Source organism: Delphinus delphis, chromosome 2, assembly GCF_949987515.2.
Source record: "Delphinus delphis chromosome 2, mDelDel1.2, whole genome shotgun sequence".
Classification (NCBI taxonomy): domain Eukaryota; kingdom Metazoa; phylum Chordata; class Mammalia; order Artiodactyla; family Delphinidae; genus Delphinus; species Delphinus delphis.
The window spans coordinates 49,813,385-49,921,479 of record NC_082684.1 but is presented as its reverse complement, the minus strand read 5'-3'; the positions used below and the strand labels follow the sequence as shown (position 1 = coordinate 49,921,479).

Here is a 108,095-nt window from a genome sequence, read left to right as displayed (position 1 = left end):
CCCGGGGCTCAGGCGCCTGGCGCTGCCGCGGGGGCCATGGCCGCGGGCGCACTCGGGGCTCGGAGGCGGCGGCGGCAGTTGCAGCGGGACGGCCGCGCCCAGCGCGCTCGGCTCCCGGCTCGGCCGCGGCCACCCGAAGCTTTGGACGCAGGGGAGGAAGGGCCAGGCCCGCGCGGGGAGGAGGAGCCAGGGCGACGCCGGCCCGGGCGCGGCTCCTCCTCCGCGGCCCGCGCAGCTGGGGCCGCTGAGGGAGGAGCGCTGGGCGCCGCCCGGGCCCTCGCGGGGTCCGTTCCCCCCCACTCCACCCCTTCTACGGGGACTGCGCCTCTGGTGGCCGGAGCACGGAGGAGTCCGGTCCCGGCTTGGCTGTGACCCTGGGGCGCTCGCCTCGGAGATTTGAACTTGGAAGCTCCGGTGCTTGCCGGGGCGCATATGGAGGAGGTCAGCAGAGGTCGACCCCCTTCCGGATAGCTTCTCCTTCCTTCCAAAGGCACCTGCACAAACCCCTCTGTGCCTAGGACACCCGGCCTGCAACGTCTCCGGGTCGGGGAAGAGTCCCCGCCTCCAGCCCGTGGGACTGAAGGTGGGGATCCAGGTGCCTCTTTTTCCCCCAGGCGACCTTGGATTTCTCAGCCCTCGAGCGCCCATTGGCGGTCATTAGAAGAGGGGTCCAGGAGGCTGAAGAGCTCCAGACTTGACTCTGAACCCTATGGAGCGAGTGCGTCCCTCCTACCAGGTCTAGACTGACTTCCGCACCTGCCCACCATGTCTTCTTAGGCTCCCACCCCCATCCAGGCTTCTGTGGGTGCATCCAACCCTCCGTCACTAGCCACGCGGGACAGATACTCCTTGGACTCGGTACCGCTCAGGCCAATGATTGCTCGGTGTTTACCGCCTCTTCCCCCCCACCCCTACTCCATGGACTCCCCCAGAGTCTCCGCTTCTCACTCCCCCATCTCTACATTTCTACACAAGTCTGGTTATTTCAGCAGGAAACTGGAGAACGCTCCCTTGCTACTGAAAGAACAAGGGATAGACGGGAAGGAAACTAGCATTTATTGAGAATCCAGTGTACTGGAAACTTGACAGGAATAATCTTACCTAATCCTCACACCACGTTTGGGAGGCAGACTTTATTATATCCATTTTGCAAATTAGGGCCTTAGAGAAGTTAAGGAGCTTCCTCAGGACCACACAGCTAGTTGGCAGAGCTGGGATTCAAAACCAGATGACATATGTAACAAAACTGCATAGAACAAAACATACAAAAATGAGTGAGCATAAAACTGGTGTCATTTGAATAAAGCCCTAGGATTGTATTGACATCAATTTCCTGGTTGTGATAGTGTACTACAATTATGCAAAATGTTATCGTCGGGAAAAATTGGGTAAAAGGTCTATAAGGGATCTCTCTGTATTATTTCTTGTAACAGTGAATCTACAGTTAACTCAAAGTTTGGGGGGGTTGTTTGCTATTTTTTTAAGCAAATCAGTCTTATTTTATTTATTTTTTAAATAAATGTATTTATTTTTGGCTGTGTCGGGTCTTGATTGTTGCTGCGCACGGGCTTTCTCTAATTGTGGCAAGCGGGGGCTGCTCTTCTTTGTGATGCGCAGGCTTCTCATTGTGGTGGCTTCTCGTTGTGGAGCACGGGCTCTAGGCATGCGGGCTTCAGTAGTTGCAGCACGCAGGCTCAGTAGTTGTGGCTCACGGGCTCTAGAGCACAGGCTCAGTAGTTGTGGCGCACAGGCTTAGTTGCTCCGCGGCATGTGGGATCTTCCCAGACCAGGCCTGGAACCCGTGTCCCCTGCATTAGCAGGTGGATTCTCAACCACTGCACCACCAGGGAAGCCCCAAGAAGGTCAGTCTTCTTTTAGAACCCAAATTCTATTCCTTCAACACAATGCACCTGGAGAATAAGAAAAAGGAGAGATTCATGCTCCTCTCTCCCGCTTTTTAACAATCTCGTGCAAGCATGCACACACACACACTCATGTACTTTATGCGTGGTTGTTCAGTCTAGTAATAATTACACAACACACATACACACTCTTTGTTATGGGAATAGCTAACCTGTTACCAGAATCCTTACATAGGTGTCATCTTATAAATAAGAGAATATGTTCATTGGGGACTAAAACAGCCAACAGTCTTAGAAGGTAAGAATGAAGAGTTTGTTTTTTTTTTTTTCAGAATGAAATAATGCCATTTGCAGCAGCATGGATGGACCTAGAGATTATCATACTAAGTGAAGTAAGTCAGAAAGAGAAAGACAAATACCATATGGTATCACTTATATGTAGAATCTAAAATACAACACAAACGAACATATATGTGAAACGGAAACAGGCTCACAGACATAGAGAACAGACGTGTGGTTGCCAAGGGGGAGGGGGGTAGGGAAGGGAAGGATTGGGAGTTTGGGATTAGCGGATGCAAACTAGTGTATATAGGATGGATAAATAACAAGATCCTACTGTATAGCACAGGGAACTATATTCAATATCCTGCAATAAACCATAATGGAAAAGAATATGAAAAAGAATATATATATTTAGATTTATATATGTTATAGATTTTTTTCTTGTTTCAGCTAGTCTCTGCCATGGGAACCTCATCCTACAAGTTCTCTCTCCAAGCATCCCTTTTTAACCTGCAAGAATCCTTAAGGATGAGACTGTCATTAGTTTCAAGCAGTGATTCTTGGGGGCCAGGAGATGTTCCCTATAGAGAAAGATCAGAATTGGTGGGGATTGTGTAATTTCAAAAACACAAGATACTCTTTCATGAGGGGAGTTAATGGGGTGGAGTTAATGCTGGAAATTACATATAACTTCCAGCTTCCCTACAAAGGAGGGGAAAGTGTGCAGCATGGCTACTTCACAGTGTAGCTTTGCACGAACAATCCTGCTAGCTCAGATAATTTGACACAATGTGCCTGCAATTTAGGTTACACAGGGTGAAAGGTTTGTCTTAGTCCAGACTGAGCTACTGGAAGAAAGCAGGAATTTACCTTAGAAGCTATCAATTGAGCTTTTCTCTGTTAAACAAAAAATAAAGATAACAGCAGAAATAGTAGCCAAGCTCCAATACTACATTATATGCAATATAAGAAAAAAATGAAAAGAAATGTAAATACCCAGAGTTCATACCCTTTACAAGCCACATTTCTTATCTGTTGCAGTTTATCTGCCTCTGATATCAGCTCTCACCTAAAAAAAAGCCTTGTTCAGGGACGCGGTATCATTAAGGTGTTTATAGCCGAAATTTTTAAATGGATTTTCTGCTACATTTTCCAGTACTGGACTGGCTTTCTTCCATTGGTAAAAAGCTGTAAAAAGTTAACAAATAATCATCATCCAGGGAAAAGAAAGTTATTCTTTGTTTCCCTGGTAGCACAGTGGTTAAGAATCCTCCTGCCAATGCAGGGGACACGGGTTCGATCCCTGGTCCGGGAAGATCCCACATGCTGCAGAGCAACTAAGCCTGGGTTCCACAACTACTGAGCCCGCGAACCACGACTACTGAAGCCCGTGCGCCTAGAGCCCGTGCTCCCCAACAAGAGAAGCCACCACAATGAGATGCCCGCACACCACAATGAAGAGTAGCCCCTGCTCACCACACCTAGAGAAAGTCCATGCACAGCAACGAAGACTCAACGCAGCCAAAAATAAATAAATAAACATACTTTTTTAAGGGTTGGGGGTGAGGAGAGAGAGGGAAATTCAGGCTTCGTGAATTTCCTGGGATCTGCAGAGTTATCTTTTTCTGGTTAAAGAAAGGCTAGACCTCTAACCAAACTCAGTGTACTCTCCCTCAAAGTCATAGTTGGGTATACATTATTTCTTAATCACAGAATAGTCAAAAAAAATTCTTCTATCACTATGTAGTAACTCCCAGCTCCTTCTACACTTCTTTAATAAGTGTCTTTCTTATTTCTCTGGTGATTTGAACTAATCAGAATGGTGTTCATGTGAGCTGTAGAGCTATATCAGGGAGGACCAAATAGATAAAGCAGATTAGCGGGAATAATCCAGCCCAGGGACTGTCTGGGTGAAAAGGACATTATACTCTCCCCAAGGCCCTAAGGAAATGGTGACAGGAGGAAGGGGGAACTCTGGGTTCCAGACATGCAAATCAAAGACTAGGAGTTTCAGTGACAAAATACTTATGGTAAGAACCCAAGAAGATGCCAGCAGGAAATGAGAAAAACACAGAAGAGGAATGGGAACGAGACAGAAAGCAAACAGGTTTACACTTTTGCCCTGAAGGACCTCTATTAGGAATTAGGATTCTCCATCTTCCCTCGTGAAATATATGAATGAAGAAGAAACAGGGATTCAGCACTTTTTTTTTTTAACATAAGCATTAAACACCTACTCTGTGCCCATTACTATCCTGGGAGTCATGAGATGTTCAAAAGAAACATCAACCTGGGTCCTTGCCCTTGAGGAATGTGTTACTCTCCTTTGGGGAAGCAAAACTATGCACACATGAGCGAGTGAGGGAACACTGTGAGGTGGCATTGGATTCCAGTCAGGTCCTCCAGTTGGGAGACACACACATATATAGCATGACAGAGAAGAGAGGTGTGATTTCCTGAAAACATGGCTTTTATCAAGTCATTCAGCCCATTGCCTTTCATATCAGGTCCTAGATCTCCTTCCTGACATTCAAGACCCTGCTTGATCCATGCAGATATATGTATTCTCACTGTTTGCAGACAACCTACCCTCCTTCCACTGTGCTCATAACTGCCTCTGCAGCTTCCCTCTGCTGCTCTTTCTGCCCAGATCATCAGTCTGAAGGTATATCCGATGCCCTGTCTCTGTCCACTGTTCTTTATTTGACCCAGCAGTTATTGCACAGCAGAAACATGAGCCTTTTGGAGCTCACAGATTGAGCTATGAGGTGCTTTCCAAATACTTGGCCCTTACATGGAGAAGAGATGTCACATGTGTGTGCATGGCAGCACGGGGAGGCTGCTCTTCACTTTTGGAAATACCTTTTTTCATGTGTCTGGAATCTGGAAATGTTCTACTGTCCTAAAGACTTAAGTGCCTAAAGACTGACACTTATAGCTTACTTCAAAGCAGAAGAAAATAAAATTCTAGTTTAAGAAGCATTGGTATTCCTTCACCTCGCACTTTCTTAAACATTTAGCCAACATGACATGAAATCTTTACCTTTAAAAAAAAAAAAAAGGGGGCTTCCCTGGTGGCGCAGTGGTTGAGGGTCCGCCTGCCGATGCAGGGGACACGGATTTGTGCCCCAGTCCGGGAAGATCCCACATGCCGCAGAGCGGCTGGGCCCGTGAGCCATGGCCGCTGAGCCTGCGCTCCGCAACGGGAGAGGCCACAGCGGTGAGAGGCCCGTGTACCGAAAAAAAAAAAAAAAAAGTTGAGGGTTACTAGTTTACAGCATGAGGTTTAGAATGTGAAAGAACTGGGTTAAAAAGTCTTCCTGGCAGGGCTTCCCTGGTGCACAGTGGTTGAGAGTCCGCCTGCCCATGCAAGGGACACGGGTTCGTGACCCGGTCCGGGAAGATTCCACATGCCACGGAATGGCTGGGCCCGTGAGCCATGGCCGCTGAGCCTGCGCGTCCGGAGCCTGTGCTCCGCAACGGGAGAGGCCACAACAGTGAGAGGCCCGCATACCACACACACAAAAAAGAAAGACTTTTGTGTGGAAAATGACGTAACATTTTTTCCCCAAGCAAGACTACTTTAAGTTTTCTAGAATTTGATGCACACGTAAAAGAGGAACCCAGAAACATATTTTAAAATAGTCCTATAAATAAATAAACAGTTCTGTCTGAAAGAAATATAAAGTGAGCTACATGTGCAATTCAAAAATTTCTAGTAGTCACATTTTTAAAAGTAAAAGCAAACAAGTAAAATGTTTATATTTTATTTAACTCAATATACCCCAAATATTATCATTTCAACATGTAATCAATATAAAAATTATGAATGATACGATTTACATGAGTGGTTGTACTAAGTCTGAAATCGTGTGTGTATTTTGTAGCTCATCTCCCCTCAGACTAGCTGCCTATGGCTGCTGGCTCGTGTTTCAGGGAGTGTAATGTTAGAACAAGAAGAGGGTTGTTACTTCATCCCACCCAATTCCTTGTTGTGACAACGAGCCTGGGTTCAGGAGGGTTTGGTGCTTTGTTCAAGATCACGTATCAGTCCCCTGGGCTGGGCTCATCTACACTCACACTCGCCTCCCATGCAGGTTCATGGGTGATGCAAACAGCCTTCTTGGAATGAAACACGGAGTTTTTAAGTATTCTTAAAAGCCACCACCCTCTAAAACCTTTGGACCCCCCAAAAGTATTTAAAAAAATAAAATTTCAGGAGAAAATAGCCCAGTGTACCCTATTTTAATACTTAGACATGACAACCCTGCAGGCCATTTGTTAATACCTGTCTCACAGCCTACCTGTTTTCTGCTCAGCTGTATCTGCACCTGCAGGGGACCCAGAGACAGAGGGCTGGAGGCTCAGAGGGCAGTCACTGCTGTGTGTGCCTGTCCTCTAAGGATGAGTGGGAGGGGCGTTGCTCCATCCTCTATCCTCTGTCCCGCCCACATCAGCTACTGCAGGCATCCTAAGGAGCCGTGTTGTTTTCCATGATTAATTTCAAAGACCTTGAAATAACTGGGTGACCTTTTGTCTTCCACTCTGCACATTTTGCAGTGCTTTATATTCGGAACCAAGCCAAAGGTGAATGCAGGGCAAATGACCATTTCAGAAACAGAAAATGAAACCAATAAGAAGACAGCATCATTTCCAATAATGAGGACATTTGGGGGTAAACTGAATAATGAGGGCATCTTTGCATCTGGATTGATGAGAAAGCGATTAGATCCTTCATTACCAAAAGCGACATAAATCTTTGATTTGCATTTTGTTTTCAATTTGGACAGAATGGGCATGGTTCTCTAAGGATATAATCTAGACCTCTTTGTGCCAAAATACTGAGGTCAAAGTGATGATAAATCTTATGGCAGTGAGCTCTGTGAGTCATATTTCAATCTGCCAAAAAAATAAATAAATAAATAAGCCATCTTGGAGATGAGGTTTGGGGGCTATGCTGAGATGCCCAGATGCCATGCTCAGACTTTAACAGAAAAAGCATTTTGTCTGATTTTTTATTATTGAGGTCTCTTCCCCAACATCATGCAGCCTATTTCTGGATCCCCTGGAGTACAAATAAGATAAAAGGGGAAGGAGGGAAATCAGCAGAGAGAAAAATGAGTGCCTATTTCTGTGAATCTGGTCACAAAGCAAAGTCAAGAATGTGCCAAACGTGTGTGTGTGTGTGTGTGTGTGTGTGTGAAAATAGGTAGGTGTGCTTGTTTGTCCTTCCAGATGCCCCCTCTACCCTTCTCTACTGCTCAATTCCCTAAGAGGCCATCAAAATGTATTGCGTTAAGGGACTCCTTTGCACCTGGCATCCCGTTAGGTTCGGCTGACAGGGTCACTGGCAAAAGATTGGAAGGTGGAAAGAGCATGAGGTTGGGGTATTTATTCAGCCAGCTGCCCCCTATAGGGTCTCTGTAGGCCGGCTGCTTCCCTTAAGATCACAGCTTCTGTGGCACAGCCTTTGCTACACAACTCTCAGTCATCCGTTCTGCCACTCAGGCCTGGGCTTGGTAATGGCACCCCTGTTATCAGCTCCCAGGCAGGCACTATCCTTGTTTCTTTGCACCCGACCTACCCTTTTGTAAGTAGTCCCTTTATTAACTAACCTCCAAATACCTAATTTGAGCTTATCCACTATTTCCTTCTGAGACCTTGATTGATAAAGGAGGTATGCATACATTCCTTGCTCCAGAAAAAACTGTCTTCCCTCTGTTAGCACAAAATGCCTTTAGTTTTTCTATTGTCCATAATTTTAGGTTGGTTCCCCAGAACTAGACCCTGAGATGAGGATTTGTGTGCATGAGTTTTATTAAAGAAATGCTCCAGCAGAAACCCGTAGGGGAGGGTGGTGGAGGAGGGGGAGGGGGAGGGGGAAGACACGGAGAGCAGAAAAGAAGAAGCCGGCCAAGGGCAAAATTTCAGGCAAAGTCCCAACCTCAGCCTAATCTTCAGTGGAGCTCTGGAGCATAAACTGCACCTCAGAGTTTGCCCTGACTTGAGTTAGAGGAGCTGGGCTTTCTATTTCCTGCACCAGTAAGTCAGGGACCCAAGGGCATCCAGGCAGAGCACCATCAATGTACACTTCACGTACATCCCTTGTCACATGAAAGTATTTAGAGAGGGGAGACACACTGTTTATAAATTGGCTTAATAATGGAATTGTTGGTGGAGAGGAAAGCATTGCCTCCAGATACCAAAAAAGCTCACAGCAGATGCTAAAGGGACACATACTTTGAAAAAACACTGCATAAAAAACAAATAGTATTTTATTTTCATGGATTTGGATAATATACTTTAATATTAGTAAAAATCATATCAGGGCTGAAAGTCTTCTTAAAAAGCAAAGGCATCTTTGTAGGAATCTTAGCTACCAGATGCAGGTAGTAGTTCTATGGTGTGTGTGCATGTGGTTGGGAGGGGAGTATATCAACACTTGCCATTTCCTTCTGAAGCTTCTAACACTTGGAAATTTGTCATAGAAGCTTTTCTCATCTGCAGCTCAAACACTTTTTTTCAGCAGGAATTTAGCTGAAGTTGAAATCACCATCTGGCATCTCATATTGAAACAGGTCCTTTTTGTGCCAAGAACTTCTTCTCTTGGCAGTGATGCTGACTGTGATCTTTCAAAAATGTTTCTTGAGTTGGCAGTCTTGACTGAGCAGAGCAAGCAGCCTGTCTTGGAATTTAGGAAGAGATGTGCTCAGCAAGTTGTTGCCCCAGGAAGAAAAGCGCAATGTGAAAAGTTGAACCATAGGTTTTGAAACCCCAGAAGCCATATCTTCTATTATTGAGCTAAAACCAGCTAGGGGGAAAAAACCCATCTCATCAGTATGATTAGTAGCAGCAAAATATTGCACAAGACCTAGGAAAGGAGTATTCAATTTGAACCAACAAATGTTATTTAAGCACTTTCGAGGTGCAAAGTGATACCCTCCATGCTGTGGGGACGTAAGGATGACTAAGAAGGGTTCTCTGCCCCCAAGTGGTTGGGGATCCAGGGGCTGGGGATGCTTAGACGGAAGCAGGTCAGCTTATACTAAGGAGCAGAGCCGACATTGTCTGCCTCCTCCCGGATGTTCGGGGATCCCTGTCACCATTTCTGTGCCCCTCCATCAGCTGATGTGCTTTTGCTTCCACTGGGCTGAACTAGTGTCTCTTCTTCCGTTGCTACCCCAGGGTACTATGTACAAATTTAGAGAGCAGCAAGTGCTGGGGAGCTTAATTCCTAGCAGTGACTGCTCAGTGTGGGAATAAAAAAAGCCCAGCTCCCTTTGCCTTAGAGAAGGACTTAAGTTAATGTCCAGGCTTTCCCTACCAGATCAGGCCGAGCTACTCCTAGGACTTTGCCTTGTCTTACATTCGCTCTGTCTCTTTTCCTTCCCTGTCCTACTTCCCTCATACACTTGCCAGTCTCTTCTGGGAACATCGCCTTAATAACACCTTTGCCTACAAATGCTCCTCTCAGGATCTTCTTCTGGGAACCTGACCTCAGACAAAGGGCATAATGATATAAACAAAATGCTGTGAGAGCAGGAAGGAGGGATTAATTCTGCCTGGCGATCAAGGACCTTTCCATAAAAGGAGGGGTATTTGAACTAGGCCTTGAAGGGTTATTTGGATTTTGCCAGGCAGATGGAATTGAGGAATGTCATGGTAAATCTGGGGAAAATACATACACGTGCAGGGATAAGGAAGGTGATGGTGGGGAGTGAAAGGTGATGAGGCTGACAAAGCAGTCTAGGAGTAACTGAAGAGCCTTCAGTGTCATTAAAGAGTTTGGGCTTTTTAAAAATTGGTCAGGGTGAGGCATTTTCGATTTCCAAGCAGGGGAGAAATGATACACTTCTCTTTTAGGAGAGAATTGAATGGAAATATAAAGGATGGGTTGGAGGGATAAGAGATAAACAATGGAAACCACTTTGGGGGTCAATATTCCACGTGACAATGATGAGGGACTGACTTAGGGCAGTGGGTGTGAGAATGAAAAGGAAAGGATGGATCTAGAGATTAGACGAATGGACTTGTCAACTAACTGGCTCTAGGTGGGAAAATCAGAGTGATCAAGAGTGGCCAAAGTATTGGGTTAGATCAGAGGGTGAAGGACGGTACCATCAGTCAAGAGACAGAACACAGAGGAAAAAGCCAGATGGGGAAGAAATCAATGCGCTCATTTTTGGATGTGTTGAAATTGAAGGAGACACCAGAAAAAATCCTTAATAACTCAAAGACATTTAAATGAAATCGGAAAGTAACCTGAGAATAAAGAACAAACAAATTTTGGGATATTCAGAGACCCATGAAATTCCAGTTCAAGGTTAGACCAAAGAGACACTTTTAAAAATTAGCTCTCTGGATAAGAATCAAACAAGAAAATCAACAACAGAAACTTGGACACCCTCTACGAATAAGAACACTTAAAATTCACTTGCGACAACAGTTCAATGCTTCAGTTTCAGTATGATTTTACTTTGATGATTAAAACTAGAGTGGGGAGTATATATGATTTAAAGATTAGATCTGATATGTTACATTTGTATGGTTTTTTCTATGGACTGTGAAATTCTATGGACCATGAAAACAGAGTCCTAAGACAATGGTGCTGAAAGAAGAAAAAAGTGCCTTTAGCATTCGCAGCCTATTACCTAATGTGACACATTGCTGGTGGAGGGACTGCTGGAGTACTAGTTCCATCAACGGAGAGTGGCCATTTCCTGGCCCTTAATTATTGCTGTTCATTTGCTTATGGACTTGCATTGACTTTTTACAAATAAATCAATGTGTCCACGTGGAAACTGGCATCCCTGCCTTGCATTATTTCAAGCAGCACACAATTAGAAAACAAGCACAAGTCCAAATTCTTTAAAAATGTTTCAGTTTGAGGAAAAGTCTACTCTATACAAGATACATTGTTTCAAAACCCAAATGAATTTTAGGGCAGCAGAGAGGCCTCAGTACTCTGTAACAATGTTACACTTAAACTCTTCTCTTTGAGAACACAATACTTAGAAACAATACTTCCTCCTCTCCTAGGTAGGATGTTAGGGTAACAGAAGCCAAGTTACCCATGGAAGTAAGAGGAAGAGAAGGTAGAAAATATAGAGGAAGGAGGACATTAGTTGTGTTTATTCATTTAATCTCTCTTCCTCCCTCCCTCTCTTCCTCCCTGGCTCAGTCCCTCCCTTCCTCCCTCCCCCACTTCCAGGAATACTTGAGGACCTACCGTGTGCTGGGACTACTAGAAGTCAGAGATACCATACTGAACAGGGGAAACACACATGATCTCTACCGTTAGAGAATTTAGGTCTCTCATACTTGATTTCAGATTCCACATGTCAATAAAAGATAACTTCACTTGTTCTTCACTCCTGTTCTCTCTCACCTTCACATTGCATATTCAAGTACATTAGGTTGACCCATTTGTGGAGCACATCTGTGAGGCATGACTCAGCTAGGCTGCCTCCATTTGAAATTCAACTCTCTCACTTAATAGTTGTGTACATTTGGTCAAGTGACTTAACCTTTTTAACCTTCGTCTCTTCTTCATCCATAAAATATAGATAATAACAGCACAGACCTCACAAGACAGGTGTTAACATTACAAGAATTAATTCATTTAGAACTTAGAATGGGCACTGGTACACAGGGAGCAATCCACTGATGTTACCCATTGTTATTTTTAGCACACACAGGAAAAAAATAGATGAAACAGACCATATCTTTCAAAGAGCTTACAGTCTTGCAGGTGGAGACAGACAGGTACACAGATAAAGGCAATAACGTGTGGTGAGTGGAATGATGAAGAAGGTATGTTTAGGTTATGGTGGGAGATCACAAAGCAGGGAGTGGGGAATTCTTTCGGTCAACTCTTTTGAGACAGATGTAATATCAACCCAAAGTAGTTTCTTATTTCCCTGACCCTTAGGTAAATGATCCCTCCCTATTAAATGCCTGTTTTGCTTGCTTTATTTGCCCATAGTTATTCCACTGTGGATAATTACGTTAGCACAAATGAAGGCTTTTCATGAGGGGTCATCGTGGTCCCTCTTTATTTACACTCTGAATAAAGGAGCTTATTGGTGAAACTAGGTTATGTTTTCCTGATTTCTTATGTTCGGTGGCATATTTCAGAGTTGTTTGGGCAAAGGGAAAACAGGCCTTTTCTCACACCAGGAAGTGGTCTAATTCTTTTTGCCAGTGACTGGCTAAGACACAGCCATATGATTTAATTCTGGCCAATGGGACCCAAGGAAGCTGGGGGTTCTGGGAAACATTTTCTCAATAATATGAGGCTAATGGGAGGAAACATCACTATTCTTCTCCAGACGTTGTTGGTATGCATGTGATGGCTGGTGTTGCTGCAGCCATTTTGTGACCTTGAGGGGGGATATTGCTGACACCCTAAGGATGGGAATAAAGTGGACCCCTGAAGCCCTCCTTGTATTGCTGGATATACAGACTTGGGCCTTGATCCACCTCCAGACTTCTTATTGGGTGAGAAAATACCCTCCCCCCCCCCTTTTTATTGTTCCAGCTACTTTTAGTTGGGTTTTCTGTTCACTTTCAGTTAACTCCTTGTGGAGTTAACATGAGCAGCATGATGGGGCATTTCTGGGCAGAAGCTTCAAGAGCCATGTGTGTGGCTTGCCATGCTCCCTCTCCCCTGCCCCCATGGTCAGGGAAGCATGTTGAGATGGAGCCTCTGCCAGCCTAGTTCCTCAATGACTACAATAAGTAGGCCTTCTGTGACAGACTTGTGGCAGGAACAAGAAATAAACCTTATCACTGAGCTGATGAAATGTGCTGTTATTGTTGTTCCCACAGATAAACCCAGTCTACTTAGACTGGTAAACATCCTAAACATTGTAGAGACTAAAAACAATGAAGTGGAAGCAAGAGCTTGAGATGCAGGCCCTGAACCCCAGGTAATGCAAGACTGGAGAGAACAGGCTCCCCGCTGCCCGCTCCACACACTTCCTGGTTCGTGAGATGAGCCTCAGAATAGTAAGTCATTTAATCTAAATAATGCTTTAAAAATGTCTTCACTTCAATGCATTATTCAGAGTAAATTAATCACAACGTATTAAGTGTCTCTTTAGCCTCCCTGACACTTGCCTCATCACTTTGCCCATCAAGTTTTTTTTATAATGACCTCACTCTGCACTCTCCTAACAACCCCCTTACCTAGACACCTACCTAGGAGTCTTTTGGGAATAGCTTGATAATCACGTAGCTGAAGTTTTGTGGCACAAATATGAAGTGAAGGTGACGTGTCAGTGGGGGACAGGAGAATGATGACAATGATAATTCATATTTATGTAGCACTTGTTCTAAACCAGATGTCATTCTAAGCACTTTATATATAGTAACTCACTTAATCCTCACCTTATGAGGTAGGTATTATCGTTATCGCTCCTTTACAGAGGAGGAAACAGGCACAGAGAAGTTAAGTGTCTTATCCAAGGTCATGCAACTAAAAAGTAATGACACTGGGGTTTTAGTCCAGGCAATCTGGCTCCTAACACTCCTAAAAGTGTTCTAACCATGATGCTTCACGCAGAGTGGGTGGGGAGGGGTGTTGTTTTGGGGGAAGCAGTTCTTAGAGAAGCACGAGGTAAAGAGCCTAGCTGAGCCTCACCTGACTTAAAGCCTAGCTGGGTGTTGTTTTGCAACTTGCAAAACACATCTACATCCTGGTTTCCTCAACTGTAAGAAGGCGCTACTGGTAGCTCTGTCCCCTGCAAGGTAACTGAGGCAGGCAAAGACCCTAGTATAGAGCTTGCCTGCAAAACCACCCTCTGAATGTGACTGGGGCTGCTGTAACATTCTAGGACAGATCCCCAGAGGGTGCAGAAGTCTTGTGTATGCGGAGAGTCACGTAAAAATGTGAAATGACTGTTTGAGGATTTCTCTAGGGGGTCCTTTGGAAGGTATGGATTGTAAGGTGATAGGACCTGGGAAAGGCTGTCTGGAGAGCCATTTCTGGAATGGGTGGCTGGATAAGCCATTGGGACCAACTGTGATTTAAGAGGTTTGAGGGGGCATTTTTCTGAGGTCTGAAAGGGGCGCACAGATGTGCAGAGGAGTAGGGAGGTGAGCGCAAGGGGCTGGGATCTAAAATTGTATCAGAAAAGCTTTGGAAATGTAGTTCAAGAGAGAGAACTTAGTTTGAGGAGTTGCAATTCACTACCAGAAAGTCCCTTAGGCTGTATCTCTAAAATATATTGCAAATTTGAGCACTTCTCACCTTCCCCGCTGTGGCCACTGCCAGCACCCTGCTAAGGGCCTCTAGTTGTGCCTCCCCCAGACTCCTGGCAGGTCTAACCTGGTCTCCCTGCCTCTATTCTGGTCCTTGCCCTTCCATTTGCCTCACAGGAGACAGTGATTTTTTTAAAAATGCAATCAATTACTGTGGCTTCTTTTCACTCTCAGAATAACCCCCAAATCTTGACTCCATGATCTGGCCCTGCCTAACACCTGGACCTCATCTCTCACCACCACCCCCGGCGCCCCAGTCCACCCCCACTGGCCGCATTTCTGATATACAAACACACCAAGCTCCTCCCTGCATTAGCTGTTCGCTTTGCCTGCAATGCTTTCCCCCCCTGTTCTTTGCACAGCTGGCTCCTTCGGCTGCTCTGGTCTTGATCGAAACATCGCCTTCTCTGATTTCCCAACTGACCTGTTCCCTGGCCCTCATGCTCTCTCAGCCACCCTCCATGCCACTGGCGGATTCCCTCTGCTTCACAAAACTCATCACTATCCAAAATGGTCTTGTTTGTGCCTTTGCTTGTTTATAGGGCTGTTGCCAGCCTCCCCTATTGGCCTGAATTGGCCTTGTTTGCCTCATTCATGGCTGTATCCCTAGCACCTAGATCAGTTCCCAGTGCACTGAGGCTCCATAAATTAAGAAGTAATTTACATTTAATTTCCACCAGTAATACATTTCAAACAATTTACTTATATGTCCCAGTGGAAAAAAGAAGAAAGATTAATTTTATTTACATTTAACTGAATATTGATGCATTCTTTGGACGATGGCAATGGGAGAGTAACATTTGAACACAATTTTGTGCGGATAATCTCTTGCTAGAAAATCTGAAGTTATATATGGCTCAGAATAAATTAGTTTTACATAGAAAATTAAAAATCCAGGAGTCACGATTGATAGGCTCCTATTTTTAAATATTATGAAAATATAAAATTTAAATATTACAAAAATGTAAAATATAAGCTACAATGTTTCTATAATAAAGGGCTTAGAGTTAGTAAGGGTAAGAATACAATGTCAAAATCTACCTAACCATATTTTCTTTACTGATTTCTTTGAATAATGCAATGGTGCTGAATGTTTATTTGGAGTCTGTTAAAATATGATACTGGGACTTCCCTGGTGGCTCAGTGGTTAAGAATTCGCCTGCCAACGCAGGGGACACGGGTTCGATCCCTAGTCCAGGAAGACCCCAGATCCCGCAGAGCAACTAAGCCCATGTGCCACAACTACTGAGCCTGTACTCTAGAGCCTGTGAGCCATAACTACTGAGCCCATGAGCCACAACTACTGAGCCTGCGTGCCACAACTACTAAAGCCCACATACCTAGAGCCTGTGCTCCACAACAAGAGAAGCCACTGCAATGAGAAGCCCACACACCACAACGAAGAGTAGCCCCTGCTCGCAGCAAATAGAGAAAGCCCACGCATAGCAACGAAGACCCAACACAGCCAAAAATAAATAAAGTAAAATATAATATTAACATTATCTTGTGTATTAATTGTATTTGACTATTTGTCTTATTTCTGGATTTGATTCAACATTTTTATATTTAAAGATTGTCAATGGAGAGCCCTCTGGGATATAATCATTTTCAATTCACATATGACTAAATTTGGTCATATCTGCTGATTGTGTAAAGAGCTCTTTCTGAGAAGTAAATATTAATGTTGACTGGTTTTGAAAAAAGAACCCTTTGGAGCACCTCTTCTTTTTTCCATTTTTAGACACCTCTGTTAGCTGCTTTAACACTTGGTTGGAAATGTTTTTAAAGGAGCTTGTGAAGATTTGGAAAAGATTTTATTTTTAATATCCCAGATTGCATCCTCTGCATCGGGTTGGTTTTGTTACATGTGCTCCATCTGTCTTGAAGATATGGAAAACTTGGTAGGGGAAAAATGGAAAGGGCAAAACTGTTTCCCTAGCTCTACAAAATGTCTAAAAATGACTTCACATGTAAAATCTAGAGCATGGATTCCTTCAGTTAGAACTTTCCCACACTATCCAGGTACCTGGCACTCAACCTTCCCAAGCGGGGAAAGGAGAAATTGTTTAGTTACTCCCTGGTTAGAAAGTTTGCAAGGTTGAATGCCTTTTACACAATCTCTACTTTGTACAACTTCAGTAAGATTTCTTACCATTTTAGGTGAATTCAATTAAACATGTGGATTGATTCTTTTATTATGAATATCCTTAAAAAAGAATATAATCAATTTACTTGCTGGCTACGGTTGATCTGGGATTTCTGATATCTTTCTTTAATGTTTCACGCTTAGTACTGGATAAAAAACTTCGAAAAACAAAACAAAACAGAACGTTTCTTTGCCTATCCCCAGCTGCACCTGACAGTGAAAGAAGCTGAAATCTTACTCTTCACTGGACATTACATCCAATTTCAAGCTTCTATTATCTTTTTTAAAAGCTATTAGAGAATGCTTAGTAAAGATTTTGTTTCTCTGAAGGTCAGCCTGTTATATTTGTAATTGGAGCACTTCGTGGATTGGGTGTCTGGGAGATCTAAGTGCTTTTATCCATCCTACCATTGTTTAACATGGTATTTATGTGTTTACTGAGTGTCTTGTAGCTTTAGAATGTGGATTTCTGGAGACTCAAGATCTTTTATGATGTGTGTAGCACCAAATAGAATATGGATTCTTCAGTATCATCTCAAAACGGACTTTAATCTGGAGCTATAGAGTGGCACTCCTTTGGTGTGTGTTTATCTGCAAATTATTCTTTGAACAGAATCAAACCTTCAGGGACTTCCCAGATGGCGCAGTGGTTAAGACTCCGCCCTCCCAATGCAGGGGGCCCGGGTTCCATCCCAGGTCAAGGAACTAGATCCCGCACGCTGCAGCTAAAGAGCCCTCATGCCGCAAAGGAGATTCTGCGACCGCAACTAAGACCCAGCGCAGCCAAATAAATAAATAGATAAATAAATAGACAGATAAATAAATAAATATTAAGGAAAAAAAGAATCAAACCTTCAGCAAGCAAAACTCACAGCCCCCAACATTATGAACCTGCTGAATTGAAATGATACTAAAATCCTGGTTTGTTAATTTGGGGAGGATTATTATTTTAGAGTTATTATAAGTCAAGTATTTTCAAGCAAAAGGAGACTATTGGAGAAGGTGATACTTAAACATCATGTGATATTTAAAGCTGGCTTTGCAGTTTCCAAATCATCACCCAAGATGATAAATGTATGCATCAGTGCCTAACCCACACAATATCAAATTTTCTCATGTCCTATGACTCATCTGAGAGCTCTACTCAGTTGCCATCAATATCTCCTATCTTGTTACAAGACCTTGTCATCACCTAGAACTGCTTCACCTCTGAAATCTTGAACTCTGAAATTCCACTCTGACCTCAACTCTATACGCTTCCTTCCCCTCCACCTTCATCCCACCCATCTTCAGTCTTACCAAGGCATCGGCTTTCAATCTGCCTGTATAACAGCCCCCAGCCCTCTTGGATTTAAGGACACTTTAAGGGTACTCTCCTCATCAGACACAACCCCCCCACTCCTCTGACGTGCTGGCACAGCCAATCAACAAATCCTCAGTCTTGCATCCACCCATCTGTATGTTTTCTTTGGCCCTTGAGTATTACAAGAGAAGATCACATAATGCATAAATATGCAGTCAGGTGCTAACACAAATTTTGATTTCAAACCTCAGCTGAGTGCACAAGACCATCTGGAGTTCCTTGGTCATTCCTAGGTGGTTCCCTGTATAATCTACCTGATCTGAGACATGTAGGACTGGATAACATGAATTACAGACACTTAGCACGGCGTCAACTTCTTATTCAAAATATATAAAGTTCGTTTTCTCCCCATGGATTTCATGTGAGCCAAAATTTCCCCACTTGTTTGTGTTTCCTCTTATTTTTGTTTTCTTTTGCATTTTACAAATCTCCTCTTGGAGTGATTAAAGAGTTTAGAGGAGTATTAAAGAGTTTCAGATGATCACAAAATATTTACTACAGAGCTACTGTGTGCCAAACAGTGTTTTAGGCGCTGGGGATGCAGCAGTGAACAAAATAAACAACTCTGTCCTCATAGAGTCTATATTTTAGTAGCAAGGGACAGAAAACAAGCAAATCAGTAAAATTATACTATGTCAGAAAGTGACAGGTGGGACTGCAGAGTCCTGGAGTGGTTGTGCAGGCTGGGAGGTATGCTACGGAAAGGCTGCTCTGTGCACGAGGGGCAAGCATGAGCTGGACTGCCTGGATTCAAATCCGAGGTCTGGCACTCACTACATGTGTGACCCTGGGCAAGTTACCTAACCTCTCTGTGACTCAGTTACCCAGCCCATAAAATGAAGAATTTCATAGTGCAAACATCATAGGTTTGTTATGAGGATTAAAGAACTTAATACACACATAGCATTTCCCCTGGTAAGCACTACATAATTGTCAATGATTTTATTTTATATAGTTGTCTCACCACTGCCCCTACCCTCACATTCACAGCCCATGCACTAGAGGCAGAAATAGGTTCACCATGAAGGGAAAGCCCGTCACTTCCTGAGCCCTGAGAGAGGCCCTAGCAATGTGTTCATGTGGTGCTTTTCTCAAGTTTGCAAAAGTAAGGTATTTTAATAGCAATTGGTTAAGATGCTGTCTGTTTCCATATGTTCCCCTTGTGTCAGGTAGCCTGGAAGCAGCTGTCGGCATTTGGGGATCCAGTGGAGAGGAAGTTGAAGACATTAGTTTGGATTTAGTGGGGAACATCTATGTGGTTTGGTCGCTCCCATATTGATCTCAGTTATTGCTGTTCATCCTGGTGTAGAAGGAGCTCCCAGGATTCCTACCACCCGCTGTGCCATCTGTGCAAGCAGGACATGGTGACAGGAATGTGTCCCATTAGAGGCTGGCAGCAGGGGTGTGGGGACAGAGGGGGAAACAGGGTTTGAAATGTACAAAGCCAGAAGTTAGTCTGTGGAAAGTTCTTGTAATCCCCTTATATATAAAATAAGTAGAGGATTTGGTTCTCAGGACATAGTCAAAACAGAAGTTTTTCCCTGTCAGGAACATACTAGATAATGTGGCATTAATTAATTAGTAATGCACTGTTATGAACTGAATACTTGTCCCCCCTCAATTCATATGCTGAAGCCCTAACCCACAATGTGATCGTATTTGGAGATGGGGCCTCTGGGAGGTCATTAGATCTAGATGAGGTCATGAGGATGGGGTCCTCGTGATGGAATTAGTGACCTTATAAGAAGATACCAGGGAGCTTGCTTGCTTTCTCTCAGCCATGTGAGGACACAGCAAGTAGGCAGTCATCTGCAAACCAGGGAGAGGCCTCTCACCAGAACTCAACTATGCTAGTACCTGATCTCAGAATTCCCAGCCTCCAGAACTGTGAGAAATAAACGTCTATTCTTTAAGCCACTAGGTCTATGGTATTTTGTTATAGTAGCCTGAGTCAGCTAAAACATACATTACGCAGGTGTTTTGTTTTTCTTTTTTAATGGGAATTCGGTTAGATAAAATTATAATTCCTGAATTTGCAGAGCAGAATCCTATAGCAGTACTACAAACAGCAGGTAAGTCTGTGTGTGAAGATGCAAGCTTTACGTATCCCACCAGTCAATATTAAAAAAACAAATTCAACCAACCACATTAGAAGAAATATTGAAGTATCCTTCTACTCTCTCTTTAGGAAATATTACACAAGTATTGTCATAGAGATGATCAGAGTTTATAGCCAAATATATAGGGGAAAAAAGTACTGCAGAAGTGTGCCAGTTGATAACTATAAACCATATTGTTTTCTGAATTTTATAGGGTTTGTGGTATCTGTCTGTTTTTTAAAAATGTATAATTTGTGTGATTTCGTTTCTCGTTCTAAATAAATGTTTACTTTGTCCCTACTTTTGATTTGGTGAATTTTGTGTTCTTCTTTGTAAACAGGCCCTCCCCACAAACTGCACACATTTCAGGTCCACAAGCCGTGGATCCACTTCTGTCTGGAGGAAAGAGGAATGAGGGAATGCCTTTGTTTCTTCTCATCTCATCCAGACTCAGCTGTACGTTCTGTTATAGTCAATATCGCCTCTCATGGAAGAGGAACAGATGGCCCTTCTCCTTCCATCCACCTGTGCCCTCGTGGCCCCTGGTCTCCTCCCCCCCCACCTCGGGATTCTGTCTCTCCACTGACCTCCCCACCCTTGGATGGCCAAGCTCTTCCTCTCCACTGGGTCCTCCCTGTCAGACCAGAGACATGCTCAAAAATGTCATCCCTTGATTCTGGCCACACCACTCCCTGCCTACCTCTTTCTCAGAGGCTTCCCAACTCCTCCCCCTATTCCCCCCCTCCAACTAAATGTCTTGAAAGAGAAGCCCATATATATGGCTCCTACATCCTCATTCCTCAATTCTCTGAGATCTGGCTCCTCGCAGCTTTGGGGTACTCTCCCATACAGTCACCACTGCCTAACTCTGTGGCCTCTGAATAGCCTGAGTCCGATTTGGCCTCTTGCTGCGTCTGACAATGTTGACACAACTCTCTCCTGCATCCTTTCTGCCCTGGCTCCTCAAGTCAGTCCTCCTCCCTCCATTCTGACCACTTGACCTTGCTCTCTTTCGCCACCCCCTCTCCCTCCTCAGTTCCCGTACATACCGCCTTACACATAATCTGCCTGGATATGCTTGTTTATTCTTTTTATGTTGAGTTCTTTCTCTTCTTTTGGCTATTCAATCATAGTAGTTGAGAGGGATATGCGTGCTTATTTTGTAATGAGTCTACGCCATTGATTCTGAAATGAGTCTGTTCCCATGGTTACTCCTGAACTCTGTAGCCATATTTCCCACTCTCCACCTGACAGCTCCAACTGCTTGTACTATGGGCTTCTCATACCCAGCATCTTCACAAATGAAAACTTTCGTCATCATCCTCTCCAAACGTCTCCTCCCTCCTTGTTCTTTGTGGTGGGAGGTGTCACCGTCAATCACCCAGTCACTCAGCCAGGTATTCTTTTTTTGCCGTATGCAGGCCTCTCACTGTTGTGGCCTCTCCTGTTGCAGAGCACAGTCTCCGGACGCACAGGCTCAGCGGCCATAGCTCACGGGCCCAGCTGCTCCGCGGCATGTGGGACCTTCCTGGACCGGGGCACGAACTCGTGTCCCCTGCATCGGCAGGTGGACTCTCAACCACTGCGCCACCAGGGAAGCCCAAGCCAGGTATTCTTGGAGTCTCCTTGTTTTCCTCCTTCCCCCTCACTCCTCTTTGATCATTAACAAGCATTATTTATTTTAGCTTTAAGTCAGGTGTTCTTAAAACTTTTTCATCATTAAACCTCTTGGCAATACGGTAAAGACTTTGGATTGCTCCTCAGAGTAATGCTTTTTAATGCATAACCAAAAGGCAAAGTGAGGAAGAAAACAAAGCTGGAGGCATAACCCTTCCAGACTTCAGACTATAGTAAAAAGTTACAGTAATCAAAACAGTGTGGTATTGGCACAAAAACAGACATATAGATTACTGGGACAGAATAGAGAACCCAGGGCTTCCCTGGTGGCGCAGTGGTTGAGAGTCTGCCTGCCGATGCAGGGAACACGGGTTCGTGCCCCGGTCTGGGAGTATCCCACATGCCGTGGAGCGGCTGGGCCCATGAGCCAGGGCCACTGAGCCTGCATGTCCGGAGCCTGTGCTCCACAACGGGAGAGGCCACAACAGTGAGAGGCCCATGTACCACAAAAAAAAAAAAAAAAAAGAATAGAGAACCCAGAAATAAACCCATGTACCTACCATCAATTAATCTATGGCAAAGGAGGCAAGAATATACAATGGAGAAAAGATAGTTTCTTCAGTAAGTGGTTTTGGGGAAGCGAGACAACTACATGTAACTCAATGGAATTAGAACACTCCCTCACACCACATACAAAAATAAACTCAAAATGGTTTAAAGACCTAAATATAAGACATGACATCATAAAACTCCTAGAAGAGAACATGGGCAAAACATTCCCTGACATAATCACAGCAATATTTTCTTAGATCAGTCTCTCTTACTTTTCTTTGATCAGAAGAAATAAAAGCAAAAATAGACAAATGGGACCTATTCACACTTAATTGCTTTTGCACAGCAGAGGAAACCAGAAACAAAATGAAAAGACCTATGAGAAATGCTTACAAATGATGTGACTGACAAGGGGTTAATATCCAAAATATACAAACAGCTCATACAACTCAATATTGAAAACACAAACAACCCAATCAAAAAATGGGCAGAAGACCTAAATAGACATTTTTCCAAAGAAGACATACAGATGGCTAAGAGGCACATGAAAAGATACTCAACATCACTAATTATTAGAGAAATGCAAATCAAAACTACAATGAGGCATCACTGCACACAGGTCAGAATGGCTATCATCAAAAAATCTACAAACAATAAATGCTGGAGAGGGTGTGGACAAAAGAGAACCCTCCTGCACTGTTGGTGGAATGTAAACTGGTGCAACCACTATGGAAAATAGTATGGAGAGGAGATCGTAGGGAAGATGGTGGAAGAGTAAGACGCGGAGATCACCTTCCTCCCCACAGATACACCAGAAATACATCTACACGTGGAACAACTCCTACAGAACACCTACTGAACGCTGGCAGAAGACCTCAGACCTCCCAAAAGGCAAGAAAGTCCACACATACCTGGGTAGGGCAAAAGAAAAAAGAATAAAGAGAGACAAAAGGATAGGGACGGGACCTGCACCAGTGGGAGGGAGCTGTGAAGGAGGAAAGGTTTCCACACACTAGGAAGCCCCTTCGCGGACGGAGACTGCGGGTGGCGGAGGGGGAAAGCTTCGGAGCCGCGGAGGAGAGTACAGCAACGGGGTGCGGAGGGCAAAGCGGAGAGATTCCCGCACAGAGGATCGGTGCCGACCAGCACTCACCAGCCCGAGAGGCTTGTCTGCTCACCCGCCAGGGTGGGCGGGGCTGTGAGCTGAGGCTCGGGCTTCGGTCAGAGCACAGGGAGAGAACTGGGGTTGGCAGTGTGAACACAGCCTGCAGGGGGTTAGTGCACCACGGCTAGCCGGGAGGGAGTCCGGGGAAAAGTCTGGACCTGCCAAAGAGGCAAGAGACTTTTTCTTCCCTCTTTGTTTCCTGGTGCGTGAGGAGAGGGGATTAAGAGCACTGCTTAAAGGAGCTCCAGAGACAGGCGCCACGGCTAACAGCGCGGACCCCAGAGACGGGCATGAGATGCTAAGGCTGCTGCTGCCTCCACCAAGAAGGCTGTGTGCGAGCACAGGTCACTCTCCACACCTCCCCTCCCGGGAGCCTGTGCAGCCCGCCACTGCCAGGGTCCTGGGATACAGGGACAACTTCCCCGGGAGAACGCACGGCGCACCTCAGGCTGGTGCAACGTCATGCCGGCCTCTGCCGCTGCAGGCTCGCCCCGCACTCCGTGCCCCTCCCTCCCCCTGGCCTGAGTGAGCCAGAGCCCCCGAAGGAGCTGCTCCTTTAACCCCGTCCTGTCTGAGCGAAGAACAGACACCCTCCAGCGACCTACACGCAGAGGCGGGGCCAAATCCAAAGTTGAGCCCCTGGGAGCTGTGAGAACAAAGAAGAGAAAGGGAAATCTCTCCCAGCAGCCTCAGAAGCAGCGGATTAAAGCTCCACAATCAACTTGATGTACCCTGCATCTGTGGAATACATGAATAGACAACGAATCATCCCAAATTGAGGAGGTGGACTTTGAGAGCAAGATTTATGAATTTTTCCCCTTTTCTTCTTTTTGTGAGTGTGTATGTGTATGCTTCTGTGTGAGATTTTGTCTGTATAGGTTTGCTTCCACCATTTGTCCTAGGGTTTTATCCGTCCTTTTTATTTTTTTCCTTCAAATTTTTTTTTTGGTTTTTCTTAATAATTATTTTTTATTTTAATAACTTTATTTTATCTTACTTTATTTTATTTTACTTTATCTTCTTTCTTTCTTTCCTTCCTTCCCTCCCTCCCCCCTCCCTCCCTCCTTTCTTTCTTTCTTTCTTACTTACTTACTTACTATTTTTTCTCCCTTTTATTCTGAGCCGTGTGGATGAAAGGTGCTGCAGCCAGGAGTGAGTGCTGTGCCTCTGAAGTGGGAGAGACAATTTCAGGACACTGGTCTACAAGAGACCTCCCAGCTCCACATAATATCAAACAGCGAAAATCTCCCAGAGATCTCCATCTCAACACCAGCACCCAGCTTCACTCAATGACCAGCGAGCTACAGTGCTGGACACCCTATGACAAACAACTGGCAAGACAGGAACACAACCCCACCCATTAGCAGAGAGCCTGCCTAAAATCATAAGTCGTCTACGGACACCCCAAAACACACCACTGGACATGGACCTGCCCACCAGAAAGACAAGATCCAGCCTCATCTACCAGAACACAGGCATTAGTCCCCTCCACCAGGAAGCCTACACAACCCACTGAACCAACTTTAGCCACTGGGGACAGACACCAAAAACAATGGGAACTATGAACCTGCAGCCTGCAAAAAGGAGACCCCCAAACACAGTAAGATAAGCAAAATGAGAAGACAGAAAAACACACAGCAGATGAAGGAGCAAGATAAAAACCCACCAGACCTAACAAATGAAGAGGAAATAGGCAGTCTACCTGAAAAAGAATTTAGAATAATGATAGTAAAGATGATCCAAAATCTTGGAAATACAATAGACAAAATGCAAGAAACATTTAAGAAGGACCTAGAAGAACTAAAGATGAAACAAGCAACGATGAACAACACAGTAAATGAAATTAAAAATACTCTAGATGGGATCAATAGCAGAATAATTGAGGCAGAAGAACGGATAAGTGACCTGGAAGATAAAATAGTGGAAATAACTACCACAGAGCAGAATAAAGAATGAAAAGAACTGAGGACAGTCTCAGAGACCTCTGGGACAACATTAAATGCACCAACATTCGATAGGGGTTCCAGAAGAAGAAGAGAAAAAGAAAGGGACTGAGAAAATATTTGAAGAGATTATATTTGAAAACTTCCCTAATATGGGAAAGGAAATAGTTAATCAAGTCCAGGAAGTACAGAGAGTCCCATACAGGATAAATCCAAGGAGAAATACGCCAAGACACATCTTAATCAAACTGTCAAAAATTAAATACAAAGAAAACATATTAAAAGCAGCAAGGGAAAAACAACCAATAACACACAAGGGAATCCCCATAAGGTTAACAGCTGATCTTTCAGCAGAAACTCTGCAAGCCAGAAGGGACTGGCACGACATATTTAAAGTGATGAAGGAGAAAAACCTACAACCAAGATTACTCTACCCAGCAAGGATCTCATTCAGATTTGATGGAGAAATTAAAACCTTTACAGACAAGCAAAAGCTGAGAGAGCTCAGCACCACCAAACCAGCTTTACAACAAATGCTAAAGGAACTTCTCTATGCAAGAAACAGAAGAGAAGGAGAAAACCTACAATAACAAACCCAAAACAATTAAGAAAATGGGAATAGGAACATACATATCGATAATTACCTTAAATGTAAATGGACTAAATGCTCCCACCAAAAGACACATATTGGCTGAATGGATACAAAAACAATACCCATATATATGTTGTCTACAAGAGACCCACTTCAGACCTAGAGACACATACAGACAGAAAGTAAGGGGATGGAAAAAGATATGCCATGCAAATGGAAACCAAAAGAAAGCCCGAGTAGCAATTCTCATATCAGACAAAATAGGCTTTAAAATAAAGACTATTAGAAGAAACAAAAAAAGACACTACATAATGATCAAGGGATCGATCCAAGAAGAAGATATAACAGTTGTAAATATTTATGCACCCAACATAGGAGCACCTCATACATAAGGCAAATACCAACAGCCATAAAAGGGGAAATTGACAGTAACACATTCATAGTAAGGGACTTCAACACCCCACTTTCACCAATGGACAGATCATCCAGAATGAAAATAAATAAGGAAACACAAGCTTTTTTTTTTTTTTTTTGCGGTACATGGGCCTCTCACGGCTGTGGCTTCTCCCGTTGCGGAGCACAGGCTCAGTGGCCAAAGCTCACGGGTCCAGCCGCTCCGCGGCATGTGGGATCTTCCTGGACCGGGGCACAAACCCATGTCCCCCGCATCGGCAGGCGGACTCTCAACCACTGCGCCACCAGGGAAGCCCTGAAACACAAGCTTTAAATGATACATTAAACAAGATGGACTTAATTGATATTTATAGGACATTCCATCCAAAAACAACAGAATACACATTTTTCTCAAGTGCTCATGGAACATTCTCCAGGATAGATTATATCTTGGGTCACAAATCAAGCCTTGGTAAATTTAAGAAAATTGAAATTGTATCAAGTATCTTTTCCAACCACAACACTATGAGAGTAGATATCAATTACAGGAAAAGATCTGTAAAAAATACAAACACATGGAGGATAAAAAATACACTACTTAGTAACAAAGTGATCACTGAGGAAATCAAAGAGGAAATCAAAAAATACCTAGAAACAAATGACAATGGAGACACGACGACCCAAAACCTATGGGATGCAGCAAAAGCAGTTCTAAGAGGGAAGTTTATAGCAATACAATCCTACCTTAAGAAACAGGAAACATCTCAAATAAACAACCTAACCTTGCACCTAAAGCAATTAGAGAAAGAAGAACAAAAAAAACCCAAAGTTAGCAGAAGGAAAGAAATCATAAAAATCAGATCAGAAATAAATGAAAAAGAAATGAAGGAAACGAGAGCAAAGATCAATAAAACTAAAAGCTGGTTCTTTGAAAAGATACACAAAATTGATAAACCATTAGCCAGACTCATCAAGAAAAAAAGGGAGAAGACTCAAATCAATAGAATTACAAATGAAAAAGGAGAAGTAACAACTGACACTGCAGAAATACAAAAGATCACGAGAGAGTACTACAAGCAACTGTATGCCAATAAAATGGACAACCTGGAAGAAATGGACAAATTCTTAGAAATGCACAGCCTGCCAAGACTGAATCAGGAAGAAATAGAAAATATGAACAGACCAATCACAAGCACTGAAATTGAACCTGTGATTAAAAATCTTCCAACAAACAAAAGTCCAGGACCAGATGGCTTCACAGGTGAATTCTACCAAACATTTAGAGAAGAGCTAACACCTATCCTTCTCAAAGTCTTCCAAAATATAGCAGAGGGAGGAACACTCCCAAACTCATTCTACCAGGCCACCATCACCTTGATACAAAAACCAGACAAGGATGTCACAAAGAAAGAAAACTACAGGTCAATATCACTGATGAACATAGATGCAAAAATCCTCAACAAAATACTAGCAAACAGAATCCAACAGCACATTAAAAGGATCATACACCATGATCAAGTGGGGTTTATTCCAGGAATGCAAGGATTCTTCAATATATGCAAATCAGTCAACGTGATACACCACATTAACAAATTGAAGGAGAAAAACCATATGATCATCTCAATAGATGCAGAGAAAGCTTTTGACAAAATTCAACACCCATTTATGATAAAAACCCTGCAGAAAGTAGGCATAGAGGGAACTTTCCTCAACATAATAAAGGCCATATATGACAAATCCACAGCCAACATCGTCCTCAATGGTGAAAAACTGAAAGCATTTCCACTAAGATCAGGAACAAGACAAGGTTGCCCACTCTCACCACTCTTATTCAACATAGTTTTGGAAGTTTTAGCCACAGCAATCAGAGAAGAAAAGGAAATAAAAGGAATCCAAATCAGAAAAGAAGAAGTAGAGCTGTTACTGTTTGCAGATGATATGATACTATACATAGAGAATCCTAAAGATGCTACCAGAAAACTACTAGAGCTAATCAATGAATTTGGTAAAGTAGCAGGATACAAAATTAATGCACAGAAATCTCTGGCATTCCTATACACTAATGATGAAAAATCTGAAAGTGAAATCAAGAAAACACTCCCATTTACCACTGCAACAAAAAGAATAAAATATCTAGGAATAAACCTACCTAAGGAGACAAAAGACCTGTATGCAGAAAATTATAAGACGCTGATGAAAGAAATTAAAGATGATACAAATAGATGGAGAGATATACCATGTTCTTGGATTGGAAGAATCAACATTGTGAAAATGACTCTACTACCCAAAGCAATCTACAGATTCAATGCAATCCCTGTCAAACTACCACTGGCATTTTTCACAGAACTAGAACAAAAAATTTCACAATTTGTATGGAAACACGAAAGACCCCAAATAGCCAAAACTATCTTGAGCTGGAGGAGCTATTGGAGTTGGAGGAATCAGGCTCCCTGACTTCAGACTATACTACAAAGCTACAGTAATCAAGACAGTATGGTACTGGCACAAAACCAGAAAGATAGATCAATGGAACAGGATAGAAAGCCCAGAGATAAACCCACACACATATGGTCACCTTATCTTTGATAAAGGAGGCAGGAATGTACAGTGGGGAAAGGACAGCCTCTTCAATAAGTGGTGCTGGGAAAACTGGACAGGTTTAACTGTACAAGTATGAGATTAGATCACTCCCTAACACCATACACAAAAATAAGCTCAAAATGGATTAAAGACCTAAATGTAAGGCCAGAAACTATCAAACTCTTAGAGGAAAACATAGGCAGAACACTCTATGACATAAATCACAGCAAGATCCTTTCTGACCCACCTCCTAGAGAAATGGAAATAAAAACAAAAATAAACAAATGGGACCTAATGAAACTTCAAAGCTTTTGCACAGCAAAGGAAACCATAAATAAGACCAAAAGACAACCCTCAGAATGGGAGAAAATATTTGCAAATGAAGCAACAGACAAAGGATTAATCTCCAAAATTTATAAGCAGCTCATGCAGCTCAATAACAGAAAAACAAACAACCCAATCCAGAAGAGGTAAATAGAGATTTCTCCAAAGAAGAGATACAGACTGCCAACAAACACATGAAAGAATGCTCAACATCATTAATCATTAGAGAAATGCAAATCAAAACTACAATGAGATATCATCTCACACCAGTCAGAATGGCCATCATTAAAAAATCTAGAAACAATAAATGCTGGAGAGGGTGTGGAGAAAAGGAAACACTCTTGCACTGCTGGTGGGAATGTGAATTGGTACAGCCACTATGGAGAACAGTATGGAGGTTCTTTAAAAAACTGCAAATAGAACTACCATATGACCCAGCAATCCCCCTACTGGGCATATACCCTGAGAAAACCATAATTCAAAAAGAGTCATGTACCAAAATGTTCATTGCAGCTCTATTTACAATAGCCCAGAGATGGAAACAACCTACGTGTCCATCATCGGATGAATGGATAAAGAAGATGTGGCACATATACACAATGGAATATTACTCAGCCATAAAAAGAAACGAAATTGAGCTATTTGTAATGAGGTGGATAGACCTAGAGTCTGTCATACAGAGTGAAGTAAGTCAGAAAGAGAAAGACAAATACCATATGCTAACACATATATATGGAATTTAAGGAAAAAAAATGTCATGAAGAACCTAGGGGTAAGACAGGAATAAAGACACAGACCTACTAGAGAATGGACTTGAGGATATGGGGAGGGGGAAGGGTAAGCTGTGACAAAGCGAGAGAGAGGCATGGACATATTTACACTACCTAACGTAAAATAGATAGCTAGTGGGAAGCAGCGGCATAGCACAGGGAGATCAGCTAGATGTTTTGTGACCACCTAGAGGGGTGGGATAACGAGGGTGGGAGGGAGGGAGACGCAAGAGGGAAGAGATATGGGAACATATGTATATGTATAACTGATTCACTTTGTTATAAAGCAGAAACTAACACACCATTGTAAAGTAATTATATCCCAATAAAGATGTTAAAAAAATACAAAAAATAAAACATAAAAAGGAAAAAAGAAAAGAAAAAAAAAGCGTTGGCTATGGGGGCGGGGGTGGAGTTTAGGCTGTGGTGGGGAGTTGTGGAACTTAGGCAGGGGCGGGACGTCCGCCTCACTTCTTGAGTTACCCAAGGTTACCAAGGTTTAGAGGCGAGGGCTCTGGAGCCTCAGTTCAAATCCTGGCTCCATCGCCCTTCACTGCATGGCTTTTGAAAAATCCCACCACCCTTCTGTGTCTCAGGGACCTCAGCTTTAAAATGGAGCCACAGGAGTACTTGCCCCGCAGGTTGTGAGACCTAAGTGATATACATGAGAAAGGTTCAGAGCAGGGCCACGGTGTACCTAAAAGCTCAATAGCAGAGGGACCTTGTTATTATTTCACTTTTCCTTCACGGGGAATATCCTTCCTCCTGTTCTCTGCTTCTCCATCTGGTCCTTTAACACTCAGCTTGGGCATTTCCAGGTCCTGGAAAGTTTCACTACCAGGGCTGGGCGGTGCTGGGCCCTGGGCTCTATGGCGCCCCCCCCCGCCTGCTTGTCTCACCGAAACTCACCACTTGCCTTTGTTCTGGTCGAGAATGTGTGGTCCTCCCTGCAGGGACTATGGCTCCTTCCCTTCTAACCCAGGAACTGTCTAGAGCCAGGCACAGGGCAGCTGTTCAGCAAGCGTTTGGAGGCTGAATGGATTAAAGAGCAAATACAAATCAAAGGACAAAGAGTTAAAGAAGAGCTGGCTCTCTTCCTCTCTCCTGACAATTTGCTTTTCAAAGTATTGTACAACACACAGACTTATCTTACTGTTTCTCTGAGTGATCCTGTCTGTGTTGAGACCTTTCCTGGCCAATTCTTGGGCCTGATAGCATCGAGTTTCTGAAAAAGAAAGAGAAAAAGTAGTGTATGGGTGGGAGGGGTGTGCGGAATGCTGGGTGGAGGAAGGAAGCCCTCAGCCTGCTCTCAGGAAATGGGTGTCTAGGGACACCAGAGCCGTTTAACACTCTTAACAAAGGGGACTTCAACAGGAGGAGCAAGAATTTAAGCATATTTTTAAGAACAGAAGAAAAAACCCTACTGGGTGGAGTCCTGCCTGAGGGCATGGCCAACAAGGCAACGGCCTTGACTGTAGTGAGAGCTGTCCTCATTCTTTTCTTTTTGAGCATTACAAAATAATTCACTTCTTGGGAAAAGATTAGACAATACAGAAGGGTAGAAAATAAGAACGCAAAACAGCCTCATCCCCCAGTCCTACTCCCCACAGGTAACCTCGGCTTCCGTGCAGATTTTAAAATACACACAGGGACACAGGCAGTCACACGTCTCTAGGGCTGCAACCATGCTCTAAAAAGCAGAATCGTAAAATAGGTCTAGATTTGCCCAGAGAGATACTGGATGGAAATACTGCAATAAACATGCTTTTTTCCCCCCCGCTTCTAATAGTGGAAGAAAGAAACTATTGAAAATAGAACACATACAAGGAACCCTTTTTATCTGAGAAGGCTTGTGGTGTGGGAGCAGAGGGGAAGCAGGCTTTGGAGTTTGAGTCCAGGTTCTGCTCTTCCTGTTGGCTTCTCAGCAGGTGAGAACCAGGTGAAATTCCCCATACTCAGAGTAGTGAGAAGGGCCTGGCATCTCAGGATGCTCAAGAAAATGAGGCCGCCTTGCCTGGGCCTGAGATCATTTGGTTTATTTCTTTTTAAGGTTTATTTATTATTTATTTTATTATTATTATTTTATTTATTTTTGGCTGCGTTGGGTCTTAGTTGCGGTATGTGGGAATCTTTCATTGTGGCACGGGCTTCTCTCTAGTTGTGGCTTGCGGGTTTTCTCTTCTCCAGTTGTGGTGAGCAGGCTCCAGTGCATGTGGGCTCAGTAATTGTGGCCCTCGATCTTAGTTGCCCTGCAGGCATGTGGGATCTTAGTTCCCTGACCAGGGATCGGACTGGCATCCCCTGCATTGCAAGGCGGATTCTTTACCACGGGACCACCAGGGAAGTCCCCATGGTTTGGTTTAGAAATGCCTGGATTGGAGATCCTCAGGGGAGGATGGAGGGCTGACTGCTGCAAGGCCGGGCTGGGGAGCAGGAATCTCAGCCCCCTGCAACCTCTTCCCCCCCTCCCCTTTAAAGCTACCATCACTCTTCCAACATGTGACGGCCAAAGGCAAGGGGAAGCACAACAAGGCTTGGGCTTTGGAAAGCAGAAGCAACAGCTGTGCGAGGGGGAAGCCCTGGTGCAGGAGGGCAGCCCCGGCTGAGCCTAAAAATAAAACCCGGCCTGACAGCCTGCCAAAGGCCTCCTGTCGGGCACAGCGAGAGGGGCTGTCCTGGCGGCTCCTGGCCAGGCTGTTCTGGGGCCACGTGGGGAAGAGCCCAGACTCTCCTCTCCCCTCCCTCCTCCCCCCCACCATTCCCCAACGCCGCCTTCGGGAAGACCAGCCTGCCCTCAGTAAACACTCCTGCAATCTCCGGCTTTGCTTATAGGCCTGTCTCACTGCTGCCCCGTTTTGGGGTGTGATGGTGGATTGGCTGGGGTACCTTTGTTTACAAAATCTCCTTCCAGGTGTGAAAGCGAACCCGGTACTGATCCTTGTTCTTCTGGTTTCAGATAGACGGGGATGAAATGAACCTGTCCTTGGAGAAGAAGAGGAAGTGCCGCCGCGTCCCCCTACTTTAAAAGGAGCCCTTGGGCTTCCCTGGTGGCGCAGTGGTTGAGAGTCCGCCTGCCGATGCAGGGGACACGGGTTCGTGCCTCGGTCCGGGAAGATCCCACATGCCGCAGAGCGGCTGGGCCCGTGAGCCATGGCCGCTGAGCCTGCGCGTCCGGAGCCTGTGCTCCGCAACGGGAGAGGCCACAACAATGAGAGGCCCGCGTACCAAAAAAAAAAAAAAAGCCCTTGCCACCGTCTTGCTCTGCAACGTCAGCGCCAGGCCACAGTGGGCTCTCCACGCAGACGGACGTTGTGAACTTCCGCACCACCCAGGGCTTGCCTTCTGTGCCCCCGACGTTGGGATATCTTGCTCCGCCACCCCCCCCCCCACCCGGCTTCAACTTGGACTGGTCAGGAGGAAGTTTCTCAGCTTTAAAATTATCAAACTCCCAAATGGATTGAAAAAGATCATTGTCAATTGAAAAAGCAAAAACATTTGGGAAGGAAAAATATTAAGCACTCGTGGGGAGCAGAAAACGTATGCCAGGAGGGTAAATTCTTCTAATATTTATTTTTTTTTATCTTTTCGGTACGCAGGCCTCTCACTGCTGCGGCCTCTCCCGTTGCGGAGCACAGGCTCCGGACGCGCAGGCTCAGCGGCCATGGCTCACGGGCCCAGCCGTTCCGCGGCATGTGGGATCCTCCCCGACCGGGGCACGAACCCGTGTCCCCTGAATCGGCAGGCGGACTCTCAACCACTGTGCCACCAGGGAAGCCCTTACATTTAATTTTAAGGTTAAATAAAAAGTGTTTCTGTTTGGTTTAAATGATTTTAAATAGAGCTTGGCAGCATCTCAATGTCTAGAGTCAAATTTTGTGGTTCAAAAGTGTCACCATTGCTATGTCTCCTCATCAGCTCACTGCTGCCCCCGCGTGTCTTATCTAAACATCACAACACAATTTTCTGTTCTGCAAGTAGATGGTGGAAACCCTCCACCAGTCGGTTTGATCCCATGACAATAAACGGTACAGAATTAAAGCAATGTTCTAGCTTGTTAGTGAGAGCTGTATAACCCAGGTGAGTTTCCAACAAGTCTTTCATTTTGGAAGACATCATTATATAGTCTCTCTCTCTCTCTCTGTTTTTTAATTCATTGTGCCTTTGCTGAAGGGATAAATTTAATCCTTAGAGGGAGTGGTTATGATTATATTAGCGATATAAGCCCTACTAAGGAAACCCCCTTCCAGAGAAACCAAATGATTTATTTACTGATGTGCATAGATTTATTTTATAGCGTTCAATAGAAATCCTATATTCAGGATGATGGAAAGTTTGCATAAAGAGTCTCCGATGTGAGATAATTTCTGATACAGGGCTCAAACAAACATACATCAAAGTGCAACCTCCTTGTGCTCACCTGGTACCTTTGTCTTCAGTGGAGAGATTGGATCCCCATTTTGATGTGGACTAGGCTGCCTCTGTGGGTTTGTATTAAGCACCAATTCTTCCTGCTTCTGGTTCATTTATGTAGTTTATCTTAGTTGCTTCTTGCTTCATAGAAACTAGGGCCATAAAGAATATCATGTTGCCGTGGGTGGAATTTGGAAAATGCCTTCCATCCTGAATAGATTAAGAGGCTGCTACCTTTTGCAGAAAGGTTGCAACAGTCTCCTCCTCAACCTGCATGGAGGAGATGGCCACTTGCTTCCAATACTCATCCCGGAATCTTCCTATACTGCAATGGCAGCCTTGGTGTCACTTCCCAAAGTCACCTACTAAAGCAGCCTTCTGTGGTTCCTGAGTGCATATCCATGAATCTTATTGATCGCTCACTGTTTAATCCAGCAATAGCTCTGAGGGAGTGGGCTCAGCTTTTACCTCCTTCAAAACAATCAAACAAGTCTGGTCAAATTCAGGGCCCACCTAGGACACACTGGGGCAGATTCTCTTAGACCCAAGCCCATGTCTACCCCCAAAGGAAAGTTGTGAAAGGCATGGTCTGAATGGGCAGCCAGGGTTACTGAAAAAAGAGCTGTTGGTGGAATGTTCATCGTTTCGTAATTCCTTCACTCACCGATCCTGTGAACTAAGGTCTAGATCAGCTTTAGCTCCCTGGAGGGGAAGGCAGAAACTATGGGATACAAACTGAGATACAAGTCCAATGTTTCTGGGCCATTTAAGTTGCTCTGGCCAAAATCTATCCTGTATCTCCTGTGATATCCAGTTTTGGTGCATCTGTAGACATTAAACTGTAAGAGACAAGGCGCCAGGCAATGTCTTGCAAAGGCAGCAGGGAACCCCGGCAGCAGAGGCTCCAGGATTTCTATATAGAAGGAGCTCTCGGGTAACTATCTTTGACTGAATGTGAGTGCCGGAGGGCATGTCTTGAGATCGCATTTGCCTTTAAGCACAGTTTTAATTGTGCCTTTAACAGAGGTGGCTCTGGGGGCTGTTGATGGAGCTGCCTACTGAACTGCCATTGAAGAGCAGCAGTTGGTCAGTCCTCCAAGTTTTCAAATATTAGGCTCTTTCTATATATAGAGACCTGGTGTGACGTGTCTTATCAGTCTAGGTTGAAGTCACTTCAACAGAGCAAGAGATCTGTTGACTGTTTAACAATTTTAGACGTTTCAGAGTAGGCAGGCCAATGCCACCAAGACTTGAGGCTTAGCAGCTCAGCCTGGAGGGGTCCACTTCCCTCAGTGTCCTCAGGAGGGAAGCAGCAGAGGACCTGGAGCTCAAGCTGACCTTTGGCCTTGTGCCCTTGCCTTTGCCACTGCCCTCTGCTGTGTCCACCCTCCCTGCCACCGTCCAGCTGGGACTGTGCTGCTTCGATTGCTGTATGTGTGACCGTAGAGGAGCAGGGGTGGGTCAGGGCTTAGTGGGAGTTTTTTGAAGCTACAGGATAAATGTAGTATATCTTCTTGGATTATTGATTTTACTTAAGGGTTGGGGGAAATGTACAGTTCTATAAGAGAAATAATGATAAAGAGTGTGAATTAGTTAGGATTGAGTTCAGCTGGAAGTAACAGAAAACTCCAAAAAACCAGTGGCTTAAGGAAAATGGAAGTTTCTTTCTTATATTCAGGAGTTTGACAGGTAGTCAGTTCAGGGCTGGTAAGGCCTTTTCAGGGCAGGGACATGGGCTCTCTGCTTGCTGTTTGGCCTTGGGTAGCTTCCATCCTCAAAGACATTTCATGGTCCAAGATAGCTGCTGGAGAAGTAGCCTTTAAATTTGTATCCAGAGAGCAGGAAAGAAGAAAACGTGCCCTTTAGGGACATTCCAGAAGCCACATCTATCACTCCCTTTAGGTCACATAGCCACAACTATCTGCAAGGGAGGTTTGGAGAAGTGGTCTTTATTGCAGGCAGATATATGCCATCTAAAAGTTGATAGTCCTTTGGCTATAAAAGAAAGGAAATTGAGATTGGGGGTCATTTTAAACAAACTCGCAGGTGATGCTGATGCTGCTGGTCCATGGACCACACTTTGAGTAGTAAAGGACACAGCCTCCATGTGCTGGCCCCTGCCTGCCCGACTTTGTCTCCTATTTCTTCCCACTGTCGCTGGGCTTCCGGCTGGGTCTTGAACACTCAAGCTTGTGTTCTCACCTGGGTGACTTTGAACTTACTATTTCCTCTGGTTGGAAGTCTGCTCTCAAGTCTTGTCACTAAGATCTCAGATAAAATAGTTTCTCTATGACCTGATTTCATTTTGGTAGCACTTGTCTGAATTTTCGTCATGTATTTATTTGTTTATATGATTTTTTTTGGTCTTCCCCCTCTAGAATGTCAGTATCATGGGAGCAAGGAAGATATCTGTCTTGTCAACACTGAATCCAGGCACTTAGAATGGTACTAAGCACATATGCTAAAAATGTCTGTAGAATAAATGAAGAATAATGAAGAGTCTCCCTAACCTTAATGTTAGTTCTTGAGATCAGGGGCCTGATCTTATATTTCTGCTCTCTCCCACAGTGCCTAGCAGTACCTAGCAGTACTCCCACAGTACCTAGCAGTACTCCCACAGTACCTAGCAGTACCTAGCAGTACTCCCACAGTACCTAGCGGTACCTAGCAGTACTCCCACAGTACCTAGCAGTACCTAGCAGTACTCCCACAGTACCTAGCAGTACTCCCACAGTACCTAGCAGGGTGTAATACATGCAGTTGGCATTTGATGAATGCTCGTGGAGTGGGATCGCACAAGAGAAGGAATACCTGTCGAATCCTCAGAGGGGTCAAAGGTAGTGCAGGGCATGATGGCTACACTGAGCTGGGAAGTTGGCTCCGGGTGGGGAAGGTGAGAACAAGGCAGTGGACCCTGCGACGGCTTCCACAGTAGACCTTCCAGTCCTGGATTCTTCCTTCCTATCATCATGCAGTTCAGACTTTTATAGATTTGAATCAGAGGATGCCAGGGGGCCTATCGAGAATACATGCGATGGAAAGATTGGAATTGTGTGGCACTGGACTGGCTGCTGTACAGATAGATTCAAGTTTTGCAATTATTCAATTACTCCTTCATTTACTTAGGAGCCCCTGCTTTGTGCCAGGTGTTATGCTAGGTGCTGGGGATACATGTAGCCTGCGTGCATGATATTTTGTTCCAAACTGGACAAGTAACGTCAAACGCAAGGATTCCTAATTCCTATAGTGCAAGACTATAGGGTTGCCTGTTAAACACTATAGCCTTTCTGCTTCAAAATTGTTTCTCAGGCCACCTCACAATACTACTCACAGTCACATCTGGGTTAATGAGCTGGTGTTTGCTAAGTCATTTGTGACTGCTGGGTGGGGTGGGCTCCTTTGGGAGTTCCTATCCTCTTTGAGGAGTACCCCCCACCCACAACCTCTTACATTCCTTTGTCTCACACACTATAAGGAAGGGAGGGAATCTCCTGCTGACATCAATTTTTAATTCCTTTTGGTTGGCGGTGAAGTAGAAGAGAGTGGCTGCGTGGCCTCCTCAGGGAGTACATTTGTGTATATATTAGTATTTATTAGTAATTAAATTTCTATGTTAGTCTGTAAGCCATAAGGCTGATGACTGTCTTTTTAAATGAATGCATTTGAATATGGCTAGGAACCGGACAAAGAGAGTATCAAATACATTCATTAATAAATAATATCAATACTGTGCATTTGTGGGCTGAAAATTTTTTTAACTTCAAAGAAGAGCTTTCATATCTATGATCTCATTTCACACTACATAATATGATTTTAAAACTCCTTTCTAGGGGCGGGTTGTTCCACGCATGCCCAGCTCGGTTGAGGATAATGCAGACCCGCCTCAGGCTACCCGACATGGCTTTGCAGTCCAAGGTGCCCGCAAGTCCAGGTCCCCTTGGGTCTCTCCCTGCTTGTTAAAAAACTAAAGGCAAAGATGGAAAAATATGCTAATTTCAAGCTGTGCTGAAAGCACACATACACTCAGGGCATGAACAGGGGAACTAAGGAAGTGAGGCTTTTTTGTGTCTTTGGAGATTCTACAAACTGAGGCATAGATGATGTCAAACTAATGTCTGGCATCCAGAAAGCCCAGAATTGGAAACATTTAGTCTTCTGGGACTGGAAAGTCAGTTCCTGTTTATTTCTCGACAGCTGTGACTTTTTTCCTGTCAACACTTTCTCCATGCATGTGCCTTCATTTTCAAGAAGATATTTTTACATATTCTTCCCTGAGCTTTTAGCTTTTCCTGTATGAATTCCTCTGGAGTAAAAGCCCCATGTCACTGTTTTCCCTAAGGCTGGAACGTGGACCATGAAGTGCCCTTACTCTGAATTTGTTAGAGGATCATTTAAAAAATAACGCTAGTAGAAGAAAAAAAAAATCCTTGGTGATGAGACTCTCCGCACCTCCCAGTCTGTATCGTCCTGAAATCAACCACAGTGTTTCCACTTCACAAGAACTCCGCTGTCACCTTCCCTCCAGTGGACAGAGTAAAGATTGCTTCAGAATCTCCTAGCTGGATATCTAATGAGACAGCAGGACACTGTAGGTGGTGGTAAATTCCTTCACCCTGATTGCTCACAAAGCAGAAATAACTAACCCGTGATTAACTATTTTAATTCTTTTATCTTGAAGGGTTAGTGGAAGGACCAATAACCCAGTTTACAACTATCAATTGGTCCCACCACTTTGCCATCACAGCCCTGCCCCTTGGGACACTCTGACACAGGTTTAGTTTCCTACAAGATCCAGGTGCCCTTGGAGAATTAGCCTCACCTTGCCTGCTGTTTTGAGTAAGTGTAGTACATTCTGTGCCTTTGCATGCAGTGGGTGCTCAATAAATACTGAATGAATGCAGCCTAACATCTATCATTTGGTGTCATTGAGTCTCATTTCCTCTACGTAAAATGAGAGTATTGGCAAATGGCTGCTTTATATCTTCCAGTTTGAACATTCTATGGGTCCTTTTGGATAGCCATTTAAAATGATCTCCTGGGACTTCACTGGTGGTGCAGTGGTTAAGACTCCATGCTTGCAATGCAGGGGGCCCGGGGCTCTATCCCTGGTCAGGGAACTAGATCCCATATGCATGCCGCCACTAAGAGTTCACATGCTACAACCAAGGAGCTGGCGAGCTGCCACTATGGAGCCCGCCTGCCGCAACTAAGACCTGGCGCAACCAAATAAATAAATAAAATAAATAAATAAATAAATAAAATAAAATATATACTTTAAAAAATAAAATAAATAAAACAAAATATATACTTTAAAAAATAAAATAAATGAATAGTATTTTTAAAAAATAATAAAATAATCTCCCATCGCCAAAGCTGTTTCTAAGCAACAGAACAGTACTTCCCTGAACTCGTTGTTTGACCTCTTCAGCCTAAAAAGATGTTTCTCCCTGAGCCTGCAGCATTACATTATCTGTAATACACATTTATTTATTATCTGGTGACACATCTCATGTTGGTATTTAGCTTTTCATCTGTGTAGATCCTGTCCTGTCCTTACAATTAGAGTGTAAGCTTCCCAAGCCAGATACTTTATAAAATGTGCTCTGTAAATATTTGTTACATAAACAGATATCACAGCAAGAAATCATCCATAGGGAATTCTGGGCCTAAGGGAAGCAGAAGAATCAACAGTGAGTCCCAAGTTTGTGGTTTGGGAAACTTGGTGTGTGATGATGCTGTTCTTCAAGAGAGAGAATCCTGCAAGAGGAACAGGTTTGGAGGAGGGTGGGGACGAGGTGAATTTAGTGACAAGCTGCATTCTATACCTCCTTCTTCGAGATCCTCAAAGAACATTAGCCAAGTAACGATTTTGAGATGTCAGATCCTGGACAAAGGAACTTATTTTACTGTGTGTAGCCTAGAGCTCCCCAAATAATTGAACATGATTATGGACACACTGATATAACACAAGAGAAGCAGGGCTATGAAGAAAGCCTGCAGGACAACTAACTTTTAAGGACTGGCAGGAGGAATTTGAAAAGGAGCATCCAGAGATGTAGGAGGGAGTTTTCACCCCTGGCTTTTAATCCTGGCTCACTCCTTCCACAGATACAAGGGAAAACCAACTTCCATCTCTTGCCAAGGAACAAGAGAGCCTCTGGGCTATGTCTTGGAAAGTGCAGGGTTCTTTGGAAGAAAGGAGGCACTCAGGCACTTCTAGTCCAACTCTCATCACTGTCTCTTCTCAAAGAAATCACCTCCTTTGCTAAAAGGAAGCCCGTATCAACATGCTCAAATCCAAGACCATGAGAACAACACAACATCCATGCTTATAACTATAATCTAACTATATAACTATATATAGTTATATATGTAACTATAAATTAGATCTGATATAGGCTAAGACAATACAAAACCTAAACAACATAGAAAAATAAATGACCTGAATAAGTTATCTGACTCACTCCCTGTCTTCTGGAACTATCCTCAAACTTCCCTTTAATGTTGAGTTTCAATCTCAACAGCATTTGTTTTTTTTGTGTTTTTGTTTTGTTTTGTTTTCAATATCCCACATCCATGTATGCAAAGTTGAAAAAAGGGTGAAAAGGACAAGAATGGGAAAAGGCAAGGCAGTAGTTTATGTAGGGCTCATGCTAGTGGGACTGTACAATGTAGCCACTTTGGAAAACAGTGTAGTAGTTCCGTTAAAAAATTAAACATAAAATTAACGTATGACCCAGCAAGGGGTATGGGGTTTCCTTTTGGGGTGAATTACAGTGTTCTAAAATTAAATAGTGGTGATAAATGCACAACTCTGTGAATATAGTAAAACCACTGAAATGTACTTTCAAAGGGTGAATTTTATGATATGTGAATTATATTTCAATAAAGCTATGGAAAGAGGATCTGAACAGACATTTTTCCAAAGAAGACACACAGATGGCCAGCAGTGCATGAAAAGGTGCTCAACATCACTAATCATCAGGAAAATGCAAATCAAAGCCACAATGAGATACTACCTCATAGCTGTTAGAATGGCTGTTATCAAAAAGGCAACAAATAAAGTGTTAGCAAAAATGTGGAAAAAAGGGAACCCTTGTGCACTGATGTTAGGAATGTACATTGGTGCAGCCACTATGAGAAACAGTATGGAGGTTCCTCAAAAATTAAAAATGGAACTACCATATGATCCAGCAATTCCACTTCTGGGTATTTATCTGAAGGAAACAAAAATACTAACTCAAAAAGATATATGCACCCCAATGTTCATTGTAGCTTTACAGTAGCCAAGACATGGAAAGAAGCTGTGACCATCAATGGATGAATGGATAAAGAAAATGTGATACACATATATGTATATATACACAGTGGAATATTACTCAGCCATAAAATGAAGAAAATCTTGCCTTTTGTGACAACATGGATGGACATTGAGAGCATTATGCTAAGTGAAATGTCAGAGAAAGACAAAAGATAAAGATCTCACTTGTATGTGGAATCTAAAAACAAACAAACAAAACCTAAACTCATAGATACAGAGAACAGATTGGTTGTTTCTGCCAGAGGTGGGGATGGGGATGGATGAATACGTGAAGGGGTCAAAAGATACAAAACAAACTTCCAGTTATAAAATAAATAAATCCTGGGGATGTAATGTACAGCTTGACTATAGTTAATTACACTGTATTTTATATTTTAAAATTGCTAAGAGAGTAGATCTTAAGAGTTATCACAGGAAAAAAAATTGTAACTATGTGTGGTGATGGATATTAATGAGATTTAATATGGTGATCATTTCAAAATATATAAAAATATTGAATCATGTTGTACATCTGAAACTAATATATTATATTATATATCAATTATATCTCAATAAAAAAGAAGAAAATTCAAGGTGGATAAATACTCTCTTTTCAAGAAAAAACATTCTCCAAATAATGGAAAATCAGTTACCTGTTGTTTGCTAGTTCTTCGTCCCTCAAATGCTCTATCACCACTGGTTTACCTCCACAGCTGTACGGCAGCTGAGAGACAGCTGTTCTTGTCCCCAGTTCGTTTTCTCTAGAATAATTTGAGGTGGTAAAATTAATCTGTCTCTAATGAGATCTCTTTTTCTGCTAGAAGCGCAAATAACATTCAACTACTGGTTTCTGACGGATTTGTACCCACAGCTTTGTCTTTCCATTTCTATGACATCAGAAGGGACATGTTTGTTTATGCAGTTTATCTGTACATTTTTTAGGTCACTTTTCTATTTTTTTCTTCACATCTTTATTGGAGTATAAATGCTTTACAATGGTGTGTTAGCTTCTGCTGTATAACAAAGTGAATCAGCTATTCGTATACATATATCCCCATATCCCCTCCCTCTTGCATCTCCCTCCCACCCTCCCTACCCCACCCCTCTAGGTCATCACAAAGCACTGAGCTGATCTCCCTGTGCTATGCAGCAGCTTCCCACTAGCTATCTGTTTTACATTTGTTAGTATATATAAGTTCATGCCACTCTCTCACTTCATCCCAGCTTCCCCTTGCCCCCTACCCCCCACCCCCGTGCCCTCAAGTCTGTTCACTACGTCTGCGTCTTTATTCCTGCCCTGCCAGTAGGTTCATCAGTTCCAGTTTTTTAAATTCCATACATACGTGTTAGCATACGGTAACACGAGGACGAGGGCCTCCCCTGTCCTGCTGGACCCCTAACCGTGGGTGGGTCCCCCTGGGTGCAGGAACTCCTCCTCTACCCCAGCTGCCCCTCAGGGGTGCTGGTCCCCTTGGTCTGGCCTTTACTTTTTTTTTTTTTTTTTTTGCGGTAGGTGGGCCTCTCACTGTTGTGGCCTCTCCCGTTGCGGAGCACAGGCTCCGGACGCGCAGGCTCAGCGGCCATGGCTCACGGGCCCAGCCGCTCCGCGGCATGTGGGATCTTCCCGGACCGGGGCACGAACCCGTGTCCCCTGCATCGGCAGGCGGACTCTCAACCACTGCACCACCAGGGAAGCCCTGGCCTTTACTTTTGCTCTTCCTTTCCCTCCCTCCCTCCCTCCCACTCCCTCAGGACCCGAGTGGCTGGAAGGGTCCTCGGTGGGCAGGGGATCAGGCCCGGGATCTCAGCAGGCTCCCAGGGGCCCAAGTGGGCAGGGGAAACCTGGCCACTCTCCCTTTTGATCCTCTGCCCTCTCAATGGTCCCCCACTTTCCCTCTTCGGGCGTGGGATCCCTTCCCCTCCCCCAGCCGCCCCTCAGGGGCACCAGTCCCATCCCGCCTCCACGTCTCCTCCCCCTTCACTCCCCCCATGCCCCAGGTCCTACCCGGTCGCTGAGGGTTCCTCCCGTCCCCTTCGGTGTCCGTGGTCCCCCACCGGTGCCTGGTACGTGCCCTAGTTGTGAGGAGACGCGAATTCTGCGTCCTCCTAGTCCGCCATCTTGACCCCACCCCTTCCCCCCCAGGTCACTTTTCTAAAACTCAGCTTTGTTAAGGTATAATTTATGTTTCGTCAAATTCACCTTTGGAAAGTTTCCAATTCAGTGAATTTTGGTGAACGCGTACAGTCATGTAATCACCGACAAACTTGAGATATAGACTATTTCCATCACCCTAAAATGTCCCTTTGTAGTCACCCCGTTTCTCCACATCTAGGCCCTGGCAGCCTCGCCCCCCGCACCATCTTACTTGATTTCTGTCCCGAGGGCACTCTTCCATCCCTATTTTGTGTTATCATTTCTCTTTAGGTAAGTCTCTCTACCACGCAGGATCCTGCTTTGTATCCCTGTAGAGCCAAATGTGGTACCTGGCACCCAAAATGTGCTCAGGAAATAGGTGCTTAAAAAATAAATGAATCACTTGTTTTTCAGGTTTTGCAAAATCATTTCAGAGACTCTGCTCTCTGATTTCCAAGATGTGCCGTTTGAAAAGGGGCTATTAATGCTGGGGAAAGATTTCTCCTAGAGTTTTAATTTATACAGTCTTTAAAAAAAAAAAAAATGGGCCATAGTTATTTCTAACTTCAGAGATTTTGCTGAGCATTTCAACCATTTCCTTAGACTTGGGACTTACAACTTTGTTTGCTCAACCAGCACGTGGGCCTCTGACCTCTCAACCTGAATAAGCAGATGGAAATAGAAGCTGGGACCAAACGCAGCTGCTGCTCTCTCCTCCCCCTGTTCTTGCTGTCTCGGATCCCTCCACCTCCACGGGGCATGGCCCAGGGTATCCTCCGGAGCTCCCCTGAATAAGTTCTGTGAGATTCCAGACCCATTTCACAGATGACTCCGGGGGTGGAATCTGACGGTGGCTTAACGTTTCTCATCATGCAGGGTGTGACCCAGCTGCAGCTGGCTCATCAGGCGGGCTCAGATTCCTCTGGTCCTTCCTCACCTGATTCCTCTTCTATCTTGATGTGCATCCAAAAGTTGACATTCCTAGAGAAATGACAAGAAGAGGTGAACAAAATTCCCCCTTGTCTGACCAGTTATCTGAAATGGCCTAGTTCTCGAAGGGAACTGCCCTTTCTTGAAAGGTGTTGGTGCTTTCCTCTAGACTGGCCAGTTGCCCCCAGCTGATGCATCCCTATGCACTTTCTGTGGGTTGGCAGTCCTTGCTAGGCCCTCTGCTCAGCTGGCAAATGCCCAACAGCTCAGGCACATGAGAGACCCCTTTTTCCCTCTGGGGAGGTTGTACCTTGCCTCCCAGATGCAGTCTTGGTGCTGGCATCAAATTGGTTCCAAATGGAACCTCATTCCCTTTGTCCCCCTTTGCCCTCACACTTTGCCCCGTGGCTTCCCTGGAACAGCTCTGGTGAAGGACGGTTTCTGCTCCAGAAGATAGTGCACGATGTAAGCGCATCGCTGCCAAACCTTTCGAAGCCTGAACTCCTGATACAAGGGGGGGTGGAGGTGGAGGTTTCTGCTACCTGCTGCTAGGTAAACAAAACACCAAAAAGGTGGTGCATTTGGACACATGGAGTAATTGTGTAGTTCATAACCCTGTGGACAGATAAAGTAGTAATCAATGAAAGAGAGCTAAAGAAATTCTTACTACAGTAATGATGACAGGTTTGTGTGTGTGTGAGAGAGACAGAGAGAGAGAAAGAGAGAGGGAGGGAAAGAGAGAGAGGAGAGAGGGAGAGAGAGGAAGAAGATGGGGGTTGGGAAGGGAAGGTTCAGGGAAAAAGGGAAAAACAAAAGGGAGAAAGAAAAAAGAAGGGTTAAAGTGGAGGAAAGCATATGTCCTTCAGGAGGATCTTCTAAAGCTGCAACTCTCAGACTTTTGTTTTATTACTATCATAGTAAGAAATGTATTTTACTCCACGCAGGGCGCGCACGCGCGCGCGCACACGCACACACACGCGCGCGCACACACACACACACACACACACACACACACACACACACAGATGTATAGACTAAAACAGAAAATAAGTTTGCGCGTAGCCAGCTAGAAGAGTAGGGCACTTATTTCCATCACACATCATCAGTGCGTGTGGCGTCGGGGGCGCTAGGGCAGCCCGCCCCCGGGCCGCGCCCAGCCGCGCGCTGGGTCAGACGCCCCGCTCCACCCGCCGCAGGGCCCCCGGGTCGCCACACCCGCGGGGGAGGAGAGCGACCGGGGCGCGGCTCTGGGCTACCGGCGGCAGCTCCCGCGGCGGCGGCGGCGGCCGATCCAGACGCGACGCGGGATGGAGACAGACAAGCAGGGCTGCGTGCCCGCGTGGTGGCACATGGTCACGTGGAACCTGAGGTGAGTGCACGCCGCGCCCTGTGCGCCCCGGCAGCGCCCCGCCGGCTCCGACCGCCCGGAATGCGGCAGGGTGGGTACCGCCGGGCGGTGACGCAGGGCTGGTGGCCGAGCGCTGACTCCCGGGGCTTCGGAGGCCCCCAGAGCTCTTGGACGGCTGTATCCTCAGCCCCAACCCCTACCCGCGCCGGCGAGACTCGCACGTTTGATTTTTCGGGAACCTATATCCCTTTGGGGCTTCTGAACTAGAGATTCCAGAAAGCTGGTTCAGGTTCCTGTGCCAATCTCTTATCTGCCTTGACATTTTACTAACAGCAGGACGGATTTTAAAAAATAATAATAGTGGCAATAATAATCGGTGTTGTAGTCTTGGAAGGCATTCTGTTAGGTCAAGGGCCTATCTGTGTAGATGGAGAAGGATCGGAAGCCCACCTCCCTGAGTGTGAAGCGTCTGGTGTGTAAAGAACGCCTCTCTATAATGCTAGAGATGCATGGTACATTGAAACCATAACTTGGCATCACTGCCTGTGCCTAGTTCTTATATCCTTCAAATGTGAAATGTGTAGGTCAGCACAGGTTTTTCATTTTCTTCCTTCCATGAATCCTTGGCTTGAGCAGTCATCTTAGACTACCTCAGTCGACCAGCAATGCACTGACTGTCTTGTTTGCGTTGAAGCCAGGTATTGGTTGGAGACCTTGGACCCAAAAGACTGCGTGTCTTGTTTTGTCTTGTTGGTGTGGGAAGGTATTGGTAGTTTTGTTTACCTTGCTTCTTTCTATTCCTTTGTTTTGCTTTGTTAAATTTTTGCTGATTACAAGATATCCAAAAATCATATCCAGGCACAGGAGACTTCACTTTGGGATGTCTGAGTGGTGAAGACAAACACCAATCTCCTTTCCTCTCTTCCTGCTGTGGCCAAAGGCAGGAGGCAGAGAGCGGCCCTCTCCTGGCCCAGCGGTGCAGGCCGGAGCCCCCTTTCTGTGTTGGATCTGAACACCAGTCAGAATGTCCTGACTGGCTGCACTTTTCACCATCATGGGCCTTACCTCCCAGACTGGGAAAGCTAGCATTTACCACCTTTTAGTGGGTGGCTGATTATTTAACATTTATTTGGTAGAGCATCAAAGCTGCAGTTCACGCTTTCAGAGAACAGCCCACTTTGTTGATAGTGGAGAGGAGATGGGGATTTGGGGCCCCTTACTTGCCTTCGTAGTTACTAAAAATAATTCTCGAGATGCTTCGTGAAAGAATAAAATACTTGGGCATTTCTTCATCTGAGCAGAAAATCACTGATCTAATTTAGGCCGTGCTGAGGCACAGACTGATATCCAGCATCCCGAGTCCTTTTTGTTTCTTGAACCCTGGTTAGTTTAGCAAACATTCATGGAGGGCTTGCTGTGCACCTGGAACAGCCTGTAGCTGTGGATCTATTGTGATATGTTGTGAAACTCAGGGAGAACATTTAACCATGTTGTTTCAGTGATTATTTTTTAATGCCTTGGGGATCTATTTATTTATTTTACAAAAGTCTCATCAGATGTAGTTGCTTCTGAAGATGGATGGGCCCAGGAAAGTAAATCTCCACTTGCAACTGATTTTCTTCAAATCAGAAAAATGGAAACCATGTTCAGGAAAGAAGTTGGGGGAAGCCGAAGGGCTGTTTTCCTCTTCATTTCTCCCTATTTCATCCCAAGTTTTTACTTTTCTAGATAGTGCTTAGAAAATCCCCAGGAGAAGGCTGATAAACGTATCCATCCTCACCAGAGTATTGGACATCCCACTCCCTATCAGGCACTCATCTAGGCCCTGGGCACACAGCCATAAATAAAACAGGCAAAACCCCTGCTCTTGGGGAGCTCACATTGATTAATTTTCAGTTGTATCAATAATTCAAAACAGAGAAGGAATCCCTTCCCCTGTCCCCCAAAGCTACCAATAAGCCTTGCTTCCTTCTCCTTTATGAAAGAAATACACTCTTCTTTCTGTTCTCAACCTTTCATTCAATGAATATTTATGGAGCTCGGCCCTGTGCTAGGCAGAGTGGAATGTAAAAGCAGTATTATCTGTCACGTGGTTCTTGTCACTGGGGAGACAGGACTCATAGTGGGAAAACAATCAGAAAACAATTAAGGGTCAAACTGAGGCCCCGATTATAATTAGTGGGAGGGGTGAAAAGAGGAAAAGTCACCATGAGAAGATCTGTCTAGAGAAGCTTTGAAAAACAAAAGAGGGACACTTGAGTGGATGTGAAGGAAAGGGAGGATTTGGTTGGGAGGAAAGAAGGGAGGAGAACACAGATGTAACTTGGTGCTTGGTGAGTTGGTGATCAATACATGTTGGCGGGATGAATGGGCACAGGGTGGATGTGTGGCATGTCTTAATATTTGGAATCGCTGTCTTGCCAAACGTGGTCAGAGTTGGGCTTCCCAAAGCTGGTACCTCTGAGCATGAAGGAGAAATGATTCGCCCTGGAGCAGCTGGTTCCACCAGGTTTTGCCAGTAAGAATCATCCAGTTAGGTTCTGTAGCCCCTGTGGGATGCGGTGCGGTTACAGCCACAGCTAATCAAAGGGCAGGCGAAGAACACCGAAGCATCAAGGTGGCTGTTTGATGTGCTGGCCGCGAGCGAGGACCGGGCTGAAACTGCATCCTCTGCTCAAATAAGGTCTATTAGCCACTGGTGACTTTTGATCCCCTATTGATCTAGGGGAAGTCAAACTGACAGCCCCCTAGTTCAAAGGAGCCGTTGTGCATTATTGATGCTGTGAGGGATGTGGTCACTCTGTTCTCTTCCCGCAGCAATTCTCACAGAAGTGCCTTGAGCTATTTGAGAGAAGGGTCCTGTATGAATTATTCTTTAAAAACAGAAACATATTTCCCTCTCTTGCCCCAGCTTCCCAAGCACCCTGCTACCTGCAAAAGGTAACTTAGCGGGAGTCTAACAGGCAGGGTAGTGGGAGTTCAGAGAGTCAGGAGAAAGAAAGCCAGAGCCAGCCAACTGGAAGGGAGCATAAGAATTCAGTTCTGCTCATCTGTCTGGGCGTGATCTGTGGCTCAAAGTGGCTCCTCTGGGTTTTGATTTCTTATCTCTAAAATCAGAACAGCCATATCCTCTGCTTCCGACCACCTTCATGGAGGCTATTTTAAAGTATGAAACAATCATTTTCGTTTCTTTCTTGCTGATTTTATGTGTAGGCAGTTGCCCATGGCTGATGTATTTGAAGAGCTGTCCATCACCCTTAGCCTGCTTATCTTTTTCACTCCCAGCAGAATTGCTGGAAATTCATCAGAGATTCATTACCTTCTGCGTCCATGCCTTTTCCAAACATGTGTAAGTGCCCTGATTTTTAAATTATTAACACTTGAGGGAGAATTTTTTTAGAGGTCTTTCTTTGATGCCTTTGGCTATCTTCTGAGGATACGGGAGCAGGAAGGAAGAAAGTGGGAGGAAGGAGGGACCCTGAGAGGAGCAAGGGTGCAGAAGGGGAGAAAAGGATCCTGAAACAACTCTCTCTAAGAGCTGAATTTTACCAGAGCCCAGCCTTGTTCCTGGGGCTCATTTTTGCTTCAAGGATGACAAGTAGAACTCACCAGGACTGTGACAGCTCACTGGAGATCACCATGGAACTCTGGGGTTGTACAGACCTGGGTTCACGTGGCTCTGCCATTCATTGGCTCTGTGAGCTTGGGAAGGGTCCTTAACTTTTCAGCCTCCTCATCTGCAAAGCAGAGGTAATAACAGTTGTCTTCTAAGATGCCTCTGGTCTAGCAGAGGAATCAGGGCAGGGGAGACAGCGCATCAGAAATGCTTTCCATCCCCTACAGCTTCACGATTTGATCACACTGACCGTTCACAGTAGGGAAAGGGACTCTTGTCATGGACGATGTGGACAAAAACTGGGAGCAGCAGGTGGTGACACTGACCTCCTGTGTCCCTCGTTTCTCAAAGGTAGGAGACAGTCCTCATGGGAGATGTGGCTAGAGACAGAGGTAGCCTGAGGGAGCCCTCATGGACAAACCATAACTTGTCTGCTGGTGGCCCCCAGTTTGGATGGTTCGTGTCACAGGGGGCAGTAGAATGAACAAGATGTGCGTGGCCCCCCGTGTCCCATTCCCTGACCAGGCCCTGCTGCGTCCAGCCTCCAGGTCCCCCCCTGCACCCCAGGCTGCTCCTCACGGCCCCGCCCACCAGGGATGTCACCTCAGATGTGAGGGTTTTGTCTCATTGCTTCCCAAGACCCAGGCAGAAGGGGCGGTGGGAATCTGACGATTATTCATTCACTGCTTTAGACTAATACTAATAGTAGCTAGCACATACAGCACTGAACTGTGATGTGACTGAAAACTGTGGCAACTGTTAAAACAGTCTGAATCCTGTTTCCTGGTGACTTCAGGGTCCAGCCTTGGCCTTCTGTGGGGTACACTGAGGAAACAAGTCTGACGCGAGTACATCCGTGTCCCCTCCCCTCCTATCCTGTCACACCTGGGCTTTCTGAGCAGCTGGTAGGGGCCCTGACTTATTGCTTTCCTCTCCTGGTTCTCCCTTCGTGCCGGATCTGGATCTGCCCTAATTACATACAGTTCTGTAAAGGATTTTTGCTTAAATGCCAACCTGCCTGTAATTCCCAGTGTCGGTCTGTGAAATTCAATTTGGAGGTTAAAAGGAGAAACAAACCGAGACAACACTTGGGCTGATTTTGAATACCTTGTTTGCTTCACAGTATCTTACAGATCTTTCCCATACTCCTGTTCAACCCTCAGAAGAAAAATTGCCACTCTGTGTGACAGCTTTACAACTAAATCATTAAACGAACATATTTTCCCTCCTCTGATGCACATGGTGATTTTTTTCAACTTTTGTGAGTATGTACCTTTTGTGAATTTGCCTTTATATATTTTTTTCCCAAATAGAGAACTTACTGCCCTTACAGTTATGGCATAATGAAAAAGATATGTCAGTTATAAAATTATGGCTAGACTTAAATGGTCTGAAACCTATTTAATATTGGCTTTGGGGTCTAGGATGAATCCTTGCAAACTGTTGGGATAGATAGAAAAATATGGCCTTGTGGGTAGGGTTTCAATTCAGGAGCTCAGTCTTCAAATTGGCTATTAATCTGTATACCTTACTGCTTCCTGTATTCTGTGCCTTTTCTCTTCCTCTTCTTGCCTGTATCCCTTGAGAGAGAGACAGGTTGATGTGAGAAATCTATTTTCCCGTGTTTTTTCTACCAAGTGCTGCGTTAGTCAGTGCGACACACGGTTCTTCTAGAGCACAGGTGATGCTCTCACCTGCATGTCTCCAGGTGTATGTTTATCTTGGACATTTAGTGGCTTATGGCTAATGACTAGGTTTTACTTAGTGCAAAAAGTAACTCATGACTTAAGTAGCAAAATACTCACTACCTTCTTCTAGACCCTCTTACTTTTTAGGTGAATGGTCTCCTTTGCTTTTCGCTTGAAACGGGGATGAAGATTGAATAAACTCCATTAGAGGCTATATATAACACTGGTGGTATTTTTAAGTCTAGCTTTAGTTTTTTTTGGGGGGGCAACTCTTTTGCGGGGTAGTCCTAGTTTATAAAGTAAAAATACTTTGCTTGGAATTGAGTGTAGTAGCTTGCAGCTTAGAAACATGTCAATCATGAGGCTAATTACTTTTTTTGATTGTGATTAAGAGACGTGGAATTCGATTCTGGGAGTTGACAATGAATTCTCCTTTCCAGTCAAAGCACCATTTCTTGTGGATTTAAAGAAACCGGAGTTAAAGATTCCTCACACAGTGAGCTTCTACATCAAAGGTGAACCTAGGGTGATTCTGGGAACATGGTGAGTGCACTGATTGGACCCTGGGGTGCTTGGTGGGTGTGGCTTTCAGGTCACAAGGGCAGAGGTGAGCAGTGCTGTGTTACTTGCCTGGGGAGAGGTCGGTGTTCCTTGGAGGAAGCTGTTCCACACAGCTTCCCTTTATATTGACGCTTGACTTGCTTGCATTTGCTTTTCAGGAATCTTACGTTGGAGTTGGGAGTCTTTCAGGTGCCTTGGGTCTGTCTTCTTCCCTGCCTTATGCCTCACCCCCTTCCCACCCTGCTCCAGACCCACTGGCCTCCGTGTATAGAAGCCATGCTCTGTCTGCATTTCTTTCTCTCTCTCTGCTCCCTCTGTTCCCTCCTTTTGCCTAACTAACTGCTTACCCATCTCTTGGGTCTCATTTTAAACGGTAATTTTCAGGAAACCCTTTCCTCACCGCCCCCATTTTCGGCATATGTTAGTGCAACCTGTGCTTGTCCTTTACTGCGTTTATCCCCACTGTAATTGAATAAATGCTTGTGTGATTATCTGATGAATGTTTGTCTTCCTTATGAGACAATAACTTCATAGGTGGGGGACTTTGTTGGTGGGTTTCCATTGCTCAGCACACTGCTTGGCAGAGGGCACTCCATAAATACTTGTCCATCAAGGCCGTGAGCATCCTACTGTCTGTTTTGCTCTGATCTCAATATTTTCTTCTGTTTGGTTCACCTACTTGTTCGTGGTTGCCAGTTTTCCCGTGCCCTGTTTTATATTTCATCTCCCTGAGTTTAAACATGTGATCACAGAATGTTTGGGGGCCAATATGGATGGGTTCACATAACTTCTTCCTAATTTGCAGGGTACAGTCCCACCAATAGTGTTGGAATTTGAAAACATCTTTCTTCTTTACTCTTGCCCCATCAGTCCTTGTTTGGTGAGTCAGCTGTCCTCATGACTAGCTTATCTAGATGGCAGCAATGCCCGTCTTCGCAGTACAGACTTGGGGTTTGGGGTTTGATGTCAGACTTTTTGCCTCTAAATGATTGAGAGACTGGGACTTCCCTCGTGGTCTGGTGGTTAGGACTCTGCACTTCCACTGCAGGGGGCATGGGTTTGATCCCTGGTTGGGGAACTAAGATCCCACATGCTGCACGCGGTGTGACCAAAAAAAAAAAAAAAAAGATTGAGGGACTGAAGATTTATCATCACATGGCCAGTTCTCCAGGTCTCCTGGTGACATGTCATATGGCAGTGTTCGTGTTAGCAGGGTTCATTCATTGGTTTAACAAGGTGGAGGAACTGGAGCTCACTCAGGTGTTTAAAATCACAAGGTCACTGGGTTTCTTGAGTAGAATAGCTTAATTTCATGTTCAAGTTCTTTTCTCCTACCTAAACTGGTTTCCCTTTGTTTCCAATTTGTTTCTTCAGCCAAACCAATAGCAGGTGGCAGATATCTATTATCTTTTACTTGTTTCCACCCAGTGGATTGCATTTCAACAAACCACACCTAAGAATTGCAGTCTTGGAAGCATGATTGGTATAGGAGTCAGAAGAACTAAAACAGTAAATGGTTAAAAGGGGTTATCTCGGCATGGGAGAGGGGGGGTAAGGCAGTAGTGGTTTTCATTATAAGACGTTTGTGGCATTATATTTTAATTTTTACCATGTGCATATATATTAAGCAGATACATATCTGTATGTAAATATATTGACTATTTACGTATAATAATCCATTATATATTCTAATAGTATATAAACATATAAATATGTATCTGATTGACATAAGGAGGTTTCAGACTTTGGCAAGGATAGAGAAGTCTTCTCTCTGTCCATGTTGGCCGAAACCTTTCCTTGCTTTTCAGGCACACAGTTTCTAGCTGCCGGTGGGGGGAGGATGCTAAGGGGAAGGGCCGTAGCTGCTACGAAGCAGCCCTCCATGACGGCAACCCAATTATTGTTTATCTTCATGGCATGCAGAACACAAGTCAGTTGCCTTTGCTTGGATGTTGTTTTTTTTTTACAGAGTGAAAGAGCATTTCAGCCCTGTGGGGGCATGTAAGGCAGAGCTCAGTTTTTAGGTCTGTAAGCATCCCTTCACATATTTTTTTCCCTTTGTTGAAATTTGAGGGTGTTCTGGCAATAGGCTTCTCTTTTAAAAAAATCTATATATTCTATATGTAGAATATGTGGATCCTTAACTGAAAGGGAAACTAACTTCCAAAATTTGGATACTGATTTCAAAGAAGGCAATGGTTCCTTTACTCCCCAAGAGTGTCGGAAATGATGGATCAAATCCATGGACGACTGGGTAGGGAGTAGGCATGAGGTATGGAGAAGAGGAAGAGCAGTTTCCACATCAGTGGTCTTCTCCCAGAACCACATGGAGATTCATTTATTTGGCATGAATCCTATTAATCAAAAGTATGGATTCCCTAGGAGAGATCACCTGGAATTCTGATCACGGCTACTGGGGGCCACCTGACTAATTCTAGTCTGGAATGCTGATGCCTCGGCCTGCTCTCTGTGGTCCCAACCTTGCTTGGTAACCAAGAGCACCTCCCAGGAGGCTGGCTGTCCTTTGGTGCACTGCCAGTCCCTCTGTGGGCCTGTGTCATTATGGTGGGTGATGAGTATTGGCTGTGACTGCGGGTCTCAGCATGGGGGAGGGGCGGTGTGCCTCAGAGACCCGCAGACCTCGCTCTGTCTCTGGGAGGACACTTCAAACTCAGTGACAAGGTCTGGAATCTGCCCCTCGGCTCCCCTCCCTCTGTCTCTTTTACTCACTGTCTTTTTGTGTCAGAAGATGGCCTTCTCAAGACTTGCCTTTGCTCAAGGGGCTTTCTTGAGGTGTATGTTTCAGAGTCACATTTACAGAGATTTCCTGTGAAATCAACATTTTTCAACATTGCTTAACATTGTTCTGATTGTGTAAACTTGGGCACGGTGTTACAATGCATTTTTATTTAAAGGGTCATGTGAATCACACAGTCACGTCTGCCCTCTGAGTGAATCCGCTCTTGCCCTCAGTTATCCCAGATTTCCTGACTTGGGGTCAGCTGCACCTTCCTCTGTCTCCTGCCCGAAAGTCTCAGCTTGCTCTCAGCAGTACTGAGCTGGAAGGAGGCCAAATGACAGATCACAGGGAACCTTGATGAAAGCAGTGGTTCTATACTTGGGATCCATAGACGCCCCAGAGGGTCCATGAACTCCCAACCCAAAATTGTACACAAAATTTGAAGAGTGGATACATTTTTCGGGGCAGCGGGTCCATAGCTTTAATTACATGTTCAAAGGGTTCCATGACCCACTAAGGTTTAAGAAACTTGGCTCTAAAACAAATTCAAATGGTTTTTTAAAGAATCCTCTGCCTTTTGAATCATCTTTATCTCCCTTTTATGTGGTTAATACAGAGTAGGCTGTGGTTCTTTTGGAAAAAAGTATTTCTTGTACCTCCAGGGCTGTGAGTCTCTCTGCTTCACTTCATCTTGCACCTCATGGCACAGTGGACAGGATGCAGGCAGATCTTCCTTTAGTGAACTTGATTATATCATCCCTTTTTCTGAAAAGCCACTTTCTGGAACTTATTTTCCTTTAGCTTCTAGAAGTATTCTTAGCAATAGGTTTTGCTGTGCAGCAGTGAAAGGAGATGGGTTGCCAGCAGTTCAATCAAATGCTTACGTTGAGAAGCGCTAGCGGTCCGGGCAGCCGGTGCTCACTTGGGGGAAGGCGGCAGCAGAGGGGAGCTGTGGGTCATTCACCCTGACACAGGCGCGTGGGCTATGACACCAAGAAGCATTGCCCTCTCTCCTGGTTATTTGTCTAACCTGAAAAAGAAAGGCGTGAGATCAGATGCCAGCAGCATGCTAGTGATTTTTGTTGAACTTGTCATTGTAATTCCTAATTCTTGCTCTTTTTTTTTTAAACCTCCTCTACAGGGCAGCTCCTCATAGACTTGAGCTAGTAAAGGTATGTCTGAAGGGGCCTCAAGGCACCGATTTTATGTCTCCATTTATTCTCTTCTGGGCTACAGCCCTAAGATCTTCCTCCACCCTCAGCATGGTTATCTCCTGAGAGCTCCTGGAGGTAAGGGTGAGTTTGTGGTGTCTGGGCCTAAAGTCCCATGAGTAGACTTCTCTTCCAGCTTTGACCTTGGGGGATCAAAACAGACGTGAACATCTCTGAGTCCCAAACACTTTGAATTTGTTCCTTTCATCACCAGATGGAGTTGAATTTATTTGCTTTTTCTAAGGGCTAGGGGATGGGTTGAGAAAATATATTAAGTGCAAAAACCACTCCTTCTACCAGAAACAACCTTTTTGGTGGTATGGGATAAAGATGTAGAGTGTCTTCTCTTAAGTCATTCAGGCCCTTCTTCAGCCCCATAAGAGGCTGGGCCGAGGGAAGGTGGCCACACCTTGGTGCCCTCACCAGCCTGCTACAGACTCCAGTTTTGGGGGGCAGCCCCTGCATCTCCCAGCATGAGGAAGATGGCAGGCTCTCCACCTTGCCTTATCTGACTGACAGCTGGCTGGCGGGCTCCTGTTTATGCCCTCCCACACTTCCCTCAGGTAGTCAGTAATCTCTCCCTTAGGTGATTCAGCTGCTTGTCTAGTTATCGATCCCAAGACCTGGTCTCTCCTCCCACAAGCCAGCTCCCACTCCAGAGCCCTCTCCTGATTTCACAGCATTAGTGGGGCCCGGAATCCTGCCAGGCCCAGCACCCCAGCACCTTCTTCATCCTCCCTCCCCTGTTCAGACATGGCCATCCTCTCCTGTCTACTCCCCTCTCTCATCACTCCAAGGAGTGGTGGGCTGGATGCAGTTTTGCCTGGGGTGATGATGTCTATTAATTTTTAGGTTTACTTTCCACCTTGAACTCCACTCTTGGTACTTCCCTAAGTGGGATGGTGTGGTGCTGAGGTCTGTGGGAACGTGTACTTTTTTCCCCTCCTACTGTTGGCCAAGGTGAATTGTATGTCTTCGATGTGCACAGGAAGAAGAGTTGTAGGTGTAGGTGTGAAAAGTAGCCAGATCAGCCTTGTGGTGTGTGGGATGTGTGGGGATGGTATGATAAGACTTCCTCCTCCAGGCAGGTTCTGGATTCCACACACCACAGTCATATTTCCCAGCCTGACCAAACTTCCCTAGCTCTTCATTTTCTCCTTTGGATAGGCGATTTCTTTTAAAAATTAAAACTTTGTTATTAAATTGTCCTTCCTCCCTCCCTCTCTCCCCCTTTCTCATTCATTCATCACTTCAATCACCCAGCAAAACTATTTTCATTTATTTGCATTCCCACCTAGTTTTTAATCTCTATAAAGTTTTTCATGGTACTGACTGTATCTCTGTATAACTTTACGTTGTGCTCTTTTACTTAATACCATTTAAAAAATATTCTTCAGTGTTTTTCCACAGTCATCATAGTTACCAATTTAAAGGGTGATCATTCTCCATTATATTTATAGACAATTGTTTATTTACTTAAATATTTCACTGCTATTTAATACAAGTTTTTTTTTTCCTCCTAAATTCTTTTAAAATAGTATTGCTATGGAAAACTTTAAGCAGTTAGTTTATTCTTCTTTTGGAATTTTTTTTCCTGGAGATTAATTCTTAGGAGTAGGATCTGTTGCTTGAGTTGCATTGTCTTGGGAGTTGCATTGTCTTAGGAGTTGCATTGTCTTAGGAGTAGGATCTGTTGCTTGAGTTGCATTGTCTTAGGATTAGGATCTGTTGCTTGAGTTGCATTGTCTTAGGAGTAGGATCTGTTGCTTGAGTTGCATTGTCAAGGGGCTCTTCAATTTATGGCACCACAAAAAACACATGGATGTTCCCGTTTCCCTGGATGCTGAACTGCCCTGTGTCTTGGATAACTTGTTTGGAGGGAATGTAGTTTAAATACATGTTTAAAAGTGGAACCTGAGAGAAACCATCTCCTAGCTCAAGGGTCCTCCTGCTGCCCACTGCTGCCTATAATATGACATGTTTAAAAGTTTAATTTACTTCCTCATTATTAGTTCAGCTTGTATTTAAAGTTCAGTCTCTCACATCTATGCAGTAGTAGGGGAAGCACAATGTTTGGACACAGGCAGGCCCAGGTGTGAATCTTGGCTCTGCTGCTGGCCATTTGGGTGTCTGTGAACAAGTTACTTAAGCTCTCCAAGGCTCGGTTTCTTTCTCTGTAAAATGTGGAGAACACATACCTTGTAGGACTGTTGTGAGAATTAAGTAAAGATTTAAAAGTGCCTGCACAGTAAATTTTTGTCCCCTTCTATCCCCCTTCTCTTTGTCTATCACTGTAATTTTTTTTCATTTAAAATTATGTTTTTATATTCTTTTCTCATTTATCTATTTGGGGCTGGCAGTGGTTTCATGTAACCAAGTGATCTCTTTATTTTTGATCAATATTAACTCTTTATCTGTTCACACTTAATATAAATATCTTCCCGTTATTTGCTTGCTTCTACTACAACTCTGTGTGGAGTTCTTATCCTCCAGGGAATTCCTAAAAAAAAGGCATTTACTATGTACCAAGGTACTACATCATCTCATGCAATCTTCCAACGATCCTGAAGGTATTATTTTTCACTTCGCAGACTATATTTACACAGTTAGATGTTAAGTGGCTTTCCCAAGGTCAGACAGCTGCTAAGTGACAGAGCCAGGGTGTGACCCAGGCTGTGTGGTCCTATTCTGCCATGCTGCTTTCCTTCTTTCCCGTTGAGCCTGATCTTCTCAAGTTTGAAGTCAAACACCAGATTTCAGAAATGCATTTTTCCCTACCTATTAAGCCATCATAACCAGGATTATGGAAGTGTTGAGGAGGTGAGACCACCTTTTCTGTTTACATCTCCCAATTAAAGTGATAACAGCTCCTTTGTCATCTAGGTGCTGAGTGACAGTGGTTTTCATGTCTTGTCTGTTGACTACGGAGGTATGTGTTAGGAAAAGTGTACAAAGATTTTTCAGTAAGAAGGGGCCTTTTGATAGCCCTCATTTTGGAGGCAGTGATATTGTGTTTGCCTTTCCTTGCTGCCAGGGTTCGGGGACTCGGCGGGTAAACCCACGGAGGATGGGCTGACTGCGGATGCTGTCTGTGTCTATGAATGGACCGAGGCGAGAAATGGTACCACCCCTGTGTGTCTCTGGGGCCACTGTCTGGGAACAGGGTGAGTGGGGTCTGAAGATGGGTGCTGAGGTGGGTCCTTGGGGCGTTAGTGTCATATTATAGGCAGCAGTGGGCAGCAGGAGGACCCTTGAGCTAGGAGATGGTTTCTCTCAGGTTCCACATAGGGCTAGTGACCTTACACCTCAGCATGCCTGTCTGTAATACAAGGGAGGGTCTAGCTCTCCGGCTGTCTATGACACTGAAGCCCATTCCAGAACTCTCCTTGAGCGTTTTAAATGAAAGCATTCTTGTTTAGGGCCAGTGGAACCCCTTGACATCCTGTGCAAAATTTTGTATCTGTGCACATTCGAGGGTCAAGAGCTTTCATCAGATGCTCATACTGGATGTTGCATTTTGTACTGTTTACTTGACTGTTAAGTCACTGTTTCGCGTATGTACTAATTTTCATTGCTTTACAGAGTTGCAACAAATGCTGCAAAAGTTCTAGAAGAGAAAGGTAAGACAAAATGCTTATTTTACATCGTATAATTTCTTATACGATGAAGAGACTATTGTGCACAATCTGAACACAGAGACACCTGGAGCACCCCAACTTCAGACAGTTCCTGACAGTCTAATAAACTCTCTTTTTTCTATTTAATATACACAATACCTGCTTTTCAGAGTTATGAAATTAAAAGTAAATACCAAGGAAAGAGTTAAAATTACCTTAAAAGAGCCCTTACTGTGAAGTGATAATAAGTGTTGTTATGGAGTAATCTGGATTACAGGGGAGGAAAATAATACATTATGAAGTAATAGGCAGGACTTGCTTTCTGCAGCCCTCCTTACATAATATTTATATCAGTGTTTCTCAAAGTGTTCTGAGAACTGCCTTTGTCAGAATCTGCAGGGGGGTGTTTGTTAGAAACACAGGTGACAGCTAGGTGGATCCTAGCTGTCTTCATAAACTGGAATCCCTGTGACCAAGACCAGGTGATCTTGATACGTGTTAAAAGCTTGTAATCACTTGCAGTATATCTTAAACTTTACTTGGCAATACAGGTGAGGGTGAGTTACGGTAAACATTTTAAAGTGTGTCACCTGCTATACACAATCTTAATTACTTATGGAAATAAAAGAAATGTCATTTCATTGGTCCTCTAAACTCTCATGGCTCCTTCAATGTTGGCAATGAATTACCTGAATTAAATTCCCACATAAATGAATACTTCACTTCCTGGATAATGCAATTACCTTAGAACATTTAATTACATTAAGTCTCCAACTTATGAACTCTTGCTACCATGTATTTTAATTTTCTCTATATTACATACTCCATAAAAATGATTATTCTTATACTATAAAGTCAGTATTTAGATTTACCCTTTTCTTTGCTGTTTATTATTTCCAGCATCGCTGTGCTTCCATCTGGGATTTTTCTTCCACCTGTCTGTTGGTGAAGATTTCTGTCAGTTTTGGTCTGAAAATGTCTTTATGTCATCTTCATTTTTGAACGCAACTTTTCCTGGGCATAGAGTTCTAGAGTGGCAGTCATTTATTTCAACCTTTCTAAGATGTCATCCACTTTGTTCTTGCTTTTACAGTTTCATTAGAAAGTCAGCTGCCAGTCTTACTGTTGCTTCTTTAAAGATAATGTTTTCTTTTGGTTATTTTTGAGATTTCTTTTTTTCTTTGTTTTTCAGCATTTTTACTCTGATTCTCCTAGGTGTTCTTGGTACTTATCCTGCTTAACTGTGGCCTGATATTCATCCATTTTGGAAAATTGTTGGTCATTATATCTTCAAATATTATGCCTGCGCCATTCTTTGTCTTCTCTTTATCTGGGACTATAATTATATATATATATATATATATATATATATATTTATCTGTTCCCATGTCTTATATGTTTCCAGTGTTCTTTTCTGAGTTTTCCAGACATTTTTCTCTCTGCGCTCTAATTTAAATATATTTACATATATTTTACACATTATACCCTGTTCAATATATCATACGAAATTTTCTTTAACAATAAGTTTTAATAAATATTTCGCTATTTTACCATTTGTTATTTTCAGTAAGTTATTTTAAAGTACATATACAGTAACTCCAATGTTTAGCTCTTTTGTTTTCAGAAGGAGTGTTGGCCAAAACAACCTCGTCAGCCTCTGCTGAACACTCTCCCTTCCTGTAGTACTTTGCTTTCTTAAATTATCCAAGTCATGAAAATCTGCTTGTGTTTTAGAAGAAGGTAGTGGTTTTCAATTATCATGTACCTAGGAATGAAATCTCTTTAGCAAGGGTGCTAGTTAAAAATGCACATTCTCACACTCCCCACCCCCTAGATACTGGCTTCTGACTGGACTCTGGTGTGGGTTCATGAATTTGCATTATTAATAAGATTCACAACTGATTTTGATGCAGGTAGTTCATGTACAAGACCTTGAAGATCCCTTATTTAGGAAAGACAGTATTGAAATATAATAGGGGAGTTATTTCTTTTTTCTTCTTTTCAAGGATTTCCAGTTGATGCTATTATCTTGGAGGCTCCATTTACCAACATATGGGTTGCAAGTATCAATTATCCCTTGTTAAAGGTGAGTGATAGATCTTTACAAGATGTCAAAGTGTAGGTTGTTTCCACACACGTTTATTAACAATTTTCCTTTTCGTAACTAGTTTTATATATTTCTAAGTTATTCTAACTTGTGATAGGTTATTAGCCAGTTGCTATTAAAGGGGGGCACAACGGCTTTTGGATTTTGTAGTCCTTTTATTTCCTTCTAATAGATTGAGCCAAAGCTTTTTTTCCCCATTAACTAACTGTACCTCGTATCTTTTATAATTTTTTCATAGATAGACTTGACTTAGGTTTGTTCGTTTATTTATTATTCCTTTTAAAGTGAAAACAAACCTCTCATACATCATTTTCAGCCCTATGAATGTCAACCACATCTTTCATTATTTTATGAGAAGGAAGTCTCTAGAGAATTCAAGGAAGTTGCTGAATGGTTTTACACAGCATCCCAGGTAGAGAAGATGATCTTTCCAAGAAGATAAAGAATTGACTGACAAGATGTGTTTTTTTTAATCTGTTGTATATATTATCCTAATTTTATAATTTCATTCCATGTCTGATGCTCAATTGCTTATAGCCATACCTCCATAGAAATGTTAGCAAATGAGAGGGGGGTGGGTAAGATTCTTAGAGGGGACACATGGCCCAAGTTTGTAAACTGTCGATTAATCTTGGAAGGCATCTTAAGGGTACTTTTTTAAAAAATTAATTAATTAATTAAAAAGTTTTTGGCTGTGTTAGGTCTCCATTGCTGCATGCAGGCTTTCTCTGGTTGCGCCAGGTGGGGGCTACTCTTCGTTGCGGTGCACGGGCTTCTCATTGCAGTGGCTTCTCTTGTTGTGAAGCATGGGCTCTAGGCGCATGGGCTTCAGTAGTTGTGGCATGTGGGCTCAGTAGTTGTGGCTCACGGGCTCTAGAGCACAGGCTCAGTAGTTGTGGCGCATGGGCTTAGTTGCTCCGCGCAGCGTGTGGGATCTTCCTGGACCAGGGATCAAACCCATGTCCCCTGCATTGGCAGGCAGATTCTTAACCACTGCGCACCAGGGAAGTCCCAATGCTTCTTAACATAAAGTCAACTTTGTCCAATATTAATATACCTTTGTTTTGAGTAGTGTTTGCATGATATATCATTTTCTCTTTCTTGACTTTCAACTTTTCTGAAATCTTATATTTAATATATATCTTCTGTAAGCAACATATAGTACAGTTTTGATTTCTTTTTCAGTATGACAAACGTCTGTTAATCGTAGTATTTAGTCTGTGTACATTTAATGTAATTATGATATTATTTAGGCTTAAATCTACTCTCTCTGTTTTCTATTTGTGTCATCTGTTCTGTGTTCTTTTGCCTCTACTTTCTGGCTTTCTTCTGACTTGGCAGTTGTCTCAAGGAGAAAAGTGTGTTGAGTGTCAGGCTCACCTCACTAGGCTTCCCTTCTCTCTGGGATCCAGGCCACTCAAGACCTCATTACTTTGGTACGTCTCTGATACCTTCACAGAAACGTTTTAAAAATATTTTCTTTAAGAACCATCGCTCTGGTGTCAGTCTTTCTGGTTTTTTTTCCCCAGGGGTGTCACTTAACAGCTGTGTAATCTTGGACTAACTGTTCTTAATGCTTCATCTATAAATGGGTGTAATCACAGCCTTTCAAGATTGTTGTGGTAGATTCACATATGAAAAGCATGTATGATAGTGCCTGATACAGAGTAAGCACTCAATGGCCGTTAGCTATTTTTATTATCAGTGGAGTGCCATAACTCTGAACAGTACTGTTGAATAAAAAAGTGTAGGTGGGATGAGACACGGATGTAGTGAAAGGCATAGGTCCTTACCCTCAAGACGTTTCTTGTCTAGTTGGGGAGACAGGAAATTAACGGGGGGTATAAAGTAATGATGTGGATTTCCGAGTATCACTTGGGAGTCGATTTCATTACTCAGCACAGTGGAAAAAGACCATGGGCTATGAAGCTAGACAGATTTGGATTTGGGTTCAAATTTGGCCTCTGCCACTAACCAATTATGACTTTGGTAAATTATCTCCCTCTGTTGTATTTTTCCTATTTCTATAATGAGGTTGGTACTGCATAGGGTTGTTGTGAAGGTTGAATTAAGTAAAATAATCATGCAAAAATATGGGCATTCAACAAAGGCTTGTTCCTTTTTTCCACTCTTTCTATAATACAGTAGACTAAGTTAGGTGTTAGGGGAGGACCCAGAACAATAATATCAGGTAGGGAGAATTCAGGGAAGAGAAGGGTCTTGTGTGCAGGTGTGATCAATGATGACTTACAGGGAGACAGGATCTAAGCTCATGTCTTGAAGGCGAGGGACAGCAGTTAGAAAACACAGACAGGAGGGGAGAATGTAAGCCAAGGCACGGGGCCAGAATGGGGTGATTATGTTATGAATACCTGAGAGTCACGGAGGACCTCTATATAAGATCTTTCACACTCGTCATTCTTATAAATCCTCACAGCACCTCTGAGTTTGGCACCATTGCCTCCACTGAGCGAAATGGAGGCTTAAAGGCTCGCCCAATTGCCCCATACCCTATAGAGAGGAAACGGGACTCGATCCTGCATTTCCTAACTCCAGGCAGTCAGATGGAGGTGCGCAGCTTTTGGGATGCAAGACTGTGGCCGGATGCGGATGGGCTTACAGCCAAGATAGGAGATTTTTGTCTGTTTAAATAGATAGTGTTCCACTCCCAAAGCTTTGTAACAGCAGATTTCAGGTAACTGGTATTTTAAGAATATTCATCTGGCGGAATTTGAAGCCAGGGAAACCAATTAGGAGCCACTCGCTGTGGTCTGGGCTGGAGGGGTGGTCTGACCTGTGAGTCTCGAGGGGCACCTCTGGCTGGAGAGGAGTGAGGGATAAGGGGAGTAGACTGACTGGGGCCTGCTTTCTCCTTATGCCTTCAGAATTTGAGATGAATTGCTGAAGGGCTTCTCTTACTGAATTCTCCTCAGAGGAGTCCTCATTCCAGGGGTAGCAGAACCAGAAGACAAAGGAAAGAGAAAACCAAGAAATCTTGCCCTTAGCACGGTAAGAGGAGGGCAAAGGAAGGAAGGGAAAGAGAAGCAGTATTGGGATTTCCAGACTGTCCCCGAACGCGAGTCATTTGCTGTGAGACCACGCAAAAAATGCAGGCCAGACAGACCCTGGGAAACCACGCAGGTTTCTGCAAGCAGCAGGCCCATGTCAAAACTGTGAAGCAGAAGAAGTTTGCCGTTACTGACCTCGACCTGCATATTCTGTACCCATTTCCCTACCAAATTCCCTACCAGGCATGAATTTCCTTTTTATAATCAGGAAAAAAAAAATTTTTTAAAGGTCCTTATATTTAGAAAGTTACTATTCTCTCTATTACTACAGTTCATAGTGGGAGACTACAGCAAATGACATATTATAGCGCTGGGGCAGTGACCACTAACTCTTATTTCTCCATACTCATAAAGGAGCAGTGACAAGCAGAAATCTAAAACTTGCTTCTACACTGAACCTGAACATAATTCTTTTCTTTTTAAACTGCGAAGCAGACGTTTGCATTTATGGCCCCAGCCTACCTATTCTGTACCCACTCCCTTCCCTTGGCAACGTCCCACTTACTACATTGCACCCCCCTCCCTGCTCAGCACCGCAGAGGAATACACATAATATACTTTGTTGGTCCTTTCTCTTTGCAAATCTGTTCCAAGGAATAAACTCTGAATGAAATTCAGTCACCCTGAGATGAAAATGACAGATAATAGCTTAAAGTGTACATCAGGGATATTTGCACAGTCGATACATTCCTTCTTTAGCAAATATTTATCGGGTGTCTATTAGGTACCAAGAACTTTTCTAGGTTCTGGGGATACCACAGGGAATAAGAAAGTTGTGGTCTAAGCTCCTATGAAGTCTGTATGGTTGCTGGAGAGGCACATAGAAGACAAGTATGCAATAAGAGGATTTTGAATAGTGAGAAGTGCTGTAGAGGTAATAAAATGATGTGAAAGGAATGACTGGGAGGTGATGGGGGGGACAAGGTTCGATGGCTAGTTAGGGGAGGACCTCTTTGAAGAAATATCATCTAAACTGAGACTTGCATGACAAGGAGCCAGCTGTCATGGCAGAATCTGGAGGTCTCGGCTGAGGGAAGAGAAAGGCAAGGGCCCTGCAGTGGGATCAAGGCTGACGTGTTCCAGGAGCAGAAGACAGCAGGGCCTGGGGGTGGAGAGGAGTGGGCTTAGTGATAGGCGACAGAGGCTGTAGCCAGATTCTGTAAGGCCTCCAAGGCCAAGGTGATGCTTGGGTTTAATCCACATGCCTTTGAAGGATGTGAAGCAAAAGAGGGATGTGATGAGAGTTGCATGTTAAAATGATCACTCTGGTTTCCCTGTGGGAACTGGGTTACAGCAGGGCGAGGGTGGAACAGGAAGCCACCTGGGACTGTTGGTGTAATCCAAGCAAGAGATGAGGGCTGGGTTAGGCTGGGTGATTAGTGGAAATGGAGAGAACTGAATGGCCTTGGGAGTAGTTTAGAGGCAGGGTTAAAAGTTTGAGGAAGGTGCAGTATTGCTCAGGGTTTATGTCCTTTCCTCATTTTCAGTTGAAATGGATGTTTTTAGGGCATATAAGCTAATTTACCTTTCGACTTAATCAAAATGTGGCAAGAGCTGATTTAGCTAGCATTCTTTTTACTGGAATTTTCCATTAATGAGGAAATTCAGTATGTTTAGAATGATAATTGTTATATTTGGAGTCCTATGGTCATTATTAAAACCTGAAATGCCTTTTTAAAACATTGCAATATTAAATCATATTCAATAGAGTTTGTAATGTTCAAATCCTTTAAAACCAATTATCTCTGTATTGTATACTTTATCAGAATTTCTAACTAATCAGAATATTCTTTTCCCCAACTAAACCACTTAATTATTCTGCAGTTCATTGTAGAAGCAATTTTTAGATTATGCGTATCACTGCTCCTTTATGAAGAAATAAGTTAGTGGTGCTATTTGCACTTTAAAAAAACATAAGTAAAAACCACAAAATGTCTAATGTGATTACCTATGGATGGTGGGATTATGTGTGATTTGTTTCTTCTTTCTTCTATTTTCCAAATTTCCTACAATAACATGAATTACTTTTAAAACATAAAAGTTATATTTCCAAAAAAAAGTTTATTATATTTAGAAACTCACTACTCTCTATATTACTACAGTTCATAGTGGGAAACTATAACAAATGACATAGCTATAGGCCATGTTTCAATTTTTTTTTCCTTTTTAAAAAATAGATTTACTGGAAACTTCCAGGATTTTTAAGCACGGTTATGGATGCCCTGAGGAAAGACGAACTAGTCTTCCCCAGTGATGAAAAGTAACTTAATGACGTAAAGATGTCCATTATTACTATATCTGTAGGATTCTGGTGGGTAATTATCATGTGACTTATTGAATGGGGAGGTGACCAGTCTGAATGAGTAGATGAGAATTCTTAGATGGGCACTAGGATTTGGGGTAAGGTATCTACAGTATCTACAAATTTTTAGTATTTGGTATTATCCTTATGTCTAATTTAATGACTTTACCAATGCAGTACTTTCTCTGAAGTTATAAAGGGAGTTGTAGGTTTAGGGTGTTTCAGGACCCTTTAAAGGTCCTGTACGGTCTAACCTAGCATTCCTTGGAGGAATCTCTGAGTTCTAGGTCTTATTCCCCATGTAACCAAAATCCATACACCATCAGCCGAATAACCCAACAGCAAGTCCAGTGACGAGAATCTGGCAAGTCAGCCTCTCACAGCTGGAGAGTCTCGAGTGCCTACAAATAGGCAGTCGTTATCAGTATTTTTTCTTTTCAGCACACTTGAGGGATCTAACATCCTCAGGAGTAACAGCGAGTCACTGTGGCAGGGGTGGATGGTATCAGAATTTGGAAGGGGACAGGGAAGTACTATTAGTCATCCTTCATGTCATAGCCTTTTCGAATTACCAGATAGGAAGTTGACCAGGAGGCTAATCAAACCTATTGATCTCATGTCCATCCTGTACATTTATGGGGAAATGTAAACAAATTGCTACAAAGCGTTCTTCTTGGTCCTGTGGTAGTTCTTGTTATTTTTTGGTTTGACTTACTTTGTTTTCGTTTAATTAAAACATTCCAGATATTATGAAATAAGGCAGAATAAGGAAAAGGTGAGGCTCTGCTAATTCTGTACAAATTCAATGTTTTTGTTCCTTATTTTCAAAAATCACATAGGAATAAATTAAATCCAATAAGCTAAGTAAATTGTATGAGTAAACAGAAGAATCTTGCCTGGAGGAAAAAAAAGTCACTATATGAAGCTTATTATATATGAAGTTGTATTTCCTGGGAGGGATGGAAAGAGCATTCCTTTATTTTGGGCAAACCTCACGTTTTGCTAAAGCCTTAACTTAGAAGAGGAGAACTCTCAATGTATATTTCTTGAACTGAAAGCTTTTCTTCCACTTGTTCCTAGTGTTAAATTCCTGTCTTCTCCCCTTCTTATCATACATGGTGAGGATGACAAAACGGTGCCTTTGGAATTTGGAAAAAAAGGTAAACTAAGTTCAGCGGCTGACAGAAACATACTATACTAATTTCACCATTTTCTCAGCCAGCCAGACTTTGATTAGGGCCTAAAGAAGGGTCTCTGACATTATAAGGGGTTCTCTGCACCCCTGAATTGCTGTGCCGCCTGGTGTATACAATACACTGTTGCCACTGTTCCATGAGCTATGCAGCTTTCAGCTCCTTGGTTGTAGAGGCAACCACTCAGGGATATGCAGGGTGCCCGTATCTCTGACTTAATGGGACTAACTCCTTAAGTTGGCTGTTTCCATACCCTTTTAGGAAAAGTAGACTAGGAAAACAGCTGCTTCAATGATCAGCCTTTGAGTCCTTGTCTTTCTGCCCCTTGCAGCTCTGTGAAATTGCACACAATGCATATAGGAACAAAGAGAGGGTGAAGATGGTGATCTTTCCTCCTGGCCTCCAACACACCTTCCTGTGTAAAGGCACCACACGGTTAAAAACCGTGAGGTAAGATCTGCTTTGCTAAATGCAATGAGGGCTGCTCTGTTTTACTTAGACCATGAGGTGGGGAACGCATGTGAGCTCATCTAAGTCCTTTTCCTGCAGAGGTTTCCTGAGCCAGCAGTGGGCGTGACGTCTGAGTACAGCGGAGAGCAAAGACTTGGTCCAAACACCACTTGTGGTGTATCTTTCTTATGTAAAACTGTACTGGGCTGCTTGGGTGAGCTGAAGTTACTGACATTTCTACAAGTCACCTGCCATTTTAGTAAGGGAAAGCACAGACGCTGGGCATTATGGAATGTTCTTGTTTAGCTTGTCATAGTCTACTTTGTGGAACATGCCAAAACTTCACTGTGGAGAATCAGAATTTGGTAAAAATTTGATCCCATCTAAAAATGTACAGTTACCAAACATTCTGGGGATATCTGTGGATAAGGTGGTTTTTGATCTGCACCTAGACAGCAAGCAGTAGCAAGAAAGATGCTCCAATGTAGTTAAATAATTTGTATTTCAGTTTAGTTAATTGAAATGGCATTAAAAAGTTCCAAGCTGTTTTCTAGCTTTCTGAATAGCATTGGGGAAAGTCCTAGCATGCTATTCAATCTGCTATAAAATAGTAAGATTCGGCACTCATGTAGCCTTTGGAAATTAACACTGTATTTTTAGCCCTAATATAGTCATACACTTTCCCTCCCAATTCCCAGAGATACTTAACTAGATTATTATTTAATAAAACAAAACAAAATCAAAGAATGTTGTGAAAATGTTGAAGTCCAGTAAGAAGCTATTTTTTCTCAGGACACTTTACAACTTACTTTCCATTGGCTTTGTCCACCCCACTGCTGGGTTCACTGGACAGGGAAATCTTTAGGTCAGAAGGCTCCATGTTCCAGATGTCCCGGGCATACTCCTTAATTGTTCGGTCACTGGAGAATTTCCCTGAGGCGGCTATGTTTCTGAGTACCATGATGTTCCAGGCCTTTGGATTCTGTAAACAAGAATTATACTTGTTTAATTGAATTAAATTAAATTGACGTGCATCTAAGGCTCAGGGCCTGAGTGCCCAACAAGCTGTATGACAAACATCAGGCCAAGCACATCCAAGTGCAATTTATGGGGAAAGTGACAGGAGTAAATTGTAATGAATCATAAATACATTTGTTCCACAGTTGGGAGCTGGACAGGGCAGACTGTGCTTTTCTCCTGTTTTAGATTATATTTCTCTAAAATGAAAAAGAAAGTATTTTTCACTCTTACAGAAACGCTAATTGGTAATTTCTGCCATAGTTACAATGTTTTGGCATGTAAGCCTTATTTCCCATGCTTCATTTTGAACGAAGATACCTCATCTCCCTTTAAACTACGGGGAAAAGGAAGAGACTAACATTCATTGTCTGCTAGATGCCACGTAAGAAATTTATCCCGTGGCTCACAGCCAGAGCTCGAAAAACACTACTCTAGAACAGTAGCTACCATGCGGGCAAACAGTCCCATGGGAGACTTTATTCACCGACTTCTCTTTTCCTGTTTTTTTCAGAAGGTAGATACTCCAATAGGTTTACACTGAATCCCAAATACTCCACTGGGGTTTGAAAACAGGACCAATTAAGGTTTTATCCTAAATAAAAAATATACATCTATATATCTAAATAAAATATATATCTCTCATAATTTTATGTAAAAAGTATAAGAAGCTATTTATTTTTTATTAACATCTTTATCGGAGTATAATTGCTTTACAGTGTTGTGTTAGTTTCTGCTGTATAACAAAGTGAATCAGCTGTATGCGTATGTATATCCCTATATCCCCTCCCTTTTGGTGGGTCTCCCTCCCACCCTCCTTATCCCACCCCTCTAGGTGGGTCGCAAAGCACCGAGCTGATCTCCCTGTGCTATGCAGCTGAGCATCTACTTAGAGCCTCGTGATTTCGTAAAGAACTCTAAGAAGGAGTTCTATGGAAATGACCAGAATGTTATTTGAAAACAATCAGCAATGAATTGTAAACATTTAAAAGAAAAACTAACACACAGTCTGAAATTAGTTTATTCAGACTTTGGAAACTTACTAAAATAAGAAGAGAATAAAAGCTTCCTCTCTTCATGTTCTTTATTTAGAGGGATAATGACTAGACTTTCCGACCATGTGGGCCATGTTTTCTACGCTTCAACAATACAATTATTGTTAAGAGTAAAAGCTGCGGTTTGCACTAATGAACAAGGAAGATGGAACAGAATGCTGGCCTTCTAGGTGGGCATCCTTTGGATCAGGGCCATCATTTTAACAGAAGGGACCATTGTGCAAAACCAACATTCACATTTGTGCATGCCCTCACTCATATTTTCCTCTCCTGCTCTGTTTCACTTCCATTTCTTTTCCTATACAGCTTTTCTACATAACAAGCATGGGTCATCCGATGATGGACACCTAGGTTGTTTCCATCTCCGGGCAATTTAGCAGATTTTTCAAATGCTGATGGTGGTCCCACCCGCTACTGGGTCAGAATCTCTTAGAGGGCGGTGGGCATCTGTACTTTGAAAAAACTGCTTGGTGATTCTGATGCACTTCTGGTTAAGGGCCCCAGCCCTAAATAGGCTCCTGGAGGGGCCTTGGCTTTGTCCATGCTGGGGCCTCAGTGCCCAGCATGGCCTGCCATGGAGGCACCCAATGCCCCAGTGCCTCTCTGTTGAATAAATGAGTGGGTAAAGTGAGTATTTAATTTCGCTTTATACTCTTAGTCTCTAGGATATGCCTGCTGCATGGTGGGTGCTCAATAAATATTGAATTATTTGTGACTTTTTACTTGGATATTAAAAAACCTACAACTGCAACTGAAATGTCAAATGCCAACCTTTGCCTGAATTCGGGAACAGTTAAGTTTTGATCTGAAAAACCTAAAGAGCTGCCTCACTTCCCATTTTTGATTGGTTGGTGGGGCCCTGTTATTTAGATTTAATAAAAAGAAACCAAAATTTTAATGAACCGTTAACTGGTTTCCTTTGTAAGTCTCGGCCATGTACTCACCATGTACAGCTGACTGACTTTTTCTTGACACTTGACGTAGGCTTCATAGTCTGCAAAAACTTTAAACCTTTTTTTGTGTTTAGAAGGAAAAGACAAAAAGCTTCATTAATAGATGTGTGCTAAGATTCCATTTAAAATTCTCTTTTGCTTAATGTCAGGCACGGCTGGCTTACCAGTCTGACACTTCTATTCACAAGGGTTTCAACCAGCCCTCAACCTTTCTTCCCACACGTGAGAATGTTATCACACGGATGCATCTGAAAGTTGGGTACACCCGTGGAAGGAGAAAAAGAATACCAAATTTGTGGGTCTTATTCTTAAGTCTTCTCCTTGCATTGTTAGTGGAGAATATCTAATTTTCCTTTCCAAGTCTACGTTAGCTTATCAGATCACAGATCTATGCTAATCTACATGTGTTGCAGTTGGTTTAAGATATTCTCATCCCCTTTCCACGGCCCAAACAGCACCATCTTCTTGTGGGAACTCACCTGTCATGATAAAATAGCATGTTGACTAAGTCTTTGAAGAGGTCAGGCTGCTTGGGAGAAAAGAAGCCCTTGTCAATTTGGTCGATGGCCAGCTTTAGCTCTGGAAGTGCCTCGTAATATTCTTTTGCCTTATACCTGTAGGGTCGGGGCGGGGGATGAGAAAAGGTTCTGTTAATGTTTGTTAATGACACACTGGACGCTACATTAGCTGTGAAAAATGCATTCAGAAATATGGCATTTATAAAGTCATTATAGAGTTCAACAGGGTATAAATGATACTTAACTAGATCCTGACATCTTTTTTCCCAACTAAATTTGATTAGTTCCTGGTAACCAAAGACACTAAGGACAGTAGATAATAAAAATCCTAGTCACAGAGCAATAGTCTAATCTGGTAAAATACAGTAAGATTCATTTCAAAGCAGGCTTTATGGCTCTAAACAAGCGTCGTACAGTTGCTTTTTTAAAAAAAGATTTATTATTTCTTTCTTTCTTTAATTTATTTTTGGCTGCGTCGGCTCTTAGTTGCGGCTCGCGGGATCTTTCATTGTGGCCTGTGGGCTTCTCTCTAGTGTGGAGGCGGGTTTTCTCTTCTCTAGCTGTGGTGTGCAGGCTCCAGGGCGCTTGGGCTCTATAGTTGTGGTGCACGGGTTCCAGAGCTCGTGGTCTCTGTAGTTTGCAGCACACGGGCTCAGCAGTTGTGGCGCGCGGGCTTAGTTGCCCCACAGCATGTGGGATCTTAGTCCCCTGACCAGGGATCGAACCCGCATCCCCTGCATTGTAAGGCGGATTCTTTACCACTGGACCACCAGGGAGGTCCCCGACAGTTGCTCTTTGGTCCCACAGATTCCCAAATTTGTTGCTACTGAACAAAAATTTACTTCCAAGGGTTGGGAAGTATATTCGACACCCTCCAGATTTTGTGATTGCTCTGGCTCCTTTGAGCAGCATCTTTCTTTACTTCTTATTTGAATCCAGGTTAATAAACCTATCCAGATAGTAAGTGGAACAAGTATTCTGGGTGCTTCTATACAACCAGGCCTATCATCTACCACATTTTAGTCCATCTCTTTGAGGTCTTAAAGGAACACTCGATGGTTTAAATAATAGGCAAAAACTTCAACTACCCACTGGTTCAGTGTTTTGATCAAAGTAGAGATCACAGATGTGGAGAAGTGAATAGCTCATGAGGCCAGCTCTGCCATGGCTGATAACAAATAGCAACGAGCCCACGTACCTGTGCCCAAGCTCCGTTCACTTTCACTTGCTGCGTGTAATAAGACTAATCTGTGGTCGGGAGGGTCCCCTGGCTCATGGGAGATGTTCTGCTGTCACTCTCATGGGACCTGCCTCAATGGGACACCTGGGTGGGCAGGTACCCTCCTGGGGGGATACCTGCTCAACAAGCAGGAGTGCTCTCTCACCCTTTCTTGTCCAAAGCAGCCACGTCCTCTATTCTCATGCCAAAGATGAACAGGTTCTCTTCCCCGGCTTCCTCGGCCATTTCCACGTTGGCCCCATCCATGGTCCCGATAGTCAGGGCCCCGTTCAGCATGAACTTCATGTTGCCCGTCCCCGAGGCTTCGGTGCCTGCGGTAGAAATCTGCTCCGACAGATCTGTGGCTGGAATGACTGCAAGCAAGGCATTAGTGACAGAATTAGTGATCCCGTCTCTCTGGATCCGCTTGTACGGTACCCAAGCATTCACCTAGCTGGCCTGTTCTAATCATTAAAGTAGTATGTGTACATCAAGATAAACATTCAAATGGTGCAGGATGGATCTCACGCTTCCCCTTGACTCTGGCAACCACTTTTGCCCCTTTCTGATGTGCTTCTTGGTGGTTATGGCCACAGTGCTGAATAACTCTATGCTTACACTACTCTTCCTTGGTCTATAAAAGTTAAAGAGCATCTATTGACTCTCTGCTATAAAAGTCGACGCTACTGTGAAGTAAAATTCCTATTTTATGGCCAGACAAGAAAAAGTTAAACATGAAAATTTTTCCCTGCCCTTTGGCCTCCTCTCTCCCTTCTCCTGTGCATTGTGTATCTGCATTAGGCATGGACCAAACCTCTCCATCAGCAGAAATATCTACTCAGCCATAAAGAGCAACGTTCTCCTGGCACCAACAAGACAACTCCTTAAAAGACAACATTCCTTCTCGATCTTGTAAGGGGTCACAATGACCCACCACTTTGTACCTGAAGATCTGGATTCTGTAAACTGTCAACAATACAGCATTTAATGTAGAGCCCCGTCTCGAAAAACTTATATAACTGCTTTGACTTCTAATGGGTGGAACAGTTCTTGGAACTTTCTGATCTGCTGTTCCTGGGTTATAATCCTCAGTTTGGCTCAAATAAAATTTTCCATTTCTTTCTTGGATGGGCTGATTAATTTTTTATCAACCTTACACTTCTCTTCTCCCCCTTCTTCCTTTCAGTTTTTGTTATGGTTTTATTTTTATTTCTTCTATTTCATAACTTTATAAAATATATCTAAACTTCTCTTTCTTGATCCTTAAGATTCAGAATCTTCCCTGACCCCTCTTTTGCAATCTGAGGAAACTGGATTGTGCCATTCCTTCCACTCCTTACCACCTTCCTTCCGCTTTCACTGCAGGGAAATAAGCCACAGGCAACTGAGGTGTGCCCAGGGCAGACCTTTCAGTCTGATTCACACAGAAGTTCCTGCTGCCTGCAGCATCCCTCCGGTGCCTCCGCTACAAAGCACAGGACCTGCTTTACTTTGAGAGCTTTACTTTGAGAGCTTATTTGTGGATTAGACATATCTTCATTTGCGCCCATAAAAATCTGGCTCTTTTTTTCTTTATGCAGACAGTTCTTAAATTGTAACATCAGAGGACCCAAAAACACCTCAGAAAGAGAAAGGTCCCTTTTCAATTCGGGAAAAGGGCGAACACACAGTTGGCATTTGCATGTGGGTGGTGCTTTGTGACGCAAATAAGAAAAGAAAGGGATGTTGGCTTCTTGCCAGTCTGCCTGTCCCCACATGGGAACTCCACGTCTGCTCTGAGCGCCTGTCTGAGGCACGTCTAAGCCTAGGGCTTTGGCAGCCTGACATCTGCCCTCATTCCCTGCTGCCACATGAACAAATGACAGCCCTTCTTTCCATGGAGTGACCAGAGGAATATCCGGGGATTGGGGCACTGGTGTTCTATTGCAGAACTGGGGCTGGGAACTGAAGATCTTTTTTTTCTTTTGTAGAGCATGCTCTGTACTTTACCAAAACCTCAGGGCCACCTCCTCCAACACCCAGCCCTGAGCAGCTGAGAAGAGGAAAATGTGCTTGCAGATGTAACCTCTGATGTGGAGTCTGGGGACAGTCATCTCAGTGTCACTTGGGTCACCTTAAACATTCTTAGCTTAGGGTCGTATTCTGCCTAAGAGTGACACCTTCTATCCTAAGTCACTGGCTCCCGAGGTCAGCTGCTCCATTTTTCTATAATGTGTAATCCATCCCTAGCATGTGCCCTGGCCCCGCATGGTTTGTGAGGACAGCACTACCTTTTTCAGCAAGAGACACTTTGTAGTTCTCCAGGAAGATGAGTTTCAACTTGCTTCCAACCATGGGGTCATTGTTCACCACCTCTGCCACTGAAGTGATCAGCTTTATGATCAGTTTGGCCATGTGATATCCTGGGGCAGCCTTGGGGAAGGGTGTGGACACATGACAGAATGCAGGCATGATGCAGTGGAGAAACGGCCAAAGAGACAAGAGCCCCCAAGTACCCAGGGAAGAGAAGCAACTTACTTTGCCACCGATTATAACTGTTCTGGGCACAAATAGCTTCTTCGGGTCTTTCTTAATGCCTGCAAAAGATGGAGAAGGGGATGGAACGGAGGACGGAGGATGGCCAGGGTGGTGAGAGCTCCACCTCTGGGGGCTGGTCGGGGGCTGCAGGGCTGACTCACGGTTGTACATGGTGACCACATGCAGGCAGTTCAGGAGCTGCCGCTTGTACTCATGGATCCTCTTCACCTGCACGTCAAACATGGAGGATGGGTTGATCTTCACTTTGTACTCCTTCTCCAGGAACTGAGAAAACTTCAGCTTGTTCTCCTGTTGAGACAGTGCATGGGGCCAGGGCCCTTTGGACTCAGGAGCATTGGGTGGGTGGTCTGTTTTTGAAGAGTGGGGCATGAACCCTCCAAGCAAGTGCCGCCGGGCAAAGCACCCACACCGGGAAGCCTCACCTGCTTCACGTTGGAAATCTCCCGGAGGAAGACGTCGTCGCCCAGGAAGCTGTTCAGCTTCGTCAGCTGGTTCAAGTCCTTCACATAGTCCTCTCCGATTTTCTTTCAGTTTAAAGGAAAAGGTGACTCGAATCAGGGAAGGCAGTCAAGCCCACATGAGCAGTTTCTATCAGTCTGTGGCAAGGGCTCACTTGCCCCTAACACTCGCACCCCACAGCACACAGAATGGCTTCATTCACAGGAGATGCTGAAAACGCCGTGTGGGAAGAACACTTGCTATACCTTCAGTGGTATTAAGTGTTAAAAACAGGAAATCTACCTAAAAAGAGTGACAAATAACCCAGGTTCTACTAGTTACTGTTAGAGGACAAACAAAGGTCCTGTTAGAGGACCTCTGTTATCCTCTTTTATTAAACAGGGGTACCATCTGTGTGTCATATGAGCACTGTGCACCAGGGCCAGCTGCGTAATGCGTGGGGTCTCTTTTTTCTGAAATCAAGAATTTCAAGCTGGCTACGGCGGAGAACGAAACCAGTGCGGAGCCCTGTGGGGTTGCACAGGCCACTGGCTTGGGGATGAAGCAGGCCCTGCTGCAGACTGGATTTGCAAGTTATAAGCGCACTCTCTGCCTCTTGAATTCCAGTCAGAAACCCCCTTTCCCTCGGCACTTCCCGGTTACCTCTGCTATTAACTCTGCCAGTCCTGGGTTGCAGAGTAACAGCCAGCGCCTTGGAGTGATCCCATTGGTTTTATTCTGAAACTTGTCTGGCTCTAGCTCACTGAAGTCCTTGAATCTGGAGATGGAAGAGACACATCACTAAACGTGGCTGGAACGGCAGGTTCCCGCATGCTGGATGAAGTTCAGGGTTAGATCTAAGGAGCAGAGTGTAGGCTTAGAAAGGTTAAATAAAAGTGGAGAGAGGGGCTGACAGCAGCTATGGGTGTCATTCTAAATAGAAATCCATTTGCAATTCAAAATAATTACAAGAAAAAATCCAATCTAATCACCTTCATATGATTCCCCAGCACTGACATATATATCAGACTTTTGAGCAGAAGAGTTTTGTTTTTTTTCTTGTAAGTCTAGAATTAGGACTGTTCAGAGAGGAAGGGCTTTTCCTTTTAGAGAAGGGTTCTTTGTATAGAAGACATTACTTTTAAATATTTCACGGGGCCTCTCCTCATCTCCAACCGCAACCCTGCATTCGCTAGCACCGTTCTATTCCTGAGCAATGTGAGACCCGCTGCGACGGGGGTGGAGGCTCACACTTGGTTCTTCACGATGTCTGAGTGAATTTTAGCCACGCCGTTCACAGCATGGGAGCCCACAATGCAGAGATGGGCCATGTTGATCCTTTTGCCTCCTTCCTCTTCTATCAGAGACATCCTTCTCAGGCGGTCGACATCTTTAGGAAACAAGGCGGCAATTTTCTAGGCAAAGGAAGAGAAAGGCCTTACTGGTCACTCAGGTTTCCAGCAACCCTGGGATAACGTTATTCACTTCCCAACCAAAACCTTTGATGGAGCAAAGGTAAGACTTCACTCCCACAGAGAGGAGTGAAGATGCCTAGGGAGATGCCATCCCTCCAGGTTAGTATTTTCAAAAGGATGTCATTAACAGAGCCCCACCCGGACTTGAGTGCTTTTGATGTATCAATGACTGAAAGATGTTTGGGCCTCAGGTTTGGTAAGAGGGAAGACTGCAGCCACCCTTAACATCTCTAGACCTCCTTCTCAAAAGGGTTATGAATCTGTCAAAGTGACTTACATCTAAATGCTTTTGATTCATCTCGTAAATGATTTGCAAATGTCGAGGAAGCAGCTTTTCCACCAGCTCTACAGGCCAGCGCTCCAGGGCTTCCGGGAGCACTGTATGGTTGGTGTAGGCAAAGGTCTTCTGGGTGATCTCCCATGCCTGCGGGGAGAGGGGGGCTCAGTGCTTGCCTCTGCAGGAAAGGCGGCCTGCAGGTGTGCCCCATCCTGCAGGCCAAACACTTCCTCAACTCCTGCCCGTCAGCAACAGGACAATTCTATCTGCATGTATACAGTTAGACACAATTCCGCTAGGTTCCTGGATGGTCCAGGTAATGGGAACATGTTTTTTTTTGGGGGGGGGGAGGGGGAGGAAAAGCAGTAAATTGTCTGATAAAATTTAGGACAGCATATGCTGATAAATCTTCTCTAGTATCCTAACTTGTCTTTCATTTATTAAACAAACAAAACTTGAGGAATAAAACTTCAGTAATGTTCTGAGAAAGTACCAAGTATGCTTAAAATCGGTGGAGACACCTTCAGTTAGCTGTATTCTGAGGCTAGAGAGTTTAATTTCGAATCCTTTTAGACACAAAAATGGCAAACACAATATAAGCCTTAATAATATAGCCACTGAGCTGTGTCCCATTAGCAATGTGTTTATTTATTTCTTAGTCTTACTCCCTGTAAAGCAGTAAGAGCTGAGACATGTCAGCGCCAGGGCAAAGTTTACCTTTAATTGTTGGAAGTTAGCAACAGTGACTTATTTTGAAAAACTGTGAAAGGCGCTTTGGGCAGAATCTCTTAAGCACAGATATTCTGGCCAGTCAAAGGAAAAAGAAGCCAAAGCATCCGGACCTTGGACCAGGGCAATTTTTCAATGTCCACAAAAATCCTCATCAGCTCAGGGATGGCGAGCGCAGGGTGAGTGTCGTTCAGCTGGATGGCAACCTGCAAGGGGAAAACCGACGTGAAGGTCACCAACGGCCCAGGCCCTTGTTCTCATCCGTGCCTCACACGTGCACCAAACAAAACGTCTGCCCTCTACGGAAGGCTTTAAGTATCCTGTAGCTACTCAGTTTTCTTTTTTAATTGAAGTATAGTTGATTTAAAATATTGTGTTAGTTTCAGGTGTACAGCATAGTGATTCAGTTAATATATAAATATTCTCAGATTGTTTTCCATTATAGGTAAGTAAATTTCCTGTGCTACACAGGAAATCCTTGTTGCTTATCTATTTTATGTATAGCAGTGTGTATCTGTTAATCCCATACTCCTAGTTTGCCTCCCTCCACCCCCTTTGGTAACCACAAGCTTATTTTCTATGTCTGTGAGTCTGTTTCTGATTGGTATATAGACACTCAGATTTTTTTTAGCATGGAGACAGAGGAGTAAATCTGATGGAAGTCCTGATGCCCTCAGTTGTTCCCGCCTGCGTTCGGGCTGAATACTCGCCTGATCTGGGAAGGCATCGAACGCAGTTCCGGCACTCCTGCTGGACCCAAGCTTAGAGGCTTTGAAACGTCGGATGACATCTTGCAAGGTAGCAGCCACCACAAAGTACTCCTGCTTCAGTCTCAGCTCCTTCCCTTCAAAAAACTTCAAGCCAGAGAGACTGAGTGAGAGGGCTCACATTGCTAGGAGTGGCCAGAACATGGGTGGCGTCCCCTACCAGGGGACTTTAAGGCTAAAGCCCATGGGATGTCTGGTGGAAGCTGGCAGGTTGAATGCCAAGCATCAGCCTCCTGAAACTCCACTAAAATGACAGTAAAGGGATTGAAAAAAGGCATGATAAAGGATGAAGGGAATGGAGAGAAGACAACAGCAACAACTTTTCAGAAGCTGAAAAACAGATGGATAAATGGTAAACTGAACCAGAAGACCCAGGAAAGCTGCATCCTGACCTGGTAGTGGAGAAAAGCCAAAGGAACAACCCAGTGTATACACTGAAGCTCCCAAAAGGCCCAAGAATTGTCAGCATTGGGTGCCTCCAGAAGTAGGGGTGAAGAGGGGGTAAAAGGTTAGTGGGGAGCCTAAGAAGCAGTTGGCCTCAGACCTCCTCTCCAATTCCCTCAACTGGACAATCTCCTTTGCCAACTCAGGCAGAAGCTGGAGGTCTGTTCTCTGGAGATGGTATAACAGGGGTCTCTGGACTGGAGGGCAGCAGGTAAAGTCGGAGGCAGGGGTACCATCCCATACTAAAAATGGGGGAAGAGGCTCAGTGAAAGTTTATGTACTGAATACTGATGCTTTCAGTCTTCATCTCCCAACTGAATTTGAGAACACAGGCAGCCAGTGTTAATTCCACCAGGAGAGAAGCTGCAAGCGTCTTCTCTAGGGAATTCGACCAGCACAGGAGGGAGGACCTAAAGACATGGACATGAGGAACTCCACCAGGAAGCGGCCCCAGCAGGTCACAGGTGAGGGAAACCAAATAGATAAATCCCAAACAAGTGTACAGAGCTCCCCAAAACTTGTTGGTACCTTTCTCTTAAGTTTCAGTGGGCAGCTAAGGACCATTAGACAGCTAAGAAAAACTTCTAAAACATGTTAAAATAATAAAAGCCAACTTAGAGGTAACAGAGATTAGAGAAAAGAATGATTATAAGAATACTACCGGTATCCTCAGATAGATTAGATATTGTATTCAAGGAATACGAATAAGATGCTTCAAGAAAATATCTAGAGCAAAAAAAGATTACGTGGAAATTAAAACATAACAGCCAAAGTGAAAAACCCAATAGGAAGACTGGAAGAGAGAGTTGTGATTGCCCAAAACGTGAGCAGGAAGACAAAGAGATGATAAATAAAAGAAAAAAGGTAAGAAGACTAAAGAACCAGTTGAGGATGTTTAACAATTCCAGACTGTTTCTCAGAGAGCTGTAGTCCTGTGTCCCCAGACTGAAAGGGTACCCAGGCGTGATAAGTGAAAGCAGACTTACACCAAAGCACACCCCCCAAAACTTTTAGTACACTCGGAGAGAGGCGTTTTGGAGAGGGACAGAGGGAGGGGAAGAGGGAGAGGGAGACTAGAAGCTTTCAAAGGGGGAAAAAAGCAGAATTCAAACAAAAGATCAAGAATCCAATTGCACTGTACTTTTCGGCAACACCAACAACTAGGAGATTAAAAAAAAAAAACTTTGAGTCTTCAGTATCCAGGCAAACTCCCAATGAGAGGGAAAAATAAAGACATTTTCCAACATGCAAGGTCTCAAAAAAACCGACCTCACTTGCACCCTTTCCTAGGAAGCCCCAGGCATGTGTACTACCAAAACAAGGGAGCAAACCAAGACGTGGGATCCTGGAAACAAATGATCCCCGAGAGTATATGAGCACAGACGTCCTCAGAACAATGGGAAACGTAGATCCCAGGATGATAGCGGAGCAGCCAACCAGAAGAGATCCAGAAGAGACCTCAAGAAGACTGAGTCAACAGAACACCTAAGGTGTTTGAATATATTGAGAGGAAATTTCTACGACTGGGGTAGAGTGCAGGCTAAATTAGGGAGAAGTACTCAGAAAACCAAGCAAACAAACAAAACAATGATTAACTCCAGGAAAGGAGAACATTTTAAGGAAAGGAAAAATAATCAAGAGACGATGACATGTATTGTGCACAGATCAGCTGTCTGTAGCACTGACAGCGTCATAATAATGTAAACACTAGCTGAAGAGCTAGTGCAAATCACCATGTAATTATGTTGAGAGAGTGGGAATAGAAAATGTGTTTTTGTGGTGGGGGTGGAAGTCTATGGGAGGAAGGGAGCTAAACTCTCATCTTCAGTAGCGGGGAGTCAATATTGTAAAAAGAGGAAATCACGAAGCAGCAGTAACAGCATGTTGTTAGAAATATGGAGGTAAGTATCCAGGAAAGCAATTCAAAGCAAGGGGATGTAGTTGCTTTGGGGAAGTGGGAAATAGGAGACTGATTTTATAGTAAGCCTCAGAGAGCTGCTTTTCTCTTTAAACTATGTGCAGGTACAACTTTGATAGAAGTTTAAAAACCAAAAGAAAAATTTAAAGTCATTAATAGGAAACTGGATTGATATTACCAATGGGAATTTATAGGTGGTAGAATTTGGAATTTTTTTTTTTTACTTGGTAGTTTTTTATATTGCTTATATTTCTTTTTCTAATAGCATGTTTCATAGTAAAAAATATAATGAAATCATTATTCTAAAAAAAGCACATGAATCCATCCACAATGAATTTAAATGTTTATTGAGTTAGGGGATTTTTAATGTGCTAGAAATAAATGATTAATTAAACAATCACTGACCTCAGTTAAGTTCAAACTACTGGGGAGAGACAGATGTATAATCAAGGCTTGAAATCAAACAAGACAGTTTTTAAAAACATTTATGTTGTATTTAAGTGTATACACAGTACTTTGGGGACCTGAATACTCAGGTGATATCTTTATCTGAGCCCTGAAAGCTAAGTAGGAATTTGAGGTGAGCGCAGAGGGCCAGAGTATTCCCTGCACGCAGAGGAAACCTGGGCAAAGCATGGAGGTTAGAAAGAACAGGGCAAATAATCCTCTACAGCTGGGACCTATTGCTAGGGCAAGATCACAGAGGATGTGTCAGAACTGATGACCACATAGATGAAGATACACCTACGATTCTGTACTTCTCTTAGGGGTAAGCAAAAGCCTTAAAGAATTTTAAGCAAGGAAAAAAAAAATCTCATTAGTTGCAGAGTGAGGACAGGGGGGCGAGACTCTTGGAAGACAGACAAATAGGGCTATGGCCAAGTTGGGGAGAGGGAATGAGTCTGTTCTTGTGGTTACAGTACGAAAAAGATTTATCAACTTCTACTTAAAAACAAGCATAACTCTGAGAGCTACCTTTTCTGCCCAATGCATTTAGTCAACTTTGCACCCCATGCTAACCTAGTATGTGTTATCAATTGTTGTGGATGATTATTTCCAAGTAAAGTTAGGTTTGGGCCCTACTGAAGATAGGAGGATGAATTTCAAGCCCCTTCTAGTTAAACAATCCTGCAGGCTTGGGTTTGGCTAGGCAGTGTGGCCCCAGTCTTGGAAGGATTCTTACTTTAATTGACCTTGAAACAGAACAGTCTTTTGCTTTTGCGTTACAGATTTCTTTTAAGGTACTGAAGCCACATCGTTTCTCCCAAAGGAAAAATAACACATACCATTAAGTTCCTAAAAATGCTGCAGCAAATCCACTTAATCCTCCTTGGAGATGGGTTTAACACTAAGTGGACATCTGGTCTTAGGATCATTTATGTCCTAGTCCCCAAGATCCTTGTTTGGTGGACATCTTTGTGGAGCAGGGTACTAGTTTGGTTACTTCTGAGATTATTATTTAAAAAAAAAATCATTATAGCGTCCAGAAAATTATTTTACTCATGGAGAAGTTAGAGCTAAGTATGTTTTAACCCACTAAGAATCCATAACGTGGGCTTCCCTGGTGGCGCAGTGGTTGAGAGTCCGCCTGCCGATGCAGGGGACACGGGTTCGTGCCCCGGTCCGGGAAGATCCCACATGCCGCGGAGCGGCTGGGCCCGTGAGCCATGGCCGCTGAGCCTGCGCGTCCAGAGCCTGTGCTCCGCAACGGGAGAGGCCACAACAGTGAGAGGCCCGCATACAGCAAAAAAAAAAAGATCCGTAACAGGCATCTGAGATCCAGTTCCAAGTGTTTTTTTTTTTTTTTCTTAAACTAAGTTATTTTTCGTGTAAACTTTGGAATGATCACCTATAAGAAAAAGTTTAATGAGATAAATAAGTGGCATAAGAAACAAGTGTCTGCTCCTGGGTCTATTCTGAGGTCCATGACCCCACCTTGCCTTGGGTCAGAGGAGACCCATGAGTGAGGGGAAGAGGACAGGCAAGACACCTCCAGGGACTTCTGATGCTGTGGATGAAATTTCTGTTTGGAAAGGAAGGAGTGCTTCACCTGTACTGCACCTCATCTTTTATAGCCAGGTTTTGTTTTGAAATACATGTACAGAGCCTCCCAATTAGTGATGGGGTCACTAATCAAGGGCGAAACACCAATTCTGACTTCATGAATTGTACAAATTCGTTTTCCTTACATGGGTGGGAGGGGAAATCTACACAAGTCAGGAAGAGATATAGTGATTATTCCTCACTGAAGGAAAAAACCCAGTATTAAGTATGTGCTTTATGGCTACTGAATAGGTGCTTCTGAAATAAGCTGCTTCTGTTTCCACTGAGAAAGCAAGCTTGATCACTCACATTATCATTGGGATAGAGGACCCGGGAGATGTTCTCGGCCAGATTCCGGTCCAGCACAGCCTGAATGTAGTCTCCAACGTTAACTGAGGGAAACGTTAGAAAAATGAATAAACAGACGAGCCAACCACTGTTTTCAGAAGCCCCCTGATCTCACCTGATGCTTGTTGGGTACCATGTGGGATTCCTAAAAATCCAAAGAGATTTCAGCAAACCTTCATGCTGTGATTCACATGACAGTCTAGACTGAAGGACTGATTTAACCATGTGCCCCATACCTGCTCCATATAATGCTTTAGTCACTAAAGAGTTTGGATCAGAAACTCAGTGCAACTTGGCTCTAATTATTGGACAGAAAGATTAAAGGTACACATGAGGAAAGGGAGCCCACGCTGTACTCACAGTCTCTGAGGTTAAAGTCATTGGGTGCGCGAGCGGACCAGAGGCGCATGGTGTTGACCGTGTTGTTCAGATATCCAGGCACCGGGGTGTCATATGGAAGAGCAAGGACCACCTGCGGGGTGAAACCAAAGCAGCTACTTACTGTTACCCATGTGGATGGAGGAGGTTGAACAGAGGTGGGAGACAGCAGCTGGAATTTGGTTCCTGGCTCCATCACCAACTCAAACTGTATGATCCCTAAACCAAGCTAAGGGTCCCAAGGCTGGAGGTGGTATTAGGGGCCATGTCGGTCCTCCTCCCACTTGGAACAATATGGATGGCTGGAATGACCCAGACAGATGGTCCCAGATGGTCCTCCACATCATTTCCACACTGACTTCCCTTTGTGTCCCTTGCCCTGATCTGGACACAGATCTTTCATGTTTCAAGATCAAGCCATTGCTCTAAAGATAGCAAAATATGATATGCAAAGTGGTAAATGTGAATCTGTACCCATTAAAAAACAGTAATCAAGACAAGTTTCATGTAGGCTATTCAATGATCTGATTTCAAATATGGTGAAAATTAGCAGAATAGGAAATTTATGAAGATAAATATTACATATGATGTTTAAAATGCTATGCTGGATTTTTCAAAGTTGCACGAAGAAGAGTTATTTTAGTGATCTAACAAATAAGCTGATAATTAGCTGAGATGTGTCTAAGAGGTGAGCTTTGGAAAATTTAGCTCAATATTTGTGACAGTCATGGAAATAGAGAAGAACGGGAAGATGAACCATGTTTCACATGAATTTAAAATTTATGTGGGAGAAGACAATTTTCTATTCCCTGCCTCATCAGAATCAAGCTCTAAGGAAGGGGAATGACAGATGGATTGAATTGGAGGATGCTAGAGATCATCTAGTGCAACTTAAGGTGTTTTGGATATGAGGGGAATGAAGCTGCGAGAGAAGTGACTTACCCAAGGTCATAGTCAGTGGTAGTGTTGAAACCTAACCACAGATCTCTTTAATTTGGTCTGCTGAATTATGAAGGAATGAAACACTCTAGCCTATATCAATCAGCCACATACATTCAGTCATGCTTTCATGAACATCATAACCACAGAGTAATAAATCACATTTATGTGAATATCTTTTACTAGGAAATAAAGATCTCTGGAGTTCTAAGAGCAAGTTGTGGTCAGTCAGGAGAAGTCACTTACAGAGTGGGACTCTGAGTCTGGGTCCAAACATGACTTGTCCTTCTGACCCTCAAAGCATAATTGAGGCAGCTGGGGAAGCACATGGCTTGGAGGTCCCTTTAGAGAACTTCAGGGAGAAGTTGCCACCTCAGAGCTCACACGAGGCTGTGCTTTCTTTGGGATGCTCCCATCGTGGTGGGAGCATGAGAGCCAGGACTCCCCTCATGAGCAATGTCCCATCAGCCTGGGCACTTGTTCAGAGATGCACTGCAGTGTGAGGCTCCTTCCTGAGAATCCTTCTTTCCTCTCTCTCTTCACAGGTGTCACACCTGCGTTGCAGTCTGAACGACTTCCCCCCTCCTCCCGTCCCCTTTCCCTTTATCTTTCACAGGCATTTCTGCAATAGATCACTTGTACTTCTAATTCTCCCTTCTGTCTGCTTCCCAGAGGACCTGAACTGACACAAGAAATGAAACAAGTAACTCAGTTTACTGGAAGCCTTCACAGCAGGCATACATGAGGTCTGACCTCACTAGCTACAAATCTGGGGCTGATCAGGCAGTGGCATCAATCCATAAAATTCTGCACAGGTTGGGTCAGCTCACCCTTTATTACATCTGCCCCATAAACTTGCCTTTGTGGGCACAGAAAAACACACTCTCCCTAATTGAATTTCTGGATGTATTATGAAAATGTCTAGAGGTGCTTTGTAAATATATCATCAGGTCATCATAAGGTCATCAGTGGGACTTACGAAGTAAACAGAATGCTTCCAGGATTGGGAGTATAACCTGCGTACGTTTAAACAGATCAGAAGCCACTGGAAGTTTTAGACACCAAATACTTGCTAGATTAATACCCAAAACATGTGAGAATTCTTTAGGCATATTAACAATTGATTTGTTGCAGTTCTTATGGTCATATTTGTAATCAACTGCAACTCAGTTGTGGTCTATTGTTTAACCAAAATAAAAGGGGAGTGGTGGATAGAGGGAAACATCTTGAAATTACAGTATTAGTTTCTTCCTTATTATATATAATGACCGATTTTAGCTTCTAATCCATTATTTCATATGCTGAAAAAATCACGTTCAGATAGGAAAAACTTCAAAAGCAGTCTTTCTTTTGTGAACTGTGAATAGCCTTGCATGGATTAGCAGAATAAAGCATCAGCTTAGAAGTCCACTATAACATGGGTCTAGAGTCCGCAAACCAACTGCATTTAGCATTATGATACTGAATTTTGTTCCTGATTTTGCCATATAAGAACAGCATTTCCTTGGTCTTTACCATTTTCTTTAAGCTTTTAAAGTGGCCAGTGAGACATCTTTTCTGGCCTAAGACTATATTTACTAAACAGATATCTCAAGTGGAGCCTCCAGTGGTTGGACAGTGCGATCCAGTAGTTCTTAGGGGTTATTTATCAGGACGTATGAAGACAGCAAAGCACAAACCACCCCTAGAGGAGCTGAAAAGTAAATTGTTCAGTAGCAGGGTAACACTCGAATGTGGTGGCAGGATAAATACACGGCCGTGAATTAAGTACACTTGGACCGACACCAGCATTATTTCTCTAGAAGTGATTTGGCACACAGTAACAGAGTGCATTTTGCAGTATTTTGCATTGTTTTTCTTGACTTTGTAATGAAGAAGAACTCTGGTAATCCTTTGAATAAATACTTCACTTTAAAAATATTTACCCCTTAGAATTTACAAGTCAATGTACATATGGCAGTGGGGTGAGGAATGACATTTAACTTTATTCAATCTTGGTTTCAACAGCTTTATATAAAACTGGAGAGCTAAGCATTATAGAATGCTTAGAATTGATTAATTTCTTATAAACCAGATGACAAAATGACCCTGGTAAGTCACTTGACCTTGGGGAAGTCACTTCTCTCTTGGCCTCAGCTCCCTGGTCTCCAAAATGAGTGGGTTCACCAAGAGACGTAACAGATTTATTTATAAAAATATACTTTATTATTCAATATACAACACACTATACTCAACACCACATACACGTCACACGCTGTGCCATCCTCTATACAATGCTCAGCGCGAGGACTCTCAGAATACCTGCGTGTTGATCCACTTGGTTCCGGCCTCTGTGTGCTCTACGTTCCCGTAGAAGTGAACAGGCAGCATGAACTCGGGGCGGGCCTTCTCCCAGGGGTTTCCGTGCCTGAGCCAGTCATCTGCCTCTTCTATCTGCAAAAAGGACATGGCTTAGAATTTGTTTTTCAGGAGCGGTGGACCTAGCCCTTCAATTATATCAAATTAAAAATATTTGGGGGGACTTCCCTGGTGGTGCAGTGGTTAAGAATCCGCCTGCCGATTCAGGGGACACAGGTTCGGTCCCTGGTCCACGAAGATCCCACGTGCCTCGGAGCAACTAAGCCCGCGAGCCACAACTACTGAGCCCATGTGCCACAACTACTGAGCCTGCACTCTAGAGCCCGTGAGCGGCAACCACGGAAGCCCATGCGCCTAGAGCCCGTGCTCTGCAACCAGAGAAGCCACCGCAATAAGAAGCCCGCGCACCGCAACGAAGAGTAGCCCCTACTCGCCACAACTAGAGGAAGCCCGTGTGCAGCAACAAAGATCCAACGCAGCCAAATAAATAAATTTATAAAAATATATATATATATTTTTGACTGAATCAACTCAAGAATACTGTTTTGGCAAGAAAGATGTTGGTTCTGTCAATTTCAGTTCATCTTTGTTATTGTCGTACAGCCTAAATCAACAACAATACTGGCTAGTATTGCTCTAAATGTTTTATACATATTATTGCATTTAATCCTCATAGCAAATATAGGAGGGAGCTATGGCTTCTCCCTTTGTTAAGGAAATTGTAACTTGCTCAAAGTTGCACGGATAGTAAATGATACAGGTAAGATTTGATGGTAGGTCTGTGAGTTCTAAAGCCTGTGTCTTAACATCTGTGAATCCAATTGTCTAGCTTGAGGGAAAGAGAGAGGCTTCCCAGGGATGTTTATTGTTGGATACCTGGACCTGATGGGTCCTACATTATGGTTTCTGTCAAGAGCTTTGTGCCCTGAAAGCACAGAATCGGTTGAGAAAAACTACTCATAGAAAGCTCCCTTAATAAGGCTTATTTCAGTATAGGCACAGAACACTATTACTTTTTTTTTCATTTTTTAATTTGGAGTATAGTTGATTTACAATATTGTGTTAGTTTCAGGTGTACAGCATAGTGTTTCAGTATTTTTGCAGATTATATTCCATTATAGGTTATTATAAGATAATAGGTATACTTTCCTGTGTTATACAGTATATCCTTGTTGCTTATCTATTTTATACATAGTAGTTTGTTAATACCATATCCCTAATTTGTCCCTCCCCCTGTTCCTTCTCCCCTTTGGTAACCACAAATTTGTTTTCTATATCTGTGAGTCTGTTTCTGTGCTGCATATGCATTCATTTGTATTATTTTTTAGATTCTACATATAAGTGATAACGTATAGTATTTGTCTTTCTCTGTGTGACTTATTTCACTAAGCATAATATTATCTAGGTCCATCCATGTTGCTGCAAGTGGCAGTATTTAATTCATTTTTTATTGCTGAGTAATATTCCATTGCATATATATACACCACATCTTCTTTATCCATTCATCTGTTGATGGGCACTTGGGTTGCTTCCATGCCTTGACAATTGTAAACAGTGCTTCTATGAACACTGGGGTGCATGTATCTTTTTGAATTAGCGTTTTCATTTTTTCCAGATATATACCCAGGAATGGAATTGCTGGACCATATAGTAGTTCTATTTTTAGTTTTTTAAGGAACGTCCATACTTATTTCCATAGTGGCTGCACCAATTTACATTCCCATCAACAGAACACATTTTGAAGTCTTTGTTTAATTGAATCCTTATGGAATTTTGATCTGATAATGAACTATTATTTATTTATTTATTTGGTCATGCCAGGTCTTAGTTGCAGCATGTGTGCTCCTTTGTTGCAGCCGGGGTGGGTGGGGGGGCTCCTTAGTTGCAGCTCACCAGCTCCTTAGTTGCGGCATGCGAACTCTTAGTTGCAGCACGCATGTGGGATCTAGTTCCCTGACCAGGGCTGGAACCCGAGCCCCCTGCATTGGGAGCGTGGAGTCTTAACCACTGCACCACCAGGGAAGTCCCATGAACTATTATTTCTAATTCGTTTTGAAAATGACATATACTAAAATGTAAGGAATTTCTTTTATTGACAATTACAACATTTTCCCATGTATTTATGTCAATTTATAACAAAATATTTCTCATAAAAATTTAAAAATCTAATTTGTATTTAGGGTATCCTGGACATCAAATGCATTTTGTTTTCTATAAAGAAACAAATAAAAATGCCAAAACAAGAACAAAAGACACATGGTGGGGCTGGGGTTGCATTTTTAAAGTAAAGGTATTATGAGTGAAACCTTTAAAATATTCCATATACATTAAAAAATGCAATCGTGTTCTGGCAAGAAGGGAGGGGTAAGGTTTTTAGTACAAAGCTCCCTTGTCAATGAGATTACCCCCAATATGGTTATTTTACCTACCTGATTCCTCATCCTTCCCTCTTAGAAAACTCAGCTTTAGTTTAAAAAGATATTAATGATGAATTATGACACAATGCTGGATCCTTCATGATCACCTATGTATGAGTTCAGTGTCTGCCCCAGGCACAGTGTGGACAGAGGCAAACAAACACAGCTATCTTTTGAGATATTAGACAAAACATTAATGTCAACAACCAGACAAGCAAACACACATCCATTTATTCAAACATTGATCATATTGGGAATGCTAGTAAGCTGCCCATTAACAAGAGCTACCAGCATCATGATGAATGAAAAGGGGACACACAGAAACAACATCTTCGGATAGAAGGTCTGGAATTAGAGAGCTGCAGGAGGGTGTAGCAGATGCAGGATGAAGCCTAGGGAAGGCTGGACCTAGATGTGAGCTAATCAGTACAATGCACCTTGTTAAAATGCAGAGTCTCAGGCAGTCTGGGGAGGGGTCTTAAATTTTCCATTTAAAAATTTGCATCTTGGGGCTTCCCTGGTGGCGCAGTAGTTGAGAGTCCGCCTGCCAATGCGTGGGATACAGGTTTGTGCCCCGGCCCGGGAAGATTCCACATGCTGTGGAGCTGCTGGGCCCGTGAGCCATGGCCACTAAGCCTGCGCGTCCGGAGCCTGTGCTCCGCAACGGGAGAGACCACAACAGTGAGAGGCTCGTGTACAGCAAAAAAAAAAAAAAAAAAAAGAAAAAATTACATCTTAACATGTAGCCGGCGGGTACACAGTGCAGCAGGGAGCTACACAGCGATACAAAGTCAGGAACTGTAATTCAGAATTGAGACTTCGGCTATCCCATTCATAAAGAGAACAAAAATACAATTAAAATTTAACAAGGAAAGGACTGAATTTTATCAGTTGATAAGAAATTGGTTAAGTTAGAGTCCTCTAGCTCGTGTTAATAACTAGAAACTCTATGAAAAATAAATGAGGATATGCACAAAGATCAAACATCCTGACTTACAAAACACTTCACGCTGCACTTAGGCAAGAGCAGTGTTCTGGGTTTCAAATTACTGGTCAATGTGAACACACAATGCTTCCTGTAACAGGAAAGAACCTTACGGCCTATCTGCCTCACTTCAGCATTCAGGACTGTTGTAAAATACACCTTAAGTTTGTACATGAACCAGGAGAACGAGGAGGCAGAAACAGCATTCCTCTCAAAAATCATGTCCACAGGTGAGCTGACAAGATATTTTCTGCTGCAAAATGCAGCAGAAGCAGACTCTTCTCCCCTCAAGCACTGTGAAATGCCCGTACAAGAGAGGCTGAACACTGGGCTTCCCACCACTGGCCGGCCCCTCCTGGCCTCCTTTGCAAATCAGAAGCTGCATTTGCTCTTTTGAGGACACGCTGTTAAGCAACAAGGGACTAGTCAGCCAGTCACTCTCAATGTTGGTCTGATTTTTCCTGCCAAATAATGGCTGGTTTTCGTTCCACTGGGTTAACAAGTTCTGTAGGAGAATAGGACTCCTAGCTTGCTGCTCTTTATTGAGTCTCTTCCTGATTTTGGCAAGAAATCAGCCAACACTTCCCTCAGTTATGCAAAGCCTGTTTTTAAGGTAAATTGAAAAATAGATATTTCATAAAAGCAAGCTGGTCTGAGCAGATCAGAGGAGAAACAGAGAACTGCCTCCAGCCACCCCAGCTCAATCCACAGAGGCTGCAGGATGGTGATAAACCTCCTTTCTATCTTGCTTTCTTCCAACAAATCAACAAACTGGTCTGTAAATTTAGATTTCCACGTAACCAGTGATCCCTGAGTGCACTAACTTGCTGAGCCATATGAAGGGCAGGGGCCAGACGGGAGGAGAGCTTCCATTTATATACAAGTGGGCTGTGTGGATCTGAACATCCCAGATGAAAAGGAGCTGAGACAAAGCAAGCAGGAGACTGTGGCGTGGGGAGCAGCGTGCCCGCCTGGGTGGTGGTGGCAGTGGTGGTGTGTGTGTGGGGGGATGCATGGCAGCTGGATCTGGGGTCTTCCTAGAGAGATTACTCGGTGGGATCTATTCCAGCCAGCATGGAAGCAGAGGTCAGCTCAGGGCCTCTGTGAGTGACTGAATTCGAAGAAACGCTTTTCCCCTCAACTGTAGGATACACGGGACATGAAGAACCAGTGAGCAACCAACAGGAGTTGTCAACAAACTTTGCTTTCTGATGGTACCAGTCATTGGTAAATGTTTCTGGGGAACACCAGGAATTCAACAATGGCCAGGAGAGGGAGGCTTGCTGGGTAATGTGAACTGTGCATGGCTAGGTATAGCAGGGTTCTAAGAGAAAGAATGTTCCAGCAGACTGCTTGATTCAACCCTGAGATTTCTACTATCAGCGTCTTTCCACTCAGAACTTTAGCGTGTGACTGTTTAACTTGAGGCTGTCGCAACTGCCTTTCCCCCTCTTCCTCCCAGTGGCCAGACATTTTCAGAGGACTATGCTGAGAAGGTCTCAATGATCCCCATTAGAGTTCGAGGTAAGTCAAGCATTTGAGCAATAAAATTGTTTTCCTTGGGGGGTGGGGTGGAGTTCACAACACACACTTTATTACTGCAAATCTTCCTTGAAGAGAGCCTTCAAAAACTGAAAGTCTATCAACCTTTAAAAATCTTCCTAGTTTGTGCAATTTTCATTAGCCTTCTCCATTGTAAGAGCAACCATGTAGCTGATGTGAGTAGAGCAGTGACCAAAAGGCATTCTGCTTTCCTGGAAGATATTTTTTGTTTTTCACGGAAACAGTTTCTTTTTTATGTTTGCTTTTTAAAATCCCATCCCAGTGAACAATGGCTACGCTAGATAAAATTAGGTGTCCTTCTGACTCAATTTCAGTTGTAATGAAAGAAGTGATGATGTAGTAAAGCTAGCTTTGGAGACTAGCAAAAGCCACTTGGTCTCTCTTTTCCCTTTAAAAACACTAGCATATATACTTCTTGGGTCTCACAGGAGAGAAGGGATGGTTTCCTGAAATAAGGCCAATTTAAAAGTAGCAAAGGTCATAGGTGGGATTAATAAAGAGTGACCTTTCATAAGACTTTGGGGGAAAATGCACTTGAAAGACAATTTTTTGAGACTGATCTGCTGAGTTAAAAAAAAATCTTTCACAGAAAAGTAAGAAATAAAATCCTTAAACATCCTGGGGTATAATGAGTACCATACAGGATACAAAGACTGAGAAAGGATACCATGTATCGCTTGGTCAGGTTGTGTTAAAATCTTGGTCCAACTGGAAATGCCTGCCAAGCTAGGCTTCTCACCATGTAACCCTATATTACTTCACTGTGGAAGGGAACCAATTATTTTGTTTTTATGTCTTTTTTTTTTTCTATTTTTTTGTGGTACGCGAGCCTCTCACTGTTGTGGCCTCTCCCGTTGTGGAGCACAGGCTCCGGACACGCAGGCTCAGCGGCCATGGCTCACGGGCCCAGCCACTCCGCGGCATGTGGGATCTTCCCGGACCGGGACACGAACCCGTGTCCCCTGCATCGGCAGGCGGACTCTCAGCCACTGCGCCACCAGGGAAGCCCCGTTTTTATATCTTTTTATGATTTTAAAATACACATTTCTTATGAAATATGCGTCATGTAGGAGAACAAGCAGAAGATAGTCAAAGTCACCCATAATCTTATCTCCCAGAGATAATTAATTACTGTTGAAGCTTTGACGTTATTTTTTTTTTCTAGCACTTTATCTTTTTGGTTTCTTTTGGATAGGTCATACTATCCAAATGATCCTATACCTCCTTTTTTCAGCTGTCATAAACAATTTCCCATTTCATTATAATTAATTAAAAACATGATATTAATGGTTACATTAATATTTTATTATATAATACCACAATTAAAAAAATTATCCTCCTTTTATTAGGCCAAATTAACATTTCATTGAGTGCCTATTTGTGCAACAGACATTTTACATATTTTCATAGTTCTGTGAAGCTGGCATCTCCATTTTGCAGACAAGAAAAGTGAGGGTCAGGGAAGCTAGGTAACCTAATCAAGACAACAAACTTCATAAGGGTAATGAGTTGCACTTAGGCCTCAAATTAGAAATTAGATCTCATATTAGGGCCCAATTTTTTTCCTACCCAATGCTGCCTCCTACTTGATTTAGGAGTAGCTAAAGATACACTGGTTCTTAACAAAATTTGGAAGTTTGTCTTTCAATATGTTCCCAGTATTCTCCTCCTGGGACTTCCCTTGGTGCATTCTCTTATATCAAATCTTTCAGTGCCCTCCTTCTTTGGCCCGGAGTGTCCAAACACTGAGGGAGGGGAAAGTGGATGGCGGTGACACTCAGCTTCTCATCCTTCCTCTCCCCTGGGATCAGCTCCAGCCTAGGTCCCTCAACCCAAGGCCTGATCACGCTGACCTTGGACTGACTCTTGGGAAGGCTCAGAGAGCTCAGGCTTCTTGAATATCCAGTATCCTTTTGCCAATGATGTGTGTGTATGAGACAAAGATACGGAGAGAAAAAACCTCAATCACACTTAGCATCGGGGAAAACTGTCCATGCCAGGGCTGACTGTAGTTCAAAGAGTTACCAAAGATAAAAAGATACTTAAGAATCTAGTTTGGTTATATAAAAATAAAATGAGAGTCATTTGTATGCATTCATTACTATTTGTGCAGTTTTCTACAGAGCACTATAATTATACATATTACATATGTGCCAGAGTTTTTTAATATAATAGTTAACAGGACTGCCTGCTTTCGTCTTATAAAAAAAATTAGAACACTGAGCTTACATATCTTGTAAGATAGGCATGTTAAGGAGGGCAAGACTCTGAGTGTAGAAAAGAATACTGAATGTGGACCTGGAAATCTGGGGATATACAGCCTTATTTGCCAGCTGTGTGATCGGAGGTGACTTCCCCTCTTAAGACCTTCAGTTTTCTCACCTACAAAAATGGTGACATGCTTCCTACTATCAGGAGTTATTGGGGGACTTCCCTGGTGGCGCAGTGGTTAAGAAGACGTCTGCCAATGCAGGGGATACGGGTTCGAGCCTTTGTCGGGGAAGATCCCACATACCACAGAGCAACTAAGCCTGTGTGCCACAACTACTAAGCCTGCGCTCTAGAGCCCACGAGCCACAACTACTGAAGCCTCTGCGCGCCTAGAGCCCGTGCTCTGCAACAAGAAAAGCCACTGCAATGAGAAGCCCACGCACCCCAAAGAAGAGCGGCCCCCGGCTTGCTGCAACTAGAGAAAGCCCGCGCGCAGCAAAGAAAACCCAATGCAGCCGAAAATAAATAAATAAATAAATAATAATAATAATAAAAAAGACCCAACGCAGCCATAAATAAATAAATAAATAAATTTTTAAAAAAAGAAAAAAGTTATTGGGGAAATCATGAGCTAAAAGATGTGCTCCTCCATTTTATATGCTGCAGAGATAGGACACTGCACATTATAGGTAGTCCACATGCAGGCAATCAGTGATAACTATCTTCAGAGCACCCCTGTGAGTCTGGCACCGTACAAGATGCTACGGACCTGGTGGTGAATGATATTGGCGATACCGGCAGGCTCTCTGCTCTTAGGGAGCTTACACCTCAAAGTGGGAAGACTGACAGTATTCACTGATGTCAACCAAATGCCACAGAAAGTAGTAAAGCTCTACGTAAAATGTCCATAAGTTATAAACCATCCAGAACACCATGAAGACAAAGGACTTTAATGACAAAATGAAAAAATATGTCTCACGTACCTGCCATCCATCTCGAATCTTCTGATTGAAGATTCCATATTCATATCGGATGCCATAGCCGTAGGCTGCAAGCCCCAGAGTTGCCATGGAATCCAAGAAGCAGGCTAAATTAAACAGAGCACAGGCCACAGGCAGCGTCACCAAGGTTACTCAAAATTCTGTCTTTCTCTAAAAAACATGGCAGCCACAAAACATTTCTCTATGAGAAACCATATTTGTATCCTAAAGCGGAGACTGCAGCACAGCGGGTATTAAGTTTTTAAAATAACACTCTAATTATAGAATAAACTATAGAAAAGGTAGAAAATACAACATGTAGAAAGAAGAAAACAAACATTTATTACCTCACCATCCAGAAATAACCACTGTGTTGGCATTTCATCTGAGAAATGCCAGATGTCTACGTTAGAAATGTCCTTTATTATGTCTATGCTAGAAATTCCTTTATTATGTCTGTTCCTCACACTGCCCTTTCTAGGGGAAGCGGTCTCCATGTCCCCCTGCTTGAAAAGACGTGTATAATTTACATGTAAATTGACTGACTAGCTGGACATCTGGGGCAGACTCTCTTTCTGGCTAATGGAATTCCAGTGTGGTTCACATTATCAGGTGGCCTTATGCTTCAGGGAGGCTGGACCAACTGAATCTTGACTAAACTTCTAAGCTAATCATAGTAATTTTATGTCCTTCACCAGTTTGGGTTTTGGCATGAGCATTCAATGACATTCAATCCAATGAGAGGTGCTAGAAAGCCTGCTGGGTACAGTGAAAGATTTTCCTTACTGCTGCCATCTTTCTTCCATGAAGGTAAAGTCAAAAGAACCATAGAGACCCAGAGTCCTGACAGAATTGTCTGCTGAATAAATTAATCTTAAAATGGCCAACCTCTGAAGTTCTCGTTCTGTGATAATACACGTCCTTGCTGGCGGAACTAGCTTTTGCTAGGTTTTCTGTTTCTTGTCACCAACGGCTTTAATGACAGAGCACCTGATCTAGAGCAGTCGATCAACAGGTTGGGTAGGATCTATCTTGTGGTCAGGAGGAATTTTAGGGGTTACGCTAAGCATGGTGCCCCTCTCAGGAATCTGAACTGAGAAATATACAGAGAATGAGAAAATATAGTAGGATCTAAAACTGAAAAGAACATTGAAAATTGCAGATCAAACAGGAAGAGACTGAGCTAGGTTCACGGTGGGGTCCTAAAACAGATCCACAAAGGCCAATGGCCAAGACCTTCAAGTTACTGTAACATCACAGTGGTCTTCCAGTCCCTGTGCTCATGTGGCCTGGCTCTGTCCCAGTTCCTGCTCTCTCGGAGCTGTGGCGATTTGTCTTTTCCTGGGTCCTGATCAAATTATCCTTAGAGCCTCACCAGAATGGGGGTCCCAGTTTTTTCAGTCTGGTAAGAGATGAGGTCATCTAATGAGAATTACTCAGCCTCATTCACCCCTTCCCTGTCAGGCCCAGAGTGGGGTTAACGCTGCCAAAAAATAGGCCTGGGACTTTACATAAAAGGAAGGCAGCCTACCTTGTCAGTCTTACATGAGCATGCCGTTGGCTCTGCTGATCTTCCTATAGCTCCATGGAAAGCCTACTAATTACCCGATGATTAACTTCTCAAGGTGGCTAAGTATGCCAAAGGCAGCGTTTTCTATGACTAACTGCAACGTTAAAACACAGGGTCACTCATGTAGTAAGGAATAAACAATATGAAACACATGCAAATGGAGTTCTAGTCATTTGAAACTGTGTGTAAAATTAAGAGATTGTGGAATCATTTCTAAAAGAGAAGACGTAGGTATTTATTTTTCATAGAGTACGATCTGATACATACATGTGTGGTCGTACATTCTATTATTAAATTTAAATTTCACAAGTAAATAATATAGTAACATCCTCTTTGTAAAAACAATTAAAACGTTACTGACAGGGCTTCCCTGGTGGTGCAGTGGTTGAGAATCTGCCTGCCAATGCAGGGGACACGGGTTCGAGCCCTGGTCCGGGAAGATCCCACATGCCGCGGAGCAACTGGGCCCGTGAGCCACAATTACTGAGCCTGCGCGTCTGGAGCCTGTGCTCCACAAGAGAGGCCGCGATAGTGAGAGGCCAGCGCACCGCGATGAAGAGTGGCCCCCGCTTGCCACAACTAGAGAAAGCCCTCGCACAGAAACGAAGACCCAACACAGCCATAAATAAATAAATAAAGGAAACTGTCAACAAGTAAAAATAAATAAACACTATAAAATGTTACCCACAGGGCTAGCATCCCTTTTGACTGCCACCCCCAATTCTGCGCTCCTCTCTACAGAAAGTCACAAGGAGCAGTTCAGTATTTCAAATTTCAGACTTTTTCTATGGATTTACATATATTCTCACATAAAATATTAATTTTTAAAAAACATAAATGGTATCACACTGTGTGGCTTTTAATGCAACTTGTTTCCTCTGCCCCCAGCCCCCCACCTCTTGGAGGTCTATGCAGGGAAGTACAAACAGTTCACTTTTAAGTTGACACATATTATTCTGTAACATGGTGTTCCTCTACTTATTTACCTATTCTATCAATGGACATTAGGTTATTTCTAAAATTTTGCTTTTACAGACAATACTGTAGCAATTTTTTTCACATGCCTCCTTATGTACATGTTGGAGTGTTTCTTTAGGGTAGATATCAGGAAGTAGAATTGCTTGGTGGTAAGGATGCATATTTTTAATTTAATGGCATTGGTATTATATTTTTAATGTTTTCCTCTATATTTGTGGAGAAATCATTTCCTGGATAAAGCAAAGAACTCAAAATTCATCCGTACAAAACAAAAATACTCATTAATTAAACCATACCAATAGTATAACAAGCGTGTCACTGCCTACTAGTTAGTCAAAAAGCAAACTGTTAAGTGCACAGGACGATAACACAATGGGTAAACAACTTAGGTGCTACCACACGAGTATGTGAATTGAGCAGCTGTGAACAAGTAACAGTGAAGTGAAGGGGCCACCTTGGAAACCCTTAAGTGAACAGGAAGGATCTGGTTAGCTTTGGGGTTTGAAGCAATGTCTCCGAACTTTTTAAGCAATGTCTCTTTTGTTAAAGATCGTTTCTCTACTGTTTGTCTAGAACCGGTCAAACCACCGTGCAGACTCAGAAACAAACACAGCTACAACCGGCTCACACTGTGCACTTCTAGACAGTCTTCTGGTTCTTTAAGCATGGCTGTGCATGGCATCTGAGATGGCGTCAAGGGCCAGACAATAGCACACTTACCAGCAAGCCTCCCAAGACCACCATTGCCAAGCCCAGCATCTTCTTCAATTTCTTCTAACTCCTCCATATCCAATCCAAGCTGTTGATGAAAGAAAAACAACATAGGACGTGGATACAAACGTTAGATATACAAACAGGCCACTTCAGAGAGAACAGTCATTTCCTAAAGCTCTGGGTTGGGTCTTCAGGTTCATCTGTGAACTCAATCCTGCCAGGTCCCTCACTGCTTGAACTGGCATCAGATACCCGCTGCGGATGCTGGTGACTGAAGATGCAAACTGTCCGAGATGGCACGGCAGCAGCTTGGAGAAGAGTATGGGCTCTAAATGTCCATTACCGACCCTGTTACTTCTTAGCTATATGAACCTGAGCAAGGTAGTAAATCTCACTATGCCTTTCACTTCTCGTTTAAAAATGAGGATAATAGTATCTACTTCATTTAGGGCTGTGAATTAAATGAGATTATACAAACAAAGCATTCAGAATGATTCCTGGGTAGGTATTTCTCGATAAATGTTGGCTATTACTATTTCTTAAAATTATTTTTTGTTGCCAGGGTAAAACCTCAGAAATAGTCCAGTACCAAGTTGATACTAAATGGACTAAATTTTGAAAATGACCAAAAGGTATGAGGTCAGATTTTCCGGCATGGACTACAGTTCATCTTTTCATGGCCACAACATATTTACTCAGTAAGGTCAAAGGTTGTTAACCCAAAACCAGTTAGTGAGTCACTGCCCATGACACCAGGGGCCAGACAGCAGTCAGGGAAACCTCAGCCCCGTGGTCCTGCTGGATGGGCCTAAAATCCTCTACTTCTCTCTGGGGTAGATAACAGACTGTGGGGGGATAGTGGGAGGGGGAGATAAATTAGGAGGTGGGATTAACATACACCCACTACTGTATATAAAATAGGTAAACAACAAGGACCTACTGGGCTTCCCTGGTGGTGCAGTGGTTAAGAATCTGCCTGCCAATGCAGGGGACATGGGTTTGATCCCTGGTCTGGGAAGATCCCACATGCCACACAGCAACTAAGCCCATGAGCCACAACTACTGAGCCCGCTGAGCCCGCGTGCCACAACTACTGAAGCCTGCGCGCCTAGAGCCCGTGCTCTGCAACAAGAGAAGCCACCACAATGAGAAGCCTGTGCACCGCAACGAAGAGTAGCCCCCGCTTGCCGCAGCTAGAGAAAGCCCGTGCACAGCAATGAAGACCCAATGCAGCCAAAAATAAATAAATAAAATAAATAAATTTATTAAAAAAAACAAAAACAAGGACCTACTGCATAGCGTAGGGAACTATACTCAACATCTTGTAATAACCTATAATGGAGAAGAAGCTAAAAAAGAATATATAGCTGAGTCACTTTGCTGTACACTTGAAACTAACACAACATTGTAAATTAACTATAGTCAATTAAAAAAAAAGAGAGAGAGACTGTGGGAGGCCAAGGAGCATCTGTGACCTTGGGGATGGATGGAATTGGTTGCCAGTCAGCTCCCTGCCACAAAGTGTTGGGACCCGCACAGCCAGAGGTCACTAGCAGCAGTGTGGACTCATATCAAAATTCTGCAGCTGTAGAGGTCACTTTGGACGGTTCATCTTACAATGAGGAAATTGATGGCCAGATAAACTAAACGACCTGTCCTCTGCTGACTAGATAATAATCTAGCCCATGCCTGGCTAATAATGGTCCATTGGGAAGTGACTGCATTCTTAATCTGAAAGTGATGCAATCCATGAATTTTACATGGAAACATAATTTACACATTTGAAAACATACGCACAAGATGTAACTATGCTTGAAGTGGATGCCCCAGTTGCCATGGGGTTACCTGCTTGGATCCCTATCCTTATTCAAAAGTTGCTTTCTGACACAAGTCCTGATAACTAAATCTTCTAAGAGTTCAAAAATGTATTTGCTTCTGTTCATTGTTCAAAGGGCTTTCAAACTTGCTCCGTGGTGACTAGAGTACTGGGGTCCTTGTGACATCAACTGCTAATGCTAGTGCTCAGGATTTTTAACACTCTAAACGTGTGAGTCTAGAGTAGGCTATAAACCTTGAGCAAGGAGACATGGGTCACTTCATTCCACCTGGTTAGATTATGGTGCAAAGGAGGTGTATTTTTTTCAGCTGATATCAGGGGAAGCAAAGAAAAGGGAAGCAGAGAGGAGCTGCAATGGTTCTTTCGCACGAAATGCTCTACTAAACCCACACAAAGGAAACCAGCCCTAGTGACAAGCAGCTGGCCACAGGGGAGGACAACAACCCTATGCCAGGCCAAAAGCGACTTGAACAGTCTCTTACTTAGAGTGCACCTCTGCAAATACTCGTTCCTCCTATTAACCACATCAGAAAGGTTAAGGACTATTTTTGGTATGAAGATGCTTGAAGGTCAAAGGAGAAACAGTTAAATACGTTCATTCAAACAAATTAGCACATTAGGTTCAAGACCTCAGGCTCCTCATTTAAAGAGGAAGTGTATTTTACATCTCATTAAGCAACAGAGAAAGTATGACAACAGAATTTTAAAAGTTTATTACTTTCACGTATTGCCTTGATATACAAATAACAGTCAAACTTTGATCCCTTTAAAAAAGTATATGGGAGCCCAAAGTAAAGCTTGTGATTCCGACAGCAGGGACTCAAGTACTTCTTCAAGGCTTGTTCAGATGCTAATTGCTAAAATGTAATTTGTTGCATAATGCCGTCAAAAACTGATTGCAGAACAAAATTCTCATGAGGTAAAACTAGTTCTCTAGCTTTGTTCCTCTTCACCCAGAGATCAGGAGTACTATAGTTTAGATTTCTAATAGTTTGTAATAGCCATGTCTGTAGAAGCAATTTTTCACCATTTTTTGGGGGGGGGTGGGGCGGCTATATCCCCAAGGTTCCTGAGTTGAACTTGAAATTTAAAGGGAGAGAATGAGAGAAATATGGAGACAATGTACCTGGTAAATGGCCTCGTCACAGGCATTCTGCAGGCCAAGGTTGATCATGGTGTTCTGTAATGTTCGGCCCATGTAGAATTCCAAAGAGAGGTAATAGACCCTCTGAAACAAAGAGAGAGGTCATGTTAACGGCTATGAGGCCAACCTTACTTGTCAACATAAAAACACAAGGTCACCCATAAGAAACAAACAGGCAGGACTACTTTAACTCAGGTTCAAATGAGCCTCCTATAGATGCATGAAGGGCTAAAGAAAAGCACTTCTGATAACTTACTGGCTTTGGAAAAACCATTTCATATCCTGGTTTTGGTGGTAATACTTAAAAAATATATATCTTTTACCCCCAGGGAGGGGAAAAAAAGCAAACTCATCCAACTCATTAGATTCAAAATTTTGTGGGTTTTTTCTTCCTGTTCATGAGCCTCATGAAAAAACATATGTTTGGGGTAAATGGAAGTCAGACTGACATAGCTCATCATTCATCTGTAAAATGTTTATAGGATGAGGGTCAGGTGGGGTTGGCTGTGAGCATCTCAAGTCATCCAAGAAACACAGAGATTAACTCCTTCAAGATACACCCAATGGCTACAAAGTATTCCTCCTTAACTGTTACTGCAAGTAATATTATAATTAAATATTTTAGAATTAAAATTATCCTAGAAAGTCTATGAACTGGCAATAGTTCCTTCTGTATAACAAAAGACTGCCTCAGGTTTATTGGTGTCTGTTCTTGGTGAAATAGGACATTTCTCTATCAGGTTAGAAACTGTTTGCCTTTGACATAGTAAAAGCCAAGCAAATATCAATAGTAATCAGAGTTGAAAGCAAAAGGTGCAAAGCTCAGACTTACCTAAAACCCTTTAAAATACAAGCACAGTTTACTAGTCAAAAAAAACAAAAAGGGTCAGTAACTTCATCACCCTCTTATAAAATATCTTACTCTCTGTATCAGTTCCTCTTTTCTTTTTCACCAAACACAAAACAAAACAATAAAAATCTGTAAATGCATCAGTATCAATATAAAGTCACCTCAAATTTTAGGGACTTCCCCATTTCTCAATAGGAAGAACCCCAAAGAAAAGGATTTGGTCAACCAGGAAGTACTAAAAAAAAAAAAAAGAATATAGTTCAATATAAGAAATGCCTATAATAAAAATAAAAAAAGGGGCTTCCCTGGTGGCACAGTGGTTGAGAGTCCGCCTGCCGATGCAGGGGACGCAGGTTCGTGCCCCGGTCTGGGAAGAGCCCACGTGCCGCGGAGCGGCTGGGCCCGTGAGCCATGGCCGCTGAGCCTGCGCGTCCGGAGCCTGTGCTCCGCAACGGGAGAGGCCACAACAGTGAGAGGCCTGCGTACCGCAAAAAAAATTAAAAAATAAATAAAAATAAATAAATAAAGAAATAAGAAATGCCTATTATGATATTTAAGTCATTAGTTACACATATATACTTAAAATATTATATGAAAATGTCAATTCAGAAATCTTACTTTTCCCTACTTTCATTTTATGAAACAATTGAATTCTAAGTCTTCCCATGGATAGTCAACATGTTATCAAACACTAGTTTCCAGAGCACATCATCATTATTTTTATCCAAGTTGTTTGAATATCTATAATGCTGTCATTAGGGCCCTCATTAGTTTATTAGATACCTTTCTGTGAGCTGGGAAAAGGTATCTTTCCTGGGGCAGACTCAGGCCAAAGAGGTGCAAGGTGTCACTCACCACCCCCCCACGGTGCCCTTGTACCAATGCATCACAAAAAAGAGCATCTCAAGCCACAAATATACATTTACATAACATCAGGGCAGTTTTTTTCATTCTTCCCTGTGTGCATTTTCATGATCTCTATAATATAACCACTACCTATTGCTTTTTACTTTTTAGTGATCTATAAAAAGCTTGGTTATAAATACAGTATATATATCCAACACTTGCAATTGTGAGGTCATAGCCCCAGGAATAATGACAACATCTGTGTTAAGTTTGTCTCCCTTTTAAGGATTCTAAATTAGCATGGACTTAAGAGTTTTTAAGACATTTCAAGGTCTTCCTAAAAAAATGTTGCTGCTTAAAATAAAGTAGTTGATAGAGAGCATCTTGTTCCATGACAGATTTTCCAAGGACATGAATTTAAGGTGATTTCCTATTTTCCCACAAATAAATTTTTTTGGGGGGGATAGCACCTTATATTTGCGGGTATAAAAGACCTTAAAAAATTGATCTCCCTCGTCGTCTTAGTTAGCGGTCCCTAAACATTTAAACATATTCTGGTAGTAAAATATCTGAGCATCTCCAGTATAGCTTATAGATCACATGCATGCACTACTATTACTAATATCTTATGTATATTTTACAAAAATTAGAAATTTTCAAAAGGCTTGTGTAGCTAAAATAAAGAAGACATAACAATAAGCAATATTTTTGAAATACTTTAAATTTGTTCCTAGGTGTATGGAATAGGCGGCAACACAACTGAGACTTGCAGGGCAGGCAAGAGTTGAGCAGAGTCCCACGTGGTGGGAAGGGCATTCCGGGTGAAGGGTGCAGTGTGGGCAGAGGCCCGGAAGTGGGGAGAACAGGGCATGGATGGGGACGGCAAATTGGCCTGGTGGGAGAGCAAGGTAATGGGAGGGACAGGCTCACCTGGGCTGAGGAGGGCCTTCGGTGCTTAAGGACTGTGGAAAGCAACACTGCCAGTGATATAGATCTGAGCAGAGGGCAAGATGGATGTCTTTAAGAGGTTTAATCAGACTATAACGCATAGAATGAGATGGGATTGCAAACTCAAATGCCTTCAGGAGCCAGACAGAAAATAAGTGTGTAAAGGCAGTCACAAAAAACAACGAGGAGTACTGGGTCAAGAACTGGAGTGTCCTGCCCGAAGGTACGGAAAATAAAACTGCTTAAGGATGTCTAACCGACCAAATAAAATAAGTCTGCTAGCCATATTCAGTTGCATGCAGCCAGTTTAACCATTTCTGGGAAGCAAGGTAAACACTTAGAAATCTACTTCATCGAAGACCAGAGGCCAGGGCCTCAGTTAGGCAGAAAAGTGAGAACGGAGGAGAGTGGGTATTTTCAAGGCAAACTGCAGAAATCAACAGAATTTGGCAACTTGTTGAACGGGGAATACAGGAGGAAATCAAAGGCGAAACTAAAGTTTTGTGTCTGGGTGACTGTCAGGATGACAATGCTATTAACATTAGAAACACAGAAGAGAGGGCAGGATCCGGAGGGATGACGGATTTGAGTTTTTAACATGCTGAGTTTAAGGGAATAAGGCGAGATCTAGGTATGTTTACCGAGCACTTACAAATGTAGGAATGGAGCCAGAAAAGGAATTGAGACTAGAGATCCAGATTTGGGATTCATCTGCAGTTACTAGAAAGTAGGGGAGGTGGGAGAGAAGATTGGACACACCTACTGACTCCACTCTATGCTGAGGGCAGGGACCTTCTGTTATATGAATGACTGTCACAGAGTAGACACTTTATGAACATGTGTGGACTGGATCTTGTTCACTTGTATCACTATCAGAATACCTGGCTTATACCTGCGTAAGTAAGAAATGCTTGCCCAGTGCAGAAACTAACAAGAGAACAAGAAAACCATAAAGTACCAGATAAGTCACTGGAGGAGAAACGTACAAGGCAACTATGTTCTATGGCACTAAATGCTTTGGAAGTGTGTGGGGAGGGGAGGGGGGCAGGTTCTAAAATATGGCTCATCACCTCACTCTCCAGCTTAAAAACTTAAATCATAATTTTTAATGTAAGGTGCAGTCCCCGCTATGCAAATAAAAATTACGGTAAATACATGTATACATAAAGTGTTTTCTAAGGATATAGTTTAGCAGTTGCTACCTCTGGGTAGAGGCCTAAGCCTCAGGGGCGGGGAAGTTACTTTCCATTTGAAAGCTCTGTTACAGCTGCAATTTCTCACTCTGAGGACTGTTTTGCTTAGGGGTTCTTTGAGCACTTGGAATATGGGCTATTCTTTTTCATGCTTTACATATTTTAAAAAATCCTAATAAATGTTTATGTGTATTTCCCACTACCTCCAGGATATTCCCATCATTCACCCTTTCCAATATGCCTCCAAGCCAGCGTTTCCAGTTTCCTCTCTCAACACTCACAACCATCCTCACGGCTGCGGCCAGAGCTGCTCTCTCACCCGCACTCTACACAACACAATCCCTCTGGCCGCCAAGTCCTACTCAGTCCTCCCCACCCCGCCTTCCCAGGTTGGCCAGGTGGAAATAGTGTTCCTCCGTGCGCCCAGCAGCGTCCACTCCAGCCCCCGCGCACTGGGTAGGGGTGGTCTGTGAACAGCACTCCTCAGCAGTTCCCGGGTGGCCTGGCCCTCGGTCTCCAGTCCGCAGGAATCAAGGAAGTCCAGAAGCTCCACAACCCACTCCTAGGAACTGCGTGTTGGGCGAGGGGCCGGGGGTCGCTCAGAGCTCTGACCATGGGGTGGGACCTCTACCCCTCCCTCTTCACCACACTCGGGCAGTACCTACGACAAGCCCGGGTCTCCCGCGAAACCCCCATCTAGTCCTCCAAAAGTTCTATGGGCTCTGAAGCACCTTCTTCCCACTCTTCCCCACCTACCCCCCCTTAATTCTTATTACCGTTTGACGACCTTTGCATTTGTCTCCCTCCCTAAACATTCAGCTTCCCCGAGGCAGGGTTCTCATCCGTTTTGTTCTGGGTCGACTGCCTGGGGCCGAGAACTGTGTCTGGCATACAGAGAGGAGCCGCCCGACATCTCAGAGTAAACGCTGAGAGGAATGCTCCAAAAAAGTTTGTGAAGCAAGTGGACAGGCGAGGGAGGCCTGGGCGTCGGCTCCAGTTGGTGCCCAGGGGCAGGAAGCGCAGTGAGGCCCACGAGATGTGAACGGGGTGTTGGCGGAGGGCCGCATCTGCCCCTTGGGCTGCCCACCCGCCGCCCAGACGCTCTACGCCGGACTTCGCGTGGGGCAAGAACGGGGTGAGGAGAGGTCACTCCGGGGTCTCCACCCACCCCCGCCGCGGACACCGCCCCGGCGCCCGGATGCTGGACTCGCGCCGTCCCGGAAGGGCACGACCCGGCGAGGGGCGGCGAGGAGCCCCCCTCCCCCTCTCCCCTCCCCCCGGCGCCCGGGCGCGTACCTTGGGGCACGTCTCGTAGTAGTGCTGCTGCGTGCGGATCCAGCGCCCCACCAGGTGGTCGCGCACCGTGTGCGCCAGCGCGAAGAAGTAGTCGCGGGGGGTGGCCACATTGCGGTCCTTGACCAGCGTGAAGTGCAGATGCCGGTTGAAGCCCTTCTTCAGCTCGGCCACGTTCTCCACGCCCACGATGCCGCGGATGCTGATCTGCCGCCGCTTCTCCTGGTCGGTCAGGGGCTTGGCCATGGCGGCGGCGAGCAGGACGTGCGGCTCCGGACGCCCGGCGGCAGGACAGGGGCGGAGTCGCCCCGCGCCTCTCGCCGCTTTTGAGTCGGCGAAAAGTCTGACGCCCGCCCCTCGGTGCGGCGCCGCCCGGGGTTGCAGCCCGCCCTCCTGAGAGGCGGAGGGAAACCCTGGCCCCTCCCTTTGACTCTGGGTCGGGCAGGGCGCGTAGGGCGGTGGGAGAGCACCTGTCGCGACCTCTGCGCACCCGATATGCCAGGGGGTGGAGGTGGGGGGCTGGCG

At 43.7% G+C, this 108,095-nt stretch overlaps 1 protein-coding gene across 4 annotated transcripts; it reads right to left on the bottom strand.

The window, feature by feature from the left end:
* Positions 1–44,310: 44,310 nt before the first annotated feature.
* Positions 44,311–107,882, bottom strand: PYGL (glycogen phosphorylase L). 4 transcript variants are annotated; one of them, XR_009518347.1, is made up of 23 exons: positions 107,574–107,882; positions 102,423–102,524; positions 99,466–99,544; positions 96,201–96,304; positions 87,985–88,116; positions 84,727–84,838; positions 84,328–84,410; positions 79,557–79,700; positions 78,960–79,052; positions 78,118–78,264; positions 77,617–77,780; positions 77,029–77,143; positions 76,350–76,451; positions 76,068–76,215; positions 75,907–75,965; positions 75,660–75,801; positions 73,556–73,763; positions 72,132–72,266; positions 71,644–71,710; positions 69,437–69,609; positions 66,631–66,688; positions 49,684–49,811; positions 44,311–44,777 (listed from the first exon to the last, which is right to left on the bottom strand). XR_009518347.1 is itself a non-coding variant. In XM_060004573.1 (22 exons), the coding sequence occupies exons 1-21, from the start codon at positions 107,814–107,816 to the stop codon at positions 66,673–66,675; spliced, it is 2,568 nt and encodes an 855-aa protein (XP_059860556.1). In that variant the 5' UTR covers positions 107,817–107,882; the 3' UTR covers positions 48,374–48,915; positions 66,631–66,672. The 4 variants fall into 4 exon arrangements, 2 of the variants coding, with proteins under 2 accessions (XP_059860556.1, XP_059860557.1); XR_009518346.1 differs by lacking the exon at positions 44,311–44,777 and adding an exon at positions 48,533–48,915; XM_060004573.1 differs by lacking the exons at positions 44,311–44,777; positions 49,684–49,811 and adding an exon at positions 48,374–48,915.
* Between the last annotated feature and the right edge of the window lie 213 nt (positions 107,883–108,095).

Excerpts from the sequence above, each read along its gene's own strand:
- PYGL (XM_060004573.1), bottom strand. The coding sequence starts at position 107,816 with ATGGCCAAGCCCCTGACCGACCAGGAGAAGCGGCGGCAGATCAGCATC. Across the intron at positions 76,216-76,349 it reads AGATTTCCAACGTGAAGCAG|GAGAACAAGCTGAAGTTTTC; the intron begins GTGAGGCTTCCC and ends CTGTCTCAACAG. Across the intron at positions 71,711-72,131 it reads ATGCTATTTTATCATGACAG|GTTTAAAGTTTTTGCAGACT; the intron begins GTGAGTTCCCAC and ends ACACAAAAAAAG.